This window comes from Scardinius erythrophthalmus (assembly GCF_964197995.2).
Source record: "Scardinius erythrophthalmus genome assembly, chromosome: 8".
Classification (NCBI taxonomy): Eukaryota; Metazoa; Chordata; class Actinopteri; order Cypriniformes; family Leuciscidae; genus Scardinius; species Scardinius erythrophthalmus.
In genome coordinates, this window is record NC_138228.1 from 21,890,292 (window position 1) to 22,034,470 (window position 144,179).

The following is a 144,179-nucleotide window of genomic DNA, read 5'->3' on the forward strand; positions in this document are numbered from 1 at the left end:
CTAATTTTTCGTTTATCACATGTTTATCTGAAAACAATACGCGCTCCGGCACTGAGCTTCATGGGAAATTGTAGCCTAGGCTACTCGATACGCGCTTTGAAGCTTCAGTGTCAAATGTAACATCACTACCAGCTCTTACGGCTCCCAAATGGCTCTTCATTTAGTATCACTCGGATCCTTCTATTTTAGTCCAGTTTAGCGATTGTGAATGATTTGTGTTGGTAGCAATGTTTTATTCAGTGTTTCCATAAAAGCCTTTTTTATATGTATTTTTTAGTTGAAAAAAAAAACACACAGTTAGCCTACTCTTTAACATTTTAATAAAACTTTAATTGAACAATTGAATGCAGAACCACAGCAAATAAATTAAGGCAAAATTCTTAACATTAGCATTTAAATCCGTTCTGTCGCTCTGTGTACCTGGACTGTACCACTACACTCGCTATCGGAGTGTGTGTCCTCCTTTCACATAATGATATGATCCTTGTCTATCCTCCCATGTGATTGGCCGCATGGTGTGCCCATCCAAATAAAGTCCCACCCCAAATAAAGATTCGTCTCTCCCCAATGAGAGTCGGCTCTAAGAGAAGATTAGAAGATTCTTTGCAGCGGATGAGAAGACTCCTCGTCCGCTGCAAAGAATCGACTCTTAGAGCCGGCTCGTTCGCGAACGACACATCACTATTCAATTCTAGTTTTTCTTTGTTCTTAGTCTTGGTCTAGTATTTATTTATTTTAATTCCAGTTTGCTCAAGCCTTGTTTTTGGTTTCTCTTGATTTTTATATTTTGCTAAGTAATCTTTTAATTCTTTTTTTTCTCTAGTTCTTAAGGTTTGCAGTGTTGTTTTATTTCTTTTTGTAAGTTCCAGTTACTTATTTCTAGAAATGATTTACTTTATTTACTAGTTTTTAGTCTATTTTGTTTTCTCTAGTCATAGCTGTCAGTTTTTTGTTTCTGTTATTGCTTGTCTCGTCTTTTTGAGTCTTGTGTTGATTCCTGTTCTACATCGACTCTCTTGTCCTGGCAAGCCACTCTAGTGCCTAGTGCTGGTACATCTCACCTATTCCAAGCCTCTGGTTCCTTGAGCTGCTGTCAAGTTTCCACCATTGCCATCGAGCCTGGAGTTGTCTTATCCCTGACCAGCCTGTTGTTTGGACTGTTCCTGTCTGTGTTTTTTCTTTGTTAATAAATATCACTCCTTGCTCATTCTGCGCCTGGGTCATCCCTTCTCTGAATCCTGACAATTCCCGCACCTCGTGTTTTTCAAAGCAAAAACGTTCTGTGTGAATGGCTCCTTACTGCACACAGCACCAGAATTTTAAACCCAAACATTTATATGATTTCCTCAACATCCCAACATCTTTTCTCACGTCTGTCTGTTAAACATCCTTACACAAAAAACCCAATCCACTGCTTGTCAAGTGATGCTTTTCTGCCCTAAATTTTCCTAACTGCATAATGCATTTTTATTAGTGACATCAAGTATGATTATAATTCTAAGCTCCTAATGTGAATTTACAACTAGGCTTGTCATATGGGAAAATGTTGTCTAGAAATCCAGTCTTGTTTGTATGTATATACCATCTGAGTTGTGTCTTAACATGCAGTGTTATCCAACACCAGAGAATATAGAGTTAAATATAGCAGTGTAGACGGTCTGAGTGCTCTAACTCGGCAGGACGATTAATGAACTTGCCCAGTGGCTCCTGAGAGTCTGACAGACAGTTAGTTCCCTTACTTCCTGCATGAATCCTGCAACATTATTGAATTTTTTTACTCTAATTAGCTTTGAACGAGCTATATTTTTACTCTAATTAGTTTTTTACCTACTATACAAATGTGTTTTGCATGCACACAGAGAATCAGGGCCGGTACTATCCTGCCCCCTCAGTCAAGATGAATGTGAAATTAGATTTTAATGATGAAATAGACTCTTAAAAAAAAAAAACACACATATGATAAGTGCATAGGCTTTCTTGGCTACTTTCTAGGATATTAGGTTACTATAGCAACATTTTAGTACAGTACATAAAGTACAGTCTATTTTGTCACATTTGACACAAACTTCCCGCACCACGAGAAATGCGGCTAAATAGGCTAAAGGCATGTTAGTTGATTAATTCACTGCATTGTTATTGTTTGTCACTGGTTGCAGTTCAGGCTGTTATAACACATCATGAAATTATGCATCAGTTAAACGGGTCTCAATAAGTGTGTTACGTGTTAGTGAAACGGTCAATAAGCATGTTTCATAGTAAAGTAAACACAGTTAATTACTTTTGGTGGTGGTGGTGGTGGTGGTACATGTCTGGATTCATGGTAAAACCGCTGAAATTGTGTAACTAGGACTTATTTATATATTATGGTCTAAAATTTGTTTATTTCTGGAGTCAAATTTTTGAATGTGTTAGCCCATGCAATTTTCCTTTTTGTTTTATGTTATGTTATTATTCAGTACTCTGCTATCTGTATTTGCTCAGTAGTTTTTAGATTAATAATTGTGGTAGCAACATGCGGGTCGACAAATATGTGAATGGGCCACATTTGTTAACTGGGGATACTTTGAGCTACACCATCGCCCCCTTTCTTGACTTTATATGCCCCCTCTTCAGTGCTCCGCTGACGCCGGTGTTTGGAACTCTTCTATTGTGCTACTGAAAATAATTTACCAGTGTCATTTAAGGATCTATTTATTTTATGCTCTCTAGGAAAGAAAAAAATATCACCATTGAGATCTTATATATCAGTGTTTCTTCTACACAGCAGTGAGATACCTTTGCTTAAGTCACCTTCTTTTCTCCTGGGAAAGACTCCAATAATGTCTCCTATGATTTCAGATGAGATATTAGCAATACCTCAAACTGTGCCAACATTCAAATGTCAGAGATTTCAATATAAACTATGAATTCAGCATCAAATGGTTGTTTCATTTGTGTCTATTTTAATTACTCCCAACTGAAATTATATGACAAACATATGAGACAATTAGTTCATACTCAATGAGAACTCGATCTCCAGAGCTGTGAAAAACCATACTGAGAAATAATATTTTCCTCTGGATAAGCGTAATTTAAAGTGCTTTGCTTTGAATTTTTATTGAAAGGATAGTGGACAGGTAATGATGGGGAGGGATCAAAATATGAATTTATTGATTTTGATGTTTGGCTCCATTTTGACCAATTTATGTTAAATTGTGGGAATGAAGTGTTTGTCCACCATTTTTAATGATCCATAAAAAATAAAAAATAAATTATAAAATATAAAGAAAATATAATATAATATAATATAATATAATATATAAGGGATAATGTTCAGTTAAAGTTTATTTTAAGACTATTATTGGCTGACTGTACATTATCCCGGTTATCACATGTATATTCACCAAATAAATAAATATGTGGCCAGTTTCGGTAAGTGGTCTCATATACAACTAAAACCCGCAATAAAAAACACCAAGAAAACTCTAGCATTGTTAGCCAAAACAGAATGAAGTATTCCAGAGAGCTGTGTAAATACATTTTGTTGTGAGTTTTTGTCATTTTTTAAAGTTTTTTTTTTTTTTTTTTTTTAGTTTTTATTAATTTATTTCAATTTTAGTTATTTTAGTACATCAAGGTAAACCAAATGAAAATGAGAAATACTGTCTTGGCAACAAGCTGAAATAAAATAAGTTTAAGTTTTTAACATTTATAGATAACATTTATTTTTCAGTAATTTTTCAGGGGTTTTTTTCATAGTTTTAGTTTCAATTAACTATAATAACCCTTCCGTACAGTCAACCACCACTTACGTTTTCTTCAGAAAAAGTAAAAATCTAGTTTCTAATAATTATTATCCATGTATGACTACACTGACTCCTGAACATCTCTGTTTTTTCAGAATGTGAGACAGTATCCATTAAGATGGAATCTCTTAACCATTCCACCTCCGCTTTGCCTTCCTGCACCTACAAGGAGGAGTTCAAGCGCTACCTCCTCCCGTCCGTCTACAGCCTGGTCTTCATCTTTGGACTGCCGCTCAATTTCATCATCATCCTGCGGATCTGGGGCTCACGGCGCACACTGACGCGGACCAAGATCTACATGCTGAATCTAGCCGTGGCGGACTTTCTGTACGTCTGTTCCCTGCCTCTTCTCATATACAACTACGCCAGCAAGGACTACTGGCCGTTCGGCGACTTCACCTGCCGTCTGGTTCGCTTTCAGTTCTACAGCAACCTTCACGGAAGCATCTTCTTCCTCACCTGCATCAGCTTCCAGCGCTACATGGGCATCTGCCATCCGATGACGCTGTGGCCTAAACAGGGCGGGCGCAGGCTGGCATGGTTGGTCTGCGCTGGGGTTTGGGTGGCCGTCGTTTTGCTCTGCGCTCCCACGTTTGAGTTCGCCGCCACCGGCATCCAGCGCAATCGCACGGTGTGCTACGACCTGAGCGTTCCCCTTCGTTCAACGGAATACTTCCCGTACGGCATCACCTTGACCTGCCTGGGCTTCGTCGTGCCCTTTCTGGTGATCGTGGTGCTGTACTGCAAAATGGCGCGGGTTCTCTGGCAGGTCGGCGAAGCCAGAGAAGTCTCGGCCATGGAGAAGAAGAATAAAGCCTTCAGGATGATCATCATTGTAACGCTGGTGTTCGCCATTAGCTTTTTGCCGTTCCACGTGACAAAGACGCTCTATCTGCTAGTGAGGACTTTTCCCACGGCCCCCTGCGAACTGAGGAACCTGCTGGCTGTGGTTTACAAAAGCACCAGACCTTTTGCCAGCATGAACAGTGTTTTGGACCCCATTCTGTTCTACTTCACCCAGCCGCAGTACAGGCGCAGCACCAGAAGCCTGCTGCTCAAAATCACCTCACTGAAAGACAAGACTTCCAAAATCTGACTGGAACACACCTGGTTTTGTCTAATATTACTGTATATTAAAGGTTTGGTTCACACAAAAATGAAAATGATGTCATTAATTACTCACCCTCATGTCGTTCCAAATACGTAAGACTTGTGTTCATATTCCAAACTCAAATGAAGTTCAATTTAATGAAATCTGAGAGCTTTCTGTCCCTCCATTGACAGCCTATGCAACTACCAATTTCAATCCCCAGAAAAGTACAGTAGTAAAGATGTCACATCATTAAAATAATCCATGTGACTCCAGTGGTTTCACCTCCATTTTATTAAGTGACGCGAGTGTGTGCGCAAAAAAAACATAATTTACCACTTTATTTACAAAATATTAATCTCCAACGCACGTTCATGACAGCACCACGTTGTATGTTTGTTGTGTTGATGTGAGAGCAGGCGTTGAGTGTATGTGTTATGGAGATTATTATTTTATAAATAAAGTGGTAAATTATGTTTTTTTGTGCAAAAAAGCACTCACGTCGCTTCATAAAATTGAGTTTAAAGCACTGGAGTCACATGGATTACTTTTATGATGTCTTCACTACCTTTCTGGGGCTTGAAAGTGGTGGTTGCATAGGCTGTCAATGGAGGGACAGAAAGCGCTCAGATTTCATTAAAAAGATTTTCATTTGAGTTCAGAATATGCACAGAATTTATACAGGTTGTAGCGACATGAGGGTGAGTAATTAATGACAGGATTTTAATTTTTGGGTGAACAAACCCTTACATGCAAGACACTACAGTCAAATGCATTGTTTTTTCATGCACTGGACTATAGAGATTTTAGGCTATTTTGCCTCCATAACTTTTCTTCTTTCAGACTAGTCAAAAGAACATCCAAAAATACACATTTAAGTGTTTATTTTATTACACTTTACATATCTTTAAAAGCTTTGAGCTTTTTTCACCTACACTCAACCAGAAATCTCCACTTCAGCAGCTTTACACACTCCAAACTTTAGTTTTATTCCTTTCTATATTAGTTTGTTCATATATCATTTGCCTGATTTATAAAATATTGTATTCTTAAAAACATGATGACATTTTATTTTTCGGACTGTTGGCAGTATGTTCTTATTTATGGACGGATAAAAAAGGGATATCCAAAATCTCCTTTGTAAAAACCTAAAATGAATCAATCATTTTAAATCTGGCTTTATCCAGTGTTCAGATTTTGGTTCTGGAAATGTACACAAATTAGTGCATAAAAAAAAAAAAAAATAAGGCATCTTAAATATTTGCATATTTAAACAACATTTCAGAAAACTTGTAATGGAAAATGTCATATCTGTATGTAGTGTGATTAATTACCAGGGGGAGTATGGTGATATCTATTAGTTAAAAAAAAAATTGCACATATTTACCAGTGGTGTCTTGCGTTAAGATACTTAGTAGGTTGTGTGGATGTCGAAAGAAATTTTTTTTTTATAAACGTACAAAGCATTTAGGATCTCTGCTGTGAAAGTATTATGTAATTGCTGAAGGAAGTGACCCTTTTGATCGATTCAGTGTTACAAAAAATCATTTATGAAGATTGAAACTATCGTGCATCACCCTATGGGCATTTGCATTTGCTTTGAGTTAGAGAACAGCCCACCAAAGCATGGCAGATGACTAGTGGAGCTGTGAGCTGTATTTGAACCCTGTGAATGGCAGCTGAATGAGAGGACTAGTTTGGCTGATCCAGTCAATATCAGCTGATCTCTCCTTAGCAATTGAAAAGGCGGTGCATTTTATTAACATGTTATGATGGCAATAGGAAATAAGAAAAGATACAATTGCTGACATAAGACTAATAGAGCTGAGAAATAAGAAATGTTTCTAATCCAAGGGGATTTAGAGTGCAAATTAAAAAAAAAATGTTTTTAATGAAGTTGCATTAGTGGTGAAAGTATGAACTTTTTTTTTTTTTATGAAAGAAAAGGAAATCACACATTCTTTATTCATATTAAGAAGTTTTATTTATATATTTTTGTAATATATAATTCTGTTTTATGACGTGTATGTGCGTGTGTGTGTGTGTGTGTGTGTGTGTGTGTGTGTGTGTGTGTGTGTGTGTGTTTATATAAAAAAATATATGAAGCAGCACAACTGTTTTCAACATTGATCAATATAAGAAATGTTTCTTGAGCAGCAAATCAGCATATTAGAATGATTTCTGAAGGATCATGTGACACTGAAGACTGGAGTAATGATGCTGAGAATTCAGCTTTGACATTACAGGGGGAAAAAAAGATTACTTTTTTAAGTTTTCACTGTATTTTGGTCAAATAAATGCAGCCTTGGTGAATATAAGAGACTTAAAATATATATATCTCTTTTGAAACAGTGATATGGGTAATTATGGATGAGATATAGAGATGAATATAAGCATTTGGAATGGAAAGAATAACACCATCTGTTTACCATACTACATCTGCTGCACATTATCTAACGGAAAGTCATTATCAGATGTTTGATGGTTTAATAACACGTTGTACAGCTCAACATCCTTATGAAGTGACGTCTTGTCCTACAAGAGAGGGATCTATAGTGTTAACGACAACATATGAACAGTGCCTGATTCAGGAACAGAGCTGTGCTGCTGTTCTGGCATTGTGTTTTCATGAACAGGGCAGTTTAATCACAGATATAGACAAGTTTTATTTGAAACTTCAGCTTGACCAAAATCTACAAAACCTTACAAATACCATCAAGAAAAAAGCAATGCACCAACACAGTATATTTGAATGTGTTTCAGTCATTTGGCCAGTATTATGTATGTGATTTTATTTTTTATGAATTATGAATTTTGTCTTGTCTGTTCAATCTACTGTATATATCTGATGGGCAAATAAGAAACTTTTCCTTCAATGTGCACGAATACGAAGCTAAATAAAATAGTTTGTTTTATGTTCGGAGTGGAATACTAACATACTGCATACTACACTGCAATCACTGTATACTATATCCTGTGGTTTCATTTGAATTGTTTGTGAAACATTATGCATTAATTTGCGGTGATAAACATTTCAAACAGAAGTATCCTATACATGACATTTCCATGTTGCATATTTGATTCATCAAGTGGCATTCAGTTATCATTAAATAAAAATAAAAAATACATATATTATTTAGCATTTTTAATCCTGAAAAAAAGTGCTAGTCCAATCAAATAATGAGTAAAGAAATGACTAGCTGATATTATTTCAGGTTCATCATACTTGAAGTGGAAGGTCAAGTAGGGAATTTTGGATACGTTAGCACAGTATGCTCTGGTTATACACAGTATTTTCGCAAATGTAGCAGATCATGTATATTCCATGCATAAAAACAATTTGCATACACTACATAATAGTGCAGAGATAGTAGTATTGTATGCTATTTTTAACATATAGGCTAGTGCTACATAGTTAACTAATGTGCAACTTCAGCTTACTTTGAAGCAACAAGCTTTTGCGTCTCAGGCATTATGAAGGACCAGTATATGTGGTATAGATTACCTATGAAAAAATTTTTGTTAATAAAGCAGATGTGATGTTTGCACATTAAACTGGTCTTTTGCTTCCTGCTTCAGTAAATGGCCAAGCATTATTTGAGCATTTACAGAGAGAAAGAATTTAAAGTAATGAAATGAATATGCAACTTTGGGGCAAAATTCATCTCTGTCCATATAATGATGAATACATATGTTGCTGTTATCCAAATGTACTTAAAGCAAAGTCATTACATCTGTGTCTATATTGCAGTATATGAATACAATATATTTTTCAAGTAAGTACAGTAGTTATTGAATGCTTGTTGTCAATGTGCAAATAAAATGTCTCACAATTAATGTTTGTTTTTGATTTATACATATCAAACACTATTTCTCTAAATAATTTGGTAATCTCAAGGTGTAAAGTATCATATTAAATTAAGCTATTCAAATATATGTCCTAAATGTTGTAAATTGTTATTCATGAGGTCTTTCTGAATGAATTTGTTATTGAAACATGTTATGTGAAATTTTGATTTGTGAAATAAATTTAATTGACAAAAGTGTCAAAAATGTTTATTATCTTAAAGGGATAGTTCACCCAAAAATGAAATTGATGTCATCATTTACTCACCCTTAAGTTGTAAGGGTGTAACCTGTATGAATTTATGTCTTATGCTGAACACAAAAGAGGATATGTTGAAGAATGTCAGTAAACAAACAGTTGATGAGCCCCATTTACTTCCATAGTATTGTTTTCCAAACTATGGGGCCCATCAACTGTTTGATTACCCATATTCTTCTAAATATCTTATTTTGTGTTCAACAGAAGAAAGAAATTCATACAGGTTTGGAACATCATGACAGAATTTTCATTTTTGGGTAAACTATCCCTTTAAGCAATGACATTCATTCAGGCAATTGTGTAAACAAGAATGTGGCCACTAGAGTGCACTCTAGTCATGCAAATAAAAGGCAGGATAGACGAAAAAGAAAGAGAGAGAGAGGGAGAGAGAAAAGAACCCTTCGAAACAAAGGACTGTAAAAGTTTTTACTGTAAAGCTAGTTCTGCTTACAAACAGAGCTTTTGGTGAAAAAGACAATAACTAGATGTATCTGTCTCAGCCTCCCCAAAGCTGAGCAAAGAAACTGAAGATGATCATTTGTTCAACAGTTTCCCACTGTGCATTTACGAACTGAAGCCTAATGTCAGCATTATCTTCTCTCTCACATCAGAAAGAGGAAAAGCTGGATCCCCCCTCATTTTCCCCAGGGGTCTCTCTCTCTAACCCCGACCTCATGTTTTAGTCCCGCCCCCAATCCAAGCAACTATCTGCATGTAAAAAGCCACAAGTCACGGAAACCCTTAATTGTGCCTAAAAAAGGCTGAGCGCACTTAGTCAAGCTTAAAATAAAGGATGCGTATGAAGAAAGACAGTCGGCCAAAGAAATGGGATTTACCTTGGAAAAAGTACATTATTCAAGCGTTTCTCTAGTGTTTATTGGGCTGAAACACTTGGGAATTTTTTGCTCAAACTTTGAGCTCTTTCCAAATGCATGTATGGACACTAAGGGAGGCAAACATGCGCAAAGGTCTTGGGATATAACTCTGTTTTCGTAAACAATCTCATCTGTTGTTCCTGAAGGTTTTTTTTTTTTTTTTTTTTTTTTGTCCTCCTCTCCGGAAAACACTGCCAAGCAACTTTTGTGGTTAATGGGGGCATTGTAAGTTGTTTTCAGGGGGGTAAAGGCAACCACGGATAAAGAAGGGAAAGAGAAGTGCGGACTATTTATCAATGAACTGAGAGAAAGCAAGAAGGACAAGTGGGAGGACAGGCATCGCAATGGCTGAAAGGGAAAGCGAGAGAAAAGCGCCTGTCTGTAGAAGCGTCTCTTTCAAAAAGTTGGATAGCTGGAGCGCAAAGAAGCGCAGATCATTTGGAGAGGACTTGGATAGGTGCGGTGCCCTTCCCCCAGACGCTGTAGAGCACAGCGCGCAGCCATCACAAGCGACGCACGCTGTTTCTGTATCCAGAAAAGTTTCCAAAATCTCAGCGGCCAGCCTCTCAACCGCAGACCTCAAGAAAGCGTCTCATGGAATATATCCATCGGTTCGTGAGCTCTCTGAGAAGTTCAGTTTGAGCACAGCCGGGACACAGAGCTCATTAGTCAACACTGGAAGCGTTAAAAACACAATAAGTGCCGACGATTCGTCTTTGAACGAGAGTGGCTGCTTATCCAAGGAGTTTTCGGAGTCTGTGAAAGAGAAACTCAAAGACAGTAACAAATGTTGCTCTGCTCAAGAGTCAGTGTCAGAATCGGATTCGGACAGAGCAGATAAACACAGGCTCAGGAAGACTGTGGGTGGCACAAATACAGGTAAGATACATTGTTTTGAAGTCATTGGTTCTTATTTTGCCCATTAGGGATTAACATATCGTCAACCATAAACAAAGACACTTACTATAACACGTCTGCTCAAACTTAAGTACTGATCTGGTTTGTACTTAAAACTTTGTGTTGTGTACTGTATATCGTTGACTGTTATATTACAGATTGCCAGTGATTTTTCTGCATTTGAATGGCTGCTTGATGAATACATGTAAACGCATTTAAACTATCATACTGTGCGTTAAAAACACAATGTTTTTTGTCTTAGGGAGCCCAACATGCAAATCTCGTCGTGGCTATCACCCTTCCTATGGAGAGACTATTCATGTTGATGCAAACTGGCCAAGCGTTACTAAGATTAGAGAACTATTTGGCGATGGACGCAGAAAACAACATAGGTCAACTTCAGATGCTGATGACTTGAAATCTGCCTGTCAACACCTCCAGCATTTTGATGCTAAAGAGGGCATTTCAACTCCAGACAAAAGTGACAAACAGTTCCCCCACCAGCCAAGGGGAGCCTGGCAAGACACAAACAGCTCTCATCATGACAGCAGTGCATTGTATGTGGACTATTCAATCCCTGACTTCCATAATTTAAGTGCTAAAAGCATTTCTTGTGAGTTTTTGAATTGTGATACTACACCTGCTCCCCCACCACACAGTAGAACGACTGCTTTGCCCCTCAGGTCTTACCGTTGGCAGCTGCAGGAACAGAGACAGAGGGCAGAGCAGCCACAGCCACCGGATAGCTCACATTCCACGCATAACTCTTCCCAACCACAGACAGGGCCCTCCGTAGAACTAGCCGGTGCTCGGGGAAGACTGAGCTCTGGAGAAGAAGACGAGGAGTTAAGTGGATGGACAGTCGGTAACTTCCCTCAAAACAAGGATGGCACTAGGGCAAAATTGAGAGGAAGGTCCTCAGGCAGTGAGGAGGACAGCCCTGCAGCACTAACTCAACACAACAGGGACGTAAGACGGCGCTCGCTACGGAAAAAGAAGAAAAGCAGTTGCAGCAGGGACAATGAGGAGTCAGATGACAGCGACAACCAGCCTGTAATGATGGAGCCGTATGATTCTCAGACGGTGGGCCGCAGGATTGAGGGTTTCCGTTCTAGAGGTTGTTATTCTGGCATGTCATGGGCACGAGACAATCCATCTCAACGGTCTCATATGACTAAGGACAGTTTTAGGCACCTATATAGAAATTTTGAGGGGTCAGTCGGAACTAGCCCTGTTCCTCAGGTGTCACGGGTTTCAAAAGTCACCATACCCTCATTTATATCCAGTCCGTTGGGGTCAAAAAATAGTAGCAGGTATTCTAGCACAGAGACATTAAAAGAGGAGGATAAGCCAGCCAACATCCACAGCTTCAGCAGGGCATCATTAGCGGTTCTGAGTAAAACATACCATGGCAATGCCACTATGTACCGCTCACCTAGTTTTGGACATGGAGATAACTTTTCTCGTGCCTCAGTTCGAGTTCGCCCTAAGCTTGTGCCCAGCCTGATCCCAGCAGACTGTAAAACAGGCAGTTCAGAAAACAGAGTATTCTGCCACTCCTTGAATAATGAGAAAGACAGGAACAGGATCTCTATGTCCAACCCTGACATTGCCTCAGAAACTCTGTCCCTTCTTAGCTACCTTAAGACTGATCTGTCTGAGTTAAGAATGAGAAAAAAAGGACAAGATGATGAGGACAATCTGAACTCTGATCAAGGCGCATCTGTGTACAGAATGGGCTCCAGGACAAATCGGCCGCACCATGGACGCCCTTCACTGAAGGATCTCACTGCTACTTTGAGGAGGGCAAAGTCGTTCACTTACTCTGAGAAGCCAGTAGGACAGCAATATTGTAGCGGGCCAAGTTTGAGGAGTTCTTCCGAGCAGCGGCTAGACTCTGAACCCAGTGGTGAGCAGGTGGTGATTGCTGACAGGGAGGTGGAGAGTGATGACTGCAGAAGTACCTATGGTTACGAAGAAGCAATGCCGACCCCTCTACAAGATCGCTACGTACAGGAAGCCAGACAAGTAATAAGAGACATTTGTCAAATGAGTGAAAGTAAGGATGATGATGATGAGGAAGAAGACCATTTCAAGACAAAAAGCAGTGACACTAAAATAGACACTGTAAAAGAAAATAAGGCAAAACAGGAGGTGAAGAGACTTGAACACCCTGTTTTTACTGGGTGTAAGGAAGGGGAGGCTGATGGAAAAAGTGAAAAATGTTTACAGAAGGGAAATTCAGAGGAGAACATGTTCTGTGATAAGTCATTGGATGAACTCTCTGGTCATGAATCTAGCCTGACAGATGAAGGAATTGTCACAGAGCCAGAGGTTGGCTCATATGGGGGGCTGCCCTGCAGTAAAGACTTGCTGGGTCAGACTCTCACCATTTGGAATCAGTCAGGGTTGTACGAAGAGCAGTCGCCTGATACAACACCAGAGGAATCTCTTTCATCTCAGGTTCCGTCTGTTAGGACAGAGCATGAGGGAGTAGCCACAGGAGGAGACATTAGCAGCTGTAAAAATGTAAACCAGGGGGCCTTAGAGGCTCCATCTACTCCTAGCGCTATTCGCAGGCGAAGGAAATTTTCCTCAGCTGGAAACAATGGTTCAGAGTCCAGCAATGGCAGTAACGGAGAGTCGAACGGTGAGTCTGCATACCGCTCCTTGAGTGATCCCATGCCTCATAGACGTTGTTCAGTTGCAGAGGATGGCGGAAAGAGCTTCTCCATGGACAGCAACCTGCTCGGTTCACTCTCTCTAAACTCCAAGGTGGGTGGTGTGGAGTCCTCTGCCGCAGACCTTTCTGAATATACAGGCAGTGCCGCCAGTGACCTTTCCGTGTGTAGTGACAGCCTGAAAGATTACAGTACTGTGATTCAGAGCATTGTTTGTGAACCTGGTGCAATGGACAATCTTATTGATGAGAAAGCAAATGGCAAGGCTGTGAAGAAAAAGAGCTTTAGCGACCCCAGTAGACGTGGAGACTTGGCGGATACAGCCCTAGAATTTCAAAAGCATCCCAGCGAGCCAATTAGTGAACAAGAACAATCCATACCACCTTCTAGCAGTGAGCCTATCTTATCTGAGCAAAGAGATGAGCTATGGGCACTGAACAGTGAACAACGACAACTTTATTGTCCAACCAGAAGGTCTCGTTCTCAGTCTGAGCATGTTTTGCCCTCCCACCTTGGTCATAATGGAGAAACAAAAGCAGCAGGGGAGACCTCCTTTCCTTTTGATCCTAAGCTAGCTCAGGTTTTGTCTCCTCGCATCACTCGCAGAAGCCCCAAAAAACGCACAAACCGCTTTACCCATCAGGTGTCTTGTGATGACGGGGATCAGTTAGATGAACAAGGCGAAGAGCAGTCCTCCACATCCATCCTCCCCCAGCTTCCAACCTCAAAGGTCAGACCCAAACATGTGCGTCATGCCAGTGAACCTGCCACATTTGTGCCTATCATTCCTTCACATGCCCACGTATCCCAGGATCTCCAGAGGTCTAGCCAGGAGTCTTTACCGCCCAACAAAATAGTCCCGGGGGAGGACACCCCATCATTGGAGGACGTAACTGAGCAATACATCTTGGCCCTGAACTCTCCAGAGTCCCCTGCGGAGACCTCAGCAGCAACTGGTGGGGTTATTCTGGAGGGCACTACTTCCACACCTTTAGATCCCACCACTGAGCCAAAACTGGAGAGGAAGTCCAGTGAGGAACTTTCCACTGTCCCTCTGAAGGCCAAACCAAGAGTGGTGAGTGATGTTCTGTTCTCTATTTTGGGTATTTAAATGTCTTTTAATTGTTTGTTTATGGCGAGTTATGACGTACGTTCTTGCAGATGTGTATATCTATAAAAACACAGCAAAGATGGTTGATTGGAAGTAGTTTTTTTTTTTTACTTTCTAATTGTTTCTAACTGATGAAATGTATATCTTGTGAGCAAAGCTAGTCAATGTGTTTTTGCATAGTTTTTCATTTTATGAGACCTTTATTCTGGTGTGTTGGGCTGAGTTAGATTAAGGATAAAACTCATATATCACTCAGTCTGAAGAGAACTTGGATGAAAATTTGAAGGCCTTTGGCTTGAGTGGGCATGTGTGTGCAAAATCATGTATTTATTTGTGTACTGTTTGACACGTTGTTACCTCAGGTTGTAGTGCAGGCTGTGTAGCTGAATTTACTGTTCCTGACTTTGATGAAAAGAGCCGAATGATGTTTCTTAGAAATATGAAGGGCATATTTTTCCCCCCTGCAGGTTCTTCTGGAATCATGTTGTTGTTCTTTTACTTAGCCTACCTTCGTTTTGGTCCAGTGCCTGCAGTGTGTTTGTGCACTGTGTGTGCATCTCTGTGTGTGTGTTTCTCCCTCTGCTCTGTCTGCTGCAAATTCCTTTGTTTCCTTGACTCTATGAAAAGTCATAATATTCTGGCATTCTACACATATTTTGAAAGGAATGCTTTACCCTCTTATGTATTTATGTAATGTTTTATCTGTTCTATTGAAGGTTAAAACAGCTGAAATTAACCTTCAAAAAAGGCTTGTGTTACCAAACTGACCTTAGGGAGAAATGCCATTCAAATACATCATATTTAAGAGTGTTGTGCTTGGTAGTGTATGGCCGAGGGTTGTGATGTTTTCCGAAGTCTTGCAAACTCTTAGTGATGAATTATTTCTCTGTATGACTTGGTAAGCCCTCTGTAGCACGGTTGGTCTGTCTTAGACACTGGGTTTGGTCATAGTTTTCCTCAGTCCACCTTTTATGGTGCTGTATTTTCCTGAGATTTCATCTGTGCCAGCTTGTCCTTTCAGTATTGTGGTCCACTTAGGGCCGTGTTTGGAGCGGCCTGATATTGGATGATTATATAAAGGGATGAGTTTGAGTAACATTCTGTTGGCCTCTATAGCTCCCAAATTCCTTTTTCTTTTTTTTAATCTTTTTTATTTCTTGCAAGGGTCATTATGAAGTGCACAGTGGGGAAATGTTTGTATGGCCTTTTCATTCAGTCGGGATTATGCAGTCTAATTTGAGTCCATCATTGACAGAGGCTTGGAGACTTGCACACGCTTTTCACTCTGTTCTCAGGCACTCACGCACACACACATTCGTATTGCGGCTAATGATAACACAAAGTGTAAATAAGAGCTAAATGTTCCTCCTCTTAAGCTCCAGGCACATTTCCAGAGACTAATGCCTGCTTTATGACATATATAGGGCTGTTTGATGTTTCTTTCATGTTTTTTCTCCATCATTTTTGAACAGTGTCCAAAAAGATTTTGTCTGCAGCACATGCCATTTGTATATGAATATAGAGGGCTCACAAAGTATTTGTACACTTAAGCCACAGTTAAATATGGAAGAGTGTCATTGCATTATATAACTAAATATCCAAGCAAATGCTTATCTTTCCTTCTAAGAAATGCCACTAAGTTTGGTATGTATGTAGTCATTTAATTCAGTGACATTCAATCTCTGGCATTCAAAGTGTCCAAATATTTTTGGGGGGCAAATGGATTGCATTTTCTTTCAGTTTATTTAAAGTAAACTTATAAGTTGTTATTTCCATATGTTTGGAGTTATTTTCTGTGATTTGGGTTATCATGTAATCACTAACCACAGTATAATGGTTGTTGTTAGGTAAAAGTTGAGGTTGTGGTAATTATCTTGACTCCATCACTGTACTTGTTCTTCAGCGAAAGAGGAGAGTACGGACATCTGACACTAGTGGGTTAATGAATATTGAGGCTTGGAGTGCTTCAGAACATAAACACAGGGTGTTTATTACAGGGGCTGCAGTGTGTGTGTGTGTAGAGAGAGCTTGTCTGTGTGAGACGGGTTAGCCAAGTATTCCCTGAGGTTGTGATGATCAGAATCTGTAAACACACCCCTGAAGAAAGAAGGAAAAACACATGTGGACAGGCTGTGGATGGGAAAACGCCCTCAGATGGAGCTCTTTGTGAGTAACCTGTGAAGATGTCTCAATGCTGCGGTAATGTGAAACGGATAGAGGAGGGTGAACACATTGTGCTCAGCTGTACAAAGACAAGCAAAAGATCTGAGATAAAATAACGTAACAAAAAGCACAGCCTGCTAAATAACCCCCATGTATATCACAAATGTGTGAGTGTTTGTGTTGATAAAGTCATACTGACAAAAAAAAATCAAAGTAAGTTTCTGATGCTCTTGAATAAACTGAAAAAGTTTTCTTTTTCCTTGGTTAAGTTTTAAAAAACAAAAATATTAACATTAATGCACTATGAGGTATTTTAGAGGGTTTATAAGGAGACATGTGAAGTGTGTGTTTTTGTAAAGCACTTGAATTTAATTATTGAGTAAAAAATCCTTAAGTCATCTAAATTGTCCATTTTTGAGATTAGACTATCTTTCTAGTTGTATGAGCATCTGGTTATGCATTAATGGTGTAATACCATTGGCTGGAGTTTACTCCATGCAAATAGTAATTTTCGTGACATTGAAGTTGAAGGATTGGATATAACATTGCATAAAGTAAGCGATTCTATCAAACTAGTTTTATGTTAACACATGTTTTTTGAGGCTATATTTTTAAATCAGTGCATATTGTAATGTTGCTTCCAGTGCAGTGCCTTTCCCCATTGATTTCCATTGTAAGTGCCTGTAAACACAATTTTATATTTCAAATACAACTGATGGAAAAGGCTTGCTTGTTTCAGAAGAGATCTCAACACAGTCTCAAACTGTACTCTGTTTGCCAAAAAAAAAGTCTGCAGTCAAAAGATCTTAATATGATCTCATGTAATCTGATTGGCTATCAACATTTATTTAATAGCTCTATGACTTCAGCATAAGCTGGTCTGCAGGTCTTAACTGGTTTAAGAGGTGTGTGTGTTTGTGTTTTTTAGCAGGAAGGGTAGGGACACAGTTTTAGTGTGTGTGTCTCTGCTCCTTTATCAGCGCCTGTGCCGAGTGATCCTGCGCAGACAGGAAGCTGGGGAACAGAAACAGGAAGTTGTTGTGGTTACTAATATGTTTGATGAGCTGCAGAGGCTGGAATGTGCCGCTCTGCTCGGGAGACTGTTTGGAAACAAAGTGCCAGGCGTGAGACAGTGTGCACACGCACACACACACACACACACACACACACACACACCAGACGACTGTGCTGTGTTTGCATGACTTGTCAGAGCTTTGATGCTGTTCTGGCTGTAACTGCTGCTCAGTGTCTTTAGCTGGATTAAAGGCTCAGTTAAAATGAGTGCATGTGTTTGCTGTCTGCCTTCGATTGAACTGTTGTCTCAGAGGGGGGACACAGTCATGTCTGTGCCGTTCCTTCTAACCGAGAGTAATTTCCTGTGTGTTCACTTCACTCAGACACTTGTGAGTCAGTGTGTTTTAATGTAATTTCTGGATGTCTTGGAGATGTCTGTAGATTTTCTCACCCTTAAACTTGCTTATACTGTCCTTTCTGCTATTGTGAACGATTCATGTGTTCATGCGTCTGCTGAAGAATAAAAACAGCTTTACTAGGCAAAGCTGGTTTAAGACTGGTTAAAAGGACCGTTGACTGATTTCAAAGGTGTTTTTGACACTTTTTAGCAGCTCAGGCTGGAAGATTGCGAACCATTTTAAAGGGATAGTTCACCCAAAATTTTTTATTCTGTCATAATTTACTCTCAAGTTGTTCCAAACCTGTATGAATTTCTTTCATCTGCTGAACACACAAAAAAAGATATTTTGAAGAATGTGTATTGTGCAACCAAACAGTTGATTGGCCCTGTTCAATTTCATTTAGTTGCCAAAGCCATTATATATAACATTTTCTTTCACCTCTTCTCTATTCCGGCTGTTGTGTTCATGGCCGTTTTGCAGTAGTGAAGGAAAAGAAGGCCACATTCCTGGTGCCTGTTTAAATGAAAACAACAGGAAAACAACTAGACCCTGTTTTCTCTTCTCCTCTATTTTCCTGTGCTCTTTTGTTCGCTTCATTTACATTCAATTAGTCCTTTATTTTCTCCCTCCTTTCATTTCCAAGTATCACTTTTCTTTTCTTTTTTTTTTTTCTTTTTTTACAGCCTTCCTGTCATCCATTACTCCCACTGTTCCTCCCAGTCAAGGTACCTGATATCAGGGCTGAATCTCTTTTCTGGAAGAATGACAAAAATGACTTCATCCCTCCACAATGTTCCTCAGCTCCTGAGCTGTCTGCATATGGCTTTCAGAGGAGGGAGAGAGAGACATTAACAGGATGAGCCGCTTTAATGGACAGATAACATACTTTCCTTCAGAATAGGACAATCATTATAAGGGCTCAAGGAATATTGTACTACTGTTTGTATAGTGTTTTTTTTATATTTTGAATTTGTTATTTTTATATATATTTGTAGTTTTCATGGTAATTTTAGTTTAATATTAGAGTCATTTCATAGGATATGTGTATATTATGTCCCATCCCCCACACAAATTTCGATGCACAGTACTTTTTGGACCACTACCCATAATTCCACCAGAGCAGAAGCATTCACACAGGGGTCACGACCCCATGAGACATCAGGGCTGTGTTGTGTCGGGTGATCATTGTGACCTGGACTCGACTTCCTCTGCTATCTGTTATCAGGAGTGTTGTTTCCATTCCCTCTAACTTGGTTTTATCCATTGGGATTTGATTTGGATTGCACTGATGCCCAGTATGTAGTTCTTTCCTTAATGCATTTACACATTCATGATCTGATTAATCATGGTCCTACTATTTTTATTACTTATATTTAGATGTAAACCCCTATCCATCATCAGATGAGTCTTCTTCTGGTGTTTTCTACTGTTGGTGGTCTCTGTAAGCATGAGGGTGCTCGCATTTACAGTTAAACTCAAGCGTTCTGTCATGCAGATGAGGGTAAAATACTGCCAGGATCAAATCTCACACCAGATTAGTTGAAACTTGGGAAACGTCAAAGTGATTGGAGATGTAGGTGGTTTGTCAGTATGAGGGCTCACCAATCAGAACCAGTATTTTTTTCTTCATTTCTATAATCCGACCACCCATATCTCCATCTTAGGCTTCTTTTCTTGTTTTTCCCCCCTCCTGATCAGTTTTGTTTTGCTCTGAACTGAGGTCTGGAACTCAATTCTTCAGCATCAGTGTGATAGACGCTCGAGAATGCGTGTTACGCTTATTTTACAAGTGTTTTAAAATTCCTCATGTTGCCCCCTCTCGAATTGAAACTGTTTTTAGAGGTCACTTGTCATTCAGTCGACACTTATCCACTCTTACTTCCAGTAAAAGAAACACAGGAGCTTTCCGTCAGGAGCAAAATGATGCTCAAGGCCTCATGATAATCAAACAGGTGGTTTATCTCTGAATCTTGTGTGTAACCACTGCCTGAATTCAGACCTTTGTTATTTGAGAATTACACCACACTGGACGCGACAAAGCGACCGTTGCAAATCCATTGTCCTTCCTATGAAAAGTATTCATTGCATCCAGTGTAGACAGCATCACTGATTATAATGGGTTATATTGTCTTTTGTCGCATCGCACTGCTCGCTTCCGCTGTAGACACTGTTATTAGTGGTTTTCTCTTGCGTATTAGGCCACTTGTTTTCAAGTCTACGTTCTTCTTCAAAAGGTTATTTTTTTTAAATATATTTTGTTTTATTTTAATGGTTTCAGTTTTTCTAAATCTGGACTAAGGAGAGTTTTCTTTCACCTCTCTCTCTCTCTGAAGAGAATCAAAAATACAGTTTTGTCATTTTATTCTTATGAATAAAATGACACACATTAATGTGACTTAGACTACTTTTAGACTAACTTATTGTTCATTATTATGCATTATTTTGCTATTTTAACTTCAAAGTGCGAGTAGTTTGAAAATTTAAAAAGCAGCAAATGGGCTTGTCGTGTGTGTTTGTGTGTTTTGTTATGAGTGGTAGGCTGTGTAAGACAGCTCCAGTATGAGAACAGGGTCACAGAATGATGCAGTTCACCCTTTCCCATGGTACATCTGGCACAGCTCCAGTGTTTGTGTGTTGATTTGTTTATCTTCCATGTAAGCCTTCTGCATTGCACTGATTTATTGAGATGAACTCAAGGCATGGATTTGAAGAGAAATGGAGAGAGGAACAAGAAAAGGAAAGGGCAATTGTAACTGCCATGGTGTTTGTTTGCTGAGAGTATCACTCTTAAAGTTTGGCCACATTTATTGTTGTTCGACAAATTTGAAAAACATTGCTCCATATTTATTAATTTATTTGTTTATTTATTTATTTATTTAAATTTTTTATAAATTATTTGATATGAAACAAATAATAAAGTTAGTTAAAATATACATAGTGCTGAGCAACCATTCATCGTGGTTAATCACATCCAATAGAAAAGTTTGTGTTTACATAATATGTGTGTGAGTACTGTGTATAATATTTTTTTTAGATAAATACATACATATGCATATATATATTTAAGAAATATTTGCATGTGTGTGTATATATATATATATATATATATATATACTGTATAAACATAAGTATTTTATATGTAAGTAACACATTTTTCTTAAATATATACATGCATATGTATTTATATATACAAAATAATTATACACAGTACACACACATAAACACATAAACATGAACTTTTATTTTGGTTGTGATGAATCACGATTAATCGTTGCCCAGCACAAATATATATATATATATATATATATATATATATATATATATATATATATATATATATATATATATATATATACACACACACACACACACACACACACACACACACACACACACACACACACACACACACAGACACACACACACACACACACACACACACACACACACACACACACACACACACACACACAGTATGTGTGTATATATATATATATATATATATATATATATATATAGTTTTATTATTATTGCAATTATTTTTATTTCTTTATAATGTATAATTCTTTTATAGCTTTTAAATAAATGTAAAAATATTATATTAATAATCATAAAAGACTCTTTACCCACAATACTTTTGTAGTGATGTCTAACTGTTCAGATGACCAAATATAATTTTAAACGATTAACTTCATGGGTGATTTTTGCCTGTATACATGATGCTAGAGTGTTGGGTGTTTACTACGGTGTTCTCATTGATTCCTAGGGTGCCCTGAGTCATATTTAGGTGGTTTTAAAAAGAGTCCTGCACCCACACGACTCTGGTCTGGATATTCTGTTCTCGAAATATGGTTCAAGCCCTTATTTCAGTTCAGGGTCTGTGGGATTTATTGTCTAGCAGGTGGAAATAATCCAGTAACTAAGTAAAGTAACAGCTTTCCACAACAAGCTGCATGGTTTAAGGTATCTTTTTTGTCCATAAGCACAAATGGTAAGCATGCCAAAATGTCATACTTGGGGTTAGAGGTTTAGAACAAACCCTCAATCTGAAGTATAAGCACTAATAATAGTGATGTTTGCTTTAACAAGCGCTACTAATTATTATCGTTATGTCATTATATCAGCTTTCTTCTTTCTTTGTCCCTAGTGTTTTATACTCTGTCAGTTATAACTTTGCTTTCTCTGTCTCTCATTACGATGGTACCACCCTCTGTAATTACAGTGTTCTGTTTGCTTATGCGGGAGAGAATGGTTTCTCCACTTTCTGGGGTTCTCTAAAGAATCACTGCTGCCCGTCTAATTTATTTCTTGTCATTGGACTGTGTGTGCGGTTATTAAAAAAGCATATTTGTCTGTCATCTTGGGGAACAAAGACAAAAGGCATGATTTATGACTGCTATTTGGATTTTGTGTATTTCAATCCGCTATCTTCTCCATGTTGTGGTTCTTTTCCCTTTTTATATACCCGGAAAGCTGCAGCTGTGTGTGTGATGTGGGTAAGACATCCATATTTCATTCTTTTCCACTTTGGATCAGTGTTCTCCACAAGTTTGGACAACATGGAAAAGAACCACCTCTTTTGCATAAATTCTATTTAGAAAATCACAAATGTCTTTGTGGAATCTTCAGGAATGGAGCAGTGTTTTTGTTTTAGAAACTGAGTTAATTTACCTTGATCGATTTCAGTTTTAGATGAATTTGATTTAACTTGGGAATTTGACTCTTGTATAACTTAGTTATTTGGTTATTTGAATTTCATGTGGATTTATCTTGATTTTTACACATCAACAAGGTGGTATTTACATCTTACATTTACATCTGCCATTCAAAAGTTTGAGGTCAGTAAGAATATTTTGAGAAATTATAGCTTTTATTCAGCAAGGACGCATTAAATTGATCAAAAGTGTCTGAAAAGACATTTATAATGTTAAGGAAGATCCTTATTCCAAATAAATGCTGTTATTTTGAACTTTCTATTCATCAAAGAAAATGTATCTTGGTTTCCACAAAAATATTCATCAGCACAACTGTTTACAACATTGATCTTAAAAATGAATGAGCAGCAAATCAGCATATTAGAATGGTTTATGAATGATTGATGAGTGATGCTGAAAATTCTGCTTTTAATCACAGAATTATTTACATTGCAGGATCATTCCATGTCAAATCAACCAAATTTCAGAAACTTCCCAGACTCAAATTTTGATTTTGTTAATATTTTTGAAGAAAGGCCAACATAAATGAAGAAGAAAGTCAAAATATTAAATGTCATGGATGTATATTTACTGAGTAATCCACTATTTCGTAGAGGGGGGTCAAAATGACAGTTCTCATGTGAGATTTGGAGCCAAATTACAGGGGGGTAAAAATGACTTTAGAAAGATGGCATCATCATCTTTTTATTTTTACACAAAGATTAGTAGGTCTATTAGTAAAAATCTGTTGAATTTAGCAATCTTTGTTGCATTAAATGCCAATGGTGACAGTTCAAAAAAAGTGGAAAAGCACTTCTTGTGTTGTTTTGCCCCAAGTTTGCATGCCTGTAACTCAAGAAGTATTAAATATATCTTAATATCCTTTTAGATTCTGGTTCTTAACAAACATTTCTTAAGGTATCTTAATTTTAAAGGCCCAATATGGTTCAGTCCCAGAGATATGGGGATCATAATGCGGTTCCATGAGTAAATTGTTTAGTTGTACACATTTTTAGTGGTCGAAAACCAAATGTGGGTCACTTTGCACACAGCGGATACTTTTTCCTTTCAAAGTGAAATATCTGAAGATCAAATAATGTTGAGACTAGAATGTATCTTGTTTTTTTTTTTTTTTGTTTTTTAATCAACATGTCTGAGTGCCATGAATGTTCTTTTTCCAAAGTTTGCATGCCTGTAAGATTTCTCAATATAATTTTAGATTCTAGTTCAAACTTTTCTTTTGAAATCTTCATTTTCAAGGCCATAAATGGTTCAATCCCATTGATATGGGGATCTCAGTGCGGATCCATGTTCAATTTGTTTTATTTTTTACTTTAAAGGGGAATGTCTGAAGAATAAATAATGTTGAAACTAGAATTTGAATCTTGTTTCCCTCTATCAAAACAATTGCATACAACACACCTCTCTGAGTGTCAAAAATACAAAGAAATGGTCAAGTTAAGGCACCTTAACTTGCTCTCAAAAGTGTATTTATAAGAATAAATATACAAGCTACCAAGAGTTCAAATACACAGTATTGTAACTAAATGATACTGTTTTGACATCGCAATATCTCTGGTATTTAACCATTTAGGACCTTAAAAATGAAGATTCCACCAAAAGAAAAGTTAATTAAGAATATCTTTAATACTTTTAAAGTTACAGGCACGCAAACTTTGGAAAAAGAATGTCTATGGCATATTCTATTCAATTGTGCTGACAGAAAAAGAAACGAGATACATTCTTTGTTCTTCAGATATTCCTCTTTGAAAGAAAAAAAAAGTGACCCACATTTGTTTTTTGACCACTGAAAATATGTACAATTTACTCATGGAACTGCATTTAAGATCTCCATATCTCTGGGATTCAACCATATTGGGCCCTTAAAATGAAGATACCGAAAATAAAAGTTTAGGAAAGATGGCAGCATCATTATGCTTAAGCCATTTTTACCCCCCGGTAATTTGGCTAAATATACATCCATGACATTTAATATTTTGGATTTCTTCTTCAGTTATGTATTTCTTTCACCAGAAATAAAATGATGAAAAGCCGAGGACCTCTGGTTGAGTTCACATGGAATGACCGTGCAGTCTTCGTTAGCATAAGAGACTATCAAAAACGAAAATCTTACCGAACTCAAACGTTTGAATGGAAGTGCATATACTGTATATTTATTTGTCTGTAAATAAATGGCAGTTATGATACATTCTGAGTGTGACGGAGGTACAGTGAAACTCGTCCTCGTCCTTTAAGCGTTTCCTCATTGGCGTCCAAGCCCACTTGCTGTCCCTTACGGACAATACATGTACTGTAGCAGGCCAGGGCATAACTGAGCATGTAGGCTCCGGGGCCTTCAGAATGTGGGTGGACCGGAGCGGCGGTCCCTCTCTGACTGACACATTTACATGCATACTGACTCGGTCTTGGCAGGACAACATGGGCACATCTCAAGATCAAACTCGTAGACTGTGTGCCAATTTTAAGGAGAACGATCGAGACTTCTGCGCCTGCTCTCTCTCTCACTCTTTGTTCGGCTTTAATGGCGTCGGTCAGGCGGTTTAGAGGGGCTTCGCGTTTCTATGGTGATGGCAGGAAAGACTACAAGACCTCAAGTCCAGCCTCCAGGAAGAAGGTTCTGGAAAAGGGTAAAGACTTCAAAAATCAGGCAGGTTTTTCTCTTGGTTTGCATTCAAACATTGTTTTATTATCATTATTATTATAATTATAGTCTGAACATTATCTATTGAGAAAATAGAGCTTATCAGAGTTAATTGACTGTCCTCTGCATTGCTATCAACCAATGGTGCCATTTTGGGAAGAGACTACTTGTTTGAACGACCAATGGAAGATGGAGGAAGTGTTTTGGAAGTAATAATGTAGTACTTTTGCAGGTTTGTTTGGTATCGCTTCACTTTTAATGTTGATAAAGTTTAATGTATGATCAGCTTTCGTTCCTTTTAATTGTTTGATTTCATGAGATAACCGTCAAGCTAGTAGTTTTGTTTAGACTACTTCTCACATGAGTTGGTTATACTGTATGCTTTCAACAGGCCATAATAGCAGGAGTAACTGCAAGAATAACGTCACATGCTTGGAACTTTAGCATGATTGGAGGCTAACGTAACACTTCAGGAACTGTTAACGTTGCTGTGGTATAATTATCTGTGTTTGAGTTTCACGACGCGTTAAGGGTGGTCCGGAGCTGAATTTGCGCAGCTTTTTAAAGTGATGTTTGACAGTCCTGAAATAGCCATTCGGTTTGTTTTTCCTTTTTCAGACTCTGCTCTTTCTCCAATATTAGAACCTTAATATAGACAAAGAATGCCAGCAAAAATGTTTCTAAATCAGACATGCACACGATTAAAGAGCTGGATTTTGGTGCTTGGCTGGCTGGCAGAGATTGGGCCAGGGCCAGGACCCCTCGTTGATCGCCCCTCCTCTGAGGTTTAGTCAGTCAGATGAATGCCTGGAAATTGGGTAGTTTGAAGGTTGTGTGCTCAATGCTTATCTGATCAGTTTCAGTAGAATAAATTCCAATATTATTACTTCCCTCACTTGTAAAAAAAAAAATGTGCGTGTGTATGTAAATGTATATGTATATGTGTGTATATGTATAATATGCATTACAATTATGATGAGGGTTTTTTTTTTGCATTTCGCATCAAAATTGGGAGGTGGATGTAATTAATTGTCATAAAAATAGTAATAATGTGTAAAATCTTAATGGTCCCCTTTCTTATTTTACATTTTGAGGTTTAAATAGCCTTGACTAGTTCTTGACAGGTTTACAGATTCACACAAGAGTGTAAAGAATGCTTAAAAGAGTTGGACATGAGGATTTGCAAAATCGCAGATCGCATTTATACATTTGTGTGGGCGAGTGAGTGCGCATGTCGAGAGAGGTGAACCATATGTCCTCTGGCTGGACTCTCGGGGTCCCACGTCTTCAGCACGACCCGCAGATCAGCCTTCATCAATCATAATAGCCCCAATTACCCTCCTAATGATGATTGTGTTAATGGTAATGACCGCTGATTCCAGAGTCTTCGGAACGCAGGAGAGGAAACAGAAGAAGACAGGTGGTCGGAAGCCAGGAAGTGCACAAATGTTTCGTACAAAGAGAAAAAAGCGCAGTTGAGATGACTGCTGGAGGACACTGGGAAAATCATGCCATTATGTCAAGATTGACCTCCTATGAATGAGGAGTCTGTGCCGGTAGAGCAGGTAATAGAAGCCTGAGTTTGGGATTACAGGGTTTGTGTGTGTGTGTGTGTGTGCGTCTGTACAAGAGCACAAATAACTTCAGAGTTACTCCGGGTTCATCCCGGAGGAGGATTTTATAGCTCAAATGTTGATTCTACATATCTCACGAGATTTAATGAAGTTCTCAGTTATGTTTGGTTGAAGTATTTACTTTATCTGGCATGTTTGTTAGTTTTTATACGGTAAGAGAATTGAGCTAAAAAAAAATTAGAGAGCAACTTTTGAAAATTCTGATATTGAGATGCATAATTTGGTGTCTTGACAAATTTGAGCAGATTCAGATTAAAATGCGAAAAGTCTGTTTTGTTCTCCAATTTTTTCCTTTTTTTTTGTTGCTTAAGTTTTTTATTCTCTCTTTCTGTCTATTTATTTATTTATTTATTACATGCTTATTTATAAAAAAACAATATTTCAGGAATTTTTTTGCAATGTGATTAGCATATTTTTACATGTACAGAATTTTTATTGTATTTCAGTAAAAATACTGTTACACAATTATTTTAGTTATAATACTTTAACACCTTACACAGTATTAGTAATATTTCATTGGGGTTTTTATTTTTTCATTACAATAATGATAATGAGATGTGTTTTGTATGTTGCATGAGAATTGGCAGAATTAATTAACTGTCTTAAAAATAATTTTCATAATGCACCAAATCAAAATGGTCCTATTTACTTTTTTTATTATGGGCTGAAAAAACAACCTTGGTCTGTTCTTGAGAAGTTTAGAGATTATTTTCTTCTTCAGAAATAGTGGAGCGGACACAGCTGCAATAACATGTTTTCTTTTTTTGCAGCAGCAGCTTCCCCCCCCCCATTTTTTTCACCCCTTTCACATCTTAAAGTGTTCACTCTTGTTGCGAGTTAAGTCTCCTGTTGGGTTGTGTAAGAAAGCTCAATGTCAAGTACATTCTCTTGTACATGTCGCATAGGATCTCAAATTTAGTGTCTCTGGGAATGAAAATAAATGGCGATCTTGTCACCGTTTAACCTTTTTCTCGGATACTTGTTCAACATGACTGTTTTTCTGGCAGCAGAAAGATGGAATATTAGATGACATCAGCATTCAGCTCTTCAAGTTGTAACAGGAGACGAGGTTATTGGCCATTAAATTTAAGGGACACTCGAACACAACTTAGACGAGACATTTTTATAGGCATTTTTCTTTGCTCTTCTGCAGCTGAATCCTTGTTTTATAGCTTTTGATTGGCATAAAGCCATCACATCCAGAATTTGTACATTCCTAGTAATGTTTTTCTCGGGATCTTGTGTATGAATAGGAAGTTAGTTGAGTTTGGCCCAAGCCTCCAGATGGGAACGGCAAAGTTACTGCCACCACCAGCAGCCTCTTCCTCCCCCTCATCGGAGGAACTATCCCGTCCATTTATCTCGACCTATTTTTATCCTTCGGGCCTGTTGTGTTGTCAGGCCTACATCTGGTTCTCATTCGTAGTTCCCATTCCATAAAAGACAAAGTTGCATTTAGCGAAGAGACTGCAACAATATTTTTTTTCCCACTCTCTCCTCGCTCTTTTATTCACACATTCAGTCCTACTTTTCTTTTTGGGATTCAAAAGTCAGTTTACAGGACTGATAAACTAGGGATGCAAATGTGTCACCTTTAGGCAGAAATCACTGTTTTGATTCCAAAATATAATGTGCGTTTGAAAATGTAACATTCCCAAATTTGTTATGAGAATCATTTATAAATCTATTGTCGACAAAAGAGACTGCACCACCAAAATAAAAGCTCTATGGTTTAATGTTTAAAAGCAAAGAAATTAAAACAATATATTTTAATTTTACTGTTGTTCTGTAAAATTAAATATTATTATAAATAATTTCTTTATTTTGCAGACCAATGGTATTTTTGCTATAGTAATATTTCTTTATTCAGGGTTTCCGCGGGGTCTTAAAAAGTCTTAAAAAGTCTAAAATTCTGAACTTTAAATTTAAGGCCTTAAAAAGTCTTCAAAACGGCCACATTTTCATCCTAGGTCTTAAATTTCATTTAGTCAGGTCTTAAAAGGTGTTTACCCTCGTTCATTTACAGAAACGCTGGCCGCAGAAAGTTATTACAAAGTAGGCCTAGCAAAAAAGTATTGAGTTGTAGCCTACAAAGCGGAGCTCTAGCAGGGGTCTCAAAAAATTATTTAAAGGCTGAAATATGAGGTTTATCTTTGTATAAAACCTTTTTTGTCAAAACTTTATTTGAACGTGTACATGTTAGTAGATAACATGTTGCAAGACACTCTTTTAAAATCTGGCCATCACTTTTAATGGTATTTTAATGTTCACGTAAACAAGTGCATATTGATGCTAATCAATTTGTTATTTGCTGTTTTTCAACATAAAACTTGTTGAATTGACTTCATTCTGTAGTATTAGTACTTTTTGAACAGGATTCTGTGATAACCGGGATAATTTTGGTCACTTTAATCATCTCATCATTTCCTCTCTAGTTATGATCAACTATGATCAACTAAAATCAACAATAATTTTGTTTTTTCAGTATAATATGCAAAAGTACGATTTTCTATTAAAAAAAATCTACCTCTCCCTCTCTCTCACACACACACATCAGATAATCATAGATAGATAGATAGATAGATAGATAGATAGATAGATAGATAGATAGATAGATAGATAGATAGATAGATAGATAGATAGATAGATAGATAGATAGATAGATAGATAGATAGATAGATTTTGGATAGATAGATAGATTTTGGATAGATAGATAGATTTTGGATAGATAGATAGATTTTGGATAGATAGATAGATAGATTTTGGATAGATAGATAGATAGATTTTGGATAGATAGATAGATAGATAGATAGATAGATAGATAGATAGATAGATAGATAGATAGATAGATAGATAGATAGATAGATAGATAGATAGATAGATAGATAGATTTTGGATAGATAGATAGATAGATAGATAGATAGATAGATAGATAGATAGATAGATAGATAGATAGATAGATAGATAGATAGATAGATAGATAGATAGATAGATAGATAGATAGATAGATAGATAGATAGATAGATAGATAGATAGATAGATTTTGGATAGATAGATAGATAGATTTTGGATAGATAGATAGATAGATAGATAGATAGATAGATAGATAGATAGATAGATAGATAGATAGATAGATAGATAGATAGATAGATAGATAGATAGATAGATAGATAGATAGATAGATAGATAGATAGATAGATAGATAGATAGATAGATAGATAGATAGATAGATTTTGGATAGATAGATAGATTTTGGATAGATAGATAGATTTTGGATAGATAGATAGAACTTGGATAATGCGTCGTGTAGGTCTTAAATTTCAATCTTTATGGTCTTAAAATGTCTTAAAAGGTCTTAAATTTGACTTACTGAAACCTGCAGAAACCCTGTTATTGGCTTAATTTTTATAATGTGCAACCTTTGAGAATGATAGATTATAAAAGTACAATTGTTCATTATTTGTTCGTGTTAGTTTACAGTGCATTAACTAATGTTAACAGATACAACTTTTGATTTTAAAAATGTATTAGTAAATGTTGAAATTACCTACTATTAACTAAGATTAACAAATGGTGTAGATGTATTGTTCATTGTTTGTTCACTTTAACTAATGTATAAAATCGTATGTTTGTAGTGTTATTGGTGTTGGGTAAGTTACTCTAAAAAAGTCATTAATTACTTCTAATTAGATAAATTATTGCATTACTTATTACTAATTACTTTTTTTAAAATCCCATATCAACCTCGACCAGTTGAACAATACAAAGGAAACGGCTCTTTTAATTCTTTCAAATAAATAATATAAAATTGCATAAAGTATTTCAAAGGAGAAGTCTACATTAAAAATGTAGATTTTAACATTAAACGTTAAATTTTCATGTTACATCCACTATGGTTTAATATAGAATTGTATATAATGCAAATACATCAGAAGTAACTAATTAAATTATAGATACAATTCAAGAGTAATCCCTTACATTACTTTTTTCAAAAGTAATTAAATTACAATATTTAAATACTAAGCCCCGTTCACACTACAAGCGACACGATACCATTCATTTCAATGGGGAGCGGGCGATTTCCGGCGACACGCGCGAAAGCGACCGTTGGCGACCGGATGGGGCGTGTCTGGCAACGCGACAAAGTTGAGATCTGTTTAACTTTATGCAAATGAAGAGCGACTTTCGGGAGCGACAACCAATACGAGTGAAGTCAGTGGGGCACGCGTGATCCGTCACTCTTCAGTGTCGAGTCTGACCAAGGAAAGAAGAATGAGAAGCCCATTTTAGTAGTCAGAAACTGTCCTATAATGTATGATATGTCTCCGTGTACTTGCCGTGGATCCAGATCAGCATTCTGACTCCGAGTCTGAATGCTGATCTGGATCCAACTCCTCCCCCTGGATTTCTTGTTCTGCAGTGAGGACCATCTCGCACCGCCAGCCACTGGCGACATGGAGCGACAAAGTCGCTTGTTGTGTGAACGCAGCTTAAGTAATGCATTACACCAACACTGAGTGTTACCAAATTTTCTTCCCAGGGGACCAAAATATGTTTTAGCTATACAGGTCTGGAACAACGAATTTTCGTTTTCAGTGAATTATCCATTTAAGATCACTTGATTTGTCAAACCAAACTCGAGCACCACAGAAATGGCTCTAAAATGAAATGCTTTCACATGGACTCATTTGCAGGGCATAATTTGACTCTTTGAAATGTTGACTCCTTTTGATCTTGCTTTTATTCACCGCAGTGACACGAGTCCCCTAAAATCCCTCCTTTCATAATGCTATAGATTGTTGTTTTGGAGCACGCAACAACCACCTGACCCAGTAATCCCAGCGAGCTGCGCTTATATGTGTGTGAAGGCCGGATTTCAGGTCAGCGTTTGCATTCCTGCTTGCGGCCAGTCAGCAGCCCCTGACCCTACTTGAGCTTTGACCTTTCACCCCTGTTGGTTACCACAGGTAGAGGTATTTACCACCTCTGAGTGTGAGAGGTGAGGAGGTACAAGTGGCAAACAGACTTAACTCACCAAGGGCCAAAGGTAAACTATAGTGACCCTTGACCCATCAGTAAAAAATAAACAGAAATACTTTTTTTTTCTTTTTTCTTCATTAACTAGTAACACTAAGTAATTCTGGACTGCATCAGTGGTCTAAAAAAACTGCACGCATGGTTTCATTTCAGTAGAATATACACAAGGATTAGTGTTTAACCGTGTACAGGTTCACACGTTTTTTAATGTGCCCTACAGTTTCTGCTTTGTTGTGTAAAAGGAGAATAGGTCATATATGTCTAAACGGGGTCAGTAATTGGATCCATTCGGCAGGTTGAGTGGAGGTCACTGGGCTAAAACAGCGAGCCATGAGGCTCTCGATCTCTCTTGCTCTCTCACCTTGTCTCTCTCACTTCCTTTTGTTGTGACAGAAAGAAGTCTCTTCTGCTCACCAAGGCTGCATTGATTTGATCAAAAATACAGTAAAAACAGAAATACTGTGAAATATTATTGCGATTTCAAGCAACTGTTTTATATTTTTTTTATTTTAAAATGTAATGTATTCCTGTCATGTATTCATGTCTGATTTGCTGCTCAAGAATATTTTTTTTGTATTATCAATGTTGAAAACAGTTGCGCTACTTCATATTTTCATATTCCGTGATATATTTAATTTTTTTAGGATTGTTTGATGTATAGAAAATCCAAAAGAACAGCATTTATTTGAAATATAAATCTTTTTTAAAACTATAAATGTCTTTACTTTAAATTTAATGCATCCTTGCTGAATAAGTATTCATTTCTATAAAAAGAAACCTTTTTGTCAAAATTGTCTTGGACTGTGATCTGTCCAATATTGCTGTCAAATCGATTAATTGCGATAAAGTTTGTTTACACCCAATATATATGTGTGTGAATATATTATAATTTTTTATATTCTATGTATAATATATTAACTTTTGCTATTTAATTGTTCCTTTTTTATTTAATTTTATTTATTTTTTTTTATTTGACACTTTATTATTGTTTAATTCTTTTTTTTTTTTTTTTTTTTTTTTTTTTTTTAACATTTTCTAGCTGAATATCAAGGTTGCCATATCAAAAACTGCCACATTTAATTTGTTCCTTTTCTGTCTCTTTCTGCTTTCCGTCACTTTCCCAACAATCTAAATTTACAACTTGTACACATTGTAGACATTGTTTTGTTTTTTTGTGCTGGTTGCAGCTCTTTTATAAGTTGTAACATTGTGCTCCTTGTGAAAGGGACAGTATTAACATCTAGCGTTGCGCTTTTGTATTCCGTAAATCTCCGTCCCTCCTCAGCGGTGTGGGATTGAGAGCTGATGTACAGATACGGGACTCCTGCGGTCTCCTCCTCCGCTTGTTTATTGCCCTGTTGTCATAGCAATGACAGGCCGCAGTTGAAGACTCGAGAGGGAACGGAGCATTTTTTCATAGGGACTCATGTCCATCTATATATAGTGGTATGGCCATGGGAATAATGTTCACTTGCAACACGAAAAACAAACAGTCATTTTTCTCTCTCTCTCTCTCTCTCTCTCTCTCTCTCTCTCTCTCTCTCTCTCTCTCTCTCTCTCTCTCTCTCTCTCTCTCTCTCTCTCTCTCTCTCTCTCTCTCTCTCTCTCTCTCTCTGACTGTGAGAACGAAAGAGCAGAAGAGTTTGTTAATGAAAAAAACGAGGGACAGGAAGGGAGAGACCGATAGATGCGACATAAGAGGGTGTGTTGGGATGTCAGGAGATAAAAATGTATCCTTGTTTGTTTGGTTGATTCAGCACTGATGATTGACTTGATAATATTCTCCTTTCTCAAATGTTTAACATGCACAATGTATAAGTAAATTGTATGTATTGGTTTCAATATTATATTTTATTTATTTGGGTGAGGGCAACTTTAACTGGAGTATGTTTTTATCTAACAGTGTTTTTTAAGGTAATTTTTGTTTTGTTTTAATTATGTAAAGATGTCTTTGTGTGGTAATCATAGTTCACAAAACACAGTTATGCTGCAGTTAACTATGATGTTAACTACATGATACCATAGTTATTATATGGTTAGCATAATATTTGCATGGTAAAACTTTACACTTGCTAAAAATGGACCATGATAACCACAGTTAGTCCCACCATACAACAAAAGAGCATTTGCACACAGAGCCGTGTGAGTGTGTGAGTGTGTACGATTTTGACCGCACGCGATCCCGGCATTCATTTTGTACCTGGATTCCTGCATTTCATTCCAGCTCCTTGGGACGGAGCCAAAACCTTCTGGGAACGGGGTGGGGGTGATACAATCATCCCCCTGCTTTAAATGGAGAATATTCTGTACTCTTATGTTAATGGCCAGTGGATCTGTTGAGGTCTGGTGCATCGGGGGGAACGGCGCAGGCCAAGGCTGGTCAAACCGATGCCAGGTTGGGTCTGTAGGGGAGAGAGGGAGTCTTTTGAGTCGTCTGAGACGGGAGATGGAGGGGGAGGGACTTTGATCTAATCACACTCCGGGAGCAGCCGTCTCTGGGCCGGAGCCCGCATGGATCACAGTTAGAGAGAAGCCTGCCATATTAGGAGAGAGAGAGAGAGAGAGAGAGAGAGAGAGAGAGTGAGTGCATGGTTTCTCTTGTGTGGTTGATCGCTGTCCCTCTTCTTCTGCTCTTCTTCTAGTTCTACAGATTTTCAGTTTTTCAATAAACTGCTTTATTGGCATGACAAATGCTTGTACTTTTGTACTGTCAGTACAACTGCACACCAATTAAATAGTTCTAAAATAACATACCTGTAGTTTGAACACATTATACTGTTTTTCTGTTCTCATGATCTCAATTTTTTTTAAAACAAATAGTACTTTTCCATGGAATACGACATGACCTTCTATATTTGCCAAATTTTGTATCCCACAATGCAATGCGCTCAATTTGATCCGTTTCAAGTGTGACTAATCAATTCACATCAGCTGTGATTATAAACATCTGCTTCTTGATTAATTTGATTGAACTGCCAAAACTAGACTCTCCTTGCTCAATTAAACCTGCTCATGTGAGATCAGTACCTCTGTTTAAGATGTTGCATTTTGAATACTGTTTGATGTACTGAAAAATAGTTGGCTGTATACAGTAATGTATACTGTCATTCAGTCTCTAATTCTGTCATTGTTTGTGTTTGTTGTAACTATGTATACACTCACCGGACACTTTATTAGGTAAACCCGTTCAACTGCTCATTAACGCAAATATCTAATCAGCCAATCACATGGCAGCAACTCAATGCATTAGGCATGTAGTGATGGTCAAGACGATCTGCTGAAGTTCAAACTGAGCATCAGAATGAGGAAGAAAGGGGATTTAAGTGTTTTTGAACGTTGCATGGTTGTTGGTGCCGGACGGGTTGGTCTGAGTATTTAAGAAACTGATGATCTACTGGGATTTTACATGCACAAGCATATCTAGGGTTTACAGAGAATAGTCCAATAAAGAGAAAATATTCAGCAAGTGGCAGTTTTGTGGGCGAAAATGCCTTGTTGAGGTCAGAGGAGAATGGTCAGACTGGTTCGAGCTGATAGAAAGGCAACAGTAACTCAAATTACCTCTCGATACAACCAAGGTTTGCAGAAGAGCATCTCTGAACGCACAACACGTCCACCCTTGAAGCAGACAGACTACAGCAACTGAAGAACACACCGGTGACACTGAGGCTACAGTTCACATAGGCTCACCAAAATTTAACAATAGAAGATTGGAAAAAACGTTGACTGGTCTGATGAGTCTCGATTTTCTGCTGCAACATTTAGATGGTAGAGTCATAATTTGGCGTAAACAACATGAAAGCATGGATCCGTCCTACTAATATCAACAGTTCAGGCCTGGTGCTGGGGTAATGGCCTGAGTATTGTTGCCGACCATGTCCATCCCTTTATGACCACAGTGCACTCATCTTCTGATAGTTACTTCCAGCAGGATAACGCAACAGCTCAAATTATCTCAAACTGGTTTCTTGAACATGACAATGAGTTGACTATACTCAAATGGCCTCCACAGTCACCAGATCTCAATCCAATAGAGCACCTTTTGGAGGTGCTGGAAAGAGAGAGTCGCATCATGGATGTGCAGCCGACAAATCTGCAGGAACTGTGTGACGCTGTCATGTCAATATGGAACAAAATCTCTGAGGAATGTTTCCAGCACCTTGTTAAATCTATGCCATGAAAAACTAAGGCAATTCTGAAGGCAACCAGTACTAAAGAAAACCTAAGAAAGTGGCCGGTGAGTGTATGTGGGTTTGTGTTGCTGTAGTCTTACAATGAGAGGGATTTCATTAGTAGCAGTTTCCACTAATCCTGTAGATTAGCATTAATCCAACTCATTAAGAGAACAAAATGTGTTTATAAACACTTAATATGCAAGTCAAAAGATTACGCTCTCATTTGTTTCCTTTTATTCTGCAAGGATGCATTAAGTTAATCTAAAGTTGTTGCTGTTGTTTTGAACTTTCTATTCTTCCAATAATCCTGGGGAAAAAATCTTTACACAAAAATATAAAGCAGCACAACTTTTTTCAACATTAATAATAATAAATGTTTCTTGAGCATCAGATCAGCATATTAGAATGATTTCTGAAAGATCATGTGACACTGAAGACTGGAGTAATGATGTTGAAAATTCAGCTTAGCATCACAGGATTAAATTGTTTTAAAATATATTCAAATAGAAATACATTTAAAATTTTCACAATCTTTCTGTTTTTACTGTATTTTTGATCAAAAACCTTGGACAACATAAGAGACTCTCTCAAAACCATACCAAAACATATAAACTTTTGAACGGTGTTCTGTATCTGTCTGTAATTGGCATGCATTTTGACTATCAACAAAGTTTGTGGCCAAGAGCCACGCATTGACACAGGAAGAGATTATTTTAATAATCTGTCATCCAGACATAATATGCAATGGTTATTCTAAAAGATTTGTTGCTGCTAACCTGACAAACTTGGCAAATCCAGTTATGATGAGTTCTTTCTCAAAAGTGCTTGCCTTGTACAGAAACATTTGTTTCCAGGCGGACTGATAAAACCTGTGCCTTATGACTCATGAAGTTGCGTAAAGCCTGCCAATCAGATTAGACCTTGTCAGATAGATATAGTTCTCATCAGACTGTCTGTCTGTCTTTGTGTCCGTCTGCCCTTTTTGTGTCTGGTGCATTTTTCCAACCTCCTGCTTGCTCTCACTCAGGTCCTCTGGAAACAAAACGTATTTTTATTTGAAGGCTACATCCCATACAACCTCATATCGCTGAGCAAAAACAAAACTATTTTATCAGAAGTAGGCCTTTATGGAATCATTGTGCCGCTGAAGTATTCACAGGAACCGCTAACAGTAATGACAGTGTTACTGATAGCGTTCAGTTTGCTGTTTTGTGCGTGTTGTTTTTGAGAACAGGATTGAAATCTAATGTTATGTATAGTTATGAATCTAGACATGATGTCAGACGTGTCATGAGTCAACTTTGCCGTGTCACTGATGCAGGGGTCCGATGATGTCATACTGCAGTGATGTCATTAGACAGCTTTATGTGTACGAAAGAGCAGAGCTCCGCTAAATGAGACGAACAGCTCTCAGCACGCCACGGCCGAGAGCTCAATGAGGCCATATATTTATTTAAAGACATTACATTACAGGTTTTTAGGGGTTCTGTGCTTTATTAGGTTTACATTGAACTTAGAGGCCTCGTTTTTAGAGCCCTGCAGCAAAAACACTCACTGACCCACGCGAACAGAGCCCAGTTTCTCTGTACGGTCCTGACCTGAGGTGATGTTTTATCACGTGCAGGGTTTAACTATAAGGATATGTTGACAGAACTGTCACTTGCTCTATCTGTCACACTTAGAGTGTGTGTGTGTGTGTGTGTGTGTGTGTGTGTGTGTGTGTGTGTGTGTGTGTGTGTGTGTGTGTGTGTGTGTGTGTGTTTGTCTACATGCCTTTCAAACTTGGTTTTCTGTAGTAATGTATATTGAATGTTGTTCTTGAGGTTTGAGCTTATTTTCATATTTGAAGCCAAGGTAACCTTGCTGGCTAAATGAGGTATGCTGAAAATTATAAACAAATTTCTGCATGCAATCGTTTTCCAGCAAAATTTTAGTTTATGATTTCAGAAGTTTCACAGAGCTATATAATGTAAGCAACACAAAGCTATTAGGTGTTTGGTTTTTGTAATGAAAGCAGTAACATTTAAAGAAAATGTGTATGTAACCTATATAGATTAAATAAGTAAATTAAGTGTATATAAATTAAAAAATTAACTTCTTGTTGACATTAGAATTGTTGTCAAACAAAACGGAGGCTAGCTAGACCCTTCCTCCTCCTCATCCGGTCTCCGGTCTCCTCCCTCCTCCTCTCCCTTCCGGCATAAAGGAAAGTCAAAGTAGTCACTAACTTACAAACAAAGTTAAGTTTTACTGATACTTCATTCAATGTGTAATGTCGCCAAGTTAGATAAAGGGTTTTATATATTAATAATAATAATAATTCATTACATTTATATAGCGCTTTTCTCGACACTCAAAGCGCTTTACATAGAAGGGGGGAATCTCCTCAACCACCACCAATGTGCAGCATCCACCTGGATGATGCGACGGCAGCCATATTGCGCCAGAACGCCCACCACACACCAGCTTACTGGTGGAGAGGAGACAGTGATGAAGCCAATCAGTATATGGGGAGGATTAGGAGGCCATGATGGACAGAGGCCACTGGGCAAATTTGGCCAGGATGCCGGGGTTACACCCCTACTCTTTCGAAAGACATCCTGGGATTTTTAATGACCACAGAGAGTCAGGACCTCGGTTTAACGTCTCATCCGAAGGACGGTGCTCTTTTGGCAGTATAGTTATATTGCAGAACAGAATGCAGAAAAAGAGAAACATGATCTTTAAAAATCGTTTCACCACCTGAGATTATAACTATAGCTCCCATACAAGGACGCAATAATAGCAAGATAACGTTAGCTTCGCGTTTCCCAGTGAGCATAAACGACGGCGGCGTCGCAAACTCATTTAGTCTAAGTTGTCAATAGCATATAAATGAACATTCAAATTCATAACAAACCGAGGGTGAAAACAATCATTCACACAAATTGTCGCCCTACTGTGAATTTGCTTGATCATTTACAATAGAGATTGATCGCTGCTATAAACATATATGTTGTATTCACCAAAGTTAACGCTGACTGCATAGTTCTAGCTAATTACATCCTTGTGTTGGTTTGGCGAACACGAACGGAAGTTTAGAAAGAAAAATGGATTTACCTGTTCTGCAAAAACAGAGCAACTGAATGTCGGATTGGAAGCCGTTCTGCCGGCGGAGTTCTCCCACCTTTCAAAGATTTTTCCGATGTAAATTCGGTACTCCTTATCCTTGTCCCTCTTCTTTGCAATTTGTTCATCGGAACGTCGTCTTTTTGGTCGTGTGTCGGCCATAATTCAAGCTTCCCTCTTCATGCTTCTCTCTCCTCCACACCCCTTTCATGTGCGGATAGTGAGGAGATGTTTGCTGTATGTGACAAAAAATGTTTTGGCCTAAAAAACGCGTCACATCGCTTAGAGCACCTTTAATGACAATTAATAGGTAATTTTCATTACAATTAAAGTGAAATAACTGAACATAAACATAGAAGCTTGATAAAAATGATAATTTTAGAAGAAAATTTCAGATGGCACTTAGAGGCTTTTGCATCTGAATTCTTCATATATATATATATATATATATATATATATATATATATATATATATATATATATATATATATATATATATATATATATATATATATATATATATATATATATATATATATATATATATATACAGTATACATATATGCATGTGACGTGAATGTAAGTGTATGTAAACTTTTGAGCGGGGTTATTTTTTATAAATTCTGATATTTTAGTTTTTTGTCTTGTGGACTATATGTAAACTAGCCTGGATGCCAGCCGAACTTAGCCCCGCCCACAACATTTTTAGGTCGGGAAGTTCGGTCTGGACTTGATCCGTTGTGGAGCTATTATGCCCGAACAAAAGCTGTTTGGACCAATCAAATTGTCAGGGCGGGCTTTATACGATGATGGACAGAGGATCAACAGTAACGTAACATCCACGTCACATGACTGCCGCTGGAGAATTGAGATTTCACAGTTACAAATAAGTCAGATAGAATAAATGCATATTTGGTGTGCTGTCCGAGGAGAGGGCTCTGGGCTCGGTATTTGGCCCGAACCCAAAGTACTCCCCCCGTATTCCTCGCTGTGGAAGAACAAGCCAAGAGTGGAGCCACAGAGCTCTCTAATTGAATTTTTACTAGTAAAAAAATGAATTGAAGATATGTACAATTGCAGAGCTCTGTAAATGAATTAAAGAGCTCTGCAATTGCATTCTTACTAGTAACAATTGATTTAGAGAGCTCTCTAATCGGAATTGTTACTAGTAATAATTGGATTAGAGAGCTCTCTAATTGGAATTCTTACTAGTAAGAATTGAATTAAACAGCTCTGCAATTGCATTCTTAGTAGTAACAATTGAAATAGAGAGCTCTCTAATTGGAATTCTTACTAGTAACAAATCAATTGTAGAGCTCCGTAATTAAAAATGAATGGAAGTCAATGGAGACATATGACTAGTAAAAATTCATTTGTAGAGCTCTCTAGTTGGAATTGTTACTAAGAATTGAATTAGAGAGCTTTGTAATTGTAATTCTTACTAGTAATAATTGAATTAGAGAGCTCTCTAATTGTAATTTTTACTAGTAATTGAATTAGAGAGTTCTCTAATTGTAATTGCTACTAAGATTTGAATTGTAGAGCTCTCAGATTTAATTCTTACTTGATTCTTACATAAAAATGCAACTATGACGAGTAATTCTGGGTACAATTTAAGCTAAAACGGCTTGGCATAGAAAACTGTCAAGGAATGTTAGGTGAGTTGACAGAGTGAATATATATATATATATATGCTTCCTCTCATGCTGATAGGGTAGACCTGGTAATTGTTTGATGACAAGTTGATTGGATTGATTATTTGAACGTGCTCCTCCCAAACCTTGTTTATGAAACATCATGTGTAGATTCGCGTCTGTTATAGAAGATATCGACAGCGCATTATTTTGAAAAGAGGAACAGAGAACCGCGATCAAGGCATCGGAAAGATGAACGAAGAACATACATCACTTACTCTGTTGCTCTGATTGGTTGTAGGTCTATCCAATTGAGTGCAGAGGCATTTTCTTTCCTGGTTTGGTTGAAACACGCCCCTTAATCACAGCCCAGTGGAGCAGTATCAGACTCATATTCTGACTAGAATCTGAGTATGACGATGTCAGGCTATATGTAAACACCTTTTATGTAAAGTATTTTCAGGACGGTTGTAAATAAAAAAAATAATAACATGAATTCTGTATGATCTCACTTATTTTGTAAAAATAATCAACATTTTGCAGATTCTGCTTTTCACCAAGACTATATACAGTATAAAAGGAAAATTTCACTCAATATTTGTGTGTGTGTGTACTGTATGTAGTTTTGTACTTAATGTTGTTAGCTTAACTACATAGGGTCAAACTACTATTGCAGTCGATTGTGAATGTTAGATAGTCTCTCATGCATTTTATGTGTCGCATACTGTTAATGAAGTATTCCCTACAGCGTTTCTGTTCAGTCTCTTGTGAGGTTAAATTTCTACTAAAGATAGAAGCGAGTGAGTGGAGAATAAGTGGCCAGTTGTATGTTCTGGATTGTGTTGTCTTGCAGTTGGTCTTGAGTTTAATAAAGCAAGTTCAGGTTAATGTTCACTGATGTAAGGTACTGTAGGTCAGTAGGGGGTTTGTTCATTAGTTTTAAGCTCTTGCGGTTTGGTTTGGGCCGAGTGGGGTCTTGAAAACAGCGCTGATGGAATTTAATGAACTTTAAAACCGAGACGAGACAAAGCTTGATCTCAGGAATCCCACATTCGTCATGGGGAGGGAATGTACATCACGTACAAATGTTTGACATATTCAGATGACAGAACGGTAAATAATTTAACATAAGAAACCTGATATTATCTGAAAAAGCTTCATCCTGAGGTGTTTCTTTCAAGCTTCATTTCTTTGATGTCGTCTCTACCTCTTCTCGTTTTCTCTCTCTCACTCGATCATTGTCATCCCTTTAATCAGTAAAGAAGGTAAACTCAACCCTTCTCTCTCATGCACGAAAAAGCTATTCAGTAACAAAGCCCCAGATGGATTCTGGGAAGGCAACAGCCTGTTTTGGCCCGATATCAGTGAGTAAATGATGTCATTAATCATGGCAGTGCAATAAAAAACTTTGATTATTACTTTCTGAATTCTATTCATAAACAGGATGTTGGGAGCGTGGCTCCGACTCTGTTTTGAAAACCTAGTGAGCTACCTTGCTGTCTACTTTCCCTTCCTTTCTTAGGCAGCATCGTGTGTGACAAGGAACCTCATAAATGACTGATCTTGAATGCTCAACATGGGTGGCATCATAGAAATAAAGCTTCTGACGTGAAAATTAATTGATTGCAATGGAGTTTGGTGTTACAAGGATGTGATTTTTCTGTGTTTATACAGGTTTTCGAGTTTTCACACAATTTTGTAAATTGCGTAAATTCAAAGGAAACGCACCAACCATTTTATCAAACTTGTTATGAGAATCATTAATAACTCTGTTGTCAACAAAAAAAGCTTTAAGGTCTCCTATTAGTTTTCAGACAAAATAAAAATGCATAAATAGACATCCATGAATATTAGTGAGTAGTTGTTGTTGTTGTTGTTGTTGTTGTTATTACTATTATTATTATTATTATTAAATACACTTTTTATTTTACAGTACAATAATATTATTGGAATTTATTTAAATAAATAAATAAATAAGAATATTATTAAATAACATTTTTTTGCAATGGTAATATTTCTTTATTGATTAGATTTTTATAATTTAAATTAAGATATAATTTTGTATAATGCAAAATATGATTATTGTTGTTGGTTTTATTATATTATTATTAAATACTCATTTTTATTTTACAGTATAATGTTTTATTGCAATTGTAATATTTATTTATTGATTTAATTTTTATAATTTAAATATAAATATTATTTTGTATAATAATAAAAAATATAATAATTGTTGTTGTTTTTGTTTTGTTGTTGTTGCCAGTGTTAGCACATTGCACAGAACACAAATATTGTGTGAAATTGTGTTAATTCATTTGATCAACATTTCTACCTTTTAAAGAAGCTTTCACGTGGTGTATGCCTTAAAATGCTCCCTCTGTAGGCAGCTCACTAGAGTTTGTAACAGAGCCTCTGTGTGTGTGTATGTGTACAAGAAAAATAACTATTGCTGTAAATCAGATGTGTTATTAGCCGTTACTGATGACAGTTGTGTGGAAATGACTTTCTTCGGGTCAGCCGGAACGCTTTCTGAGCTTCCTAGCGTCTCCGGTTTGGCACTTTTCACCGTTGACCTTCTCCCAGCGGTTCAGATCTGTCATCAGAAGCTTTTGTTTGGACACTCTCAGCGTGAATGACGGCCCTTTGGTCCGGCTCCATAGGATATTGTGGTTTTTAGGGGCTTCTGTGTGTTTGTCTTTTTCCTCATAGGTGCTAGGGCCACTTTTGATGCTTTTTTTCCACTAAGCTCTGTCTTCTTCTCTCAATCTCTGGCTTATCTGTTCCTTCTCGCTATACTCCTTTTGTTTTTGAAGTGTCTGTTGGCATATCTCTTTGAACAGGTTTGAGATATTAAAGAAGATAGAGCGCTATGATGGAACGCTAGATTTATCTGAACTGACCGGGGGTGTTTACAGGCTTGCCTCCTTCCTTCTCTCATTCCTGCTGCTACTTTGATCAAAAGTTACTCATTTGCAAGGCTGTTTTCATACTCTAGGAAGAGTGGACAATGAAACAGCCACTTTCAGCACTCTCATGATTGGATGAGACTTGTTCAAAGTCCTAAAATGTATTTTGTTATTAAATTGAATCATTTAAATGACTAAAAGTCCTTTTTTATTATTCCATTGATATTGCTGCATAAAAATTCTCAGGGAATCCATGACCTAATAAAGTATAGCCTACACGTTGAATCAGGGCCGGATTAAGAATTCAGAGGCCCCTGGGCACAATATTGTGGGGGACACTATAGTATAGGAAAATTACAATACTTTAGTCCTAATTTCTTCCCTTGCAAGAAATAAACCCTTGAGCTTTTATTTTGAAAAAAAAAAAAAACCCAGATCACCATGCTGATCGCATGAGCAAATTGCGCACTTTTCTTTAAATCACGCAGCACAAACAGAATGTCTATATAGGCTACTTAATTAATGTATTGTGCTGTTTTATAAAGGCACAAAGCCATATCACGGTTTCGATTTTAGTTTGTTGGAAAAATATAACGCTAGAGACCTTTATGCTAGGCTATAAATTTTACATCTCTGTAAGATCTGGAGATCTGAAAAAGTACATACATTACCCACCCATAGACCCTCCCCTCGAAGAAATCAGGACAGAAGTGGTTGAAAGTGGACAAAAGTGATGGATTTAAACACCCGGTGTAAAACGGGAATGTGTCTCCCTCGTCTACTTGTGATCTGATCAACCAAAACTTATCTTAATACCAGGTGTAAACAGGGCCTAAAAGCCTGTCACACAGCCTGAGTACGCTGTAACTTAGTCCTCTTTCACGTCTTATTGCGCTAAAACTGTCAAATACACACAAGGTTTACTGAAACACTGTCGTTTTTATATTAATGCAATGTAAACAGTTCGAAAGTCTATCAGTAGATTAGATCCGTGCTTTTGGTCTTAAAGTGACAGCAGCCTAATAAACCTGCTGCTCTCACTACTGTTAATCAAACAACAAAATACAAAGAGAAAATCACTTACTCCTCTTGACTGAATAACTGTATAGCTATAATACGCTATGTATATTTAATTCATTCAGTGAAGTATGTAAAATTTTATTTTTACATGTTTATTCAACTTATTATTTGAAGTTATTGTTTGATAGACCTATTATTAATGCGAAAAAAGTACTGTTTATTTCACTTGTATCTTATATTTTATTTGTCTTATTATTTTTAATAGGAAAAATAATTGAGATGTACTGCTTAATGACCTGCAAAATAGTCTTAAAAACCAACATGAAAAAGAATTGTTATAATAATGATAGTAATAGTGATCCTGCCAGGGAAAAAAAATAGTGAAATGGTATTTTTGCATTATCGCATACCCCTAGTTTTGGCCCACAATAGCTCATATGTCAGCTCATAAAAATCAGCTAAAAGGCATGTAATGTTATTAGAAATATGTCTGTAATGCCACACTAGTTTTTATTGTGCATATGCTTCCAGCTGTGCATGTTGATGATGTATTGTTAACACAGAGGGTAATTATTTCAGACAATGTTATGTGATTGCTTATTGTGGGTAATGAGTCCAGGTTGGAATTATGGGAGTTATGTATTTGCCTTATAATAATGTTTAGAGCTCAAAGCTGTTAAAATACGTGCATGTTAAGAATTGCATTCTGACAAATTTAAGTTAAAAAGTTTCATGCACTTAGGTAGTCACTTTGGAGAAAAGCATTAGCTAAATTACTAATTGATTACAATCTTTGGGCATAGCATTTCAGGAAAGCCTAGGAGGAAAGATCTGATATAAAAATTAACCATAACCATAACCACACCTAACCATAACCTACCAGTCTACTGACAGTCCACTACAGTCTACGAATACTCTAATGACAGTTAGTTGACATGTAGTTGAAAAGTTACTTATACTTAGTAGAATATCTAAAGTGGACTATTGAAATAAAGTGTAACCGAACCGATTAGACCATTATCCCTGAGAAAGCTCTATTATATAGAATTTTTTCACACAAAAAAATGTTTAAATGGTACTGTACATGTGAATGCGGCATGTAAGGTAGCTTGTGTGTGTATTTGTGGTTGTACATGTGGAATACTGGATACTGCACAGTAATCTCAACAGGTATGTGAGTAAATTCTTAGCAGCTGGAGTTTTGTGATGGAAAAACCCACGCAAGCACTCAGATATCTGCACGCAAAGGTGCTGACGAGCATTTTCAGATACATTTTTTTCACTTGGAAATCTTTTTGCAGCACTAAAACAGGAAAGTGTGTAGCCCACAGCAGTATGACAGACAGAATTCCAGTTTCTGTGACAACCAGCACTGCAGTGGTCATGCATGGACTATGAGCAAAAGCCAATGAACCTTAGCCTCTATCTCTCTCTGTCTCTCACTTCCTGTCACTCCTTTGTTCATATTTCTTCAGTGGATGCCTAATTTTGACTATTTTTATGACAGAAATGATGTATAATTAAAGGGTTAGTTCATTTAAAATGGAAATTCCATCATCACTTATTCACCCACTTTTCACTTCAAATGCATATGACTGTTTGGAAACACAGAAGATTTACTTTACGCATATAGGTTTGGAGTGACATGAGGTTGATGATGACAGAACTTTAATTTTTGGATGAATTATTCCTTTAAGTGCGATCTTCTTGCGTTCAAAGCCTCTGGCCATCTATTTTTAGTCATTAACCAGAATATTCTTTTATTGTTGAATTAATCATGTTCTGTGCCTTGTGGAAGGGTCTCATTTATTATCTGCTCTCCATTTTCTCATCATATTTAATGCATTACTTCACATTATCTTTCATTTCTTTTTTTAACATGCTTTTTTTGCTATCCTATCTATGGACTCCAAAACCACTGTCTCTTAGTCCACAGTTACTTATGAAGTCAACATGAAATCAAAATGGACTATTTTGTTTACTTAATTGTTAACATTTTACAATAATGTTAATTAGTTAACATTAGTTAACTACATTAGTTAAGGTGAACTAACAATAAACAACAGTATAAACAACGCAATATTGCGTATTGTTAGTTCATGTTAGTCAATGCATTAACTAATGTTATACTACAGGGATGTTGAATGCTTGAATCTGATTGGTTGACGAACGTTCTGAGGTGTGTAAACATTTTCAGGGAAACGCATGGCTAAAGTAGTTTCTTAATTCATGTCTTATTGTGGACAGTTTATTTAATTCATAAAATGATTATCATCTTAATCTTTTATCATAAAGCAAATAGGTATGACGTCAGAACCCGGAAGACTAATTCGCCTCTGGTTCCTTTGAGGTATTCCTATGGGGTTTTATAATGGGATTTTTCAATTTATGAGTAAAATAAAGCCTGTGGTAAACATAACTTGACTATACTTTGACATTTTGTTCTACAATGTACACTGCACACACTCACACCCCAAGCTGTCCTAATTCCTTATTAAAAACGTACATATTATAAGTACGTTTATTGTTGGTAATACCACCTATCTAAAACCTTGCAGCATTTTTATGCAGGTTAATGTAAGGTTACAGAAAAAATACAAATGATATACATAAAGTCACCATTGGGATGTGTGGAGATGTTCTGGAGGATAAACTTGACCTTCAACCTCCATGTACCATTCAAAAAGCCTCCCCAAAAGAATAGATCCCCACAATTCACTGCAAACATTCACATTCAGCTGGGATGAAACACCCACTTAAAAGAGAAATGGCTTGTGAATGTGTTTCATGTTGAGTTTATATGAAACCGTGCTTTGTGTGAATGCATGCTTGTGGTGTGTGTAGTTGTCAGTGTTTCTCTTGACATCATGGTGCACCTTGTTTATAACTATTTGCTTTGATCAATTTCTCTCTCACTCTCGTTTTTCATTCCAGTCAATCTTACAACGCATTCTTTAAAAGAAGTCTTTATAAGGTCTTGCTTTGTCCCATGCTGCGGTAACAGACAGATTTATTGTTGTTCTACAGCAAAAACCACTGTGGTTCAGTAAGAGTATATGAATGCAACATTTTCTGCATGAAATATTGAGTCGTTTTCTCACATTTGTAGTGACATTGTCCCTTTGAAACTGTACCTGCAAGCACAGATAGTCCTTTCACTTTATCTACCATCAGAATGCTTCTGTTAGCCCAACAGCTTTGTGGTTTGAATATTCAAAGCGTCAGTCTGACCGCAACCATCTTGATATAAACACGAGCCGATCGTGTTAGGTGTGGACTGGTCGTGCTGTTAGTTCAGATGACAGTGAGCCGTTTGTTCAGAGTATGCTCTTTATTCCTCTGACAAAAAGAAAATATAGGGGAAACAATTGGTTTGATGCTTTTCTGTTTCTTTTACAACAAATCTCCTTTGCAAGTTCCATGGCAGAGTCAGTGTTGCATTAAACGTACACTATGTAATTTTTTTCGCCGCTAGGGGTCGCTAACCTCTTACAATAACAAAGGCGTAGTTTGATGACGCAACATTTGCTAAGAATTATGGATCTTGTCGTCAACGTCAAGCCGACCGATCTAATAATGTTTATGGATGAGTAAATACATCAATGCTTTTATCATGACTGTGATATGAAGCAGTTCGGGATTGCTAAGAGACAGCTATCAGCTCCACACGCGACGCGAGTCCCGCGGATATAAAAGGAATATGGACATTTCCAATATGGGCGGCAGTGGCTCAGTGGTTCATGTAGATTGTCTACAAACCGAGAGGTTGGTGGTTCAATCCCCGGTTCCACCTGACCAAGTGTCGAGGTGTCCATGAGCAAGACACCTAACCCCAGCTGCTCCCGACGAGCTGGATGGCGCCTTGCATGGCTGACACTGCCGTCGGTGTGTGAATGAGTGAGTGAATGGGTGAATGTGAGGCTATGTAAAGCGCTTTGGTGGCCATAGGTCTGTGAAAGCGCTATATAAATGCAGTCCATTTACCATTTACCATTTCATTCTACCGAACTACACGCAGAATTACTACTCACAGGTCAGTTTATTAGACAAATTAAACTTGTGAGGTAACGCAGCGCTGTTTCACTTGGTCTAACACCGTCACACTAAACTGCATGTGAATGTGTTGGAATGTATGTTATTCTGTGTTAGTTTGTCTGTATGAGACTAGCAGTAAGCTAGATCAACATTAGAATAACATCCAGATCATATTCTAACATTTTATCATTGTTGAACTATATAACATTGATTAGTTTTATGTAAATGTGCTCACCTGTTTAGTAAAGTACATGTAGGAGCGGTCGAAGTCTCGGACGTGGAGCTCTTGTTTATATACTGTCTATGGGAGCTCTCGGCATCTCGAAAACACCGCGCTGATATTGATTCTCGTTTTAGTTCTCCTTTTTTATCCAAAGTCTGCTTGCCATGGTCCGTAATGTTTGAACGAAACAACAACAGCGTGCAGATAGACATTACAAACTACACATTTGTCCACGTCTGTCGCCTTGGTTACTATCAGAGGGCTCTGGTTGCCATGGCAGTACGAGTGGAAACCAGGGACAACGCGGATATGACGTCATTGACGGCGACAAAACGGAAATAAAGAAACGTGCCGTGTCTTCGAATTAAATTACAAATTTCTACTGGTTTGAAAGTTGTTGGAAACAGTTGGGATAATGTAAGTACACAACTAAAAAAAATATATATATAACACAGATATAGTGATTTTTGCTATTTTTAAAGCAAAAAAGTTACATATTGTACCTTTAAAGTTACTTCACAACTGTAGCCCTTTTTTTATTTATTTGTTTGTTTGTTAATTTTTAATCATATTAGAATATTGGGTCATTCCATGTCAACTCAACCTGAGACTAAAAAATGTGATTTTGATAAAAAAATTAAAATATTTTTTTTTAAATACAGGTGAAAGAAATGCATAAATGAAGAAAAAAAAATTATTAAATGTCATGGATGTATATTTACTGAGTATAATCCACTATTTTGTGGAGAGTGACAATTGACAATTCTCACCTGAGATTTGGAGCCAAATTCCAGGGGGGTAAAAATGACTTCAGAAAGATGGCAGCATTTTGTTTTTACTCAGAGACTGGTAGGTCTGCTAGTAAAATCTGTTTACTTTAACAATCTTTGTTGCATTATATGCCAGAAGTGGCCGTTCAAAAATTGGGGAAAGGCACTTGTGTTTTTTACCCAAAGTTTGCCTGCCCGTAGCTTGAGAATAATTAAAGATCTCTTAATATCCTTTTAGATTCTGGTTCTTAACATACCTTCTTTTGGTATTTTAATTTTTAAGACCCACTATGGTTCATTTTTCAAGAGATATGGGGATTTCAATTTGGCTCTAAAAAATTTCAGTGGTCAAAATGTTGGTCACTTTACATACAGTTGATACAGTCTCATAGATATGGGGATCTCAGTGCGACTCCATGTCCAAACTGTTGAATTTTACCCATTTTGAATGGTCGAAAACCAAATGTGGGTAACTTTTCAAACAGCTTATACTCATTGTGTTCAAAGAAGAATGTCTGAGGAACAAATAATGCTGAAACTAGAAATGTGTCTTGTTTCTCTATCAAAACAATTGCATACAAAATACCTCTCTTGTCTGTAACTCAAAAAATTATTAAAGATATATTAATATATTAATTTATTAAGTTAATGTGCTTCAACCTGACCATTTCAGTGGACTTTTGGACTATTGAATGTGGGTAAAATTCAACAATTTAGACATGGTTGCATTGGGATCCCCATCTCTACAGGATTAAATAATATAGGGCCTTGAAAATTAAGATTTCAAAATAAAAGTTTAAGGACCAGAATCTAAAATCATATTGAGATATTTAATACGTTTAGAGTTAAACACATGCAAACTTTGGACAAAGAATGTGATCTGAGCCATTTTAAATTTAAAGAGTGATTTTTGGCAGTGTTTTTCAATGGCAGGATTTATGGGGCCGGAGCTTTAGTGTGTTTGTAATTCGCCTGCTGATCCTTTAAAATCTCACAAGAAGATTTCATTGGGTTTGAATGAAAGAAAGACTCTTTCCTACTCCATTCCGTTCTTGTTTTTGTTCTCTTTCACACCCTCATTTCATTTATCTCTCTCTTACTACCAAACCTCATCATTTTCCCTGTAAACTGGGTCATGGTGGTAAGATGTGAAATGAGCTCATTTATGAATTGGCTTTCATAAACCCAGAATCTGTGCTTGGATTGTTGTGTGTAATGCACCTGTAGTGTCATTCAGAGCTGTTTCCAAGCAGTTTAGGCTTTTTCATGCCATTACGCCACTTTTTTCATATTTAACTTGTGCGGTAACAAACATCTATCTGTCTGTCTGTCTTTCGTTCTTTCCATCCGTCTATCTATCTATGTCTTCTTTCATAGATAGATGTATTATTTCAGAATGATCATCAGTAGTGTTCCTACAGCATCCAAATAAGATGTTAAAACAAAAGTTGATAAAAAAAAAAGTTTTAGGGAGGTTCATATAATCTCTCTGGACACATGAAACAAATGGGTGAAGTACTGCCATTAAAGTCAACAGGCTCTTATGTCAGGCTTCACTTCATGTAATTTCTTCTTTTTTCTATATTAACTCGACCCATCTGGGCAGGAGTGAGCGGATCAAAACTCTGATTAAAGCATGAAATAAACGTTGAACTTAATGGGGAATACAATGACAGACGTGACCAAATAGGGACAAATACAACTACAATCACTGTTAAAGTAAGCCTTAACAATTCTCCATTCACTTAAACATTTTTTACTACATAAGAAAGAAACACACAGAGGTTTGGATGATGACAGGATGTTTATTTCAGAGTGAAATACTCATTGCATAATCTACACAAACTCAGACAATACTAAACTTGGCTCCCAGCTTCAATGTTACTAATAAAATGTTGAACTGGCATTAAAATCAGAGCCTGACTATGAAGACAAACTACACCAAACATCCAAACCATTCTCTTTTATTTCCAAAATGTCTGATTCAAGGCAAAGCCAGAGAGATATTCATCTGTATAATAGTCGGGCAAAGAAGTCGCTGCTCTATTAAGTTAAACTCTGAGCCGGAAATTCCTCCTCTCTCTCGCTCTCTCGCTCTCCTCCAGCTCTCCTCCTCCACCTCCTTATGAGAAACACGGCTCTATTTATGGGACCTGGATGCATATCGGGGAATATGGAGGGAATGTGGTCTTGTTGTTTTTCCTCTGCATTCTTTTCATCATCACTAAGCACACAGGAAACCAAACGTGCTGTTCTCATAAACACGCTCAATCATACACACTTTCTCTCTTAGTTTTTTTTTCTGTAATACTTAACAACAAGATGGAAAACTTAGTCAAGACAAACTCTATGTTGGCTTAATAAAGCCTGACCAGAAAGACTGAATTAGTTTTGATAGATAGATGGGTGGAACGACAGGCAGACAGATGGATGGATGGATGGATGGATGGATGGATGGATGGATGGATGGATGGATGGATGGATGGATGGAATGCCAGAGAGATGAATGGATGAATGGATGGATGGAATGACAGGCAGACAAATGGATGGATGGATGGATGGATGGATGGATGGATGGATGGATGGATGGATGGATGGATGGATGGATGGATGGATGGATGGATGGATGGATGGAATGCCAGAGAGATGAATGGATGAATGGATGGATGGAATGACAGGCAGACAAATGGATGGATGGATGGATGGATGGATGGATGGATGGATGGATGGATGGATGGATGGATGGATGGATGGATGGATGGATGGAATGCCAGAGAGATGAATGGATGGATGGATGGATGGAATGACAGACAGACAAATGGATGGAATGACAGACAGACAGATGGATGGATGGATGATGGAATGACAGGTGGATAGATGGATGGAATGACAGGCAGACAAATGGATGAATGGATGGAATGACAGACAAATGGATGAATAGAATGGCAGACAGACAGACAGATAGATAGATAGACGGATGGATGGAAAGAACGACAGACAGACAGACAGACAGACAGACAGACAGACAGACAGACAGACAGACAGACAGACAGATAGATAGATGGTTTGTTACCGCACAAGTTAATTAAGAAAAAAAGTGGCGTAATGGCATGAAAAAGCCTAAACTGCTTGGAAACAGCTCTGACTGACACTACAGGTGCATTACACACAACAATCCAAGCACAGATTCTGGGTTTATGAAAGCCAATATGAGCTCATTTCACATCTTACCACCAGCATGACCCAGTTTACGGGGGAAATGATGAGTAATGATTCAGGTTTGGTAGTAAGAGAGAGATGAACGAAATGAGAAAAGAAAACTTCAGTGCCATGTATTGCGACTGATTCTATTTTTTTGTACTGTAAATGATCATACCATGGTACTTTTATATAAACTACCAAAGATTTTTGATGCTTTTGAAATCATGCTTATGCTCTCAAAGTCTTCATCTATTTGATCAAAACTACAGTAAAAATAGTAACAATGTGAAATATTATTACAATTTAAAATAACTGTCGTCTATTTGAATATATTTTGAAATGTAATTTATTCCTGTGATGGCAAAGCTGAATAAAAGTATTAATATATATATATATATTTTTAAATCTTACTGACCCCAAACTTAATTCATATACTAGTATTTATTTTTCAAAGATACCATGGGATTTTATTAAAAAAGCATGGTTTTACAATGATAAGAGAACATTTACCATGGATTTTTGGACTTGTAGCATGGCAGTACCATGGTATTCGGAAGTGTTATGTAAATACCATGTTACATGATCGAATGCAGTACCATAATATGACCATCTGAGACCATCACTATAAAATGGTACCAACACACCCTATCTAAAAACCATGATAGTCCCATGGCACCATGTTCAAAATACTCTGGTACTTCGTGAGATTCTATATCATATTTCTATGGACTCTTTATCAGCTTCTGCTATGAAAGCATGAACACGTCATCCGTCCATGACCCAAAAATATCAAGTAGCATGAAGTTGTTTCCCATGATATCATATGGCTCATCTCTCTGATTCCTCAACACACATTTCCGCAGCAGCGTCTGACCTGCCACGCTGCTTTTCTCCCTCACAGACGCAAACAATAGCTCCTTTCAGCCGCGTGATACAGTAGGCCTAACGCTCACAGTTTCTCTGCCTGCGTCCAGATTCATGTTTACAAATGGAGCAACAGAGCTGGTCACTACTCACTGCAAACAGTTGCCATCCAGATGTTGTGAAAATGGAAGTGTGCTGGAATGATCTTTTATTGTGTTGATTTGCACTTGAGCGTTTTGCACTTGAGCTCACTGGCACCCCCTGCTGGCGGGATAGTCTGTTATTCTACGCTCTGTAGCGTTTCATTGTCCTAATTACACTCTCTGTTTATTGACCATTATGTTGTAGTGATTTCATCAACAAATTACTTTCAAATTTTTAGATCTACATGTTTTGTTTTTTTTTTCATTTAATGATCTCACTTACACAACAATACCCCCAATATTTTTTTTTGTTTTTAGTGGTGTCGCTATTGCCATTGTTTAAACTTATTATTAAACTAAATACTCATCCGGTATCCATTTTATCATCGCTCAAATCTTGTCTTGTTATGCTGAGGTTTTCTTCAAAACATGTAAAAGTCTTGTCTATTCCTGCAGTCATCACTCATTTGTAATCTGCAGGTTATGTGTGATACACCTTCAAGTTGTGTCTCTTTTCCACCATTTTCTGTGTGTGTGTGTGTGTGTGTGTGTGTGTGTGTGTGTGTGTGTGTGTGTGTGTGTGTGTGTGTGTGTGTGTGTGTGTGTGTGTGTGTGTGTGTGTGTGTGTGTGTGTGTGTGTGTTGATGGACGTTCTGAAAAACAGCAGGTGGGCAGGCAAAGTGCAGTTAATAGCTGTTATGCTTGAGTGTGTCTTCATTATGAGCGTGTTGAGTGTCATTGTGCACTCACCCACATTATACCCATCTCTCTCTCTCTCACACACACACACACACACACACACACACACACACACACACACACACACACACACACACACACACACACACTTGCACATGCTTTTTACAGGGTCTCTCCATAGATGTAATGGTTTTTATACTGTACAAACTTTATCTTCTGTCCCCTTATACCCCTAAACCTACCCATCACAGAAAACTTTTGGCATTTGTTGAATAAAAAAAAAAAAAAAACACATTTTATTTACAAGGTTATATTTACAAGCCATTTGGTTTACAAGGACACTGGAAGTATTTACGATGTAATTCCCATGTCATTATAAACATTTGTGTCCTCATAAACCATATATACAAGAACACACACACACACACACACACACACACACACACACACACACACACACACACACACACACACACACACACACACACACACACACACCACACACGTTGAGTTTTCATGTTTTATGGGGACTGTCCATAGACATAATGATTTTTATACTGTACAAACTGTATATTACCACTACATAATTTTTTCCCCATAATGTAGTGCATACCTGAAACAAACACACACACACCCACACACCCACACACACAGTCAAGTTGTCCTTTGGTCTGCCCTTATCTGTCATCTGGTCATATATTATTTTCTTTCCCTTCAGTTGGCTGCATATTTTTCAATAAAATCCTATCAGAATTCTCTTTAGGAGTCTGTAATATTAACATTTATTTTTTTCTGCAAGTTTTTAGTTAGTTAGTTAGTTAGTTAGTTAGTTAGTTAGTTAGTTAGTTTTGCTAAACCCTTCTTAAAAGTCTGTAATTTTCTCATTAAAGATGCTTTTAGTTTAATTTTATCATTTAATTTATTTTATTTTCCCCAAAAAAATCAGAACTCCCTTTAGGGATGTGTAATTTTCACATTAAAGGTATTGTAAGTTTTTATTATTAAGTTTTAAGTTTAGTAATTTATTTTATTTTGTATTACTAAGCATCAGCTGAACAAGTAAATTGCCAATTTAAGAGATTGCCACATTAAAGGTACAATACGTAAAAAAATTGTATCAAAATATCCATAAAACCACTCGCACAGTGTTATATATTTCTTTCAGGTGTGTACTTCCATTATCCTAAATGTTTCCAAGAATTTGTAAATTCAGAGAAATTCACCATTTTAAACTGTTCACCTGTCGCCTGTCAATGACGTAATATCACCATGGAAACAGATGATGGAATTTAGTGTCTAAAATAGAAAAGGTTACTGTAATGTCAAAAAGAGTTTGCACTTTTAAGTGTATCTTGTGCTCATGTTCTGTATACTTGCCCTGTTTGAGTTTGTCTTTTGAAAGTCTTGCTACTGTAAAGCTCCACACAGCATAGGAAAAACCATCTGAGAACACAGTTAGTGATTTATTTGAGTTTGTGTTTGTGTTAACAGGTGAGAATGAGACTTAAATGCAGTCAGGGAATTTTATTGCTGTATTATCTTTGGTTTGAGGGCCCAAAATTTAGGTCACCGCTGGATGAGCTGATTGCTAAAAGCATTTCTCTATTGTGTTTGAATTTATTGCCTGCTATTTATTGAAGATAATCTGTCCTTGCTGTCTTCTTTCATTAATACATTAATTTTCTTGTCCTCGGTGCATGTGGAAAAGCAATGAACGGCTTCCGAAAGGGTTTTATAAAGCGGCCTCATTCAGAGATGACTGCAGAAAATGTCATTTTTAGAATGTAAATCAATGGGTTAAATTGATGAATGCGATTAAAATAAATGAGGTGTTTGCGTTGAACAGATATCTGGGTCAGGGATTGTCAGCAGATTCAAAACACCTTACTGGTTTGACCATTGAGATCTGATCCCCCATTGCTGCCATGCAACCCTGTCAAAAAGATTTTACAGTAAGTGCATCATGTTTCAGAACCGTGGCAACTTGGTTTCCATGGAGATGCTTGTTTTATAAGGCACTGATTAGAGTGTTGCTAAAATTTGGCCAATTAATAATGAATAAGACCTTCACTACCAATCAAAATTTGAGGGTCAAGAAATGACCTTTATTTTGCAAGGATGCATCCAATTACATCTACATTGTTACAAAATAAATTCTTATTTCAAATAAATGCTGCTCTTTCAAACTTTATTTATCACAGAATCTTAAAATATGCATCATGGTTTCCACAAAAATATTAAGCAGCGCAATTGTTTTCAACATTGATAATAATGAGAAATGTTTCTTGAGCAGCAAATCAGTAGATTATAATGATTTCTGAAGACGGGAGTAATCATGCTAAAAATCAAATAAATGTATATACAGTTGCTAGAGTGTTTATATGTGTATATATATATATATATAGAGAGAGAGAGAGAGACAGAGAGAGACAGAGAGAGAGATTAGAGGTTTATTCAAATCACTGTGTATGAGTATAGTGATGCTTGGATTTAACAAACACCACTAATAAATCTAAACAGCGTGATCACACACACATTCATCATTCTACTTCTCTTGGCCTTATGAGGTTTGATGGCATTCATCCCAGCATTTATGTTTTAAGTTCTATTTTTATTCTAGCACTGAATGTTTCCAGCAGAATTACGGGCTGGATGTGGGTTCTCTCGTCCTATCTTCAGTTGAGCAGTTGAACTGAAGAAAATGTTTTTCATCTGCCTTAAGGTCATTGAAAATGTGCAGGTTTCATGCTGAATTGCATTTTTCTGCCTTTTGATGTTTTGGTTTATAGTCAAAATCCTTTTTTCATTTCATTTTTTAATGTTTTATTCCCTCTTTCTGACTCATGTTTCACTCTCTCTCTTACATTTCAGTAGTCCGGCTGCTTTGCGTTTTTCTGAAGAACTTGTGATCTGTCTGATTTAGCGTTCCCTGCCGACTCCGACCGCAGCACATTGTTTCATTCTGGTGAGAGAGATAGAGAGAGACAGATATTAGAGGAAGAACACATCTGTCATGCTGCTAGAGGTACCGTGAAAATCAGTGCAGTCATGAATTGTGCTCGAATGTCAGAGAGGTCAAAGAGTTCAGTGCTAACCGGGAACTGCAGGAAATGTGCTCCACTGCAGTGCTTTTTTTAAGTCTATCATTTATCAGAAGTGTCATTTTAGTATTATTTAGTATTATTTTTATTATTATAATTCATTCACTAAAATGCTATGGTAATACCATGTTTTTGTCCATTTACCATAATAATACCATGTTTTTGGAAATTTACCATAGTCATACCATGCTTTTTTTGGACATTAACCCTGGTAATCCAACATCCTATATTATAATTTTAGTTTTACTACAATGAACAAAAAAAAGAAGATTTTTTTTAGTAGTTTTAGTTAACATTGATAAGACAATTTTGTCACCCCTTTATGAACCAGAATCAGAAACTATCAACTTGTTCCTCAACAGATTGGCTATGTCCTATTGCAACACCAGCATTCAGCAGAGGATCAGACATGTTGTCTGTGAAGGGGCGTCTGGACCAGACACAAATCTACAAGAAAACTAACAGATATGAACACTCAGATTAACCTTCTGGAATAAAATGAAAGCAAGCATTCCAGTGCTATAAGACTTGTTGAATGCAAATTAGCAGACACTTCAGGCGAAAGAGAAATGTGTTAGCGCCTTTTAGCGTTTGGGTGGATGACACATGACAGATTATCTTGTTTTTCATTGACAAGTCTCAGTTTCTTTATATTCCCCCGTCAGTAGTGCCACATACTCTCAAGTCGAGGATCTTTCATATATAAGGATTCAAAACCAAGTAAGCCGCATGTCTGAACTGTATTGTTTGAGTATCTTAGATGCATTTAAATAATAAATGCTGTCTAGGTAGGCAGCTCAATAGCTTTTGAAACACATCCTGTGAAACACCACTACTGTGTTACCACTACACTGGTTCAGTGATTTAAATGGTAATACAGAGGTACTGAATAAATCCCATGTTCATGTACCATGGTGTTTACATGGTGCTTGAAAAATATACCATGGTATAGTTTAGTTAAAGTCCCCCTGTGGTGAAAATTGAAGCTTACAATGTTGTTTATATGTCTGTGGTGTTTTTAATATGACTTAAGACAAACCATGTGCAAATTCATAAGTCAGCACCATCGCTGTGTATTTTCTCTTTAAAACTGTAGTGAACCAAATCGCAGTTTGAAATCGCTGGTGTTTTTGATGTCACAAACTATCCTGTAACCAATCACGTCAACATGTGATCGTCAACGAGTGGATCTCTGAGCTGGTGTGAGTGAGTGGAGACGGGGTTAATTTGCATATTCATAGAACCGAGTGTTTAGAGGCAAGGGTTTAGAGTTACATTCAAGCTATTCTAGGGCATGAAGAAAATATGTAACTTTGGTGAAAATACCTCATAAAAGATTATATTACACAATGTAGATCTCTGTTGAGTTCAGTCAGCTACTGGTTTGTAACATCCCTGTAAATGTCCGTTGAAAGAAACGGCTTAGAGAGAACTTAATTCTTAGGTAATTGGTCAAGCATGGGCGTATGCGCACCACAAAAGCTTTGGCTCTTTCACAGTAAAGATGTGGAGGATGTAAGTGGAGCAGTTGTGTTTCTTTTCAGGTGATCGCTTTCGTTGTTCTGTCAAGGGTGATGAAAGCGGCTCTCTCCACGTCAATAATGCATCTGCGCACATGCACTTGCTGCTAATGGCTTCCACCGTCCCAAAAATGTGCTGAAAAACCTCTCAGCTTAAAAATAACCCTGCAGGGGATTTAAATGTGAAGAATGGAGGAAGAAAGAGAGAGAAAGTGAGAATCTGGTACTGATTAGAAAGAGAAATGTTGTGTATATTTGGGAAATGTTTTTTAAAAGTTGTAGAAAGTAGGCCTATATCTTGTTCAGTTGTTGTTTGTTCAGTTGTTCATTAATATTCCCTAAAATGCATTTAGTAATACTATGTTTTATGACATTTACTCTGGGATTACCCTTTTTTCGGACATTCACTATGGTAATATCATGTTTTTTGGACATTTACCCTGGTAATACAATGTTTTTTTGCTTATCCACCATGGTAATACCATATTTTTTTATATATACCATGGTAAAATGATACATTTGCATTATTACTATCATATATTAACATTGAAATATATATAAACATCAATTATGATCTTTTTGCTTTCTTTCTTCTTGTCTATGTGTGTAATCATAGTGCTGTAAACTGTATGGAGAGTCTATCTGTCAGTAACTGAAGTTCCCACCTCCTTGTTGCCATGGAGACAAAGCCACACCTCTAAGTTCCCATCCTCACCAGGCTGAGCCAATCCAATTATCCATTGTGGGATCGGTCATGGATTGGTCAGGTCTGTGAGCGGTGCTCTGAGCTCGGCTGCTCGGTGCTGTTGGTGAGCTGCGTTCAGCTGGTGCCTGTCTGCTGCCTTTCATTACACACTGATCTCTTTCTGCAGTCTCTCTGTTTACTGTCTCTCTCTGTCATCGTCTCTACCTGCCTCAGAAGGCGAAACAAACAACACTGCTCAAAGTTTTAAATGGGGATGAAGCACATTCGCCCTCCAACTTTGGATTTTTACAGTTTTGGATTTAAACCGGAGTTGTTTTTTTGCAAAGTATTTCTTATGGAAGGGTTCTGACTCTCTAGCGCCTGTTGCTGCTTTTCTCCTGGTGGAGGTGATCGAGCTGTCGGGTTGGGGGGCTTGGGGTGGGGGTGTCGATCGCAGTCACCTGCGGGGCGAGGGACTCGTGTCGCATGCTGCAGATGGTACGGACCCTCGCCCAGTTCACCATCGCCTTGGAGGAGATGCAGGAGGGTAGAGAGAGCCCCAGTGATGATGGAGGCGGAGGGGCGGGCGAAGAGGTGGACAGGTCCGTCGCTGTCGAGCCCAATGGAAACAGGGTTGGGGGAGGCGTGGGCGCCCCTCAGACCAATGCTGAGGTACGACCCTTACGGAAGAGACCACTGATCATTTTTGTTGTCTAAACCTGTTGTCGTGTTTGTTTGGGTTTGTTGTTTTCATTGTGAGAAAGCATCTACGTTTCTGACACTTCATTGTCAAGGTCTTTTACTCCTTTACCCCCTGTTTACTCATCTGTCCTTCTCTTATATTGCCTTTTTCATTTTTTGTTTCTCTTAAGACTGTCGATAGATAGATAGATAGATAGACAGACAGACAGACAGACAGGTTGGGGATAGATGGATGGATGGATGGATGGATGGATGGATGGATGGATGGATGGATGGATGGATGGATGGATGGATGGATGGATGGATGGACGGATGGACGGATGGATGGATGGACGGACAGACAGGTCGGTGGATTGATGGATGGACGGATGGATGGACGGATGGATGGATGGATGGATGGATGGATGGATGGATGGATGGATGGATGGATGGACAGATAGGTCGGTGGATTGATGGATGGACGGATGGATGGATGGATGGATGGATGGATGGATGGATGGATGGATGGATGGACAGACAGGTCGGTGGATGGATGGATGGATGGATGGATGGATGGACGGACGGACGGACGGACGGACAGGTCGGTGGATGGATTGATGGAAGGACAGACAGACAGGTCGGTTGATGGATGGATGGACAGACAGGATGGATGGATGGATGGAATGACAGGTTGATGGATGGACAGACAGGCAGGATGGATGGGTGGGTGGATGGATGGATGGATGGATGGACGGACAGACAGGTTGGATGGATGGATGTACAGACAGACAGATAGATGGATGGATGGATGGATGGACGGACAGACAGGTCAATGCATGGATGGATGGATGGATGGATGGACGGACAGACAGGTCAATGCATGGATGGATGGATGGATGGACAGACAGGTCGATGGATGGATGGATGGATGGATGGATGGATGGATGGATGGATGGATGGATGGATGGATGGATGGATGGACAGGTCGATGCATGGATGGATGGATGGATGGATAGATGAACAGACAGGTTGATGGGTGCATGGATAGATAGACAGACAGACAGACAGACAGACAGACAGGTCGGTATGTGGTGGATAGATTTTCTTTCTTCCACTCTAGTTTTTTTTTCTGTGTTTTGTCGTCTGCAGGTTCATGTCTCTCTGTCTCTGTCTGTCTCTCTCTCTATCTCTCTCACTCTATCTGTCTCTCTCCTGCAGCAGGTTATCCTCCTCTCACCCTTAATAGAATTAGAGCGACTAAAAAGGCTGGTTGAATCATGAGATTAGGCAGAGAGACCACCGTCTTCTTCTGCTCTGTACCTGCACACGTGTGTGTGTGTGTGTGTGTGTGTGTGTGTGTGTGTGTGTGTGTGTGTGTGTGTGTGTGTGTGTGTGTGTGTGTGTGTGTGTGTGTGTGTGTGTGTGTGTGTGTTAAACCCTCCTCCCTCCCTCACTCCATTGACATGACCGAGCTGAGAGGAGCGTCTTTGGATTATGTCCAGACACTGAGGGGATTTATCTGTCTGCAGTGACCCTGTGGGCGTCTGTCTTAAGACTGTCTTACACCTCGCAAATGGCACATAAACAGGTTCATCACTGACTGGTGTGTCTACGAGATGATTGGTTCATTTTTTTGGTTCCACTGCAGCCAGTAACGTTTGTTTTTCCAGACTTGTGGCATTCTGCAATTACAAACTAACCTCATGTTCTTGTATATTAACGCTGTTTTTACTTTCCGTCTCCTCTTCTTTTCTTTATGCTCATTTTTGGCTTTGTTTTAGTCTGCTATGCTCTTTCTCAGTGTGTTTATTGCTTGTGAATGTTCTACTCCAGACAGAAATAGCCAACTGGCTGTGATCCCATGACCTGTTTTTGTAAAGGCCAGGCAGAGCTGGCATTGAGCGTGTGGTACCGACATGGATGGTGTGCTTGCCTGTGCAACTACTCTCTTCTATAGATGGTTATTAGTATGTTTCTAGATGGTTTCTATCTGCTTGCGAGGGTTTCCTTAATGGTCAAATGTCTGATATTTAGTCCCTCCTGAAATGTAAGTTTGGGAATTTTTTTTCACCTAGTTATCTTTTCCCAGATGAAATGTAAAAGTCTGATTGCTTAGAAATGCAATGGCACCCAAGCCACACAATATGAGGGATCATTCGTGTCCGTTCGCAGAGACAGTGTGTGAATCATTGGGCTTTTTTTCATGTATTGCTTGAGATTTGCCCCCATTTCTTTGAGATAAACAAAGACAGAATGGACCCTATACACCCAGCGCAATCGCAAGTGTTTTTGTTAGTTTTTGCAATGTGCGTACACTTTGTCCTGTAGATGGTCTGCTTGTACGCTTTAACTTTGTGCACGAGCAGATCCGTTTCCTCGCTAGAGAAGCGTTCAGTTTTTCCGCTTGCAAATTCCGCCATGTAAATAGTGAATCCGCAACTGGCTTTTAAAGGGAATGGGGGATGAAACTCTGGTTGGTTTATTGCACGTTACGCCCAAAACACACCCATTACTTATTAAAAAAATAGGGACAACTCTTTTAGACCATGCGCCGGGTTCACCGACTATTTTTCCCGTTGTTAAACTAGCAAAAGTGGATTTGGATACGCCCTAAGTGCACTTGCGCCGTGCGCTTTAGACCATGCGCTTAGGTTATTAAAATAGGGCCCTATATCGGTCTTATGAGTACAGTTGCAATAGTGAGATTTTCATTGTTTTGGTCTCTTGAAAATAGCCATGGGCTGAGGAAATGCATATCTTATTTTATTGCTTAGTTTAATTGTTTATTCATGTATAGTTAGATGGGTTTTTTTCTCTTTTGCTTGTTTTGAAAATTTGTTTTGATCAATATTGCAAATGGAAAGTGATCAGACTACGTCAACCTGACACGCATGGCTTTTGCTGGAATCATTGTCATAGTTGCATAACCTTTTTGAAGAAGCTCTCCAGGACTCCAATTTTTTTTATCTGAAAGCTAGTCAATGAAGACCTTTTGCTGGGGAAGAACTAGAGAAGAACCGGGGGAAGGATTGAGAGGAGAGAGGAAAGAGCTGGCTTTGTGAAAGTGTTGAAAGGCTGTGTGATTTCAGCTCTTGTGATCGCAGGGAATGACGACAGTAGAAATCATCTATGGTGTGGAGGGGGCTGAGAACTGATGTCTGGTGCTAGGCAACTAGCTTAGTGCATTTTCAAAGCAATGTTCTGTTTTCTCTCTGTCTCTCTCTCTCCTGCATTTCTGCCAGGGATGTGCAAGACTGCATATTTTTAATAAAATTGTTGGACAAGTTGGGGGATTTTCTGAATGACTAGTTGAGATGCGTGGGTCTCGAGATGTGTTTTTAAAACTTTTTTAAGACTTATCTTGTTTTGCAGACTCCACTATATTGCTTGTCATTTGTTGGATGACGTGAAATTACTTAATTTAAAATTTACATCAAAAATGTATTTAATAATATTGTTTTAATATATGTTAAATTATATATTATTATTATATATATATATATTAGGGCTGTCAAACGATTAATCGCGATTAATTGCATCCAAAATAAAAGTTTGTTTTTACATAATACATGTGTGTGTACGGTGTATAATTATTTTCTATATATAAATACACACATATACATGTATATATTTAAGAAATATTTGCATGTATATACTGTGTATATATATTTATATTATATATAATTTATATTATATATAAATATTTTATATATAAATAACACATTTTCTTAAATATATATGATGCATGTGTGTGTATGTATTTATATATAGAAAATAATTATACTCCGTACACAGACATAAATTATGTAAACACAAACTTTTATTTTGGATGCGATTAATCGCGATTAATCGTTTGACAGCCCTAATATATATATATATATATATATACTATTATAAATAGTATTTATATTTAATATTTATTTATATTTATAAATTATTATATAACTAAACTAAAATTTATTTCTACACAATACTTTATTTTTATCTTTACCTTTTTTATTTGTGATGAATCATGAATTTATTCATTCATTTAAAAGAATCAGCACATTAGAAAAAAAATCCCTTTTCATGAATTGAACACATCCACTGTAAAAAAAACAACAACAAAAAAAATGTTGGTTTAACTTAAAGGTTCCATATTGAAATTTTCTGGCTTTTTTTATATAACAGATGTCTAGGGGCTTTGTAACTACCATATAAGTTTAAAAACAGTCACTCCACAGACAAATGCACACAGCCTGCATAAAGTAGCTGTGCCTTTTCAGAAGGCGTTGTGACTTCCGTAAAAATGTGACATCAGAACTACTCAGTCACCGCCTTCAGTCAACTCACCACCCCGAACACTGCCCACCGTCCCTCCCTCCTATTGCCCAACCCCAGACAACATCGCGTCCCTCCATCATTGGGTCCGACCTCAAATTCGAAAGCCGTAAATAAACTTCTAACACCTTTTATGTATATTATAGTTTGTAAACGGATATGCAACACTAACGTGTTGCTAAGTTGATGCTGACGTGTTGTTTTGTTCAGTCTATGGTTGCCACAAGCTTTGATAGAATATCAGCTGGAAACAAGACAAAATATGTTGTTTGTTTTCCTAAGTTACAGACACTGGTGTATGCTGTATGTTGTTTTTATTGAGTTAAAGACGGTGAGATTGAGTTCACTAAGTCTCTGTGTCTTATGTTTTGCTAACAGAAACTAACGTTTAGTGTACTCGCATGGGTAACGATACTTCAAAAGTCTGAGTTTGTTTGCAGACAGTTTAAATGAATGTTAACGTTAAATCTGTGTGCAGCAACGCCGAAAGTAAAAAAAAAAAAAACGCTTTTGTAAACACGTTTGAGGAGGTGGTTGGTTGTTTCCTGTCGTTGCCGATTCGGGGTCTTAGTCCGCCTCTAACATATAAGGCCCGATAACATTTCCCTCAGCAATGTCCATCATTACAGGTGTTTTACTTACCTTACTTCTGAGCATCGCCTAGCCACAGCAGACTCCAGCGTACATGACCCTAGTTACCTGTGGTTGGCCTGGCCGTAAGTCACTCAGAAGAGAGGCTCATGAATATTAATTAGACTGGCCAAAATCAACCTGTTCTTAGCAGAGCTCCTGAAAAAGGAGCTGTAAAAATATGAGATGGTTTGTGTGTGTGTGATATATTTCCTGCAGTTGTGTACTTAAAATATCCCAAAAGTTCCCAAAGATTTTTAATTTCTGAGAAATTCCAATTTCAAATAATGGCTCGTCCCTGTCGCCCTGTCCCACTTGTCGCCTGTCAATGACGTAATAGCTGCGTTATCCCTGGTTTCCGCTCGTACTGCAATAGTAACCATGGCGACAGACGTGGACAACCACATTACGTCTAGCGGCACGCTCACGCTGTTGTTTCGTTCAAACATTATGGACCATGTCAAGCAGACTTTGGGACAAAAGGAGAACTAAAACAAGGATCAATATCAGCGTGGCGTTTTCAAGATGCCGAGAGCTCCACATCCGCGACTAACTTGTAAATGTAGAGGTGAGCAAATGTACATAAAACTAATCGATGTTTTAAAGCTCAGCATGATGAAATCATAGAATATGACCAGTATGTTATTCTAATGTTGATATCTCTCTCTCATTAGCAATCGCGACCTGCTTCATACCACAGTCATGTTAAAAACATCAATGTATTCACTCATCCGTAAAACATTTTTAGATCCTTCGTCATGACGGCAAGTTCCATAATTCCACTAATGCGTCATCAACATACGCCTTTGTTATTGTAAGAGGTTAGCGACCCCTAGCGGCTTTAAGGACATCAAAATCTAAAATAAAACTCCAGAGGGGTGTACAGTATGGGATCTTTAAAGTAAGCTACCTGCTTGCCTTAATTTTAAGTTCATTGAAATGTGAGTTTATAACAATGGAGATCAGTTTAATCAACAGAAACTCAAAATATTATGGTGTCTGATTCTGAACCATATTTTCTAAGTTGATTTGACAAAAGAAAAAAAGATGTGCTAAATCATGAAAATATTTTTTTTACAGTGTGGTCACAGACTGCATGTTTTTTTTTGTCAAATTTTTTGTATTCAGATGTTTAATCATTCATTCAGTTCAGTATTTTACTTGTGTAAAATATACTTTTTGGGCATAATATTTTAGGTATGCAAAATATTTGTTTCATGTCAATTATTATTATTTTTTTTGTGATACTTTCAGGGATTGCAAGAAAAACTATGACAAGTTTTTAGCTTTGATTGAATTATATCATAATAAGTAGTCATAGAGCAGATGCTTTAACCCTATCCTAAAGGGCACAATGATTATACCTCATGTACCAATTAAAATCAGCAAGCTTTGATTACTAGCTATGCTTTAACTAGTACGCCACAGCACCTGTACCTGTAGCAAGCTGACCAGAACACCTACAGCACCTGCTTGAACTGCATCCAGCAGACAAATTCCCATGTAACGCTTGAACGTTCTCCGCCCTTCTTTCATGATTAACCGTGCAGAATTTTCTCGTTGTGACTAGCGACCGGTAAGCGTTTTTGATCAGATCAAAGGGAGGTTGATTTGATTGGCGATGGGGGATCAAATGACAGATTCCACCTGCTCTATTCAAGATGCGGTAAAGTGTGTTCTTTTCTATCGAAGACGCAGCGGTTGGCAGAAATAGCATGTTTAACTACAGTGCACGTTATATCTCAGGCCTCTAGCAGAGCGATCTTTAGAAGGAAATGAGATCTTCTCATAACTCAAACACACTCTGCTAATAAAAACCAATCAAACGCTACAGCCAGAACCTCAAACAGCCGTTTACCTCTGCACTATGATCTCATTACCTTGATGAGTGTAAATCAAAGTCACACATGGGTATTTAGATAAAATGGATGGTTGTTTTCAGATCTGTAGAGCATTTTGGGGAGGTTTAAATACTATACTGAAGCAGTGGCCTAATGGTTAGAACATTTACTCCAGCACAGCCGTGGTGCTCATGTGGGCAAAACAGGTTTGAATATCTCGCGCTGCCTTGCTTTCATTCATGTAAAATAACTGTAAATACTCTGTCAAGTCTGACTGCTGTCTGTGAATAAATGATTTAAAAAAATGCCCCAGGTCAGTTCTGGTGTAGTAGTTGATTAGTCACCATTCTACTTGGAACTAAAGTTTAAGGGTTTTTTTCGTGGTTTAGTTTACTTCCATAAACATTTTTGGTGTAGTGAGCGGTCACACAGTAAACAGGAAATTCTTATTTTGATTGGATGTGTGTGTTTATCAGTGTGTTCAAGTGGTTTAGTTTTAGTTTAGTTTAGTTTGTGTTTTATTTTTATTGTGAATCTGTTAAGGGGTAATTATATAAAACAAATCACATTTTAATTGAAAATTAAACATTTTATCAAACTTTGATAATCGCCTTAATCTTTTAAACAGCTGGTCAAGCTACATGTTTTAAAAATCATGTTATATATATATATATATATATATATATATATATATATATATATATATATATATATATATATATATATATATATATATATATATATATAAGCATATGAGAGTCAAATTGGACGACTTCACGACTTCAGGGACTCATCTCAAGATCACTGATTTAATAGTTCATCTATTGCCAAAATTATGAAAAAAGAACAGTCCAGAAAACAAAATAGGATAAATAAAAAATGAAAATATTAAAATCAATGATGCGAGACTCAGAAAATGTAGTTTGTGTATAAAATGTCCATCAAAACCAACACGTTGAACGATCTTCACTAACCCAGTGAAGTTTTACAATTGGATTGGTGTTTATTCTCTTTAGCATGCAGTCTGAAGTATTTCACTCAGTTCCCTGATTATTCCGTTTCAATTTCAGTGAGTAAAGAACAAAACTTTGTTGAGATTTGAAAACATGAACATTTTTTATAATGATTTGATGGTCTCTCAATGCGTAAAATGCATGGATAGTAGCAAAAAAATATGAATCCATAGTAAAGTTTCAATAATGTGAATGTGACCCTAATATAAGTTCATTTTCTTGGCTCTTGAAATTTGGTCATTGTTTTTGTGTTTTTTCCTCCATCTCATGTTTATGCAGCACAACATGTCCCACACATGAGCTGCCATGAACATTTGCTTATTAGAGAATTATTTTATTTATTTTGCCCCAGTGAGCTTCATGTTCTCCTGCTCTGCGCGACCTGGTCTTTCCAAGAAATGCATTTGGATGTTCCTGGATTCATAATGTGATTTTATTATAATAAAGCTGCCCTATAATGCATCAGGAGAACAGCTATGGGACGGGTGCACAAGGCACCTTTTGACATTATGTAAGCCAAATGGCAAGAATGTCCATGGGCTTTGTTGATGTTTAAATGAATTAGATTCTTGCAGTTAAAAACCGTGTGTCTGTTACTGTTGTGACCAATGTAATCGCGTTAAGATTATTTGAGGCATAAATAAAATGTTTAATGGTCTTTTTGTGTGTTCATGAGATTGTTGTACTGGCATGCATGTAGTTCTACTGAAAGAAGATTTCATACTCTAATTTGCCAAAACTTTCACCGAAACTTTTTTTCGTTTTTTTTTCATTTTTAATGTAGTTAGTTTTGATTTCCATCAAATGGTTTTATCTCATTTACATGTATGTACAACTTCAAAAAGTAAGTTACCTGATTTAGTTAATTGAAATTAAAAAATTAAGTTTACTTGACAAAAGAAAATAAAATGAAAATATATTTATTTTTTTACAGTGAATCACCAGTTTAATTTTGTAAGTTTAGTTTGTGTAGTTTGTAAACAGTGGAGGATGGTTCTTGCAAAGGCAAGTTCATGGGTTCGATTGTAAATGTTTTTATTCATATTTTAGTCTCATTTATAGTAGATGTTTAGCTTTTTTCATCTCAATATTAGTTTTAATAGAGTAACCTTTCCAAGATCCTCTGTGCAGTCCTGTGCATGTGACTGAATGTCAAGCCGTGTCTTTCTCATCAGGGCATTTCAGAAATACTCTTTTGGGACATCTTTAACGGCTGCCACACATGCTGTTGGAGCTGCTGGGCACATTTCTGGCCCCCTGATGAGACTCCAGAGAGCATTTCGGTCTAAATGCAGTTTAAATGCGTTTTTATTACCAATTTTTATTTAGGACCAAGTTCAGGCAAAGGCTCAATCTCTTAAAATACCTTGCAGCGTATACAGATCTTCCTGTCCATGTGCTCACCCTGCGTGTGGCAGTTTGATTTGTCTTGAGGGGAAAGGTAACTAGATTCTGTGTCGGCCTGCTTGAGGAACTAAACAGCAGGTCAGCAGGTTTGTTTAGCGCAGTTTAGAGCCGGACGTGTCGACCAAGACAGCATGCTGGTTAGTGTCTGTCAAACCGGCTGCTCTATATGAGAGAAAAATGAACTGGATGGCATGAGCATAAATCTGAGATACAAGCACACATGCTTCTTTCTTTTTTTCTTTCTTTCTGTAATACCTCGTAAGCCATATAAATACCATTTAAAATGGTTTTAGTTTAGAGTATTAGTACTATTAATACAGTATTGACTGTGTGTGTTGTGGTGGTTGTTCACGAGTCCCTTGTTTGTCCTGAGTAGTTAAAATGCCCAATGTTCTTCAGAAAAATCCTCCAGATCCTTCACATTCTTCAGTTTTCCAGCATCTTCTGCAAGTTTGAACCATTTCCACAGTAGTGACTGTATGATTTTGAGATCCATCTTGTCACACTAAATTCATTATTTTGTGAACATCTGTTATGTGAAACAGCTTATTCAGGAAAGTGCTAAATAAAAAATATCATGCCATTTTTATGAGAGAAAAAAAGTGCTGTCAAATCGATTCATCATGATTAACATAAGAGTTTGTGCATACAAGTATGTATATATAAATATGTGATTAAAGTTAGATATATATATATATTGTATGTGTCTGTGTATATATTATGTAAACACAAACTCTTATGTTAGATGTGATAGATCACAAAAAAAATTACATTTAGCAGATTCTGCAAAGGGTATGTAAACTTTTTAGCACAACTCTATATTCTCTCCTGTGCACATCTTTTGTCTCTTGCATGTTATTTCATTTAGAATGAACAAACACATTTTTGGGATTGATTTTGTAATGACCTTTTTGTGGGATGTTACTGACATTCTTTCAGAAATAAACTCTTCTGAACTTGTTAGAGTGCTTCTGTAAACAGTTGGAGTCTATGTTCCCAGGAACCAGTTTAAAACAAAGTTGGATTATTTGGAGGAATCCTAAAACGTTCGTTCTCCTTCAGCCCGCTTCATGGTATACGTGACTTTGTGCGGCATTCGCTGCACGTGACTTCCTTTTCCAATTACATCCATGTCACACTGCGTGTTTGAGCTAGGCATTTCAGAACAGATCTGTAACGCAGGCCTTCCGGATGCTGGCTAACAAACTTAACCATGAAAGAACAGCACACCCTGTCCATTATCAGTTTTTCTCTTTAAATGCCTCTCTCTCACTCAGATGTGTTTGTTGTGTAGTGTCGGTCAGGACTGATTCACAGTGGTTAGTGAAGGTTATCTTCTCAGAGATGGAAACATACACATATTTGGCTCAGTGGCTGACACAGACTAGTAAACAGGAAACTCTTGTTATTTTGAGCACTTCATTATAAATTGTTTCCTTTACACCACCAAAATACCATAATGCATTCTTGACTGCTTTGAAATCATAATGAGTATTAGATGTTTATGTTCCTTAAGAGAATGTGAGTAAATACTGAGTAAAAGCACCATTACAGTGCTGTGAATGGTTGCCAGGGTGTTTCTAAGAGATTGCTTAAAGGAACACTCCGACTTTTTGGGACTTTAGCTTATTCACAGTATCCCCCAGAGTTAGATAAGTCCATACATACCTTTTTTATTTCTGTGCGTTCAGTAAGTGTTATTTGATGCACCCACTGCTAGCCTAGCTTAGCACAAAGACTGGATGTAAATGGATAAGGTAGCATACTAATCCCAATAAGTGACAAAATAATGCAAACATTTTCCTATTTACATGTTGTGATCTGTATAGTCACAGCGTGCACAAATAACAAGGCTATATGAGACAGAGACCATTTTTAATCGTATAAATACTGGGAACTATATTCTCACTAGGCGTAGGAGCACAGCTACTTGGGCGGAGTGGCTACTTTGTTTACGGAACCATCAACAGGGCGTCTTGTGTGCTGCGCTAATCACTCCGCCCAAGTAGCCACTCCGCCCAAAAAGGTATGTATGGACTTATCTAACTCTGGGGGATACTGTGAATAAGCTAAAGTCCCAAAAAGTCGGAGTGTTCCTTTAAGACTTGTGTTTACCAGGTTGCTATGTGGTAACTAGGGTGTTCTGGGTGGTTTCTAGTTTGTTCTACCCCAAGTGAAAATAGTTGATCTAATATTTTGTTCTCTTGGGCGATGTTCGCACTGTCAGTCCAAATCCGATTATGTGTGTATATCTGACTGGAATCTCTAAATGAATCACTGTCCACACAGTGTTGGCCTATCACAACTGTTCAGATCTGATTTGTGTGTCCCGTGGCACTCTTTTTATTTTCTGGAATATCTGCATTTCTGTGGTTTCTGTGGCAATGACGTAGCATTGGTAGGTAGGCTATACGGCCTATTTACATGACAATATGTAGCCGCCACACTGGAACTACTACGTTTTCTGTTCTGTCGTCTCCACCGATCTCAAAACATGTCTCAGTTATATTGTAATTTTCTGCTCGTACGGCACTTTGCAACAACAGCCTTGTTTCTGCGACGACTTTCAGCATGTTTCCTAAAACAACGTCTGACATGTTTACGTTTTACGTGGCGTGAGAAAGTGACATAAATCACGCAAAATCCGATTAGAACGGTCAGACTGAAACAGATTTCCAGAAATGCTATTTAAACAGGATTTCAAACCACATATGTAAGTAGCTCAAAACAGATGCGTAAAATCTTTTTTGATTATATTTGATTGATATTTGATTATTTTTTACTTTCACACTTGCACCTGCTGTGATCGGATTCTAATCGGATATTCACAAAAAATCGGATTTTAGCTGACAGTCTGAACGTACGTAGCCTAAACAACGCGTTTTCATCCTAGGGCGTCATATACTGACGCTTTTGACATTTCGTCTACATCGAACGCACATGGCACCCTTTAGCGTCAATATGACATGCACAGAGCTTTGTTCGGTCATGGGTAGGTTTAGGTCTGGTGTAGGGTTAGGGTTAGACCGCTAGGAGGCGCCTTCTGGCCCATATCTATCTGCGTCTCATATTGACGCTAAAGGGTGCCATGTGTGTTCGATGTAGACGAAATGTCAAAAGCGTCAGTATATGACGCCTTGGGATGAGAACGGGATCTCTCCTTATCAAGACACGTGACTTGAGGAATCTTTCGTGCAATGCAAAGTTTTTGATACTTTAAATGTTAGAGGTTTTAAAAAGTAACTTTGAAAAGTGTCAAACACCTCTAATAAATGTACTAATTGTAGTATTTTGGTCTAAACTGTGGTTACTTTTGTTTTTAAGGGCGTTGAAGTTTTGTGTAGGCCTGTACTTGAGTCTCTAGGATTGTGTCTACATGTATTTGTCGTAGATATTTATTTATTTATCTTAATTTGTATTTATATGCCTTTGTTTATATTTATTTGATTTAAAATGTATTTAAAAAATATTGTTTGTAATATGTAAATGTGTTTTATGTGACGTTATTGACATATTTCTCTCTACAGGATATGAGAAGACATGTGATGATGACTTTACTGGACACTGAACAATCTTACGTTGACGCTCTTCGCACACTCACACAGGTATGAAACGCACATATTTTCATGTTGCTGTCTAAATGAATAACATAGACTCCTATTAGTCTTATTAAACTAATAATAATGACTACAGGCTGTTTTTTTTACAAATTTGGACATATTCAAAGGAAGGTTTATCATTTTAACTCACTACTGGGGACAGTTTTTGTGGAGAGTAAATGCACATACATAATCAACACATCAAACGTAATGGCCAAACCAAGTATGTTGCATAACATTTATCATAAAAATTAAAAAAGGGTTTGCTATTTGTGCTTATGCATCAACCTTTTAATATTATTCTTAATATCATAAATCGTTTGCAGACCTTGAATAAATCAGAACAGAACAACCGAAACATGATGTTTCTGTAAGAACGAGAGCGGAAGCTGCATACTGAGTTTAATAAGCAAAAGAGAGAAACAAATCATCATCTTTTCCAATCTCTCCTGACTCATAACAACCTATTCCAGCAGCTGCATCCGTTGCCCTGGCAACAAGGTGAGCAAGCAGCGGGCAACGCACCTCCAAAATGGCCCCCATTACTGAGCAATTCCCACCAGCATTTATGCTCTCATTCTGTGTTAAAGGAAACGGTTTATCTTTGTGGGTAAATGATTGCGTTCCAGTCAACATCATTATGTGTAAACGGTGTGCAGCGGGTCAACCGTGGTTGGCTGAGCAAACAATGAGAGAGACGCACAAGCACAAGTTTATCACCTTAAAGTGTTGATGGGGAGATCTAGAGAAAGGTGTGGAGAGGTGCATGATGGACGGATGACAGACGAGAGTGGTTTATCACGGTAACAGCGTGTCTCCGGGCACGTTTTAGGGCGTTTGAGTTGCTGGAAGAGCGTTGGCCAGATGTGCGCTAGTCAAAACATCTGACCTGAGACAAACACACTGTGTTGGTATGTTTTAACATATCGTATTAACATGCTTTTTTGGCATTGGTAATACCAAGGTATTTTTTAAGTACGATGTGAATACCATAAGATATGATGTTACCATCTTATACATCACTGTACCATGGTAACACAACAGTCCTTTTTTGTATGTTTATGTAAGGGATATTTGGTTTGTTGGTAAGTAGGGTTTGGTAATTTTAGTGATTCCAATTCTGCTTATCGATTCCAGTAAGGTAAAAGCATATTAAAGACAAGTAAACAGAAATAAAATAAGAACAAATAAACAAATTATCAATAGCACAAAAAAAATACAACTAAAGAAAGTTCAGGTACAGAAATTGTAATCAAATGTAAAATAACACTGCATAGTGTTCTTTTCATAAATAAAACTTTGATTATTCCTTATTAAAGTTACAAAAGTTATTCTGTCAAGATCAGTGAGTGATTTTATTTTTCTTTTGTTCTTTAATTAACGTTAATTACACAGACTACAGCAGGTTTATTAGGCTGCTGTCGCTTTAAGGGCTCATGCAGGATCCAATATACTGTTACACTTGCACACTGTTTATGTTCACTTAAGACAAAACCGACTGTGTTTACGAGAATATTTTGACATAGTTTTGTGTGTATTTGTGCGTTTAAGCACAAGACGCGTACTATAACTCACTTCAGTATCGCGCACTAAATGAGAGGCAGCTGTGTGCGCAAAGAAAGCAGCGTGCCGCACGAGTGCCGAATTGAGTTCTCTTTCGCGTTTTCTTGTTCTTGAAAATGGTTTGAAATCACATTAAAATGCGCACACAGGAATCGAAGGTTTCATTTTATGGTCTGATTCCTACGGTGACCGGGAGGGGACATGTTCGGTTCACTTATTTTTGTCGTGGCCACAACATATAAACTCGTGGGAACGTGATATTAAGTCGTGGGAACGTCATAATATCTCGTGGGAACGTCATATTAAGTCGTGGCCACGAGATCATTTTGTTGAGGTAACGACATCATTATGTCGTGGCCACGCGATGCAAAGTCGTGGCCTCGAGATCATATGTTGAGGGAACGATATATTTTTCTCGTGGCCACGAGATCATTTTGTTGAGGTAACGACATCATTATGTCGTGGCCACGCGTTGAGGGAGCCACAGCGGCCAATACTGTAACCAGGGCCGGCCCGAGGCATAAGCGAACTAAGCGGCTGCTTGGGGCCCCCTCGCCACCAGGGGGCCCCCAAGCGAGTTTTTTTTTTTTTTTTTTTTTACATATTAGGCCTAATTAAATTAAACAAGTGACATAAATTAATGAATGGATTAATAATTCAAGACAAGAAAATTCTGATTTCATGATCAATATACCTGCCTACAACTGCTGCTGTGTCTGCCAGTGTTTGAGTCATATGCGCATAACCTCGCGTGCATAAAATTCGTGCGCAAAGTCACGGTAGCCTAATGTTAAGCCATTTCACACAAATTTGATTTGATCAATGATTTATCCTTTAAATTTAATGATATTCAGAACAGAACAAGAATAAAAAAATAACTATAAACAAGCCAAAACGAAATAATTTAAAGCGAAAGTGAAAGCGGATCTCTCTCATTAGAATCAAAATGTTTCAACATTCGTGATGGATTTGGATGGTAAACTATTATTTATTATAGGCTTCTTTGTACTTCACCCACGTTCCAATATCGAGGGAAAAAATCATCCTCTTCACAAGCGCAAAAATGTGCTTGAAATCCAATATCGAGGGAAAAAATCATTCTCTTCACATGCGCAAAAATGTGCTTGGAAACATCACAGTGGAGCGGTGCTTATACGCAGCACTGAATGGTACGAATTGTAGGCTACTACTGACTATTTAAAAAGAGCAGTGTAATTTTTATATGTTAGTTTGACTATTTTATTAGTATTTTTTATTACGGCTATAACGAACAGGCTGCGATGTCAAGATTGCAGTGCTGGAATAGCCTATGTTGTGTGTGTGTGTGTGTGTGTGTGTGTGTGAGGCGCGGACGCGATCGAACAGTGGAAACATAAACACATACTCCGTCATGTTCATATAAGACATCATTCAAACTGCAAAGGGTTGCAAAACGTTGGAGGATATTTTGCAAATAATTTTTTTTTAATATGTTTTTTGACAGTTTGTTTTCAGAAGTTTCAAAGAGTTAGTAAAAGAGTAAAGAAAAAGTTAAAACATTTTTATTTAAGTATCTATTTTTTATTAAGTAGGCTATTTATTTTGTATTAATACATAACCTCATTGTATTAATTTATAATGTAACATTATAGAGTGACATTGTGTCAATTATCGTCAAGCACAGGTGACTCCGCGTGGTGGGAGGGGGCCCCCAAATCAAATTCTGCTTAGGGCCCCCAAAAGGCTCGGGCCGGCACTGACTGTAACCGTACCATAGACTGGGCTACAGCAGAGATGGAGATGACAGAAGAAATAACATTTTACTTTAAATTAGGAATGTCATATAAAGATATAGTGCGGTCTTTGGCATTAAGACATGGGTACGTTATAAGTGAAAGACACATGAAGCGCATTCTTAGACTTTGCCGCACGCATATTTAGGGACCGTCTCAAAATTACATGCGACATTGGCATAAACATTTCTAACTTCAATAGCATTTGAAGACAACGACTTACAGTCATAAAACCAACTGTACACTGTTCACCCAGGTCTCATGTATGATGCACACCTTTTAGATTTTTATGACAACAAACTGCTAAATCATATGCAAATATTGTAGGCATATTTCACTACTGCCACATACCTGACACCTAGATGAACAATGTACAGTTGGTTTTATGACTGTAAGTCATTGTCTTCAAATGCTATTGACCTTTAAATGTGGTCATATTCTGTATATGATCCCACACAGTAGTGAAATACATAGCATTATTTGCATATGATTTAGCAGTTTACTGTCATACATATCAAAAATATTAAAGGTGTGCATCATACATGAGACCTATATGAACAATGTACAGTTGGTTTTATGACTGTAAGTCACTGTCTTCAAATGTTATTGAGCTTTAAATATTGTCATATTCTGTATATGATCCCATACAGTAGTGAAATTCATAGCAATATTTGCATATGATTTAGCAGTTTATTGTCATAAATATCAAAAATATTAAAGGTGTGCATCATACATGAGACCTATATGAACAATATACAGTTGGTTTTATGACTAAGTCATTGTCTTCAAATGATATTGAGCTTTAAATATTGTCATATTTTGTGTATGATCCCATACAGTATGTGAAATAGGCCTACAATATTTGCATATGATTTAGCAGTTTATTGTAACAAATATTAAAAATCTAAAAGGTGTGCATCATACATGAGACCTGGGTGAACAATGTACAATTGGTTTTATGACTGTAAGTCATTGTCTTCAAATGCTATTGAAGTTAGAAACGTTTATGCCAATGTCGCATGTAATTTTGAGACGGTCCCTAAATATGCGTGCGACAAAAAAAGTCTAAGAATGCGCTTATCTTTATAACGTACCCATGTCTTAATGCCAAAGACCGCACTATATCTTTATATGACATTCCTAATTTAAAGTAAAATGTTATTTCTTTTGTCATCTCCATCTCTGCTGTAGCCCAGTCTATGGTACGGTGTATTGGCCGCTGTGGCTCCCTCAACGCGTGGCCACGACATAATGATGTCGTTACCTCAACAAAATGATCTCGTGGCCACGAGAAAAATATATCGTTCCCTCAACATATGATCTCGAGGCCACGACTTTGCATCGCGTGGCCACGACATAATGATGTCGTTACCTCAACAAAATGATCTCGTGGCCACGACTTAATATGACGTTCCCACGAGATATTATGACGTTCCCACGACTTAATATCACGTTCCCACGAGTTTATATGTTGTGGCCACGACAAAAATAAGTGAACCGAACATGTCCCCTCCCGGTCACCGTAGATTCCTGACCTTAAGACCTTTTCGATCCCCAACCAAATTGGTAAGTTTTTTTTTTAAGTCAAATTGGACCCTACTTACACATTTCTGGTATTATTTCATTGTCATTTAGGTTATAATTATGAAATGCCTTTCTAGTCTGAATATAAAAAAAAATATTATTTTATGATTTATATATATATAAAAAAAAAACAATTCTGACAAAGATGATGTAAATAAATAAACAAATGATACATGGAGGTAAAACAGTGAAATAAAGAAAATATTAGGTGCATTATAATGAATATGATAGAAAAAGATAAATAGATAGAAATACATATTTCTATCTTTTTTAATGTTCTGTTACCCATTAATACATAATTTTATGGAAGTAAAATGGGTTGCAAATAACAGTTAATGTTGACTAATTCAAATTAAAGGTAGGGTAGGTAGGATTTTTATAAAAAACTTTTTTTCAAATTTGTTTAAACTGTCTTTATATACCAATACATAATTAAAATGTAAGTGCTCTGAAAAAGAGAGTATAAAAATCGAGTGACTCTAGACCTTTTAATCTGCAATAAACACAGCTCATTATTTCCATTCGGGACTAAACAATTGATTGGTTTGGGCGACTGTCACTCACTCTCGCAACCATGGCTACCACCCCTGTTGCTAGATCTGCCCATATGCGCGCGCACCCGTTTGATTTGAGGAGTGCAAGAGAGGCGCGGAACTTACGAAGAGTAAAATTATGGCAGAGAAAGAGCATTCAAAATTCAAAGCACCTGCATATGCAGTCAGCGAAGGCAAACAAGGCAAAAACTACTTCCTCGGACCCTGGTTGCCCGCACTCTTGAACCTCCTCTGCTTCGTCCTCGACCCCGGACCTGTCCTCGAACCGACGATGCGGTACTTGTCTCCGGAGTTTAGTCTTCATTAGAGTCAACAATGTTTTCATCATGGAAACTCTTACATGCAAAACACCGTATATGTTATGAATCTTACACGAAATTCACCTTCATCACAGTTTAACTGATGGTAATGGAAAAACGTGTATCAATGCAACCTGTTTTTAGCTTTGCCTTATAAATATAGCTCGCTACCGAATCAAACAAAGTATATTTTAAACTTTACCAGTATCGATATGCTAGCTTGATAGTGAGTACTAAAAGAAATCTTATGTTTATATTTATAGTGATAAAGTTAGGTATTTTATTACATGTGATTCTGACATGATGTCACTGCATGCACTGCGCTCCTTCCTCTCCACTCGTCTCAGGTAAATAAATGCGTCTTCCAGCTGAGCCTGAGCGGTTGGCGCCGCGCGTTCATGTGTTTTGGGGGCGTGGCTTTGGAAGGAGCTCAGAAGGAAGGGGGTGGAGTGAATGGAAATAATGAGCTGTGTTTACAACAGTCGTGAGAGGTCTACAGACACTCGATTTTTATACTCTCTTTTTCAGAGTACTTACATTTTAATTATGTATTGGTATATAAAGACAGTTTAAACAAATTTGGAATGTTTTTTTTTTTTTTTAGAAAAATCCTACCTACCCTGCCTTTAATATATAAATGAGATACAAGTTTGGTTTTAAAAAATCCTTGTTTTGTGACAGTAAAGACAGAGGAGCAGAATGTTTATCTGCATTTGATGTTCACAGTTTACATCCCAAAGGGGGAGTCAGGCATTTCCTATAATCAAAGTCTGTCCCAGACCACCACATGCAAACACAAAAGCATGCATTCATTCTGTCATTGTATATTCCTTTATCATTTTTGATGCATTTTTTTTTATTGAATATTCCTTTATATTTATTAATGCATATTCATTATTATTGCATTTTCCTTTATATTTATTTATGCATATTCATTATTTTTGCATATTCCTTTATATTTATTTATGAATATTCATTATAATTGCATGTTCTTTTATATTTATTATTGCATATCCAGTTCATGGTCTAAGTATGTCAAACACACTCAAATGTTAACATTCGTTAACACAGTTTAGTGGTTTTAACTAGACAGCATTTTTAATTTTAGCGATTAATGCCGTAATGCACTGTGATGGAAATGTTGATTGCATTTTATTCAGTACTAAAAAGTAAAAAAATTTCCATGTAGATAAACCTCTGTTTCTCTCTGTTGTTGCGGTCTCAGGGCTACATGAAGCCCCTCAAGCACCCGGAGAACTCCCCGCTCTGTGACCCGTCCCTGGTAGACGAGATGTTTTACCAGATCCCTGAGATTCTAGAACATCATGAGCAGTTCCTGGAGCAGGTGCTGGACTGTGTCAACCAGTGGCATGACAAACAGACTATCGGACATGTGCTCATTCAGTCGGTGAGAACCTAATCACATTTTTATTACTATTTACACTGTATTGTATGTGAGAATACAGTCCCAAATCAAAGTAGGTTATGTTGAAAATACTACACCAGAAATGATTATAATGGTAAACATTTTCAGACGGATTTTTGTAACATAGATCTGTGTATGAGGAGGACTAATGCTGTGTCCCGATTTACATACTATCTGTCCCAAGTAGTATGCAGAATTAGAATGAGTGTTCCCTGAATTAAATTATATTGATAATTGAATGCTAATATAGGGCCCTATGGTTTCCGTGATGAATTTGGCAAAATTTGGATGAATAAATCAAAAGTAGGGTCGTGACCTTCATCAAATGACGATATGACCTCTGTGAATATTAAAGCACAAAAAGACTGATATTGAAATATGATGTCTGCATGTTCTCCAGAGTTCACTTTACCAGTTAAACGCCCAGTGAAATACATATTTTAAGTGCCTAGTAGAAGTGGTCAGCCATGGATTTTTTCTTTATTTTTTTGGTTTATAACATTGTTTGCTTAAACGTTCCATGTCAAATTTAGTTTTTTTTCTCTGGTTCAGAAATAGCTTATGAACAAATTGGTAAATTTGGCTATAATCAAGAGAAATTATAATAGTCTTCCCACTATTTTCACATTAACAGCATGTCTTATTTTGATGATTTCATTCATCTTCTGTGATTGGCCTCTCACATTAGCGTTATTAACACATAAGGTTCAGTTAGCCAGTGATCCGCTCAGAGAGTGTGTGAACACTAGGCTGGAGCCACTCAGCCCCGGTCGTCTGCTCTCAGAAGGTACTGACAGAAGTGTTGACATCTAGCAGGTGTTTGTTTTCCATACTGAAGGGATGACGTGCAGGTTGCAGGCTTATTAGTTGACATGGTCGCCATATTGTCTCAACCCACCGGTCTTACTTAGGGTCTATGATGTCGTGATGCTGGTGCCGTTCTGTCTCTCAGACACATACACACACGTGCACACACAATTTATCCTGCTGCTAGGTCTTCGTCTCATCCTAAGTGCCATCTCTGAAAGTTTTTTGTGTTCTTTTGAAAGAAATTAATAATTTTATTCAGCAAGGATGCATTAAATTGATCAAATGTGACAGTAAAGACATTTATAAAATTACAAAAGATTTCTATTTCAAATAAATGATGTTCTTTTGAGGCCATAAAACCCATCCTGAATATCTTTTTGCAAGAGTTTTGAGAACTGAACTGTAGCCTAGAATTTTTGTTTCGAAACGATGTGAAAATCATCCTGCCCACTCATTCACATAAAACAGTATATTGATTGATTGATTGATTGATTGATTGATTGATTGATTGATTGATTGATTGATTGATTGATTGATTGATTGATTGATTGATTGATTGATTTGAAATTTGTAAGACATGTTTTGTGTTAGAAAGGTCATAATGTGAGGAGGCGTGAATGATCATGAATATTGATGTATTTCACACCTGGAAAGACAATGACCCTTTCCACTAATGGCCCTATCAGGTGAATGGGACTGTGAGGGAACTACAGTACATGAAAGAATGTGAGGAGATTAAAAGAATGGCTTTTTTATTGTTTGAATGTTATTTACTATACAACATTATCTATCTATATATATATATATATATATATATATATATATATATATATATATATATATATATATATATATATATATATATATATATGACAAAAAAGCACATTATTGAGCACACTGATCTAAACACAGACACCTTTGTGTCATTCCTGAAACAGTTCTTGTTCAACATACCTGGCATTTCCAATGTGTTTGCCATGCACTGATGAAAAAACAGTAGTCAGTGATGGAGCTTATTTTACCATGTTCATGTAGAAAATCAGTCCAGCGAAGTTGAACAGCCTCTTGAAGTTGGTGCAGCGCTCTCAGGAAGAAAAAAAAAATGTTTAAAGAGACTTGTGTGAAAGTTTGAGTCTGCAGGACACATCAGTGGCATATGGTCCCTATAAAAAGAAACAACAAAACTACTGTGAACATGCTGATAGGGCTGCATGATTTAAAAAAAAAAAATTGGTCCGATTGTTCTGGTTAAAATTTCAATTTGAGATTTAAACTTCACAAAAAAAATAAAAAGAACAACAGGTTTGTTGTGCCTACTTGCTATAATTTTGTCCCAAAAATTTGGTGCTTCTAGATCAGTATGACTAATAATAATTATGATTATTGTTAGTAGTAGTACTAAATAAAAATATTAAAATAAGAATTATTGGGAACACTTTACAATAAGGTCTCATTCGTTAACATTAGTTAATGTATTAACAAACATGAACTAACAATGAGTAAAACATTTATTACAGTATTAATTAATCTTTGTTAATGTTAGTTAATAAAAATAGTCGTTCATTGTTTTTTATGTTGATTTACGGGGCATTAACTAATGTTAGCAAATAAAACTTTTGATTTAAATAATGTAGTAGTAAATGCTGACATTCTCATTAATTAAGATTAATAAATGCTGTATATGTATTGTTCATTATTTATTAGTTCATGTTAACTAAAGTAAACTGTTAACTAATGAAACCTTATTGTGTTACCGAATTATTACAATAACACTATTTCGTTATAAAAAAAATATATATATATATATATATATATATAATTTTTTTTTTTTTTTTTTTATAATATTAAGAATAAATATAAATACTATTTATATTTGCCTTGGTGAGCATAAGAGACTTTCTTCTTTCAAAAACATAAAAAATCTTACCAACCCCAGCTTTGGAACTGTAGTTTACTGTACTTTCCCACCACTTTTAGTGCATTGTGTAATTATGCTAATTGGGATGCAGCCTAACATTTGTTCAGAATAAGGTGAAGGTCTGTTCTCTCTGTAGGAATGCTAAGTGTCTCAGTGTGGGGCTTTAATCTGTCTGACCCTCTGCCCCGGTTTGGAGAAATACCGCCTCACGACTGCTAGGTACACGTTGTTTAGACATTCCTGTCAGATTCACGTTCGCACATCAAATGCAGGATTTATATGGGCTCTCACTAAATTAGTCGCAAACTGACAAACTCAGATAGTTTAGACACCACAATTCTGTTTTATGGGATTTTTAAGGCTTTAGGGCTGTACTGAACCCTGTGCATGTAAGTCTCAGGCCTGGTGTAGATGGTTGTCTCAGACAGGGCTTAGATAAATTAGGACATTTAAGTAGCTTTTATAAACATAAAAACATTACTGCGGTGCATCTTGAGACAAAACAATGGTACTGACATATTTTAAAATATACCAGCGCATGTTGCATTGAGTTAAATCAGCTCAAACATGCATTTTAGTGTGGGACTAGGCTTAAGCCTGATCTGTCTCCTAAGCTCATGCCTTTAAGCTCGTGTTTTTTAAGGTTCTCATTCATTTTGTTCATAGGAACTTCAAAAAATTATTCAATATCAAGCTTAAGATGCATCATAACTTTACAAAGAAAAAAGTCTATGGAAAAAAAGCTTAAAAAACAAATCAGAACTCCTTTGTAACCATAGCAACATGCTAAGAGTCACCCACAACAACCTAGCATTGTGCTAACTATTTGCGCTACAAGAAGGGGCCATTATCTTGTTTTATTAGTTTTATTAGATATCATACAACCCAAGTCCCATGCGAAAGTCAAGAACAAAAACAAAACATGAAACTAAAGGTCATTCACCTTATTTGATAAACGAAAATATCAAATTATTTAATTACATTATTATATTCATGTGCACTTTAATGTTCGGTACAACTGCAAACCAGACTCAAGGAAACCTGAGCATCAGATGGCTGTACATAAAGTTTGAAATAGTTTTTATTTATTTAAAAAAAAATAATCAAAGTGTGAAAATGAACGCCTCTATAGAACAGACATTGTGCAGATATGTCAGCGTGTTCTTCAGGGCTCGTAAAACAGGACCTCTGTTTCTGGTGGGTGTAAATTGTCCCCCTGTGGCTTTAGAGTTAAACATTACAGAACAGACTGAGTCACACGCTGCCAGTGAGTTGTCTTTCCTCACGACAAGCTAAGGAGATTTATTTGAGGACTCTCTGTCCGCACACACCATCCATTCACAAAGATAACTACTCAGAGTTGTCCTCACTATCAGATAGGAAGCCATTTTAGTAACAAACATATCAAAAAGCACTTTTTTTTATATATATATATATATGGTAACATAACTCAGAATTCACTAAGGACGGCATAGCTCCGTGTCAAGCAATGATTAGCAGGCTAGGGCAGATTTTTTTTACGGTGCACAGTTGTTGTACAGTGTTGATCAATAATGATTCCACTTTCTCCTCAGTTTTCCAAAGAGATCCTCGCCAATATTTATTCAGCATACATCGACAACTTCATGAACGCCAAAGACGCAGTGAGAATTGCAAAGGAAGCCAAGCCAGCTTTCCTAAAGTTTCTAGAGGTACATTACGGCTTTGTTTGTTTGTGTGTGTGTGTGTGTGTGTGTGTGTGTGTGTGTGTGTGTGTGTGTGTGTGTGTGTGTGTGTGTGTGTGTGTGTGTGTGTGTGTGTGTGTGTGTGTGTGTGTGTGTGTGTGTGTGTGTGTGTGTGTGTGTGTGTGTGTGTGTGTGTGTGTGTGTGTGTAAAAATAATTCTACACTACAATTATCCCCTCAAGAGGCTGTTTGGCAGCTCATTATATGGCCATTTGGCACAGCTAAACTTTAAATATATGGATTTTGTCATTGTGCAAACTATGACCTGTTAAAACAGAGAAAGACAGGGTTCATTTTCAGTATTTGTGTTGGACTTTTAATGTCTTTAACTGGAGATGAGGGTAAACCAGTGTTATTTTAGTATTATTTCTATGCTATTATATTTATGAATGTTTTGAAATAGCTTTTTATTTTTTTATATTTGTTAATTTCCATTTTTTTTAAGTTTTAGTTTTAATAATTTTAGTAGCCTACTTAAAAATATTTATTTCAGTTAGTTGCCTTGAAAACATTTCTCGTGCAAGTGCAAGTTTTTTTCCATCTAATATTTATATTTATTTATATTTCAGCCTCATTTTAATAAAAAACATTTTAAATAGTTTTAGTTAACAATAATACATTTAACTGGGTTAAAAAAAAATGACGTAAATTCCCTAGTTTTAAATGCATATTTATCTTTATCAGTTGAATCATAACATGTTTGAGGTGTTTTTGAGCTCAGCTGTTTGAAGATTACTGCCCTCTAATGGTAACTCTGCAAACTGAACCTAAAGAAGTTATCTAGTAAAGCATGGTTGGATAAACTGTACACATGAAGTTGAAATCAAGATAAAGTATGGTAGTACTTCTAAACTTTTTGTTTGTGTTCCATTTCTCTGTTATTCTATCTCTTTCCTCCTCAGCAAAGCATGCGTGAGAATAAGGAGAAACAAGCTCTGGGTGATCTGATGATAAAGCCAGTGCAGCGGATCCCACGATACGAGCTGCTAGTTAAGGTGACACTAACCATCCCCTTTTTATTTTTACTATTTTGTGTCTGTTAGTTTTTATTTATAAGTTTTCTTTTCATGTATTGTTGCTTGTTTAGAACACATTAGGTAGGGCTGAACGATGAATTGAAATAAAATCGAAATTACGATGTGTCTAGTACATTATCGAATCGCAAAGGCTGCAATTGAATTAAACAGCACGTTTCAGGGCCTTGGTTTGCAGTAAATGCATCTTCTTACTTCATAACGTTTATTTGGGAATACAACATGCACTATCCATTTCAGAAAATATGTTAATGAGAAGCATTTATAAACCTAAATTTGGCAGATTTCCACCAAAATAAAAGCTCAATGGTTTAATTAAGACATTAAGAAATTAAATTAATATTTAATAGTAAAAGTTATTATTGTTGTTTTATAGTCAAACAATAAAAGGATTTGTTTTTATGGCCAAATTGTGCAGCTTTTCAAACAAGCACAGCAAGTAAAAAATGCATTTTTATTCACTCTCACAATTTTAATAAAAAAATTGCCGTTTGATTTTTCCCAAATCATTCAGCCCTGACATCAGGTATGTTTGTGTGTGCTTACAGCTTAGCTACGTCATATTTATTTACCCATCTTTACTGTTAATCTTAAGGACAAAAATGCTAACATTCAATGCTATTTTACAGTCCTTTTCCGCCTGTACATACTAGGTACTTATTAATAACTGGGTTATAACTAGGTACTATCCCTGAACCGACACCTAAACCAAACCTTAACCCAGGTCATTACCTTATATCACCAGTACTTTCTTGGGTAACTACACTGTAATTACACTGTAAGCACACGTACTGTCAAATAAAGTGTAACCGTTGTCAATATCTAGGACTGAAACGTCATCCATGCATTTTATGTGTATTTTATTTTTTGTTACTTTTCCTGTTGTTTTGGTAGTTTAGGTTTTAAATGACACATTCTGTTTGTGGGCTTCAGGATCTTCTGAAACACACTCCTGAGGATCACCCGGACTACCTGTTTCTGCTGGAAGCCCAGAAGAACATCAAGCGACTGGCCGAGAGGATCAACAAGGGCAGACGGAGCGCGGAGGAGCTGGAGAAAGAGACGCGTGTCATGCAGGAGATCGAAGCGCACATTGAGGGCGTGGAGCATGTGAGAGACGTATAAATCAGCCTTACTTTTTATTCTTATTTTTATTTATGCATCTTTTTTTAAATCCCTGTTATGTAAATTATCCCTATTTCATGCCCAGTGTGTACGAAATGCGCATGAAATAGGCTGTAAAAATAAACTTGCCTCCCCTTACCTAATCCACTAGTTAATTGTTGCTTGAACTAGTCGACCTTTATATTCTTTTTTACATTTTGGCTTGCAAACACTATTTCACGTTGACTAAATATGTGCGATTGATTTCAGTAGTTTGACGGCTAGTTTGTATGAAAGCTTTTTTCGCCACAGAATACAAAAATAAATGATTGTGACCTTTTTTTTTTAAATACACTACCGGTCAAAAGTTTTGAATTGGTAAGATTTTTTATGTTTTTATGTTTTTATGTTTCTCCTGGTCACCAAGGCTGCATTTATAAAAAAAAAAAAAATTAAAAAAAAAAAAACGGTAAATTAAACAGTAAAAAAAAAAAAAAAAAACAGTAATATTCTTGAATATTATGACATTTTAAAATAACTGTTTTCTTTGTGAATATATAGTAAAGTGTAATTTATTCCTGTGATCAAAGCTGAATTTTCAGCATCATTACTCCAGTCTTCAGTGTCACATTAATTATTATTATTATTAATGTTGAAAACAGTTTTGCCACGATTCTTTGATGAATAGAAAGTTCAAAGGAACAGCATTTATTTGAAATTGAATCTTTTGTAACATTATACATGTCATTGCTGTCACTTTTGAGCAATTTAATTCATGAATAAAAGTATTGATTTCTTTTATTATTTCCCCCAAAAATAAAATAAAAATTCTTACTGACCCCAAATCATCAAAGCATCATATTAGAATGATTTCTGAAGGATCATGTGACACTGAAGACTGGAGTAATGATGCTGAAAATTCAGCTTTGATCACAGGAATAAATTACACTTTACTATATATTCACATCATTCACATTTTTCACAATATTACAGGGTTTTTTTTGTTTGTTTGTTTGTTTTTTTGTATTTTTAATCAAATAAATGCAGCCTTGGGTGAGCAGAAGAGACTTCTTCTGAAAACATTAAAAATCGTACCGATCCAAAACTTTTGACCGGTAGTGTATATCACAATTACCAGGTTTATATATTACGATTCTGACCTTTTTTTTCTCAGAATTGTGAAATATAAACTTGCAATTGCGAGAAAAATATCAATTGCGTTGTGAGCTGACTTTATTTATTTCTTAGAATTGCAACTTATCTCAGTTGTGCGTTTATATCTCACAATTCTGAAAATTAAATTCATAATTGTGAGTTTATATCTCAAAATTCTGGGACATAAAGTTAGAATTCCAAGATATAAACTCACAATTATAGAAAAAAGTCCGAACTGTGAGAGGAAAAGTCACAATTAGCTTCTTTTTTATTATTCTATAGCGGAAATAAGCTTCAAGAAGTATGTTTGCCCTTTGGTGGTACGTAATAATGTTTTTTTCCTGTTAGATCCTGAATCCGCAGAGGAAGTTCCTGAGACAAGAGATGGTGGTGGAATCGGTGAGCACAGATGAGCTCTCCATACAAGAAATAAAATAATTTTTTACCGAAATTATGAGCTTTCTAAACTCCTGTGCTTCTCTTTACTGTAGAAAACGGTGGGCGGTAAGAAGGACCGATCTCTCTTTCTGTTCAGTGATCTGCTCATCTGCACCACGCTGAAGAGGAAGTCTGGATCTCTTCGCAGGAGCTCCATGAGTTTGTGAGTTCTTTTAATAGTCCATAGATGTGAGGAGGTCCTGGGAAAACTGATGTTTGGTTTAGAAACCCCAGAGTCCCCTGAGCTCTTCTGCTCTGCAGTCCAAAACCAATGCAGTTTATCTCCGAATAACACTGCGCCCTAGTGGACGGTCAGGAAAACAGCACCGATATAGTCTGTACCATATCTCATTTAGCAGATGCTTTGAAGGGGACCTATTATGTTAATTTAGTTTTTGGGGTTTACAAAAATGGGTTTTCATGCTTGAATGTTCAAAAAACACATTATATTTGCAGAACCCAGTCTGTCAGTAACACTCTGTTTAGTTCATGTCTCTATGAACTCCTTCTGAAAAGCATAGTGTGCTGCTCTAATTAGTCGACTGGACCAGTGTGTCAACCACTTTGAGTGTGTTTGGGAAAGGTCACGTCCCCTACCATAACGGCGAGTTTCAACGCAACTCAACCAGGCATCGTCCCTTTTTTTGTGTGTTTGCGGGAATAATTAAAAGGTAGTTGCAAAGAAGCTAGCAATAGCAAGTTAGCTTTGAAAACATAAGCCCTCCAAAGCCACTTCTCCTCCAAAACACATGACGCGCACAGCAGAATCAGCAAAGCGTCACGAGAGACTGTCTTACCTCATGTCTCAAAGAACATAACATTGTAATAATAATGGACGTAAATAATGAACGCTTAGGACTTTAAGTGTCTTGTAAATGTTTCAGTGGGGATCTTTCATGATTAACCCTGGCATTTGAATCACCAACCTTTCAGATGCAAGACTAGATCTTTAAATATCCTCGACTGATGATTATTATCTCTCTGCCACTCTTTCAGATATTCCGCTGCTAGTGTCATTGACACCTCGAGTAAATATAAGTTCCTGTGGAAACTGCCCATAGAAGATGTGGAGGTGGTTAAAGGTAGCGTTATTATCACACACAATCAGTATGACATGATGTTTACCATGTTTGGGTTTTTGCTCTTTTTTTTTTTTTTTTTTTTACATGCTCTTAAAATGGAAATTCATTCATTCATTCATTCATTATTTTGCCCCTTTTGTTAGGCTACTTTTTTTTTCGATACTTAGTTTGACTCAATGTCATTTTATCATCACAGGTTCTAATCAAGCCACTAACAGAGAAAATATCCAGAAAACCATCAGTCGTCTGGATGAAGATCTCAGCACGCTTGGACAAATAAGCAAGCTGTCAGAAACACTCAGTTTCCCCCATCAGGTCTGTCAAGCTTTAGTCTAAAAAACACCTCATATTAATTTGTTGTTGTATTGCTGTTGCTATTAAGTGTTGGTCATTTGGTAGAAACTTGTCAAATTAGACTCATTAACATACTGTAGCGTTTTTATATGCAGTATGTGCCTCTTCTCTCCCACTCAGAAGAATGAGTGAAATATTCTGAACTGCTTTTCTCTGTCTGTGTCAGAGTTTGGATGATGTGATAAAGGATCTGATGGCGTCAGTGCACCGGGAGCTGGCGGAGAAACAGTCTCTGGCTTTCAGCATGACGTTACTACCCACTAAACTAGAGCTGACCACCGCTTCAGCCGAGACCACCTTCATCTTTGAGTTCAGCAGCCCTGATGCCCGCAGTAACTTTGAGCAGGCGTTTGAGGAGGCCAAGAAGAAGCTCGGTAAATAGTCTACCACCAGCAATTTACATCTAATTATTACTTTCCTAAAAAAAAGGGGATTATAATTTTCTGTTATGAACTTGGTGCAAACATTTAGCACAAGACAGAGTAGTAAAAACGACAATATAAATATATATATAGAGAGAGAGATTGTACACACACACACACACACACACACACACATATATATTATATTAGTATCCAGTATCCACTATATATATATATATGTATATATATATATATATATATATATATATATATATACACACACATATAAAACTGTGTTATTTTAGTATTTATATTTATATTATTGAATAATTTTTTTTACACTTTAGTTATTGTGATTTTGACATTTTTATTATTTTTATATACACTCACCTAAAGGATTATTAGGAACACCTGTTCAGTTTCTTATTAATGCAATTATCTAATCAACCAATCACATGGCAGTTGCTTCAATGCATTTAGGGGTGTGGTCCTGGTCAAGACAATCTCCTGAACTCCAAACTGAATGTCAGAATGGGAAAGAAAGGTGATTTAAGCAATTTTGAGCGTGGCATGGTTGTTGGTGCCAGACGGGCCGGTCTGAGTATTTCACAATCTGCTCAGTTACTGGGATTTTCACGCACAACCATTTCTAGGGTTTACAAAGAATGATGTGAAAAGGGAAAAACATCCAGTATGCGGCAGTCCTGTGGGCGAAAATGCCTTGTTGATGCTAGAGGTCAGAGGAGAATGGGCCGACTGATTCAAGCTGATAGAAGAGCAACTTTGACTGAAATAACCACTCGTTACAACCGAGGTATGCAGCAAAGCATTTGTGAAGCCACAACACGCACAACCTTGAGGCGGATGGGCTACAACAGCAGAAGACCCCACCGGGTACCACTCATCTCCACTACAAATAGGAAAAAGAGGCTACAATTTGCACAAGCTCACCAAAATTTGACAGTTGAAGACTGGAAAAATGTTGCCTGGTCTGATGAGTCTCGATTTCTGTTGAGACATTCAGATGGTAGAGTCAGAATTTGGCGTAAACAGAATGAGAACATGGATTCATCATGCATTGTTACCACTCTGCAGGCTGGTGGTGGTGGTGTAATGGTGTGGGGGATGTTTTCTTGGCACACTTTAGGCCCCTTAGTGCCAATTGGGCATTGTTTAAATGCCACGGCCTACCTGAGCATTGTTTATGACCATGTCCATCCCTGTATGACCACCATGTACCCATCCTCTGATGGCTACTTCCAGCAGGATAATGCACCATGTCACAAAGCTCGAATCATTTCAAATTGGTTTCTTGAACATGACAATGAGTTCACTGTACTAAAATGGCCCCCACAGTCACCAGATCTCAACCCAATAGAGCATCTTTGGGATGTGGTGGAACGGGAGCTTCGTGCCCTGGATGTGCATCCCACAAATCTCCATCAACTGCAAGATGCTATCCTATCAATATGGGCCAACATTTCTAAAGAATGCTTTCAGCACCTTGTTGAATCAATGCCACGTAGAATTAAGGCAGTTCTGAAGGCGAAAGGGGGTCAAACACAGTATTAGTATGGTGTTCCTAATAATCCTTTAGGTGAGTGTGTATATAATATATATATGATGGCTGACACGCGGCTAGAGGTCACGTGACTGGGAGATCCCTATTGGCTTCCTGTTTCGAATGCGCATGCGTCGCGTCTGAGCGCGTTGTTGTCTTTGGAGCTCCATCGATTGATTTATAATTCTTGATTTCTCTTTAAACTCACTTACAACGAACATTTTCTACTTTTCCTCACCTCATAGTTATAACGCGGATTGTTGAGCAGACGCGTCTCAAGCCTTGTGATCCAACGCTGGATACTCTTATAGGTTACGTCCGTGGATCACGGCTGAACGCGTCTTCTCCGCACTCATTTAAGTTACAAACAAACATTTTTTCGCCTATCGTGCGTCTACTCTACACCCGTACCACTGAAAAGACGGATTATATCCAAGACTTAAGCCATAAATTAGTATTAATATTGATAGCACCACTGGTAGCGTCGTTGCAAACTTAACTTACTGTCCATCTGTTAAAATGGCGAATATATCAAATGTAAGTAGTCTACCTTTTGGTGCAGGTGAGGACACATTTGAGCTGCACGCGGTGCAGTCTGAGCTGGAAGCTGTTGAGAAACAGATCCACGACCTTTTAGTAAGAAAAGCCGAGCTGAGGGACCGGCGTTTGGCTCTCGAAACATCACGTGCCGAGGCACACAAATCAGAGATTAATGTTACTAACCCGCTGACTCCGACCTCGTCTACTCCGTGCGTTCCTCAACATCGGTCCCGAACGTCGAGGTCGCGATCAGCCATGGTCTCGTTCACTCCGGCTCCAACATGCCATCACGAAGCCTGGATTTTTCCGCAGCGGAAGTCGCGAGTCAGGTCTAGACCAAGAAAACTCTCTCCGACCCTCCCGGTTTTCGAGATATCCACACAAAACCGCTTCTCCCCTCTTCGCGAAACAGAACGCGATGCTGTGATCATCGGCGATTCCATCGTTCGACACGTACACGTTACGTTAAATAAAAGTAAGGTGCATAGTCACTGCTTTCCTGGTGCTCGTGTTTCTGAAATCGCTGCTCACGTTCCCGAGATTCTGAACGAGCGCGTCGGAACCGTTGTCCTGCACGCGGGAGGGGCCGACATCAGACTGCGCAAGACGGAGGTTCTGAAGAAAGACTTCAGGAATCTGATCGATACGGTACGCAGCACATCGCCTGATATAACGATTATTGTGTCAGGACCGCTTCCCACGTATCGACTAGGTCATGAAAAGTTTAGTAGATTATTTGCGCTTAATGAATGGTTAATGTCATGGTGCAATGAGCAGAAACTTCTCTTTGTAAATAATTGGAATCTGTTTTGGGAGCGTCCTAGGCTTTACCGTGCTGATGGCTTACACCCAAGCAGATTCGGATCGGATCTTCTGTCAGATAACATCTCCAAAATGTTAAATACCTTTTGACTAGTAAACAAAAGTCCAAATCATAGTCTCTGCTGCACCAATTTAACTGATATAAATAGTGTAGAACATTGCATAGAAACTGTGTCTATTCCTCGTTTAGTGAGATCAAATCATAAATCTACTGCAGGATCTAGAAAAAATCTAATTGTTATTAAACCAGAAAATGTTGCTATTGGTAATCAAAAACAATTTTTAAAGCTAGGTCTTCTAAACATTAGATCACTCACACCTAAGGCAGTTATTGTAAATGAAATAGTCACAGATAATAGCTTCGATGTACTTTGCCTTACTGAAACCTGGCTTAAACCAAATGATTATTTTGGTTTAAATGAGTCTACTCCAGCAGGATACTCCTATAAGCACGAGCCCCGTCTGAATGGCCGTGGCGGCGGTGTTGCAACAATCTATAGAGATTTTCTCAATGTTACTCAGAAAACGGGTTATAAGTTTATTTCATTTGAAGTACTTGTACTAAATGTTACGCTCTTAGATGTTCGAAAAACATCCCTATTATCTCTAGCCTTGGCTACCGTATATAGACCACCTGGGCCTTATGCTGATTTCCTAAAAGAGTTTGCAGATTTTCTCTCAGACCTATTAGTTAACTTTGATAAAGCATTAATTGTTGGAGACTTTAATATCCATGTAGATAATCAAAATGATGCGTTAGGGGCTGCGTTTACAGATTTATTAAACTCCTTTGGGGTCAAGCAAAACATTACCGGACCGACTCATCGATTTAATCATACACTCGATTTAATTATATCACATGGAACCGATCCAACCGATATAGATATCATTCCACAAAGTGACGATGTCACTGACCATTACATGGTAACTTGCATATTACGTACTCCTGTAATATATCATGCTGCGCCGCGTTATCGATTAGGCAGAACAATCCTTCCATCCACCATAGATAATTTTTCAAACAGCTTATCGGATCTGTCTCAGCTGCTCAGTGAACCCAAACAAACAGATGAACTTGAGGAATTAACTAGCACTATGAGCACCATTCTCTCTGGATCATTGGATATTGTTGCGCCCATTAGATTAAAAAAGGTCAGAGAGAAAAGTAAAGCACCATGGTACAACAATACTACGCGTGTTCTAAAGAGAGAAACCCGTAATTTAGAGCGTAAATGGAAACAAACCAACTTAGAGGTCTTTAGAATCGCATGGAAAGACAGTATGTCACGTTATAAAAAGGCCCTAAAAGCGGCCAGGGCTGAGCATCTACGCAAACTAATAGAAAACAACCATAACAATCCTAAGTTCTTATTTAACACCGTGGCGAGACTAACAAATAAACAGATGTCTCCTGAACAAAGTATTCCATTACAGTTTAGTAGTAATGATTTCATGAAGTTCTTCACTGAGAAAATAGAAAACATCAGAACCACAATTGTAAACGTTCAATCCTCAATCGCGCCTTATAATTCAGCCTCAATTATCACGCCTCAAGAACAATTACAGTGCTTCACAACTATAGAACAAAAAGAGTTAAATAAACTTTTTACTTCATCTAAAACAACAACATGTTTATTAGATCCCATACCAACTAAACTATTGAAAGAAGTGTTACCTGTAGTGGAAGAGCCTCTCCTCAATATTATTAACTCGTCTTTATCTTTAGGTTATGTTCCAAAAACATTTAAACTGGCAGTTATAAAACCTCTCATTAAGAAACCACAATTAGATCCGAATAATCTAGTAAATTATAGACCCATTTCAAATCTACCTTTTATGTCTAAAATACTAGAAAAAGTTGTGTCCGCTCAACTGGGCTCTTTCTTACAAGAAAATGACACCTATGAAAAGTTTCAGTCTGGATTCAGGCCGCATCATAGCACTGAAACTGCGCTCGTTAAAATCACAAATGATTTACTTTTAGCTTCTGACCAAGGCTGTATCTCAATATTAGTTTTACTTGATCTTAGTGCTGCGTTCGATACTATAGATCATACAATACTCTTAGATCGACTACAAAATTATACTGGTGTTCAAGGACAAGCATTAAGCTGGTTTAGATCGTATTTATCTGACCGCTACCATTTTGTTTATTTAAATGGAGAAAAATCTATCATAACTCCAGTAAACTATGGAGTGCCGCAGGGATCTGTGTTAGGCCCTCTATTATTCTCAATATATATGCTACCACTTGGAAATATTATAAGGAAACATGGAATTAGTTTCCATTGTTATGCTGATGACACTCAAATCTATATTTCATCACGGCCAGATGAAAACGCTAAATTATCCAAATTGACAGAGTGTGTTAAAGATATAAAAGATTGGATGACGCATAATTTTCTTTTATTAAATCCAGACAAGACAGAGGTACTACTTATCGGTTCAAAAAAACCACCCACAAAACCTCTCACAATACAACTTTAACATAGTAGGATGTCCTGTTACTTCATCCTCTACAGTAAAAGACCTGGGTGTTATATTAGACTGCAACCTGTCTTTTGAAAATCATATTTCATATGTTACAAGAACAGCCTTTTTCCACCTTAGAAACATTGCTAAGCTACGTAATATGCTATCAGTTTCTGACGCAGAAAAGTTAGTTCATGCATTCATGACCTCGAGACTAGATTACTGTAATGCGTTATTAGCCGGTTGTCCTGCATCCTCAATAAACAAGCTACAGTTAGTCCAAAATGCCGCCGCTAGAGTTCTAACTAGATCAAGAAAATATGATCATATAACACCGATTTTATCATCCCTACATTGGTTACCTATAAAGTCCCGTATTAATTACAAGGTATTGCTACTGACTTATAAAGCCCTAAACGGCTTAGCTCCAGTCTATTTAACGGATCTTCTATCGCCCTATAATCCATCGCGCTCTTTAAGGTCACTAAATTCGAGGCTTTTGGTCATACCTAGGATATCTAGGTCCACCAAAGGAGGGAAAGCATTTTCACATTTAGCACCAAAACTCTGGAATAGTCTTCCGGATACTGTTCGTTGCTCAGACTCGCTCTCCCAGTTTAAAACTAGATTAAAGACGCATCTCTTCAGCCAGGCATTCATATAATACTTTTAATTCTACAGTTAAATCCGACCTCTAGTTCATAAACGCCAGAGGAGAACTGGCCCCCGACTGAGCCCGGGTTCTCCCAAGGTTTTTTTTTCTCCATTAGGTCACCTGATGGAGTTTTTCGGTTCCTTGCCACTGTTGCCTTTGGCTTGCTCAGTTGGGGATATTTGGGGATATTTAATTTAATTAATCAATCAACGATACTATTGATCAGCATTACCGAACGTAGACGTTCCACTAGAAACAAACATTGATGTATTGTTCTAATTTATTACTGTGAAGCTGCTTTGATACAACCTGTGTTGTGAAAAGCGCTATATAAATAAACTTGACTTGACTTGACTTGATATATATATATATATATATATATTTGTTTTCCCTTTACTTACTGAAATACACAAGTCTAGGTTAAAATACTTCACATTTTTTTATGTTTTTTATGTATATCTAGTATTTGTATTTATATTTTATTTTATTTCAGCTTCATTTCAATTACCAGAAAACATTTTTTAATAGTTTGAGCTTTTACCAAGAGCAAAACGGGCAGAAACCGAACAGCAGTTATTTTGATTCCCAAAAGGCACAAAAAAAAATACTTGAACTTGAAAAATATATGCATTAACTATTGGTTGGGTTTTACATGAATGGATGTATTATTTTTGGGGATTTTCATTTTTTGGGATGATGTGTTTATATATTTATTTATATGTGTAAAGCTCAATAAATAGTATGTATTCATGCAAAATCCTAAACATTCTGCATATATTAATGTATAACCAGCACAAATTGTATAGATTCAGTGAAAATGCCAATAATTACTGCACTTTATTCTTTACAAAGCCTGAGAAATACGACCTACAGTAGTGGCCAAAAGTGATTTCTGGGGTGATATTTTTATTTTATTTAATTTTTTTATGATCCTACAAGTTCAATTAAACAATCAACATATGAGGGAAATATTTTATGTTTATTAAATATTTTAAATGTGAAGGAAAAAACAAAACACTAAACTTAGTTAAAGGTATACTACTAATAATACAATTATAATACAAAAAGATAATAATAGAAGGTATTTATTTATCTGTCGAAATTATTTGGCAAAGAAAAAGCATAGAAAAACAAAAATACATTTGACAACATAATCAGTTATTAATGTTTCGTTGATTATTACTTATTTTCTTTGTATGACATTATGGCCAAAAATTATGTCCAGTAGGCCAGTAAATACTTGATATATTTATGAAAACATACTTCATATCATCCCAACAAACATGGTGTATATATTAATGAAAAAGCCAATAAATGCTATATATTCATGACAAGTCCTACATATTGTACGTATTCATCCAGCCATGAACAAAGACCAGTGGGACCCCGAGTTCCTGAAGGCCATTCCCATCATGAAGACCCGCAGCGGGATGCAGTTTTCCTGCGCCTCCCCCAGCCACAGCTGTCCAGAGAACACGTATGAGGTGTGGGTGTGTAACAGCGACGGGTACGTGGGTCAGGTGTGTCTGCTGAACATCCGAGACGAGCCCACGGTGGAGGCCTGCATCGCAGTCTGCTCCGCTCGCATCATCTGCATCGCCGCCGTGCCGGGCCTGAAGAGCAGGTGAGTCCCGACGGCCCTAAACGCACCTGTTTGTGTGGCGGAGTCAGGACAGATTCTCCTGTTAAAGACTAATAATAGATGCCATGTGTTGATGAGCACCATGAGACTATTATGTTAGAATCCCCATACAGATAGGACATGCTCACACTGCTAATGAGAACATTCTAGGTTATTGTCAACCTAAAGTGAATGTTCTTTGTGTGTGGCATGATCATTCCAACATCCTTCAGTATGTAAATGAACAGTACAGTTATCCACTAGTCCTACCTATTAAAGGTGCTGTACAAGCATAAAAATACCATAATATGTTTAAATTTAGGAAAATGTTAAGTTCAAATACTTGTTTCTCCAAAAAAAAACAATGCTACAGCCAGTTATTCTACTTCGAAATGTGCGTTATGTGTCAGAATGTCTGTTTTTGTTTTGGTCTGCGTGATCCCGCACGCTGTCAGTTTACCCAATAGTATTTCGACACCCCAGTTGACGGAAAACACAGCGTATTACAGCCATGGAAGCCAGCAAACGAACTGGGTCAGAGATCGCAGATTCTACCCGTCCCAAAAAGCCTCGGCAATTAAAATGTTCCAAACGTATACATTAGCTAATCAGCTTACAGTGTAAGGCTTGTCACTTTCCATTGTCATTTGCACGTGTGCTCTTAATCTGGCAAATCGTGTGAGCATCAAGTTAGGAGGAAGAACAACTCTCTCCGATATTTTGAATTTGGACTGCAGTACCCATTTCAACCTCTAGCTGTCCATATACACACTGCACCTTTAATGATAGTAGACAGTTTTGTAGCTAAAATAACAAAACATTTTACTAAAACATTCGGTTTCACTTTATTTTGATGGTCCCTTTAACACATTATGTTGACTATAAGGAACGTTGCACCTACATGTCTCTCATTAAAGTGTTAGTCGAATATAGTAGACTGATAGGGTTAGGGTTTGAATACGTTGACATGTAGTTGCAAAGTTTCTTATAGTCAATAGAATGTCTGTTGGGGACCATCACAATATAGAGTTAGAAGATATGAAGCAGACAGTTTACTAATACTCTAATGAGAGTTCGCTGACATGTAGTTGCAAAGTTACTTACTGTATAGTCAACGGAATGTTCAAAAGGGACCATTAAATTAAAGTGTTACCAAACATTCATATGTATATGTTACCGGCAAAGTGTGTAATCCGGCATTCTATAGAATGCCTAGGTAATGTATAGAATTAGGTAATGTATTTTTGCCAAAAACCATCAGGCATTCTATACATTGCCTAGGCATTCTATACAATACCGGGATTTTTTACACTTTGCCGGTAGCATATGTATTAAACAGGTTTGCCTCTCTTCATCTAATGCATTTTTCTACACATATATGCAGTTTGCATGTGCAAAAATGTCTGTTCTGTCTGCAGAGAACGTGTCGGTCATTCCACCCCCTCCGCCCCATCAAATCCAACGGCGTCTACACAACCCCAGCTTCATATCTGCATCTCTGGCTCGTCCCTGGAGCTCAGCGAGCCCCCCGTAGTGCCCGCAGCAGAGCTTGTGCCTTTCGACAGCGATGACACCGATGATGAAGACTCTCCCAGCCCTTCATCGACACTGCAGAGTCAAGCCTCCCATTCCACCATCTCATCCACCTTCGGCAGTGAGTTAAAGCACATTTACAGTCTCTAAAATCAAGTACTACCTGACAGAAGTTTGGAATAATTAAGTCTCTCATGCTCACCAAGGCTTTTATTTGATCAAAAATACAGTAATATTGTGAAATATTACAGTTTAAAAGAAGTTAATAAAATGTATTTTATTCCTTTTGACAGAGCTGAATTTTCAGCATCATTACTCTTCAGTGTGCCGATTTGCTTATTTGACTTAATAGACTTCTTTCATAAACATTAATAAATCTTAATTATTCTAATCTTTTAAAAGGCGGAGTACCTTATACTCACCCTCGTGTCACTCAAAACACATTTATTTTGCAATTTGTGTCTTATTAATGATGTTTTTTTCCTCTCAGATGACGAGGCAGTCGTTTCAAAGGACATAGCCACAGAGACCACCAGCTCCGAGGAGGAACAAGAGTTTCCCGTCCCCAACTCATTCGGGGCCCCTCGGCTCAGCGCGGACAGTCCCGTGGACGGCCGAGCCATGCGCCGGTCCAGTCGAGGGTCCTTCACCCGTGCCAGCCTGGAGGACCTGCTGAGCATCGACCCAGAGGCGTACCAGAGCTCCGTCTGGCTCGGGACCGAGGACGGCTGGTGGGTCAATGCATGACTGCGGATTTACGAAAATAATACACTGTAAAAAATTATATGATCAGTAAGTTATGACAACATGTGTTTTTACATTGCTTTAATCAAAATAAGGTAAGCAATTTTCAACTTTGTTTATAAGTTGTACAAGATTCAACTCATTTATTAGTAAGTTAAGTCAGTTTAATGTAATTTAAGTTGAAATGACTTTAACATCCAAGTTGATTGTACTTAAAAATGTAAGGTTTAATTTAGTGTACACTTAACCTTTATAATGTGGTGTAGTGTGGTATTTAATTTGGCTATTTTAGCATTATTTATACTGTTATAGTATTTTTGTAATTAGCTTTTGTTTGTTTTATATTTAGATATGTCATTTTTAAAAAATATTTCTATTTAGCTTAAATTGATATTTATTTCAGTTTAAATTTTTTAATTCAACTTAAACTTATTCATATCTATGGAAGCTTGTTTCCGCCACAAAAAAAAAAAAATGATAATTGTGACTTTTTATCTCACAATTGCGAGTTTACATCTCGCAATTCTGACTTTATTTCTCAGAATTGCGAGATACAAAGTCAGAATTGCGTAAAATAAAGTCAGAATTGCGTGAAATAAAGTCGCAGTTGCGTGTTATAAAGTCAGAATTCTGACTTTTTTTCTTTCTGAGTTTATATCTCGCAATTCTTACATATTTTCTCAGAATTGTGAGATATAAACTCACAATTGCAGGATATAAAGTCCAGGAAAAAGACAGACTTTTTTTTTTTACCTCAGAATAGTTTATCTCACAATTCTGACTTTGACACGCAATTGCGACTTTATATCATGCAATTCTGACTTTATATCTCCCAATTGCATATTATAAAGTCAGAATTGCGTGATATCAAGTCGCAATTGCGAGATAAAAAGTCCGAATTCTGACTTTATAAGACGCAATTGTGACTTTATTTCACGCAGTTCTGACTTAATATCTCGCAATTCTGACTTTATAACACGCAATTGCGACTTTATTTCACGCAATTCTGACTTTATATCTCGAAATTCTAAGAAATAAAGTCAGAATTGCGAGATGTAAACTCGCAATTGTGAGATAAAAAGTCGCAATTATCTCTTAAAATGTTTTATTCTGTGGTGGAAACAAGCTTCCATACATATCAGTTAGTTGCCAAGGTAACATTTCTAATTTTGAAGTTTTTTTAAAGTTTAAGTTTAGGTTTTACGAGAATAAATGACACACTTAACTTGATGTAGGGCGGTAGCCTTTTAAACAAATTTTAAATAGTTTGCGATCCTATTGTTGGTTATTATTAATATTTTCACTGCACACTTGGCCATGATTATATCAGCCTAAATAAAAGCAATTATTTTCACTAAAGATTTTTAAAGGGGTGGTTCGGGATTTTTGACATCGGACCTCATTTTTAAGTCAGCCTGGTTGTTATTCATCAGTGGAGACATTTTTTTTTTTAAATTATCCAGTCCTTATATTTGGATAGTTAGCCGATGCTAGGCTAGCGCGAGTCAATAGGTATATGTTAGCCAGCCATTAAAAACCGTTTTACCCACTCCACAGTGCACCAAACGCAAATCAATTATAACACTAGACTATTGATGTATATGTCCGTTGAGAGAATAATGTTAGAAATCAAACATTACCTTTCATCTCAATGATCCCAAAGGAACTAGTTTCTCAGCAGCTGCGGAATTTTACTATGCTCCGGTTAGTAATGCGGCAAAAAGTAAACACACAGTGTGCCTGCGGCAGGTAAATGCTGGTACTCTTGCATCATGTGTGGACCGGCTCACTCGGTTGCCTAGGTAATCAATATAACTCCGCTGCTGCTGTAGACAAAGGCTTATGATTACAGGGAACAAATTATAACTAATGCAATGTGATGAAAGGTAAGTTTGATTTCTAACATTATTCTCTCAACGGACATATACATCGATAGTCTAGTGTTATAATTGATTTGCGTTTGGTGCACTGTGGAGTGGGTAAAACGGTTTTTAATGGCTGGCTAACATATACCTATTGACTCGCGCTAGCCTAGCATCGGCTAACTATCCAAATATAAGGACTGGATCATTTTTTTTAAAAAATGTCTCCACTGATGAATAACAACCAGGCTGACTTAAAAATGAGGTCCGATGTCAAAAATCCCGAACCACCCCTTTAAAGATTTTTTCTTTGAAAATAGAAAGTCATAACACCTAAAAAACAAGACCAAAATAAAAAAACAAGTAATTTCATGTTAACTTTTAAGTTAAGTATTATAATAATTTTCATTAAGTCTTTACCAAACCCTATATAATGCTCAACTTATCATTCAGATAAATATATCAAGTTGTTTTCATTACGATTCTGATTATTTCAATGGAAAATTAATGATCTGTTTTATATAACGTGATTTGTTAAAGTAATTATTATAAGTGTTTGAACTTGTGATTAGACTGCATTTTAAACCCACGGGCCTAATTAAAAGTTGAACGGGAGTAGCACTCAATGATGCAAGCACATTCCCCTGCTGTTCCTTCTGTTTGGGGTTTAATTCTCACCTCAGGTGACCCTGATCTGACTACAGTTCCACCCCTTTACCGCGTTCCCAGAGAGACACACATTATCTCATGCTCAAACCTGCCCATGTCCCTCTCTCTCTCTCTCTTTCCTTCTCTCTCCTTCACACTAGCAGGTGTGAAGTGTGTGTTCATGCCTCAATGCCGGTCGACAGTCAAAACAAACAGAACACAATAAGATGTCTTAAGGAGCATTTTACTTGATTCCTGTCTATATAATGCATTTTAAGTAAGGAAAAGTTGACGACGGGCTGTTGAATTATTAGAAAATAGTGCACACCTGAGGTAGTAATGTTACATTTTGGGTGTGCATTCTTTTCCAATATTTTCTAATTTAACAGCCCGGAGTTACATGTCTATAGCTCAACTTTTCTTTGAGAACATGCAACTGATTTATGTCTTTGACTACATATTGTAAATAATTACAGTGATTAAAGTTTAATGAGCCTTTAGTACACATAACAAAGTCCATTGTGAGTAAGCTGAAAGTATGAATGTCTGAATGGGCCAGTTCATGTTTTTTAACTTTAATAATAATAGGAAAAGTTTCTTTAGCAGCAAATCAGTATATTAGAATGATTTCTGAAGCAGTGTTGGGTGTATAATTCATTACGGAATAATTGAATTACTTTTCCCTTGTAAAAGAAAAAAAGTAAGGGATTACTCCTATTTTTGTGTAATTTAATTACAGTTACTTCTGATGTAATTGCATTAAATACTGTATAGACTATAGAACAGTTTTATATAAAACGATTGTGGATTTAACATCAAAATGTTACAATGTTAAAATGTCTAATGTTAAAATGTATGTTTTTAATGTCACCTTCTCCCTTTAAAAAACTTTGTCCAGGTCAAGAATAACTGATGCCATTTTATACTATTTCTTTGAAAGAATTCAAATAACCGTTTTCATTTCTATCCTAACTGGTTGATATAGGATTAAGAAAGTAATTAGTAATGCAATACTTTTTAGACAATTTTTTAGACTAATAACTTTTTAAACTAATTAGTACAATAATCTTTGTAATTATGTAATTAGTAGCAAGTAATTACCTTTTTAGAGTAACTTTTCTGAAGCATCATGTGACAATGAATCCTAGAGTAATAATGTTGAAAATTTAGCTTTGCATCACAGGAATAAATTACACTTTTAAATATATTCAAACAGAAAACAGTCAATTTAATTGGTAATAATATTTCACATTATAAATGTTTTTTTCTCTGTTTTGGATCAAATAAATGTGGACTTTTTTTCCAAAAAACATTAAAACAATCTTAACTTTTGAATGATAGTGTAACTTAAGTTTGTGATTACCAGTAAACAAATAAGACAAAATGTCATGTTTCATAAGCATAATAATGTAACCATAAATGTCTAACTTTTCAGCATCCATGTGTACCAGTCCTCAGACAACATCAGAAACAGGAAGAACAGTATGAAGATGCAACATTCTGCTTCTATCCTATGTATTCTGTAAGCAGCCGCTTGACTCATTGATCTGTTGCCATGTTAACTTAACCAGCATCGGCATCGAACCTCAAGATCTTTGTTTTATTTCCAGGTATTTTGACAACAAGGTGTTTGTGTCTCTGGCAAACGGGGAGGTGATTGTTTATCAGAGGGAAGCAGGTGAGCACAGATTCATAAAAAATATATATATATTCATTGTGAACCAATATGAGTGATTTACAAAAAGTCTCTGTCTTCTTTTTGCATAACAGGAAGTTTCTGGGATCCTCAGAGTTCTCAAACGCTGTGTCTGGGCTCTCCAAGCGGACCCGTGACCAAAATGGTTCCTGTGGCGGGAAAACTGTGGTGTGGCTGTCAGAACCGGGTCCTTATTGTCAACACCGGCTCTTTAACACAAGAGGTCAGACCCAAACTACATGCGGACGACATCTGGAAGGAGACTTTTTGATTTAAAAGACCGTTCATATTCAGTAATATTATCGATTCAGCTGCATTGACACCATCAGATGAGAACAACGTTTTAATTGAATTGAGATGGATGACACTAACTTTGCAACATTAGCTATGCTTCCATCCAGCTATTTTTATGCGACTTTTGGACTACTAAAAACCCTGGATGGAAACTCCAAGATGTGCAAAAAATGTATGCGATCAATTGAAAAGTACACATGCGCATAAACTAAGATGGAAACACATTTACCAAAACATTTATCATGTATGAAAGATCCACAGTGGCTTCCCCGATGGCAGCAACTTCCATTTTTATTACAGATATTTTGGGCCAATTTTTCTTTGCTTTCGGTGCTTTATTAGCAAATGTTTTATGCGATATTCCACTCTTGCACATAACTTTATATGGAAATTAAAAACGTATTTTAAGAGCTGCTTTACAGCTTAAATTGACTTTGTTTCATTAATGATGAATTTTACAACATTAACAATGTCATTTTCCTTGGATACAATCTGTATTGCAAAAAGCACTTTATAAATAAATTTGACTTGACTATTGACATCAGCAGATTAAACATTTAGCTAACACTTTAGTTTTGGGTCCCTTAATCCCTTAATCCTACCCAATATCAAAACTTAACTACCTTACTAACTCTCAATAAACAGTAATTAGGAGTTTATTGAGAAAAAAGTCATAGCTAATGGTTAGTTGGACCCTAAGCTAAAGAGTGACCATCACCTTTTGCAATTTTCACTTTGTCTCATTATATATTTGAATTTCTTCTTCAGCACTCGTTCCAAGTGGGTCAGGACAGCGGGCGCTGTGTGACCAGTATGGTGAGCTACGGCAAAGGCGTATGGATCGCTTTACAGGGCAGTGCTCATGTGCGACTGTACCACGCTTCCTCATACGAGAGCCTCACGGAGGTCGACGTGGCACCAGCCGTGCACAAGATGCTTGCAGGTATTGTTAAGTGTGCATTCATTCATGATTTTCACCTGCTGCATGTTAAAACAAGGGGAAAAATCAGTAACACTTTATTTCGATAGTCTGCTTTAGACATTCTACTAACTATAAGTAACTTTGTAACTACTTAGCAGTCATTAGAGTATTAGTAGACTGTCTGATTAATATCTGCTAATACTTTATTTTGATGCTCCTCAACAGACATTCTACTGACTATGCAAATACATGTCAACTTATTCTACTAAACCTTACCTATGTCTACTAATACTCAATGAGAGTTAGTTGACGTAGTTGCAGAGTTCCTCATAGTTAGTAGAATGTTTTGTTTAAGAGCTGATTGTATTATACTTTGCAGAATAAAATAAAGCCCTTTCTTTTAGGGTCTGATGCCATTATCCGGCAGCACAAAGCAGCCTGTTTGCGGATCACCGCTCTTCTGGCATGTAAGGACCTGCTGTGGATTGGCACCAGTGCAGGGGTGGTCCTGACTCTGGCTATCCCGCCGGTGTCCTCCAGCACTGGGCCGGGCACTCTGCGTGCCCCCCTCCTCCCCATGGGCTCCGCTCATGGCCACACGGGACACGTCCGCTTCCTCACGTGCATAGAGCTGCCCGAGGGCTTTGACGTCAACTTCCCACCGACGTCGGAATCAGGTTTGTTTCTCACAGCCTATTGCAGTCTGGGTAATATTTACAGAGGATCTGGCTACAAAACTGCATTACAGCAATATAGAGACATTGATCTGTTTTGTGTTTTTATATGTTATTAAGCTACAACCTGAAATTCAGAGTGTTAAGAGTTCAGTGACTTAATCTGTTCTAGTTGGTGTCCACAATGTGTTGTCATTTTATCAATTGTTATACAATTTTTTTTTTTTTTTTTGAGCAGTATATTTAGTATATTGATATGACATACTTAACAATAATAATATATTTTAATTGTATTAATGTTATGGAGGAAAGCCAGGACCATAGCACCTTAAAAATTGTCCAAATGAAGTGCGTGGACCAAAAACTACAATTAGGGAAACACTTAAAAAAAGCCCACACACTCTAACAATGACATGGGGAACCACCAATTGCATTCTAATCAAATCAATATTTTAAGATAGATATTTATTTTATTTGATAAATGTTATGGTATTCATTAAACCCAAAAATATGGTTAATAATAATTCAATAAATAATTTAAGATAATATATATATATATATATATATATATATATATATATATATATATATATATATATATATATATATATATATATATATAATTTATTTATTTTTTTACATTTTAGGAATGTCATGGTATTCAAAAAACACGGAATTACGACCCTGCAAAATTGTCGTATTAAATATTTTATTTTATTTTATTTCGCTCAAATAACAAACTAGCTAAAACACACGTTAGACAATTTGCTTAATTTATTGAAACGCAAAACTTTCTTTTTCTACTGTTGCAGTGTTGACCGTTCCCACTTTTAAGTTTTAACATGTAGACTGCGATAATCAACTGGTTATCCATCTCAACTGGTCAAGAGATAAAAGAAAAACGTCACTCAAACCATCACATTTGTAGTATAAACGCTAATGGGTCTTAATGCATCCCGCAAAACAAAAAAGGACCGCGTACTTACTTGTCAATCAACCATTGAGTTTTGAGTGTTTTAAACTTGCCTGGTTTGACTAGTACTTGTAAACAGATGCATCCAAGATGGATGTTAACATAACATCAAATGATGAATGAATATGTGTTTTATTGACTTTTCTTACAGTGAACTCTGAGAGCAGCAGCGGAGGCCTGCAGAGACGAGACTCAGCCCGACGGCGCGCTTCCACCCTCCTGCCCGTCAAATCCAACCTGCTGGTCATCAGCGGCGGCGACGGCTATGAAGACTTTAGACTGACCAATAGCAGCGAGACGGTGGGGCGGGACGACAGCACCAACCACTTACTGCTGTGGCGCGTGTAATGGAAGCCCCGCCCCCCCACAAACCAAGCCGCTGGACTGGCCCACGCACTTCCCCCCGAAACCCCGCCCCTTCCTGTCCTCTGATGCATTGTGTACAAGCGTGTAACACGTCAACAAATGGGGTGTTTGTTTTCCGTTACGTTGTGTTACGTGTCATTTTGTTTCTTGGTGTGAAATTTTGATCTCGCTTGCCATGTGGTGTTTCCTGTGAGCGCTTTTGAATGTTGTGTTGAAACTTTAGACGCAGCTTTAAAAGCGGACAGAGAAGAAAAAGTGATTGTAAAAACCATAGCAGAGAAGATAATCAGAGAAGAGCAGGTGAAGTAAAAAAGGAATAGACAGAATTGTTCGGTTGTTGGATAGAGAGCGGGTTTGAACGCATCGCACGAGGCAGGAAGGATTGTGGGTAATGTGTGGATGGACATACCGAGGGGAAAGACGAGTTTTTCATCATTCACTTTGTTAGAGGACAGTCCGCACACTTTTATGGTCAACTACTGGTCTCAACAGACTGTGATTTGAATCGAGAATGAAGATGTTTTTGTTAAACCTCTCATCGGAACGAGATGAGAGTTAATCTTACGTAACCAATGTGCAATATAAGGCTAGAGTACCTACAAACTGCTATACCACACACACACACACACACACACACACACACACACTTTACTACTCCAATAATCAACAAACTCACAGTCAGAGATATTACACATTATCACTTTATTCTTTTGGTTATAAAATCAATCTTATGTGTAAAAAAAATAAGACCTTCACTATATGTAAAAGAGCAGCAATGACATTCCATTTATAGGTATTGTGACATAAAATCCTTTTGTACAGTATTTATGTTTTTTCATTTTTAGTTGAGTCTTTTTTTATAGCACTTAATTTATAAATAAGGTAGTCTGGCATTTTCTCTACTGAAAGATTTTGACGCTCAACTCAAGTTGGGTCAGTGAGTTTGTGAGAGAGATTGATTCAATTTTTTTGAAACCTTATTTGAGTGACAAAACATCCAGGTCATATTTCACCCTAAAATCAAAAAGAAATCAAATAATAATTCTGCATAAAGAAAATGAAGCCCATCTTCAGGACCATTTCAGATTTTCTTTTTGCATTGTGTTATTTAAATCACAGTTAATCACATTTCAGTGTCTGCACATTTCTGTCACATTTCCAAATGTTTTAAATAAAAAAACTACTGTAAATCATTTGCGTTATTTTTAAGGCAATTATTTAAAATTACAAATATTGAGATTTTTTTTGCATTATGGTGATTGGAATTTGGGGGAAATGTGACGGTCATAAAAATGATGTAACAACATAGTTTATTTGAATATAGTTTGAATTATAAAATGGACATGTTCTTGACAGGGTCCATGAGATTCACCCATTGGCAGCTTTGTAATTCCAATGGTCGTTTTCATCATCATGGTAATTCAGGAAAGGGAATTGTGTTGTTGCTAAAGACAGCCTTGATTTGACGAATAGAGTTTGGAGTCGATAGATAAACCCTGTGCTTGTTTTATGAGTGTGCATGTGTGTAGATTATGACACGTAGAATGAAGTCAGACGGGTTACAGCCCTTCAACTGCATGTGGCCGCTTATAAGAGACGATTAACTGCTAAACCGCTCTGCCTGCGCCGCCCGCCGTCAGGTGGGTCCACTTCCTGTTAAATGAGCAATTTCAGCTGCCTTAGTTTGCCTGGAAAGAACAGAGTCAGTCACAAACACACCCAAATACTCGCTCACCCGCATCCAAAATGTGCCGAATGACCCGAAGGATGTGAAGTCAGACTTTTCCCAGACTTCATCACGCATGGGAACGTTTCACTAATTCGTTTCATTGATTGATCTGGGTAAGGTGTGAATGCTCGCAGGTAGAAATCGTCACGAAGATCCTCAGAGAATCATATTTTCATAAACTGAGTCTGCATTTTAAAGTTTTAGTCAAATATCTAAATCAATCAGTGATGATCGTCGAGTCTTACTGTTGTAAGTGACCCTCTCAGCCCTTTCTAGTTAAAGACGTCATCAATGTTTATTGTATATATTGCCTTTCTCTGTACATAATGCTCTCACGGTCCACGATTGTTCATATGAATCTAATGGCATATTTTTATAAGTATTTTTGTCCATTTCTTTTCCTCATTTGGCATGTGCCGTCTCATTTAAATTAAAACTATTACAGTATTTTAAAAGAAGAGAAGAAAAGCCGGTCCTTGTAACAGTTGTCATGCTTTTTTCTTTTTTTTCACACCGTTGTCCTATGATGTCACTGTGGGTTTCTTTGTAATTAAACATTTCACTGATGCCAGAATCTCGAGGCTTCGGTTAACTCATTTACAAACATGCTCACACATGATCCCTGTCATCAGACTCATATGAGTCAATGTCAGGAAGTTTTCAATGATTGTGAACTGGCACCTTCTTGGGAGAGGAAACAAAACACTCTTTTGAAAAGGTCAGTTTTTTAATGAGATGAAATGAGAAGAAAATCTTCCGTGCCAAAAGATGAGATGTGTTTGAACCGAATAAAAAAAAAAAAACTTATATAAATAATAATACCAAAATGTTCAACCTGTCCATCTCACATTTGTTCGATTCATCGACTTTTTTTCTTAGAGTAACTTTTGTTTCTTGGGTGTCATATTTTTATGAAATTACATTATTATGCAGTTACAGCTCACAAAAATGTAGGACACAGCTAAATATTACACGTGTGGTGATTAAAATAGCAAGATCATTTTAATTTTTGTCTTCCGTGTTGTTATATTGATGTGTAAATCCATTTAACATTAGGTTATGATTCACACTCCTTGCTTTTGTTAATCATTTCCTTATGTGATTAATAAAAGCAGTGAGTAGTAAATGTAAAATATGATTCAAGTGTAAATCATCACTTAGATTTGAATTGTGAATTCAACCGAAAATTACATTGTATGATTTTTAATAGTTGGATAAGCCTAGAAGGAGGAGAGATAGGCCTAAATGGCCATTTTAAGGAGGGTAAGGACATTTCATGCTTTTAATATTTTTATACACACTACTGTTAAAATCAGTAGTATAACAGTAATACTTATTACAATATATTTTATCGCTCATTATTATTCATTACTCCAGTCTTCAGTGTCACATGATCCTTCAGAAATCATGCTGCTCAAGAAACACTTCTTATTAATATCAGTGTTGAATGTGGCTTCATATTTCTGTATTCTTTGAGAAATAGAAAGTTCAGAAGAACAGTTTATTTGAATTATAACATTATAAATGTCTTTACTGTCACTTTTGATCAATTTAATCGAGCCTTGCTGAATAAAAGTATTAATTTCTCATTTTTAATCTTACTAAATCAGCGCTTGTGTTGCTGGTGTGTCATCAGCACAGTGTTCTGAATGACTGTCCAACATTGACACCAACTGAATGAAATACACAAGACCAATTCACGTCATCTCACTGTGAACTAGTTGTGCGAGAGCACAAAGAAAGCTTTATAATGTCACGCAATGAACATTCAGTGCCTGATAATGCAGTTCATGGTTTGTGTGAGAGATCTGGTTTTATTCTGACGCACAATTCAGTGCAGTTGGTGTATAAGAAACCAAAGAATGATGCAGACTACATTAACTTTCTCTCTCTCTCCCACTCTCTCTCTCTCTCAGGTTACAGAGTAACAGTGAAGAAACATTTAATTAAAGATTTAGAGCATTTTTAAGGTTTCTACAGAAGCATCAATTAAAGTAAATGCACACAAAAGAGTTGAACAATCATGCACTTTATTTACCAGCGAGGAGGAACACCACAGTTAGGGCCGTATAGACAATTATGGGACTGTGTAAGATAATGAAAACATGCACGCACACACACACACACACACAAAAACCCTGATGCTTTTATCCAGTTATATTTTTAGGGTTATTGTACTGAACAGATTCACTGTCTTTGCCATCTTGTTTATTCAATTAAACAGGCCGACCGTTCTTTTGAATAGTTCACATTGTCTGCTTTGATGTTTTTCATGTTTTTCAAAAATCTGAACTGTGTTTTGCATTTGAAGTAGTTAAGAATTACAGTAACGCTTTATTTCGATAGTTTGCTTTAGACATTCTGCTACTAACCATAAGTAACCTTGCAAATACATGTCAACTAACTCTAATTAGAGCATTAGTAGACTGTTAAGTTATAGGCTTAATAGAATAAGCTGACACGCAAAGTCTGTAAAATGTCTGTTGTGGGTCCATCAGTGTTAGTATTACGCAGGTAGTCTAATACTTTAATGAGTTGACATGTTGTTGCAAAGTTACTTATAGAGTGTCTAAAGTGGACCATCGATATAAAGTGGTACCAGTTATGTTTGATTATTATTGAATAGAAGCTGAAAAATATCAAATATAACATACTTTTGCTGTTTGTTTTAACTGGTTATGGTGTTTGAACCTGAAAGCTAATTGTGTCAATTTAATCAAATGTGCAGTTACACTTTAAAGGCAGGTGTACTTTATACATTCATTCCATACATTAGTGTTAAAATCGTAAATGCATACCTCAGGTCTTCAGTGGTGTCCCGTGATGTCATTCTCTACCCTCCTCCCCATTAATTTTTTTCTATTAATTCTAGGTATTCCTCAATCAATTAATTATTAACTATATAACAAGAAAAAAGAATACAATTATTTGTAAAAAAAATAAATAAATAAAATGCCTGTTTTCCCATTATTATTTTTGTAAAAAATTGAATAGGGTCGCTAATGACCCGAGGTGTGTAACAGTGCACAAAAATAATTGAATCTTTGATGACTGAATAAGTGTAATTCACGTTTTTTTCCACAAGGTGGCTATGTCTGTTACACAATGATGAAGTGAAATTTCACTCATACTTACCGCAGTCAGAAAACAAAATAATAGGAAGTATCAGCTGCAAAACTTGAAATGGCTCAGCGATTTACTGCAGAGCAACGCAATCTAGTCTCACTGTCACTTGATGGTGGATCTGGTGAAGAAGCTGTCAGCGATCAAAATACTGATTTTGAAGATGTTGAAAATTATAGTTTTGAGAATATGTTTGAGATTGCTAATATGAGCCGGATGCTGAATGTACTGGGAAATGAACTCTGAGAACAGTGATGATGGTATAAAACATCTGTTCAAACTGAACCCTTCCAAAAGGTATCAAAATGTGCTTTATTTTATTCTTCTGTAGGCCTACTCTAATATCAGGAGATTTATATGAGGCCTATTGCGACAGGTAGAGATCCATTATTGGTCCGGGTCTCTAAAGACCCGAATATGTAATAATGATTGGTGAAACATTCTTGCATTTAAGGGTTATTAATATCCACTTCATTGGGTGGCTGCTCACATAACACTTTGGTGGCATGATTGGGTCGCTGCTTCTACATTTGATTCAGATTGCTAAATAAAATTGCTAGTAAACAAAATTTCCAATGCCTGTTTTTTCTTCTTCTTATGGTTCATTGTACAGCAGAGGGACTCATCTGGAATGACAAACTAATAATGTGAGATTCTATTAAATTGCCCTACAGCATGAGTGCGTTCCATGAGCACACACATTGCTGGAGACACAGAAACATGCAAAACCAAAAGAGCAGAGTTTATGTACAATATTTAGATGAAATATAAGGAGATATGTTTGCTTTTTGTCACAAATGTCACAAAAAGAGAAAAATGTTCCCCTTCTTTCCTTCAATATTTTACTTGAGGAAACATGCTAAATGAATGTAATTTCGTTATCAACATTTATTCGATACATGGTTCGATATTCTAATGAAATGGCCACTGTAGCAAGGTTAATAGGCTATCCTTTTAAATTAATTGAACTTTGTTCAAAATACATTCGCAGGTGAGTAGAGAGAGAGGGAGGGAGAGGGAGAGGGAGGTGCAGATCATATTACACAAAGACAGTGTGTGACGTGTTTCTCTCCGTTCTTCTCCGTCACTTGGTTCAAATGTTGGATCCCTCTTCTCATCTCTGCGGTTCTGTCTCTCTCTCTCTCTTTCTTTCTCTCTCTTTGTGTAATTATAGATTACACATTCTGCATACGATGATTATAGGACACTTATGAATTCAGTAAAACAGGTAAGATACAAACTTTATTCACTGTGCGTATAATAGTTTATTAACGGATGGGGACAGTTGCAGTGCGGATGCGGCATTTCTGCCGGGGTATTTTTAGAAGGCTAACTTATGAATTCGGTTGTGTGTCCTGTATTGTATAGCCTACTTCATACTCAGATGAGTGATATACTGTACTGAGCTGTGCTACAGTATGTCGGTGTTTTTAGAGTTTAAGATATGACAAGTTTAGCTGATATCTCGTTCCGCATTGAAGACAATAGAATGTGTTGTGTTCAGTTTGCTAGTGTTTCGTGATGCTCTTACTGCGCTCGTTCACTTCAAGGGCTGCAAAACAGTGTCTTTCTATTTAAATATTAACTGTTAACTGTAAAAGTGCTTCAAACGGGTTATTACTTTTTATTATTATCTGAATTACTCGTTGTCAGACGCACTAAATATGATTTAAAAATGTCTACAACGCTAAGACTTGGTAACACTTTTTAATAACTTTCATCAGTAACGTTAGCCTAACATCAGTTCTAACATTAAGCTTTATAATACTTAACAGATCTGATCATTTAGTGTGGTTTTACAGCAGCAGCACTAGCATTAGCTGTACTGTACGTTAGTCACTAGGTATTTTAGTCGAACTAGTTACCATGGTAAGTTATATTGTTGTAAGTACTGATCTGTTAAATATTATAATTAATATTTGTAATAAAATTCCTTATGTGAACGTATTTATATGTGATTATAAGTGCAAATGCGTAAACTATCGTTTGAAAACAAATGAAAGCAATTTAATATTATGCACCAAAACGACATTCCGACATTGCAGCCAGGAACATTGTGTTTTACTGTATGTTGTGAACTTACCTTCAGTATTTATGGTGGTCTTTAAACATCTCATACCTGCTACAATGTCCATAGAATCTGATGTATGAGAGTAGAAAGAGGAACAGCATTTATTTGTTTTATGAAACGAAGCATAACAAAATAATTTATTGCCATAATTTACCTCCTGTGATAGTGTCATCCACTTCAGCTGTTTAAATCATTCAGGGATCACAAATTGTTCAGCTCTTTTCTAGTGAACTTGGTTAACTGAAACAAAGCGGCGAGCATGTTTAAATACATCTCATCATAATGTGTCGCCCACTGGGCAGCTACACACACACACACACACCTCTTCTGGCAACATACTTTGGCACACACTGCACCAGCTGCGGTTTATACCAGCTGGAAACACATGTTTGTGCTGCATGCATAATTTATAGTCTGCACTATAAACAAAAATGCTGGGTTATAAAACATTGCACAACCCATGTGTCAGCCTATAGGAACATGTTGGATATATCCCAAAAAATCCCATTTAAAAAAAAAAAACGTTTAAGTTACAAGGCGCCACCCTTGTCGTTATAATTAACATCTTTTGTAAACCCTCCATGAATATTAAAGTGAATCGCAGCATTGGCACAGAGCCTGGATGTAATTGAAATCTCTTTGTAGTTCTACATCTTTTTTCCTCAAACACTCTTACGAACATTTTATTCTCACGTTTGAACTAAATGCACTAGTATTGCCGTGTTCAGCATTGCCTGCTTTATGAGACACGCAAATGCTTTAGTAACTTTAAGGCTCATAAAGCAGTGTGATTAAATGCATGGCTCTAATACAGCCGGTGTTTTAATGGGACAGGCCAACAGACCCACTCTGACATTGTAGCCTAATATATTTGGCACATCTGATCTTACATTTCAGCCTTAAAGGGTTAGTTCAACCAAAAATGAACATTTTGTCATTAATTAGCCTACACTCATGTCATTTCAAACATGTAAGACTTTCGTTTATCTTCGGAACACAAATGAAGATATTTTTAATCAAATCTGAGCGATTTCTGTCTCTCCATTGACAGCTACGCAACTACAACTTTGTCGCTTCACAAAGTTCATAAAGAGATTGTGAAACTAATCCATGTGAATTGAGTGGTTTAGTCCAAATTATCTGAAGAGACACGATCACTTTATATGACGAACAAATTTAATTTAGGCTTTTATTCACATTCATATAGGCCTATTCAATTATTTTCACAAAAACATTACTGGTTTGCATATCTGGGTAGATATTTTGACAAAACAATGGCACTGACATGTTTTTAGATATGCCAGTGCAAGTTGCGTTCATTTTAAACAGCTAGCCTGGGACTAGGCTTAGCCTAAGCCTTGTCTGTGAAACCGGGGGTGGATTTTGTTTAATGGCAGGTGTCCTTAATAGAGCAAATAAACATTAAATTTGCTTTAAAAACGAAGAAAAAAATCGGCCAATTTTCTTGTTTAAAAAAAAAAACGGAATCGGCCATGAAAAATCATGATCGGGGATGTGTGATCAATTTGGCATATGCAACTGTGATTCAGTGCCAGAATGTTTCCAGATTAACACGATTTATGTTCATGTGTTTGCATAGCTGTCCGTGCATTTTTGCATACTTTTGTTTTGATAGAGTTCATTTGACCATCCTGATTCTGTTAGTGTGACTCTGCAGTCCAAACAAGAACCTTGCTTGGACAGTTATCTGTAATTGCCTATGCTCCTTTCTTGACCCGTACTGGAACGACATCACCAATTAAGAGTTTTGAAGTGGGAGTTTGGTTGGCAGCTTTGACATTGGGCACGCTCCTCTGAAATTATGAAGCAAACGTCTGGGAAGAACCCAAACCCTCCATGGCTGGATGCAGGAATCAATGGCTTAATTAAAGCTTCATTATTTTTGTTGGTGGATCGTTTCACCAGAAACGAACCAAATTTACTGTATACTTTTCCCTCCCTGGCGTGCAGACATCTACCTGCGTTGGCTGGCGTGTCCGCGTTGACCTCTATGTGGTTTGGGCGCTGCTGGCGCACCGACCGCTCTGAACCTCAGATCAGCAGGGATTTACTGTGTCCCCGTGGGTTCTGCTGACTTTGCGAGCACTACTACTGTGATACATTGAGTAATATGCGTAAACATTGAAGAGAATAATCTCTATGTTACGTACAGGAGACATTTAATTTAATTAATGGTAAAATTAATGTTCTTTAATGGCTTTTACAGGCTCTAAAGCGTTCCAAAACTCTTGTGTAGGTACATATTACCATTTATTATGTTTTTAATTGTATCAATAAGAGGGTTTTTGGTAATATCATGTGTACCGCTTCAGTTTGATGTCGCTCATAAATTACATGAATTCGTTCAGAATCTAGGCTATATATAATTTGCATTTACCTTAAAGAGTACTAAAAATTCATTTGCATCTCTTGGCTGAAAAGGTTTTTAAAACATTTTTGCTTCAGTGAGTTGTTGACTCAAGAAACCCTTTGAGCAGTTCAGTCTGACTTGTGAATTAATAAATCTTGGTTCAATGAGCCAGTGAGTTTTTGATTCAAGAACTGCTCGATAAGTGATTCAGTCAGGTTTGTGAACAAAGCATTCTTGGTTCAGTGAGTTAGCCTAGTGGGTTGTGTCTAAGTCAGTTTTTTTCATGGCCTTCCCTTGCTAACTTGCCTCCGTCTCGTTCACTCGAATGTACGTCACTGCTTACGAGTGCCCACTACTTGCGTAACTCTTGAAATAGGCTAGGTTTAAATGGAACACCTAGCCTAAGCCCTTGATAACTGGCAATCCGCTATGGAGCTGATTCATTATTTACTGTTTTTTTTCTCATGAATTTGTTTTACACTCCATTCTATAGGCCTGTATATGATTAGGCTGTTGGAGAAAATTACACAAAAATTACAATACAAGAAACTGTGGTTCGGTTTCACAGACAGGGCTTAGATTAAGCCAGGTTTAGGCCTTAGTTCAATTAGGGCATTTAAGTGTGCCTTAGAAAAAGAAAAAAGAATATTACTGGTGTGTATCTTGAGACAAAACAATGGCACTGACATATTTTAAGATATTCCACTGCAAGTTGCTTTCAGTTAAAATAGCTCAAACAAAACAAAAAAAGTAAGCTTAAGGTAGCTATAGCCTAAGTATTATGCAGTTAAATGTCAAAATACATCCATTATCATACAATAGATGTGTGTGGGGTGGGGGTAAATGAAAAGGTTTGGCTAGTTCACCCAAAAATGAAAATTATCCCATAATTTGCTGACCCTCAAGCCATCCTAGGTGTGCCGAACACAATCGGAGTTATATCAAAAAAATATCCTGGCTCTTCCAGGCTTTATAATGGGAGTGAATAGATTTTGAAGCCCAAAAAAGTGCAACCATCCATCATAAAAGTAATCCATACAGCTCCAGGGGGTTAATAAAGACCTTCTGAAGTGAAGCGATGCCATTTTGTAAGAAAAATATCCATATTTATACATTTATAAACTATAATCACTGGCTTCTGGTAACGGCCGTACACGAGTCTAGTTCTGGTGGAAGAGTGTCCTCTGACCTGTGATGTCACAATCGTGTTGCATTGTGGTCTATGGATCTGCCTGAAGTGTATTGAGTACAGCTCCCTCAGTCAAAATCGAGGGCTCGAGGGTCTGTCCAAATAAACCTCACTCCCCCACTAGACGAAGTTGAACGCACTTCAAAATGGAAGCGGAGATTCCCCCGGGGGATGTTAAGGGAAGTTTGCGAGTGTATGTCTAAAAGGGGAATTAAACGCAGCACTGCTCTGAATTATTCAGTCGGATTTGTGAATGAATCATTCTTGGCTCAATAAGTCAGTGAGTTGTTGGCTTAAGAACTGCTTGAGGGATTCAGTGGGTGCTTCTCATTTCTTTTTTGTGTATCCTCATTTCCTCTTAGCTCCACCCCCTATTCTCGCTCATGACTTCCTCACTCCTAATTCCTCGCCTCCTCGCGGTGCAGTTAGAGAATTGAGATGGCCTTCAAGATGGCTGTGTACGATCGGTTTCCGGCTCACAGGCTGGAAGACGGAGGAACAAGGAAACGAGGACGCATCAATTTGAGTAGAAGCACCCAGTCTGACTTGTGAATGAATCATTTTTGGTTCAATGAGTCAGTGGGTTTTTGATTTGAGATCTGCTCATAGCGATTCAGTCTGATTTGTGAACAAATCATTCTAGATTCAATGAGTCAGGCCAGGGGGTTGTTGACTCAAGAACTCTCACCGAATTAGTCAGATTCATGAATGAATCGTTTAGACTGGTTTAGTGAACCAGTTCAACCCATTCATTAAAAATATTTGACTTTTAAAAGAACAATTCATGAATCAGTCATAGCTAGCACACCGATGTGAGTGATGTTTAAGGTGTATATTTTATCATGTGTGTTCTCTGGGAATTAAACCTAGGATCTTGGCATCACTTGCACCATGTTGAGCTACAGGAATGTTAGCTTTTACACTAGCTGTGGCCACAAAGACCAACACAAAGGGAAAGTGTTGCTATTCAGGATGTGATGATACAGCACTTGGTGCCGGGGCCACATTTGGACCTTTTCAGAGTGTCATTATAGGGCACAGGCGGACATGTGAATGGAAGTACCCCCCCCCCCATCCGATGCTGGGCCACATGACCCTGGCCTGCACCCTCCGAAAGGCCGGCATCCATTAATTAGCTCTGGGCAGCGTGGGTAATGTGACATTCCTGCAGCAGAGGCTAATTACAGATTCAGAGAACAAGACGCAGCCAGCAGAGTTGGGTGACCGACCCATCTTAAGGCAAAGGTTGTGACCTTCCTTATTCTAGACATTTGGCATCATTGGAAGAGTTAACTAAGACACACTGCACATGTGCTTCTTTTGTTAACGAATATAATATGTAAATATATTCCATAAGAATTGTCTCTTCTTTGGTATATGGGTGCATTTAACATTCCTGTTTTACAGGACTGATGAGGTGGAATTCCTCTTTTAGGGACAGGAAATGTTCCACACTTTCATTAAGGAAGTGTTTCAATGCTATTTAATTTCAAAACTGGTGAAATAAGCTTGTCTCCCTTCAGGTTTCTCCTTTTTCTTGTTTTCCAGCAGGCGTTCCCTTGTGAAAGATAAGTAAACTAAGCACAGTTTTAAAAAGAGTAGATAAAATCTTTTAAAAAGATTAGGAAAATAATAGTACTTGAAAAAATTATACTGAACGTATTGTGTTCGGACTAGGGCTGTCACTTTTGTGAAAAAATCCTGTTCGATTTTTGAGACATAAGTGTTCATTGAATCGATTGTAAAATCGAAAATTGAAAAATAAAATGCCAAATATGGGCAAATCCACGGACAACTAACTGGCATTAGAACGAACGTAAAGAGGGCGCGCCGCGCCTGACACGCACAAGTCAGCAATATTTCTGATGATTTATTGGCGTGAAGTTTCGCGCACAATGACTAGTGCAACATTCTCGAAAAGCAATAAGCAGAGTGGACTGCCATAGCAGCATATATGAAAAACATTACCTTAGTCTTCAACATGGCTGTGTTTACGATTAGAAATGTCAAACAAATTTCACACAGTTTTGTAGTAAAAAGAGACACATTATGCAGAAGGATCATTGCTGTTATGCGTGTTTGTCAGAGCCTGCAGTTGCAAATGACGCGCGTTCGCTGCGGGCATAACATGACGAGCTGGACGCGCTCCGAGAAAAGACCGTTAAATTCGATTCCCTATTTTCGTTTTCGAAACTTGCGTTGGTTGGTCCGATCGATTGTGCAATCGATTTTCGAACGTAAAGTGACAGCCCTAGTTCGGACACTTAATTGCATGGTATTTGCTATTAAATGAAAATGAAATACAATTAGGCCTAGTTGAAATTGAGAGCTTTTTGACTTACTTTTTTTTTTTTTACTTAAATTAATTTACTTCAGTTCAGTTCTACAGTTAAAATCATGTACATGTGCTTTACATCAAAATAAGTGCATTTCAATGCACAGCAAAAGATTATTAAAACATTATTTAAAATGTACTTAATTTGACATTACTACAAAGTTTTTTCTAATTATATTTTATTGTTACAAAAGTAGACTTTTATACTTTTAAAAAGTCACGAACTTACTCTAAGTACACTTAAGTGGACTTTTATTTTATTAATATTAATATAGTAATAGAGCAAGTTTGCTCATTCAATACAATGCAAACAGCCAAACCCTTGTGAAAAAGAAGTGAGATTACTTCTTTTTCACAAAGGTTTGGCTGTTTGCTTTGTACAGTAATCCCATATCTCTCTTTTTTTCCAGATCAAGCTGTAAGAATCTTAGTTTTTAGCAATGTGGAATCACTTAACAATATTTATTTGGCAGAATGATCTCAGATATGCAATGTTGTGCAATGTTAGAAGTGTTTTCCTAATCAAGCATCTTACGATTTACTTCTTCCTTGTTTAAGTTTCCTTGAAATAGGAATATTAAATGATTTCCTTGTCTTTTTCTATTATAGATAGTGAAATGCTGCCTGAACACTGTGATAATATGCAAATAGACATTGAGTCTGTTCCAAAGTCCCTTACAGGTAGTGATGTCAGCCTGTCAATCAAACGAGAGGAATCCTACACTGATGACGTTCTTTCTCACTGTGTCGATTTAGGCTACATTATCAGTATCAACACGGTTGCCACCAGCTTCTGTTTACTACAGTAAACGATAGTAGAAGTACATGCATTGGTACTTTTCCAGTAACAAGCCTTTTTTTTCTTGTGCATCAATTTGTTCGAGTCCCTGACTGTGCTGCATTTTACATTCATTGCTTTGCCATCATATTCTTATAGTTATTGAGCCCTTAAGTTGCTTCAGTGTATTCACTGTATTGTTTATATGGGTAGCTTCATTGTCAAAAATCTAAACTGTAGCTCTCCCGACACTGAGTAAACAACAAACAAAGCTAAATATAGACACAATCTAATACTTATGACACAATCATGTATTTAATGGTGAAAACAGCTATCGTGATGCTATCTATAGCGGTTATGAATAGTCAAATCTCGTGTGCATGGGAGTAGATAATAGCCGTTTTGTAGGTATTTGTCCAGAGTGATCGTTGGCAACTGTTATTTAGGTATGACATCAAGGGCCTTATTTTGAACAGGCAGATGTTTCATCTCAGAGAATAATTGGTTTTCCTCTGTTTTTCTCAGTAGAAACCACAGTAGAATGATGCACATGGCCCATAATTATGTTTGTGCATCAGTGACCTCGTCTTTTAACAGCAAACGGTCCACAACAAGAGCAGGAGACCTGTTCCAAACAAGCAACAAAACACTTCATTTACCACTGCAATCTCTTTAACACTGTTTAAAAACTATTAGTCTAGTAAATGTTAAATCATTCTTACTGGTTTTTGACAAACAGTTCCGCCCGATGATGCCAATTCTGCAGATTCAAAAACATTTTGCTTTAACATTTTATGTTAAAACAATACGCGCGGTTTGCAGGGAATCTAATTGTATTGTTTTCATGTTTGCTGCACAGGGAAACAAAAGAATACATTTTGGCAATAGCGCTATATGGCACCAGCATCACCAAATGAAATTACAAAAATAATGACTGTTTTCATACAGGTTTCCAGAACACATTTTTTGTCTTCCATTGGTGTGACGAACAGATAGTCCTGTCCAAATTTTTTCGATGTTGGCAGATCGAGATCCTCAAACAAACAGAGTGATGTTTTGATATCGTCACAGTGTTTACAGTTTCCCAGAGGATTCAACCAATGAATGTATAGCTTCAGTGTTAATGGTGAATCAATTCGATTCACGATTCAGCATGAAAACCACAGTAGAATAATGCACATGGATCGTAATCCCTTGCTGTACTCTTCTTGGTAGGCTATATCATGGCTCTAGATGTTCATAAGCAACATAAAATGAAGCCCAAAACAGCTTTATGAGCAGAAACTCCCTTTTCATCCCATTGTCTGAAGTGGTTTTTATTCGGCGTGTTATTCGGCGTGGTGTCCCTCTTGTTGCATAACGTTCCTCACCCCTGGTGACAGAGGGATTGTTGTGGTTACTGGCCGCAGCACGTGGTTGGCACGTATCTTGAAACATGCAGGACGTACAACATAACATGCTGTTAGCATCTGAAAGCAAACGGTGGTCAGTTCATTTGAAGGAATAGAGAAAGGGAGGGATTGAAAATGAGGGTAGGAAAATGGAAAGTGTCTGGCTATTAAAATCTTAGGCTATATTTGTCAGCATCATCAGGCTGGTGGGTATTTGAAGAAAGACAAGCGTGTTGAACTTTCAGAGTGCGAACAGGAAGTGACACGTGGTTGTATGGCACATGTCAGCAGCACCGAAACTTGGTGACAGGAGTTACAAACTAAACTCACGTGGCTTTGAATTCTTTCATATAAATGTTTATATTTTTGTGTTTCCTAAAATGTTTCCTCAAGCGTGTGTCAGTACTGTTGCTAATACACTACTAAGATTTTCTAATACTATTACTCAGTAAAAAAGCATTAAATTAATCGAAAGTGTTTTGTACAATGTAAATTTCAACTTGCCACTCGTAGAACCGTGTATCACGGTTTCCACAAAAATAAGCAGCGACACAGTAGTTTTAACAATGATAATAAGAAATGTTTCAAATCAGCATATTAGAAAGATTTCTGAAGGATCATGTGACAATGAGTGCTTAAAATTCAGCTTTCCCATTACAGGAATATATTAAAATATGTTCAAATAGAAAACAGTTGCTTACTGTTTTAAATCACAGTATTACAGTTTTTTTCCATAAGGGACTTCTTTCAAAAACATTAAAAACTTTTACAGATCCCACATTTTTGAAAGGTGTACATAAGGCCATATTTCAAAAAAGAAATGAAAATTGTCATCATTTACTCACCCTCTTGTCATTTTAAACCTGTATGACTTTTATTCCGTTGAACACAAAAGAAGATTGTTTTCTCTGTGTTTTTTGGCCATTTATTTTAGTCAGTGGTGTCCTGGATTTTTCAGATATCATCTTTTGTGTTCTGCAAAAGAAAGGAAACAATACAGGGTTGAACCAACATGAGGGTGAGTGATGTCCTTTGAATTGTCCTTTTTTGGGTAAACCAGCCCTACCTATAAAAATTAATCCTACAGACATGAATGATACCTCAAATTGTGCAGTTTGTTGAAAAGGGTAGTCATTTCTAAGGGGCCGTTCACACAGAACGTGTTTTTCCATTCCAATGCACTACTTTCCTATGTTTTTCTATGTAAACGCGCTAGACGGACGTGTATAACCGTTGCGCCCGCGTCTTGCGTCTTTTGTAGCTTCTCGTGCATGAGTCATGACACACCGTTATAAAAACGGGGTTTCACTTTTTTTCAAAGCAAGAACGAGTCCTAAGGCTAATTTTAACCTGGTGGATGATAAAACAATAAAAAAAATCCCATAGACTTACAATTAAGGAGGGACCCAAAAGCCATATCTAGACTTGAAGGTGAGCTTGTTTGACTTGGGCTAGTAAATAACCTAGCAACTCACTAAAAACCACTTAGAATATCTTAGTAAATGCATAAGAACATAGTAACTACAGACGAGCAATACCATTATTGTATAGTTAAAGATATCTAAAAGCTCAGCTGAGACTTAAGAGTTTTTTACAAAGCCAAACAAAACTGTCCCACTTTTCTCTCGAGACCTACTGTAGTGTGATCAGCAGCATCATTACTGATTCATGTCTTGGGTGATATTAGATAGATGTGGTGTGTTCCTTTTGTTGTTGAGGTTATAAGTCAGCAAAAATGATGTACTTTGAATTGCATTTGATACCTGTCTCTGTTGATTCTGTTGTAGCGAATCAATACTTCTGAAAGCTTAACAAGAATGTATCAATCAAGCGATGGCTAGACTGTGGTTTCTAGTCTGAAGGTTTGGCTGTAGAATAAAGCCCTACTCTTATACCGGGACTCTCGCTTTGTCTTGTATTATGGCTTGATTCCGTTCTAGATCCTGAAGCGACATGCTGGCAGGACTTGAGCTGCAAAACGCCACGCTTCCAAAAGTCAATCCAGGGCAACTCCTTCATCGTTTCCAATTTGTAAGATGACAGATCCTAAAATGGATAATTCTAGGTGATTGTGTTATGTTTGTTGTTGTTTTATTTACGTACGGAACGGGGAACCGGACAGTATGGAGATAGAGCTGCAAGAACTGTAATTACTGTTCGCTGGGACTTTATTGCTTTTTAATGAAAGAGCTAAATTTAAGCATGCACGAGGCACGTCTGACTGGCAGCTGATCTTGAAATTTGAAGGAAAGCCATTTCTGTGTGGTGGTTTGTGGGTGGGCGGCCGGGGCGGAGGAAGAGGTGGGGGTACATTCATTCTTTGAACATTTCTCCCAAAAAGCCCTGTCATCAAGAAGGGCGACTGAATGCTTGTTTCCAAAATTGTAAACTCATTTGTTTGTTACATTCATTCATTCATTCATTTCCACTTTGAAACATTGGGGATTTTTTTTCTAGAAGTAGCCTATAAGTTTAACTAGTCTTGATTTAAGCTTTCCCCACTGGATGTGGGTGAGACTACTTTTATTTTGCAAGAATGTGACAAGTTGTTCTCCAAACCAATATAAGGTGATTCCGGATGCCAACTGACTTTTCCTTCACTGAAAAAGCTACTTTGATCCAACACTGAATTGATAATTTCTTTACTTAATTGGAAAGAATTTGAGGGAATATATTGGCTGAAAATAATGATTTACAGACCCAAATTTTAGTCAAGTAATTTTTATTTATATTGTGCTTTATACAATACAGATTGGCTGCATCCAAAATTGCATACTTCCCTACTATATAGTAGGCGAAAAACAGGAGGTGACAAAAAAGTATGTCTGAATTTACAGTACTCATAAAAGAGTAGGCAAAAAGTACCCAGATGTCCTACTACTTTGAGATTCTGAAGTGTGCATGCGATGGACACTTTTTACATGTGTACGATGTTGTACGTCCAGATTACATTCATACTACACATACTCACACTATATAGAATGTACTTTTTTAGTGGTTGTAAAGTTATTTCTTATTCAAAATAAGTACCTCAAGATAGTATGCGATTTCGGACGCAGCCAGAACAGCTTCACAGGAAAATAATTCCTTCATAAACAGGAAAATAACAGAATCAACGATGCAAACTTAAAGGTAGGGTAGGCAATTTTCGTAGAGCTTTGAAAGCATAAGATCCCACCCTCCCTTCAGAGCATCTCCAAAGCCACACCTCCTTCAAAACACATGAAGCGCACAGCAGGGAGCAAACAAAAGCGCCACGAGAGATGGCGTTAAACTACCTCATGTCTCAAAGCACATAACATTACAATAATAATGAACATAAACAACTTAAAGAGCTCTGACCTGTACCACCTGACTGCTACAGCCTCATTTCGGCGTTGATAGTGTTGCTTTGAAACTCATCAATTCGAGTCATGAACTGCTCAGTGTATAACGTCACAGGTTTCCATCTCTTCCAAATTACAGTATTAATTGCGTGAACGCATCATAGGCTTGTTGTTTTGGCTCAGGAGGAACTGTAAAAGGTGACTGCGTGGAGGTATGGAAATACATAGACTGATAGGAACGCCTATAGGCTAATAGGCGGACCAAATGCAATGATTGGACGAACATTTTATGGTCCTACGCCTTCCACAGACGATATACAGTATACATTTAGACCACTTAAATTAGTGATTGCTATCAGAATGTGAAGAGACTTTCAACCAGCATAACAAAAAATGTTTCTGGAGCAAATCACCTACCCTGTCTTTAATCAAATATTAGGCTAAACAAATTCAAATTCTGCTGTAATATAGCTCTAAAAAGACCATAGTATTATTATTTAGCTCAATTCAGTTCAGTTGTATCCTTTTCCCTATCCCTAAAACCTGATTGGTTGATAGGAGTGCCGTGGTCTTCTTTGCGTAATCATTTTCACCGTTAGTGTATAAATCAGTATCGAACATTTGCAGCATTCATGTGCTAAAATCAGTGGCAGCACAGACCAGAATGGACCAAAATGTCAAAGCTTGCAGACGGACACGTGCTGCCTGAGCTCAGTTATTCTGTTTTTATTCATTCATGTTTTATATTCTTCACTTGGGTTTAGAAAACATTTACTTAGAAAAAAACCTCTCCACCACAATGTCATCAGTATACTCATGTGATTGGAGGATTATGTAACGGAGGCGGGGCCTCTTCCGGGTGGTGGGAGGAGCCGTGGTTTTGAGTGGCAGTATAAGGAATGACAGCGTTATGCAGACAGGTACAGTGGGACAGTGAGCAGGCGTAGTCATAGTGAGCAGAGCATCCTCAGCTGTTACTAGGGCAACAGAGCACAGAGACACTCTGGGGTAAGTGTGTCTGTCACTCGGTGTTTGTTGTCATGGCAACGAGATCAAAGCAGCACAGGTGTTTGGTTGTGTTAGAAATTGTGCTTTTATTTCATTTCTCTTTTTTGCATCTGCTTTGGAACTGGATGATGAAGATGATTTTAGCCATGTTTAAATGGTTGTTTAAATTTTTCATAAAGTTATTCTTATTTTATTGTTTTTTTGTTCTTTTTTTGCTTTTCTTTACAACATATTTGTAAAAAAGAATGTCTTATCTTGCACAATTTAGCTTTTCATGTAAATGTGTCTTGTTTTTAATGTCTTTGCACTGTTTGTAAAAAGCAGGGCTCAATGTACTGTGTTAATATGAAGGAATTATCCGTATTGATTTTTCACAGATCTTTTACACATATTTTGAATTATGCATTGTGTTGTGTTTTAGGGGTAAATGAAATGTCCATAAACTTAATGTCCTGCAAGAAAATAACCAGTGCCTTTTCTGTTTTTTAAACAGTACATAATTAATGAAATGAAATGAATGTGGAGAACAGCTTGGTCTCAATCACATTTTGAGACCTTGTTGAGATCTCTTTTTAAACTCTAGAGAAGACATGAGAGATTATTGTTATTTTTCTTTGAGATGCAAGGGACTTCAGCTAAAGTTTCCATTTGATTTCCAGTTAATGTCATTTAAGGAGAGGAGGGTCTGAGAACCACCGCTGGCATTTCATGGTCTGGTCTAGAGATCTTGATGTTTGTATAAGAGTTTAGGCTTTTTGAGTGATCTAAAAACAGTGATGATATAGTTCAGTGTGTCTACATGACCTTCTCATCAGAGAATATTTTTTTCTCTTTTGCTCCAGTAGATCCAGTAAGTAGTTTCTGGCCTGACTGAGCATATTTGATCCAAAAATAGGCCAAGAAAAGCAGTGCTGCCCCAAACCACAGGCCTGCTTTAGTTTAGCTGACTATTTATATCCCGCTTTAGCTTATAGATCACTTCTGGACGCATACAAACCCATTATGTGTCCATCACAAGAGAGCCTAAGTGCTGTTTACCTGTCCCCGCAATGTGAGGTTTTGGTGGTTTTTGCTGACGCTGATGATTCTTTATTTGCTGCGTGTGTCATTGAGTTCCTGTCATGTGTTTTTTTCAGATTACATGAATATAGAAGAATATTTTGAAGAAGATGAAGAACCACCTTTACTGCTCTGCCCCTGTCTGTCTGATTGTAAGTATGATCATTAATGTGACGCTGCGTGTGTGTGTGTGTGTGTGTGTGTGTGTGTGTGTGTGTGTGTGTGTGTGTGTGTGTGTGTGTGTGTGTGTGTGTGTGTGTGTGTGTGTGTGTGTGTGTGTGATTACTGCAGTGTGCTTAAGTTGACAGTGATGAATGAGGACTATTAAAGTGAGGTTTCTCTCAGAACACTTTGTCTCTTCTCACACTTCTCTGAATGTTCCTTCCTTCACTACACAGAGAACCTTAAATGTAGCCAATAAAGAACATCCCATTCTGTACTACAGTATTCTATAAATGGCTACACTATACTCTACTACAACAAGACAATTCACTACTGGCAAACCCAGTGTTTTTCATGCACTTCCATTACATGTTTTTTTCTTTCTGGTTGTTGACTGTATTTTCTTATTTATAGAGTAATAAAAAGAGATTACCATCTCTGTAGAAACCTTTAACTAATATGGAAAAAAAATGGATTGGCTAATGTTCAAATTTATGTTCTGGAAATGTATGCAAATTTGGGTTTATTTAATCAGATTATTTGCATATGTACATGTGTATTACAAAACATATATAGTAGGTCCTGTGAGTAATCAACTGGTGTAAGTATGGTGATATCTGTCAATATTTACCCTATTTACCTCTACTGTCTTGCCTCAAACTACACTTTACTAATCCTGTATTTTACCTGCTTTGTAATACTCATATTATTGCAGCAGTTAGTTCTGGTTTGATTCTCACAGGTAGGTTTGTTTGTGTGTTTTTAACACTGATTGTCTCTCTGTAGCTGCTGGAGTTATGGGGGACATTAGCGGCGAAGTGTCAGTGGGAGGACGGGTGTGTGTGTCCACTCTGTCCAGCCGGGCAGGAGCCCACCACGGTGAGAGATAACAACTCCAAACACACACACACACACACACACACACACACACACACACACACACACACACACACACACACACACACACACAATTTATTAGCTGTTTTCCTCATGGGGACCAAAAAATGTTTCATGGACAAGGATTTCAGATATTGCCATCTCTGTGGAATAATTTTGTCCTCATAATGTAGGGTTTACCAGGCCTCACACACACACTCAAAACTCACAAACACACACAAACTGTCCCTGTCGCAGTATGTCTTCTGACCACAGAACCTAAAATGTTTTGTGGGTAAATATGAAAATACGTCCAGGTAACATTTCACCAAAAAATCTAAAGAAAAAAAAAAAGGAATTTATATTTTGCATAAATTTATTTAGACATTATTTGCATTGTGTTGTGTTATTTTCATGACAAGCACATTTCCAAACAAATTATCCATGAAACATTTTACTTGTATTTATTTATTCAGTTGTTTAAATACTTAAAATTATTCTTAAAGGGGTGGTATAATGCCCTTTTCACAAGATGTAAAATAAGTCTCTGATGTCCCCAGAGTGTGTATGTGAAGTATTAGCTCAAAATACCCCACAGATATTTTTATATAGCATGTTAAAATTGTCACTTTTTGAGGGTTAGCAAAAACGCACCCTTTTTGTGTCTGTTCCTTTAAATGCAAATGAGCTGCAGCTCCCGGCACAGAGGGCGGAGCTTCAACAGCTTGTGTCCTTTTATCTCACACAGACATGCACTGAAAATTTCTAAAACTTTTAGCCTTTTATGTTCAAACCGAAGTCAGAAAGATGGAGAGACTCATGAAGAAGTGACAACATGTAGAAAACATTTCTGAATGGTTAGTTGGTGAATTTATTTAGCTTATGTGTAGTTATCTTCTAGTCATTGATTAGCATATTCTGTCATGATAATCTATAAATCGTGTTCTGGGGGCGGGGTTTATGTAAATTTTAGGGTTAGTGATGTCACTAACCTGGGAGGAATGTCGTGTAGTCCCTACCAGACGTTTGTTGTAGTCCTTAAATAGCAATTTCTTTAAAAGAAAGTATCTCCCTTTGCTTTGAACTTTGAGCGTTGTAACTTTGCAGATGTTGTTTATGCTCAAACAGCAGCATACACACTAACTAAAGTTAGAAAAGTGAAATCATATTCAACCACCCCTTTAAGATTCTCAGTACTGCAGTACAGTTATTATTATTTTATTAATAATGTCAAAGCAGCATAATTTATATAAATCTTATTATATTTAAACAGTATTTTCATATTAGAAATGGGTAACTTTACAATAAGGTTTCATTTCTTAAAATTAGTTAACTACATTAGTTAACATGAACTAACCATGACAAATATTTCTAAAGCATTTACTAATCTTAGTTAATGTTAATCTCAACATTTACTAATACATGATTAAAACCAAAAGTTCTATCTGTTAACATTAGTTAATGAACCTGAAATAACATAAACTAACTAGGAACAGTTGTATTTTCATTAACTTATTTTAACAAAGATGAATAAGTACTGTGACTTCATTTTTTAATCTTCTCTAATTCGACACCACTCTGTGAGAGACATAACAGTTTGTTCTTTCACACAATTTGTGATTATATCATCTGAGTGATGTTTATTTGTTTCTTTAAGGCTTGTGGGGGAGTTGAGGGTCCTGGTGAGGCCGGATTGTGCCGGACTTGCCCAGCAGGCACCTTCTCCGATAACCGTGACCCTGAGCCGTGCCGCCCACATATCTCCTGCAGTGGACTCAACCGCTGGATCACCACCGCACCGACCTCACACTCTGACGCCGTGTGTGGAGGATGTCTTCCCGGGTAAAGAACAAAAAATATTTATTCTTTTATTATTATTTTATCCTTTTGATTCCAGTCATTGTCTTCATCATTGCGTCACTTTGGTGTCCGACCTAGCAGATGTGTTTTCATAGGCTCACAATGTTCCCAAAACTGAATTAAAGGGAAAGTGTAGAGTGGGCGTATTTATGAACTGAAATATTTTTCAGGTTTCACCCTGCTGCTAAACGGAAGTCCTCCACCCTCCACGCCTGCGTCAGGGGTAAGTGTTTAGCTTTTCATACATCAACTTTTTATCATTTTACGAACAAAAAGTACAAAGAAGAAAAATGTTCAATACATTTTTGCATTGAATAGTATTAAAATCAGAATAAACAATTCTTCTGCAAAGTAATATGGAGCATTAGGCTAGCTATATATAAGCAGTTCATGGTAGAAATACTGGCTATTTTACTATTACTTCAAATGCGAATCGTGTCCACGAATTAAAATTCATTCTCATGACTTACTAATTTGTTCCCTCGTTTCAGTAAATCGTGGCCATGTTGTACTAATTAGTTCCTTTAGTGTTTTCAATTAACTAAAACAATGTATTTACTACAAATATTTACACATTTTTACAACATGGCCATGATTTACTAAATTGGGAGAATGAATTCATAAATTGAGAGAATGAATTCTTAATTTGTTGTCACGATATATGTATATATATACAGTATATATACTTGATTTAGAGTATGTTTACACGACAACGATGTACAAAAAACAGAATGTTTTTCTTCTGCTTTTTTCACGTACAGACGACAACATTGTCAAAATGATTTCCATTAACACGAATTTGCAAAAACGAATGAATAAAAATGCTGTGCCAGGCCTGTGATTGGCGATGTCACTTTGTAAATTTACACTACGCACATAGTATAGCTGAACACGCAATATGCATGCGCATGACGTCACCGTTTTCACAAATTGGCTTTTTTGTTGTTTACATGGAGACGATAAAGGTACCGTTTTCATAAACTTGCACTTTGAAACCCGTTTTCAAAAGTTTGCGTTTTCAGGCCCCCCAAAACGTGTTGTCGTGTAAATGTGCGGTAAAAGTTTTCGATTTTTAGTTGAAAAAAATGTAAAAAACGGCCTCTTAGTAAAACGAGGGAATGAATTCTTGATTTGTGGCCGCATGTCGTGTGGCGCTCCGTAAATTTGAATGAATGAAAAAATAAATACATAAATAATTACCAATATCCTTAATAGTAAATCTTATTTGATTCTCATTACTGTAATAAAGTCATTCTTATTTTTAAAATAAATAGCATAAATAATATAAAACATATAATATAATACATTTTAAACAGTATGTATAGTTTAAATTTAATATGTATTATATAATATGTTTTATGTTATTTATGCTATTTAGTTTAAAAATAGGAATGACTTTATTACAGTAATATATATATATATACTCATCCAATCAGAATTCAGAGGTAGAATCGTCTGTCTTATTAGTAATTAATAAGATAATGTGTTCAATGTACAGAGCCATACAGCCGGCGGAGACGTAACGTTGTTAGGAGCACCCCTAGCAGGTCTGGAGTGGGAGGTGCAAACTCCACCAACGTTCAAAATCCCGAGGAGAAGAGCGCGGAGTATGCTGTGTTTGCACTAGTGCCCATCTTCTGTGTGATGGGCCTGCTGGGAATTCTCATCTGCAACCTGCTCAAGAAGAAGGGCTACCGCTGCAACGCAGAGAAAGAGGGCATTGACGCAGAAGCTGCCACTCCGCAGAAAGAAGGTACAATACATACTAACGCACACGTGTCCATACACAACAAAGGAAACACTCTTTAGATCACTATGCGTGTCCATAAAGATGTGCTTTTAAGTAATTAAGCTGAATTAGAATGAATTCTTCAATTCAGCAAAGATGCATTAAATTGATCAAAAGAGACAAATTTATGATGTTAAAAAAGATTAGTTTTTCAAATAAATACTGTACTTTTGAACTTTCTATTCATCAAAGAATCCTGAAAAAAATAAAAAATATGAAGCATCTGTTTTCAACATTGATAATAATAAGAAATGTTTCTTCAGCAGCAAATCAGCATATTAGAATGATTTCTGAAGGATCATGTGACACTGAAGACTGGAGTTTTCAGTCAGCTTTGCAATCACAGGAATAAATTTTGTTTTAAAATATACACAAATAGAAAAGTTGTTTGGAAATTGTTTCACAATATTTCTGTTTTTACTGTATTTTTGATCAAATAAATTATTGCCTTATTGAACATAAGATACTTCTTTTAGAGATGTTAAAAAATCTTACCGACCCCAGTTTTTTCAGCTGTACTTCAGAATGATGCATATTCTGATCAAAAACCAGACCAAAAAGAGTCATAATTTAGTATTTTATGATCATGTTCCACCGTTTTTTACTATTTTATTTTGATACTGTATTCAAAAAGTATTCAAGTGCAATTCATTTGATGTCAGAAAGTTGTGGAAGTTTAGAACGAGTTGTTTTAGCGGTTCTGTTCCAGTAAATGCTCTTTCTGGACTGTGAAGGATGTTTTGAGTTCTTAACTTGCTTTTTATCTCATGTTTGATATTAACTCTTTAAAAAAAACCTCATAATCAAAACTCCCTGGAAGTCAAGTATACAAATGAGTCAAGCATACATACACCCATATTAATGATGCAAACATCTCCAATGTAGCTCATCTTTATATGCAGCTGCTATCGCCTTACCTGAGTTTGATTTCAAAAATGAGTAGCAACAAAGGCCCAATTGTTACACTGAAACCACCTCCTAAATAAAATCACTGTACAAAATAAGAACAGTGTTTACATGTCCTTTGTATGCATGTGAATCAGTGGGTGGAGCCGCAGCTGTTGTGATGAGATCAGGGTTTCATCTACAATAACGCTTGCATATTATAATTCAGGTTCTGCCTGTAAGGCAGGAAAGTTTTCAGGAACGGAGTAAATAATGCAGTAATCACATCATGTTTTACAGCTGAATAAGCAGAGCAGCAGAGCTGGATTTGGGGTTTTGCCAGTGTCCTATTTTTTGTGTTTAGAAGAAAAAAGTATAAAAAGGAAGTTAATTACATAAACCAGAAGAAGTTGTGCATGATGGTTAAAGGCTGATGTTAAAGTCCAGAAGTTGCGATAGATTTTTCTCCCCTATTGTGACGTATATCCGTGTGAAACGGCTTCTCAAACAAGAACTAATGTAGGGCGGGACTTGATTTTGTCCATGGGGAATTGATTGGATGGTTGTGGTTTGCTATTGGTGGATCTCATGTGACAAGTGACAGGTTGTCCCACCCTTACGCCAGTAAACACATCATCAGAGAAGAGAGAGATGTCGCTGAACAAGGGAGGGGAAGATATTTTGATTTCAAGATGACTTTAAAGGCACAATATGTAACTTTTTTGCTTTAAAATTAGCAAAAATCACTATATCTACGTTAAATATTTTTTTTAGTTGTGTACTTACATTATCCCGACTGTTTCCAACAACTTTCAAACCAGGAGAAATTTTTATTTAATTTTTAGACACGGCACGTTTCTTTATTTCCGTTTTGTCGCAGTCAATGGCGTCATATCCGCGTTGTCCCTGGTTTCCGCTCGTACTGCCATGGTAACCAGAGCTATGAGCAGAGCCCTCTGATTAACCAAAGCGACAGACGTAGACAACTGTGTAGTTCGCAATGTCTATTTGCACGCTGTTGTTGTTTCGTTCAAACATTACGGACCATGGCAAGCAGACTTTGGATAAAAAAGGAGAACTATAACGAGAATCAATATCAGCGCAGTGTTTTTTGAGATGCCGAGAGCTCCCATAGACAGTATATAAACGAGAGCTCCACGTCCGAGACTTCGACTGCTCCTACATGTACTTTATTAAACAGGTGAGCACATTTACATAAAACTAATCAATGTTATATAGTTCAACAATGATAAAATGTTAGAATATGATCTGTATGTTATTCTAATGTTGATCTAGTTTACTGCTAGTCTCATACAGACAAACTAACACATACTTTTCAACACATTCAAATGCAGTTTACGGTTTAGTGTGCTAGTGTAATGTTAGACCAGGTGAAACAGCGCTGCGTTACCTCACGAGTTTAATTTGTCTAATAAACTGACCTGTGAGTAGTAATTCAACGTGTAGTTCGGTAGAATGAAATGTCCATATTCCTTTTATATCCGCGGGACTCGCGTCGCGTGTGGAGCTGATAGCTGTCTCTTAGCAATCCCGAACTGCTTCATATCACAGTCATGATAAAAGCATCGATGTATTCAGTCATCCATAAACATTATTAGATCGGTCGGCTTGACGTTGACGACAACATCCATAATTCTTAGCATGTGTTGCGTCATCAAACTACGTCTTTGTTATTGTAAAGAGGTTAGCGACCCCTAGTGGCGAAAAATTCCATACTGTACGTTTAACCCGTCATGTAAAGTGGAATTTTATACATGAATGTGAGAGAATTATTGCTTTGTTAAATATCAGCTCAATCTGTATGATAAAAGACACTGATTTTTATGTTGTTGTTTTTTGCTCAAGCAAAACTCTAGAATGTAGTGGGTGGTTGCCAAGGCGTTGCTATGTGGTTGCTAAAGCATTCTCTCCTTTCTTCATCTATCTTTGAGCAGCATGAGACTCCATCTGTATCTTCTTTCCTCAGATAAATAATTCAGTCTGTTCTCTGCTTGTAGATGCTCTCGAACTGCTGTCACTACACTGTTGACTAGTTCTGATGTGGTCAGTGCCGACTACATCTGATTCACGTTGACCTAAGCAAACACTCCCAGACCACTTAGAGAATCCTCTATTTGAAGCGTTTATATATACTTTAGAAGAAGAAGGTGACATCATGGACTGTTTATGTAAGAAGCTTTGGGAACATGGTGCATTGAAATATCACAAGATAGCTATGAGGTGATTAATAATGAAAGTGTTGGCTCAAGTGGAGTCTGAAAGCTTCTGTTGTATCAGTCTGGGTTTGATCCAGGAATCGTAGAGCAGGCGACAACATCCAGATTAAAGAGGATGATGGAGGTCCCTTGGGTGTGATGGGCTCGAAATCACTTAACAAAGTGAAGATGTTTGCAGTCAGAATGCAGCATTCAATCTGCTGTTGATGTTCCCAGTCGATTTCTGACGGTGCATTCCCAAATTAAATGTCTTTTCTTGGCACTTATTATTGTTGCAGCAACGATTACATAAGCACTTTGCTTTCAAGAGCAAGAGAGCACTTCTACCTTGACCAGTATTCCAATACTTCAGACTGTAACGGTAATCTAATATATAGCTATTACACATTTCAGCTGTGAGATGAATCAGCAAGAGCTCTAATAGATCTCTGAGCATTCGATGGTCAGCTTTGCTTTGTAAGAAAGGTCTGGTGCTGTATGTACTTAGACGATGCAAGGGCACTATACTGATACTTCCAGCAACAAGGTAAATCTCAAAAAAGTGCTCACCACCTATTGGCACAAGAGACAGCTTCTAACATATTGTCCTGTGTTAGAGTTGATTTAGGCAATTTTCTGTTAGTATAATGTGTGTATTATGCTTTTGTCATCGATGAGTCAGACTGCTGTTCTGAGATAAAAAAGATGCATTACCCATGCATTAGAAAGTTCAAGCACCATAGGTGTACCAGTACAATGGTGACAGAGCTAAAAAGAGCCTTTTTATGGCTCGCAGCAAGTTTGAAACTAGATTGAAGCCATTACATAAGACTGTTCTGCAATACATACGTCAAGTTTAGCTGGTAATTTTGCTGTCTGCAATAAATAGATAAACACGAAGATGGAATAACCTCAGAGCCTCACTAATATCAGCTGTGGGCTATAAAGCACACTGGTTATTGTAGAATAGCACATTTATACAGTATAGCTATTACATATAATATATTTCTATACTGGGTATATATAATTAGAAACAAAAGATGATTGAAATTAGTAGGTTTGAGACCAGACACTTCACATGTTTGGTGGTTTATTTGATGTAATGGTCAGAATTTGTATATAAAATAACATATAGTGAAAATTTACATATACATTACTGTTCAAAAGTTTGGGGTCAGTAAAATTATATATATTTTTAAATGAATAAATTAATATTTTTATTCAGCAAGGATGCATTAAATTGCTTTTGCATTTATTATGAAGCAGCACCACTGTTTTCATCAGTGATCATAATAAAAAAAATAATTAAGCAGCAAATGAGCATTTTAGAATTATTTCTATAGGATCATGTGACACTGAAGACTGGAGTAATGATGCTAAAAATGCAGCTTTACCATCACAGGAATTACATTTGAAAATATATTACAATAGAAAACACTTATTTAAAAAATTATAATAATATTTCACGAAATCAGTTTTTACTGTATTTTTGATCAAGTAAATGAAGACTTGGTGCGCGTAAGAGACTTCTTTCAAAAACTTAAAAAAATCGTATCGACCTCAAACATTTGAACGGTAGTGTATGATATTTGCAAATAAACCGATTTCATTTCAGACAAATGGAGAAATAAGTGGATGTTAGCCATTTTACAATCACATGGATGTATGAGGTCAGTTCTCCTCAAGTTTACACAGGTGTCCTAGCAGAGGAAACCTCACATCAACACAATCCACTAACCACAAACAAACACAATCACACAATACCGACTGTCTTCTTTTTCAACATTAGATCTATTGTTTTATCGTTTCAAACTGTACAGACTTCTTATTGTCAAATTTTTGCTTGAAAACTGCACTGTCTTTCTTCTACATTTTTAAGTGTGACTGAAATGTTCTGGCACTCTCTGGAGCTTCAGTAGATGTGTATCATGAATATGATTCTAACAGTGTCTGATGGTTGATCAGAATAATAAAGCCACGCTTCTGCAGTGCTGACGGTTATTCTGGGTGAATATAGCAGAGTGCTGAGTGAGCTCTTCTTCTCAACGTCCCCAGCTGCCTCACTGTGGAACTCTGGGATATAGCCTGTTACCATAGAGACCACTGTTAACTGCACACTGTGCACAGTGAGCCTTCTGTATCCAATAGATTCACAATAGAGATGGAATTTGCAGAGTTTAGCATTAGCACAACGACATAAATGAATCCTTCTGTGTCTTCAATGACTCATGTTGAGTTGGCATGTTTCTGTTCTAACGTGGATGTGGCTAATGAGGTTGGCTTCCCTAAACTGTTAAACTCTTTTAAAAATAGCACTTAATGACGAGGATGACATCATGACAATCCAAATACACACCCACTGAAGAGTTTTAAATAATGCTTGAGCTTAAAGTAATATTTGTTCACTGTGAATCTCACAAAACCGGTCAAGGCCATGTCACCATCTCACCAAAAGAAGGTTTTTGAAGCACATCTCCCCCCAAATTCTCAATACTGGAAAGTGGTGTTGTTTTAGTATTATTTATATAATTTTATTACATGGCTTGGAATGTAGAATTGCCGCTAAGTATAAGACACCGTTGCCATGAAAAACAAAGCGTTGCTATGGACGCAGGATTCTAACCGTAGAGACGGGATGGACTATTTTCTTTAGCGGAAGCAATACAATCGTTTTTAAATCAATAAATTCCTTTTTAAATCAATATTTCGTGTCAAATTATTGATTTATTTGCTAGGTAGCCATGTAATAAGGGGGATAATGTAGAGCGAGGCGGTTGTTATAGCAAATACAACCCCGACAGGCTGATCAAGACCCCGACGCGTTATATGTTATCTTATAACAACTGCCTCGCTCTACATTATCCTTTACTTATAATATTTATCAATATTTTGAATCAGCTTTTATTTTCATAATTTTCTTTTTCCTTTTTCTTTTGACATTTTTATTACCTTTTTTTTATTTGAGTTTTAGTCATTTTAGTACTTATGTCAATTAGTTGCTAAGGCACCACTCTCAAGTTTTTCATCTAATATTTATATGTATTTTATTTCAGCCTTATTTCAATTACCAAAAATTATTTTTAATAGTTTTAGTTTTAGTAAATGATAATGACACTGCTGTGAAGTATATTTAAATTGTAAAATATTTATGCAGTATTTGTTGTACTTAATTTTCATTTATGCTCATTTTAATAAAAAGAACAAAAAATATTATTTGTGCTAGATATTTTTCATTACTATATCCCAGTTATAATTATTTATTTTTTTAATATATTCTAAAATTTAATGTTAATTATAACAATATAATATTTTGGAAATTGGGGTGAAATTGGACTGTGGCATTTATTTATGCAATTCACCCAATTATGTCATTTTTTTTAGATTGGTTTCTAAATAAAAATATCCTGATATGAAATATAGCAGAAAGTGATAAACTCTAAACTTTTCTCTCTCTCTCTCTCTCTCTCTCTCTCTCTCTCTCTCTCTCTCTCTCTCTCTCTCTCTCAGCAAACCCATGCCCGTACATCGTTGATGACCCCAATGAAGACACCATAAGCATTTTGGTGCGGCTCATCACAGAGAAGAAAGGTGTGTGTGTGATGTTTCTCGACACATTTAACTCACCCTTACATCACACTGTGAGTCTTATTGCATCTCAATGTGTGTGTTACAGAAAACGCTGCTGCGCTGGAAGAACTTCTGCAGGAATATGAGGACAAACAGATGGCCCTCAACAAGAGCTCATCCATCAAGTAAGAACACACACATGCAAACGTACACATCTACACCGATGTCAAAAACTCACAAACAGCATGCAGAGTCCAAAATTAAATTAAAACTGAGAAAAATCCAGCAATTTTTTTATTACACAATATATTTTTCTCCCTATAACAATGGGATTTTTAAGCTATTTCCTTGCACATTAGTGATACACAGTTCAAGTCATTGTCAACACAGCATCATGTATGACTCATGAAACGTTATTAGTATAACAAAAGCAAAGACCCATTGTGGTTTAGTTCCTCATACTCTTGAGTCTTTGCAAGGAATATATCTTTCACCACAGGAAGTTCTGGAGAAGAATAAAAAGCTGTAGGCATCCTAGATAAACTGTTTTATTCAGTATATGGTTTGTTTGTCTTTGAAGAGCCAGACGATTCTCACAATTCCATTTTATGGAAGTTTTTAAACTATGATTTTTGATAAAAAGATTTTTGGAAAGAAATTAATAATTTTTTTCTCACAAAGATGCATTCAAATGGATAATAATAATGTTACAAAAGATTTATATTCCAATTAAATGCTGTTCTTTTGTACTACCTATTTATCAAAGATATTTGTTGAAATATACGGTTTCCACACAAATATGAAGCAGCACTACTGTTTTCAACACAATAATAATAAATGTTTTGAATGGTAGTGTGTAGTGCATGAGATGATCACAGTTCACACTTTAGTTATAGCATGAATCATCTCTAGCTATACTGAATTGTATTAATGGTCACTTCACTTGTGGACTGGAGTTCTGAGAGGAATTCCCAGTTGTGAAACAGGAAGCAGCTTTCCGTTAGCTCAGGTATAGATTCAGCTCATTCTTGTAAACTCATTAATAAGGAAAAGGAATCAATGTAGTGTTAGAATAGCTGAGGGGGAGTAATTAGTTGCACTGACAAACATATAAATCATCAAGAAGCAAGTGTTTGTTTATTTTCACACAGCAGCAGTGAGGTGAGGTTCCCTCACCGACATTTTACCATGCTCATACAATCAGATTTATGTCATAGTTATGCATTTTACAATGTCAAACACATCGTAAGCTTAGTTCACCTCTTTTACGCCACAGTTGTATGGTGACCTCTCAGAAACCGGCACAATGCCATCATCATCAGTGTCGGCTGAAATGACACTAGGTGCCGGCTGCTTAGTTCAAGAGATCCTTTAATTCCAGGCCCTTTTCTGCAAGGCAAGAGTGGTGCATTATACAGCTGTCATGAGCTCAGGGGACTCTGACATCATCACGGTGGAACTATGGAGGGGGTGGGGTGCTTTTCAAGACTCCATGAATGTATTTTGGTTTATGTGATTTCAGTGTCTGTGTGTCCAGAGTAGGCTTGAATAAATTAGTACATTGTTTTGTACTTATTTTAAAGGAACACTCCACCGTTTTTTGAAATAGGGCTTATTCACTTTCTTTCCTACATTTAGATTGGTGGCCAAATGCATTTTTTTGTCTCAGTGCATGCATTGTTTTAGTTTGACAGGGTCGGCGCTAGCTTAGCTTAGCATAATGAATGGAATCCTTTGTTGCCAGCTAGCATGTCCTGAGTAAAAGTGATATAAAAAAAATAAAAAACCCACCTAATTACTTCTTGTGGCCTGCGTATTCACAACAAGTACAAATAGTGATGCAGATTAACACTAGGCGATTTCCTATGCAGATATTGACTTGGGACTATATTAGGGGGAAGCACAGGTGAAGCACTGCTACTTGGGCGCAGAGATATCACGCCCAAGTAGCAGTGCTTCGCCTGTGCTTCCCCTAATATAGTCCTTAATATATAAGTCAATATCTGCCTAGGAAATCTCCTAGTGTTAATCTGCATCACTATTTGTACTTGTTGTAAATATGCAGGCCACAAGAAGTAATTAGGTGTTTTTTTTTTTTTATATCACTTTTACTCAGGACATGCTAGCTGGCAGTATATTGGGCGCTACGAATGTCTCAATGCGCCTGTACGTAGCTCATAGCCAATCGCTTCAATTATACCAGATGACGTATGTAGAGCGACAGAAATTCGACGAGGAAGAAGACGAAATAAACTAGCGTTCTAAACTACTTAGAACACTATCTAAGGCTGCATCGAAAGGTAACTTCGCGTCTGATGCCATGTTGGATCCATAGATATAAACAAACTGCTTCGGTGTGTCGCATAGACGTCGTCATCGTCTTGCTGCTCCCTCCCCGTTCTGTGATTGGTTCCCTTTTTGAGGGGAAAATCTGGTCCATGGAATCCAGGCTGCCTAGCAGCGTGAATAAAATCGCTCTGCGCGCAAGGCAGCATGGGAAAACCCAGGCTATAGAGAAGCAGCATGTTGAGCAGAGGTGATCATGCCAGTGTTACAAGCATGAATTTGGCTTGCAGCGTTTCCCAGTCCGGAGTACTTTTGAGAAAATTCCAATAATATATATATATACTTCAATACACACAATATGTATATAGATACAAATATACACACAATACTGATATCAGTGTGTAAGTGTCTTTCTCTCTGTCTGTTTTTTTGTCAGGTTTCCGGCTCTTCCTCATTTCTCCCAATTCCGTTCGTTGCCCCGGCTGTGTACCCACCAGCATCATTTGCACACTATAAACGGGCTGGCCCCTCGCTCCGGGCTCTGCTGTTCCCGCTGCAGTCAGAAGAAGTGGCCCGAGCTGCTGCTGCCCGCCCTGGCACTGCCCGCCGATACGCACAAGAGCCCCACTAATGTGGTCAAGGCGCCGGAGGTCACCATCCTGTCTGTTGGAAGGTGAGAAAAAAATAGAATGTAAAATATAATTATGTGAATTCTGAGAAGAAAGGCCTTCATTTAATCCCAAATTTGTTGTTGTAACTGAAACATGAGAAATCTGTTTTTAGCTTTCTTTCTTTTTTTATTAAACATACAGAAGCTCTTTTCCAACACTCAGTGAACACTTTTAGACTTCCTATGTGAAGACCGTCCAAACATTTCCCAAAAAAATTAAGATAACTTGTTTTGACCAATATCTATTGCATATGTGTTTCACAAATAAGGTAATCCCAGCAGTGTTATATCAGAACTGTTTATTATTATTATTATACTTTTTATTTATAGGCGCCTTACATGGCACTCAAGGACACCTTACAAACACAATAAAACAGTCAATATTAAACAAAATGACAATTTTGCATAAAAGTAATCACATAAAAGCCTGCCTAAAAAGATGGGTCTTGAGGGTGAGATTTAATATATATGTTTATATAGTATTTATTCATATTTTTAATTAGCTTTTAATTATACTTTTAATTTTCATAATCTTTGTTTTTGTAATTTATGTGCTTTTGTCAGATGTATTAATTTTGGGGGGTTTTGGGCCCCCCCAAAACAAGATCATTTTAATTCATTATTGTGTTAGATCAGAAAAGCATTTAATAGACATTAAAAAAAACTACATTTAGAATTCAACATCGAGCCTGAATTAATCAGCTGTTTAATTGAATCAGCAACATTTCAGTGTTTTTTTTTAATCTAAATCTAATATTTGTATTTTATTTTATAACTAAATCATTTTTAATGTTTTGAATTTAAGTTTTAGTTAACAATAATAACTGGATCCCAGAAAGCATAGAAATTAGCTAAAATGTGAAATTTTCATCCAATGTAGCTGAGTAAAGGATTAATATTGGCTTAAGAAAATAATTATTTTACTATTATAAAAACATATTATTTTACCAAATATTGATGTGTAGTTGTTGTATTTATTATTAGAATATGGAGTTATTACCTTAGCACTTATTAACTTATGAGGTTCCATTTCACTTTGCATGCTGCCTTAGAAGGTAGCAGCCTATCTAGGCAGTAGATGGCACTAAGTTTGGAGCAGACCTATAAATCACAATGATTGAATGAATCAGTTGCGTTGGTTTGAGATGGTAATCCAGGTCTCATTCTCAGACACACACCCGGTTATGCTCACAGTGACGAAT

The 144,179-nt window shown here is 37.1% G+C and overlaps 3 protein-coding genes across 4 annotated transcripts in view; all 3 read left to right on the top strand.

Moving 5' to 3' along the window:
* The window catches only part of p2ry6 (pyrimidinergic receptor P2Y6), a 19,976-nt gene extending 13,878 nt beyond the window's left edge, over positions 1 to 6,098 (top strand). Inside the window, exon 2 of the mRNA XM_081373320.1 lies at positions 3,881 to 6,098. Coding sequence (XP_081229446.1) covers positions 3,904 to 4,881 — 978 coding nt within the window. The 5' untranslated portion in view covers positions 3,881 to 3,903 and the 3' untranslated portion in view covers positions 4,882 to 6,098. The remainder of the gene's footprint in view (positions 1 to 3,880) is intronic.
* Positions 6,099 to 9,727: 3,629 nt separating this feature from the next.
* On the top strand, positions 9,728 to 110,589 carry arhgef17 (Rho guanine nucleotide exchange factor (GEF) 17). Of its 2 annotated transcripts, none has more exons than XM_081372097.1 (21): positions 9,728 to 10,734; positions 11,015 to 14,508; positions 73,653 to 73,730; positions 80,722 to 80,904; positions 85,225 to 85,341; positions 86,277 to 86,369; positions 87,342 to 87,527; positions 89,016 to 89,066; positions 89,159 to 89,268; positions 90,102 to 90,187; positions 90,384 to 90,502; positions 90,708 to 90,915; positions 98,316 to 98,577; positions 99,993 to 100,228; positions 100,598 to 100,838; positions 104,797 to 104,883; positions 104,972 to 105,039; positions 105,132 to 105,280; positions 106,120 to 106,294; positions 106,678 to 106,950; positions 108,072 to 110,589. In XM_081372097.1, the coding sequence occupies exons 1-21, from the start codon at positions 10,200 to 10,202 to the stop codon at positions 108,266 to 108,268; spliced, it is 6,948 nt and encodes a 2,315-aa protein (XP_081228223.1). In that variant the 5' UTR covers positions 9,728 to 10,199; the 3' UTR covers positions 108,269 to 110,589. The 2 variants fall into 2 exon arrangements, with proteins under 2 accessions (XP_081228223.1, XP_081228224.1); XM_081372098.1 differs by having other exon boundaries at positions 87,342 to 87,518.
* A 3,629-nt stretch (positions 110,590 to 114,218) lies between these two features.
* The window catches only part of relt (RELT TNF receptor), a 33,459-nt gene continuing 3,498 nt past the window's right edge, over positions 114,219 to 144,179 (top strand). The window contains exons 1-9 of the mRNA XM_081373260.1: positions 114,219 to 114,366; positions 128,744 to 128,818; positions 129,615 to 129,707; positions 131,362 to 131,546; positions 131,735 to 131,787; positions 133,063 to 133,317; positions 139,962 to 140,042; positions 140,128 to 140,206; positions 142,744 to 142,980. Coding sequence (XP_081229386.1) covers positions 128,777 to 128,818; positions 129,615 to 129,707; positions 131,362 to 131,546; positions 131,735 to 131,787; positions 133,063 to 133,317; positions 139,962 to 140,042; positions 140,128 to 140,206; positions 142,744 to 142,980 — 1,025 coding nt within the window. The 5' untranslated portion in view covers positions 114,219 to 114,366; positions 128,744 to 128,776. The remainder of the gene's footprint in view (positions 114,367 to 128,743; positions 128,819 to 129,614; positions 129,708 to 131,361; positions 131,547 to 131,734; positions 131,788 to 133,062; positions 133,318 to 139,961; positions 140,043 to 140,127; positions 140,207 to 142,743; positions 142,981 to 144,179) is intronic.

What these genes read in the sequence shown, in the direction of transcription:
- arhgef17 (XM_081372097.1), top strand. Translation starts at nt 10,200, where the DNA reads ATGGCTGAAAGGGAAAGCGAGAGAAAAGCGCCTGTCTGTAGAAGCGTC. An exon ending in TGAAGGCCAAACCAAGAGTG is followed by an intron (nt 14,509 to 73,652) that starts GTGAGTGATGTT and finishes TTCTCTCTACAG; the next exon opens with GATATGAGAAGACATGTGAT. An exon ending in CCCACCGACGTCGGAATCAG is followed by an intron (nt 106,951 to 108,071) that starts GTTTGTTTCTCA and finishes CTTTTCTTACAG; the next exon opens with TGAACTCTGAGAGCAGCAGC.